Genomic DNA, 141,556 nt, shown 5'->3' with positions numbered 1-141,556 from the left:
TTTTTTAAAAATGAAGGTTTAAGGATAGCACAACCGTGTGAGGGGTTTCAGTGAGGTATGCCACACACGAGTAGATTGCCTCACTTTCCATAGATGTTATGATCTCTGAGGAACTCCTTGCCCCCATTGCTATGTAGTTAGAAGCTTGTTCTCTCCCAACTGCTGAAAAACAGGCTTCCTGGTCACAAGCAGGGGTTCCCAAACTTAGGGAATTTTCAATCTTAGGGAGTTCCCAATCTTAGAGCCATAATGCTGTTTGGAAATCAGCCACAATATGCCCAGCCGATGGTAAAACTTTGATGGAAGAAAGCAAGGGCAAGTTCACATACCTAATGAATAGAACTGAGAAATGTTTAATTAAAAGCAGAAAAGGAATTAGACTCAGGTCCTCTAAAGAGTGCTTGAGTATTTATAGATTTGGATTATAGCCAAAGACCTTTGCTATATGGTCAGGCAAATGGACTCTAGATGACTGAACAATAAAAAAAGTACTGCATATGGAGAATTCCATTGTAAAATTATCTGTGGGGATTTAGAGGAAGAATTAAATTGGGTCATGTAGATGCTCACCATAAAATACCGTGGCCAGCTAAGAGGGGAATTGGAAAATCAGCATAGATTCCTAGCTAGCTCCTGACTTTATGAATAAGTGGGCATGTGGGTGTTCAGGCCATGTGCTCATAGACTGAGAGATGTCATGTCCTCTGGCACCTGATGAAATGTCTAATGTAATCAGAAAATGTGTCTAATGGCAATTGGAAAAGAATCAATACCTGCAAATCTGATTACACTGGATTTCAACGAGTAGCCACAGGGGTCTGCAAATGGTTTTGGCTGGGATTGACACAGATTCAACTCTAGGATTTTCTTTTCTTTCTTCTTTCTTTTTTTCTTTCTTTCTTTCTTTCTTTCTTTCTTTCTTTCTTTCTTTCTTTCTTTTTCTTTTCTTTTTTCTTTATCTTTTTTGGCAAATATGTCTTTTTTTACATTTTTTATTGTGGTAAAATACACACAATAAAATTTACCATCCTAACCATTCTTAAGTGTTCAGTTCAGTGGTACTAAACACATTCATAATGCTATGCCACCGTCAGCACCATATCTCCCCGTTCTTTATCTTATCAAACTGACCCCTTATATCAGTTAAACGATAACTCCCTAGTCCCTCTCCCCGGCCCCTGGCAACCACCATTCTATTTTCTGTCTCTGATTTTGACTACCCTAAGTACCTCATATAACTGGAATCATACAGTATTTGTCTATTGGTGACTGGCTTATTTCACTTAGCATAATGTTATCAAGATTCATCCCTTTAGAAAACATCAGAATTTCCTTCTTTTTAAAGGTTGAATAATATTTCATAGTGTATGTATATATATATATAACACATTTTACTTATCTATTCATCTGTCAATGGATCCTTGGGCTGCTTCCACATTGTAGCTGTTGTGAATAATGCTGCTAGGAACATGGGTTTACAAATATGTCTTTGTGACCCTGCTTTCAATTCTTTTGGGTACATGCCCAGATATGAAATTACTGCATTATATAGTAATTCTATTTTTAAGTTTTTTGGAGAACTGCCATGCTGTTTTCCGTAGTGGCTATCCCATTTTATGTTCCCACCAACAGTGTACAAGGGTTTCAATCTTTCCACATCCTCACACACTTGTTATTTTACTTTAATAGTAGCCATACTACAGGATGTAAGATATGTCATGGTGGGTTTCAATTTGCATTTCCTTAGTGATTAGTGATGTTGAGCGTCTTTTCATGTGCTTTTTGCCCTTTGTGTATCTTCTTTGGAGAAGTCTACTCAAGTCCTTTGCCTGTTTTGAAAAAGGTTTTGTTTTTATTATTGTTGAGTTTTAGAATTTCTTTGTATATTCTAGATATTAATCCCTTTTCAAATAGATAATTTGCAAGCATTTTCTCCCATTCTGTGGGTGGCCTATTTGAGCCTTTTCTAATCCTGCAGCAAAAACAGCCTTGGAGAAAACAATTAAAAGTTTGGAACAACCCATTTTCTACCATTTTGGCCCTTCTGGATAAGTAAGCACTTGACTGCTACCAATAAGCAAAATAGGAAAAAGAAACCTAATATTATAAGAACTATCATATTTTAAATTTTTAATTAGAACTGATAATGAAGATACTATTCAATACAGATAAAGGGAAACACTTTGAAAGGTTGGCTTAGATATTTAAACAACTTGGTCCTCAGCCCAGTGGGTGAATAGGATACTTGAGCTAAAAAAGGCTGATCATGAGGGGTGGTAAAAGTAAACAAGGGAAAATAATAACACATGGAATAGGAATTCATAAGTGATTCACAATCCCAGGAGGGAATGCAATCATGCTATTTCCACAAGGGTGTCTCTTCTTCCCAAGTCTCTTATACGTGGCACTGATTAGTGGCTAATATTGGGCGGGAAATTATGAAGTTTTTTTTTAGAGAAGTGTAATTGGACTCTTGTTAATATATGAACTCTGCCAATGAACTCCATCTGAAAAACTAAGGGAAAAGAGGTGATACAAAACACCCTGATAACTCAAATTACTTGTTGTTAACTCCAGCTATCATTCAGCTTATTGTTTTTAGAATATCACTCTGAGTAATTGAATAATAACTCTAATGGAACTCCATACTTGTCACCAGTGATGACAGAGGACTGGCATTCTTACCTAGGAAGGACTTCTGGATATTCTAATCATATGGATTCTGATGTATTTAAAGTGTAGCTCCAGGAGTGCTAGAGGGTTAGAGTAGTGGGCCGCATTTGTGGGTACACTGTGGTAAGCCTCAGTTATGGCCAGATGTTACTAAAGAACTGGTGGCTTTTATTGTTTTCTTTAATTGTTCAGTACCATGAGTAAAAAAGATTTTGTCATTTCTGTGATGCAGCTAATTAGAATTGAAAAGATAAAAAAATATATAATATTATCCATAGAGGGGAAAGATGGGCAGTTTACACCTTTATGTCAGGCTCTGTGAAAAGCTATATACCATAAATGAGCTACGGTTATGCCTACAGACCAGTTGGAATCCACAATTTACTGAACAAAGGCCTCCAGTCTCCACCCTAGTTGCTGAAACGTGGCTTCTGTTAGGAAGGAATGAGATTGATATTGCAAATTTAATGATGTAAATATATCAGATATTTACAAATGATGTGCCAAATATACCCTTTCTTTATCTGCTACAGTTTTATAGGTAACAAAGGATTTATTAGCTAATAGATAGAATTAAATAAAAACCAACGTTATTATAAATGATGACCTTGAGAATGAGAAAAGAGTTTGAGAGGCAGATTTGAAAAACCAAGTGATAGGGGCGCCTGGGTGGCTTGGTCGTTAAGCGTCTGCCTTCATCTCAGGGCGTGATCCCGGAGTCCTGGGATCGAGCCCCACATCGGGCTTCCCCACTGGGACCCTGCTTCTTCCTCTCCCACTCCCCCTGCTTGTGTTCCCTCTCTTGCTGGCTGTCTCTCTCACTGTCAAATAAATAAGTAAAATCTTAAAAAAAAAAATTTGAAAAACCAAGTGATAGAATCACTTTCATAAAAGATTTACCAGAATAAAATATATGAATTTTTCCTTAAAAATTAAAAATGTATCTGCATTTTTTAAAAAAAATTTGAGATTACTACAGATAATGTAGTTAAAATTGCTGGTAAAAAAAATCAAAGAACTGTGAAATGATATGGTCACTGATAGCCTGCTTCATAGAGAAAATTCCTCCTACACACTAAATAGTTTAACATGCTGATCAAAGGGGCTTAGGAATTTTATTATTTAATATAAAACAGTCCATCAAATAAAACATGAAATTTTATGAAAGTTTCTGAGGAGCATGTGTCAAGGAGATCTTGACCAAGATTAGAGAGTGGACTGAGAAGGAAAGCAGCAGACCTGTAATAGATTGTGTCCATTTTTTGGTAAATGTGCAAAACAGAAGAAGACTAATCAAATCTCCTCATAAACATACGAGTGGCAAACCACCTGGAAAATACATTAGTAGCAAGAGTTCTTACCTATGGAATGTTTTTAGGAAGATGTACCTGGTCTGTCTAGAAATCATGTTGGTTAACAAATCCAAAATGTATGAATCGCATCACTCACTAGAAAGTGTTATGTAAGCTATTCAACTATTATGAAGGGGAAATATTTCATCACCAAATAAGCTTCCTTCTGTGTATATTACAGGACCATGTACTTTACTGAGTAATCTCTTCCATAAAAGCTAGTCCAGCGCACATCTTCATGCATCAAGAAAGGAATACCATTTTGATGGCAGTCTTTAACTTCTGCTTCTCTGTGTTTTGTGATTACTTCTATCATTGAAAAAATTAGTAAACTTGATGCTGGGTAATTTTAAAAGCAAAGAAATTAAGAGGACAGTAAGAGTTTCAGAAAGAGAAAGAAAAGATGCTGAAGCTGTAATTTAAAAAAGAACAAAATTTTTCCCAACTAAGAAAGACAAATCCCTTGATTGAGAAATACACTAACTGTTGAGAAGAACTAAAGAAAAAGAAAAGATATCTAGTCAAAATTTAGACAGTAAAGGGCAAAGAATATCCTAAAATATATTGGTAAGAAAAGACAGATTACCCACCAAAACAAAGAAAACAAAACAAAGCAACGACAACAAACCAAGACCCAGACTAATATCAGATATTTCATCAGAAATATTAGGAAATTTTATTAGGAAAATAATTTTAAATTTTATATACTAAGTTAAATATCCATGTAAGCATAAAGGAGAAACAGACATTTTCAAACATATATGAATTCATAAAATCTACCACAGAACTGCATAACTTGCTCAAAAAAACCTTCTAAATAATGTATTGCAATGAGAAGATAGAAAATCTTCTAAATCTAAATAAGTATTTAATTCAATAATAAACATTTATGCTTTTACTAGTATTCTAGAATTAAAATTTCAGGAAATTTTAATATAAGAGTTGGTAAAGAAATATCAAAAGAAGGAAATATTCATTAATATTTTTATCTTGGTCAGAGAACAAATAGAGTTAGTTAATACACTTAGACATAGGAGGAAAAGACTTAGATATGTGGTTTAAAAATTCTACACATAAAGAACGTAATAAGGGTGACTGGGTGGCTCAGTTAAGTGTCCAACTCTTGATTTTGGCTCAAGTAATAATCTCAGGGTCATAAGATTGAGCCCCGAGTAGGGCTCCATGCTAGGCGTGGAGCCTGCTTGGAATTCTCACTCTCTCTCTACCTTTTCCACCCTTTCTCTCTCCCTAAAAAAATAAATAAATAAAAACATTTTAAAAAAGAATGTAAAGTATATACTTCTATATTATAGAAAAAAAATAGAATTAAGAAAATTTGATCAAAGCAACAGTGAGAAGGAGAGAAACTATGGTAAGAACATGCTACACAAAGTGGTAAAAATAAATCTATATATATCACTGAAAACAATAAATATAAATGAATTAAATATGGTTACTAATAGAAAAACTCAAACGATGTTTGTAAACTGTTTATTTTCAAATAATTTTATTTACACAAAAGAATTAAAAGAAAAACAGAGTTCCAAATACTATGTATCCAGCTTTCACTAAATTTAGCATCTTATATAACCTTGGCATATGTATCAAAACTAAAATATTAACATTACTATTAACAGAATTATAGACTTAATTCTGTTTCCCCAATTCTTTTAATTGATGCACCATTTCCAGGATCTCATCCAGGATATTACATTGCATTTAGTTATCATGACTTAGTTTCCTTCAAATGCTGAGAGCTCCCTTGTTTTTCATGACTTTGACACTTTTGAAGATTCCTGGTCAAGTCTTTAATAGAATGTCCCTCATTTTTACTGTGCCTAATGTTTCATTACAATTAAGACAGTGTTCAAGTTAGATTCTAAAATATATAGTATAGGTGTGTGTAGTTCATAAGGGACAACACTGAAAAGATGAGCAGGTCAGTGAAGAGAAAGTTACGTGACAAAATTAAAATTAGGCAAAATAAGATATGAAATTAAAGGGGAAAGACATGAAATTGAATTAAATAGCAAAAATTATACAAATAAATGAAATAATCCATCCGAAAATGTCAGTCTTAGGCAGTTATATATAATACATAGATCCTGGAGGAGGAGAAAGATGGTGGAGGAGTAGGAGACCTTAGTTTTGTCTGGTCCCAGGAATTCAGCTAGATAGCTATCAAATCATTCTGAACACCTGGGAACTCAACCAGAGCTCTAAGAAAAGAATTGTTGAAATTCTACAAATGGAAAAGTAACCGCTTTCTGCAAGGTAGGAAATGCGGACAAGTGAATCCAAGGTGATATATGGGCAGATAAACCATGGGGGGAGGGAGCCTTCATAAGCTGACACCGGAAAGTGATATAGCAGGGGAACACAAAATCAGAACTTTTAGAAGTCTGCTCTGGTGAGAGACATCCCTGCCTGACCGGTGCTCAGGTGGTGAAACTGGGCAGAATCCCAGGTAGGACAGTGTGGTCTCAGGACCCCTGGGGGTCACAGGAAGATCAGGGGTGCCTGAGTGTGGCAGAGTTCTCAGGCATCGGAGCGGGAAGTCAGCTGCAATAAGTGAGCCCAGAAGTGAGCTCACCTCAGGGTTGCCATAAACTGTGAACCACAACACAGCTGGGTGACTGCTCTCTGAGCAGGGACCCAGCAAGTGGCAGAACTGCTGAGAGACTCCATCCCTTCCCCTGGGGGAGCAGCACAGGTGCATGCTGCAGGAGTCTGCAGGGTTTGGAAACTCAAATTGGGGTCGTGTGCCTGAGATAGAAACACTCAGTCACTGGCTGGGTGAATATGGTGTGCAGACAGAAACTGGGGAGACAGGAGTGACTGGCTGTTTTTTCTTGAGGGCTCAATGAATAGTGGGTCCCTGTGCTTTCCGGTCTGGGGCCAAAGATTGGGAAGCCCTCCTCTAAAGCAGCACGGAAAGCCACAGGGAACAAAAGCCACATAGAGCAATCCAAAGCCTTGCACTGACAAGGGTGGTACAATTCTGCCCAGGTGAAGACACCTGAGAATCAACACAACAGGCCTCTCCTTCTGGAAGACCAGCAGGAACATCCAGTTAATACCAAGTTTATGAACACAGAATTGTAAAACTCCAGTACTTTGGAAAATAGTATTTAGAATTTGGGTTTTTTTCTCATGATTCGTTAGTGTTTCCATTTAAATTTTTTTTCTTTTTTCTTTTTTCTTTTTTTCCTTTCCAACTAGTTTCTTATTTTATCAACTCTTCTTTTAAGTCTTTTTTTTTCATTTTTACATTTATATTTTATATATATTCTTCATTTTTGGTTTCTTTTCATTGTATTCAATTTTGTTTTTGTATATATGTAAGTTTTTCTTTCTTTACAATTTTGGGATCCAGCTTCTCTTAAGAAACAGATCAAAATACACAGAGGAACTATTGTTTTATTCTGCGCTAGCCACTTGCTTGATTATATTGTCTCATTTTTGGCCATTTTTTCTTTTTTGGTTTTTGATCTCTTCTGATTTGTTTAGTGTATATTTTACATGGATTGTGGTTGATTTTTTGTATTTTGTTCTCTATTCATCTATTCTTCTCTAGACAAAATGACAGGACAGAAAAACTCACCCCAGAAAAAAGAACAAGAGGCAGTACTTGTTCAGAGACTTGATTAATATGTACATAAGTAAGATGCCAGAGCTAGAATTCAAAATAACAATTATAAAGATACTAGCTGGGCTTGAAAAAATCATAGATACACTACAGAATCCCTTTCTGGAGAAACAAAAGAACTAAAATCTAATTAGGTCGAAATAAAAAAGGGTATTATTGAGATGCAATAAAAAATGGAGGCTCTACTAGAATAAATGAAGCAGAAATAAAAAATGGAGGATAAAGAGCATCCTATTAAAGAATGAATGGGCCAGGCAGGAAATTAAAGAAGAATTAAAAAAAAAACTCATGGAAACAAATGAAAATGAAAACACAACTGTTCAAAACCTTTGGGATGCAGCAAAGGCAGTCCTAAGAGAGAAGACCATAGCAATACAAGCCTTTCTCAAGAGACAAGAAAGGTCTCAAATACACACCCTAACCCTATACCTAAAGGAGCTGAAGAAAGAACAGAAAATAAAGCCTAAGCCCAGCAGTAGAAGAGAATTAATAAAGATTAGAGCAGAAATCAATGAAACAGAAACCAAAAGAACAGTAGAACAGATCAATGAAACTAAAAGCTGGTTCTTTGAAAGAATAAGATCAATAAACCCCTAGCCAGACATATCAAAAAGAAAAGAGAAAGGATGCAAATTAATAAAATCATGAATGAAGGAGGAGGGATCACAACCAACAGTGAAGAACTACAAATTATAAGAACATAATATGAGCAATATATGTCAACAAACTAAGTAATCTGGAAGAAATAGATGCATTCCTAGAAACATAGAAACTATGAAAACTGAACCAGGAAGAAATAGAAAACCTGAACAGACCCATAACCAGCAAGGAAATTGAAGCAGTAATCAAAAATTTCCCAAAAAACAAGAGCCCAGGGCCAGATGGCTTCCCAGGGGAATTCTAACAAACATTTAAAGAAGAAAAAAAACCTATTGTACTGAATCTATTTCAGAAAATAGAAAAAGAAGGAAAATTTCCAAACTCATTCCGAGGCCAGCAATACCTTGATCTAAAATCCAGACAAAGATCCTAAGAAAAAGGAGAATTAACAACCAATATCCCTGATGTACATGGATCCCAAAATTCTCACCAAGATACTAACCAACAGGATCCTTTAAAAGGATTACGCACCACAACCAAGAGGGATTTATCCCTGGGCTGCCAGGGTGGTTCAACATTTGCAAAGTAATCAATGTGATACATCACATTAATAAAAGAACAGACAAGAACCACATGATCCTCTCCATAGATGCAGAAAAAGCATTTGACAAAGTACAGCATCCTTTCATGATTAAAACTCTCCACAGTGTAGGGATAGAGGGAACTGCCATGTAGCAGTGCTTATAGAAGAATTTGTAACTTTAGATGCGTCTATTGGAAAATAAGAAGAGTTGAAAAAATAAGCACTGAGCATTGATTCAAGAACTTTAGGAAAGAACAACAAAATAGACCTAAAGAAATCAAAGAAAGGAAATACTAAAGATAAAAGGAGAAATTAATGAAGCGGTACACACACATACAAAATAAATCCAAAGGTATTGATCAATAAAGAAGTAAACTGATTTTCTGATAAGGCTAACAGAATTGAAACCTGTATAAGTGTAATTAAGAAAGGATATAACATGAGTAAATATTAAGATAAAAAGGGATACAGATCATAATAGAGATTTTTGACACCACAACACATTATTTGATGCATAATCATCTGTTACATTTCGATGCATAATCAATAACTTAAAAATCGAAATGTAACAGATAATATCCTAGTGAAAATATAAATTAACAAAATTTATCTAACAAGGAAAAAGCCCGAATAGACCAATATTTTTTTTCAAATGCACTCAGATTCATAAATGTCTCCCAATGTACCTTCAATAGCATAAGACTGGATCTGGTTTATGGGAGTTCTAGGAAAACTCAAAGAACCATACATTCTGGGTTTCTTTAATTTCCTCTAGAGTCTAGAAAGAAACAGGAAGATACTCAACTCATTTTATTACACCATATAAACAGAATGTGGTTGACATAAGAAAATGTTATTATTTTGGCCAATCTCACATATAAAGACAGATACAGCAATTTTACATAACTTTTAAAGGACCATTTTAAAGATAAAAGGAATATGCTAAAAATAACACATCACAAACAAAAACAGCTTATCTCAGGAATGCAGATATTATTTCGAGTTAAAAAATCTTTTAACACAGTAACTACATAATAGTTTATAGGAGAGAAAACAATATAATCATGTCAATAGTTGCAAATTGAAACAATGAGTATATTCAGCACTTCAGTTTGGGAAATTTCTTAATGTTAAATTCAGACTGTGTCACTTGCTGAATGGAGGATGGAAATAAGTTATTGTATACAATTATGGCAGGTGTGTTAGTTGATACAGTTACCCTATAGAAAAATTTTTGCTTTATAAATTAATTTTTTTTAGCTGTACAGTTGTTCTACCTGTAGTTATCTACTACACAAAATCGTTCTCACATAAATACTAGGGTAGGTACACAAGGATGCCTATTTCAGCATTATCTGAATTAATGAAAATTTTGAATGAACATAAATATTCTTAATTAAATAAAATGTGACACACGCATATGAATGAATAACCTGGTTATGTATGTGCATAGCTTTGAAAAACCCTAATGTTATGAGTAATACATATAGTTACATATCAATTATGTAAATTTTAAAACACGAATATTTGTGTATTGTTCCTTTGAAATATTATACAATAATTTTTGAAAAAGTACAAACTAACTGATAATCATAACTGCCTCCAGGTATAACTGCAGAGGATCAAGTTAAATAGTTGGAGGTGGTGACTATTTCAAGTTTATCCTTCAGGGTCTGTTAACCTTAAAAATAAAACTGCCAAGTTATTTTACCAGCAAAAACGGGTTCATCTGGGAATAGCAGAAAGTTACAATTCAGGACAAACAAGTCATGGCAAAGCCACAGACAAGTCTGGAGAACAAAGGAAAAGTATGTTCTTTATAGAGGAAGCAGATTGCTATAGAAGGCCTGTTATAAACAAAACATTAACATGTTGTTTATATCATAAACATAACAGGAGGGCTGTTATCAACAAATCCATTGGCAAAAACTGGGTGTGAAATATAGTGGCTTTTCAGTGGCTGAATTGTAACTGTCTCTCATTGGCTGAATTGTTGCTGAGGGAGGAGGAAAACCTTTCTTCCTCCTGCTGCGTAGTAAAGAAGTAGCTAAAGTACTCACACTTGCAAGGTGTGTCTTTGCCTGCTGGGTCTGCAAATGAAGACAAGTGGGCCCAAGAGCTTCCCTTTCTGGCCTCCCAACTCCTTTTAGTGAGGTTTCCTTTTATTAATTTTCATAGTTCTAATTAAAGGAACAAATAAAAAATCATTCATAGGTTACTTATCAATAAAATGAATAAAAATTCAAATCAAATATGCTAGAAACTTAAAGCGATTTAATTCTCAGTGTTGGAATATAGGTAATTATTTTATTTCCTTTACCATTTTTCTGATTTTTTTCTATTCCCACTGATGCCTCTCTCTCTGTCAATCTCTCTCTTTCATTGATACACACACACAGACACACATTTAAAATCATAATTTAAAATTTCAAGCTTCAAAAGAAGGGGTTAAAAAAATAAAAGAAAGGGTTTTGCAGTTTTGCACAGTGTAGTGGTGTGCAATAGTGTGAATGTTTGTGCCCCCGCCCCGGCCCACTCATGTGTTGAAATGTTCAAATCCTAATCCCGGTGTGATGGTGTTTGGAGACTAGGCTCTGGGGAAGTAACTAGGTCATGAGGGTGGAGCCCTCATGAATAGCATTGTTGCCCTTACAGCAAGAGGCCAGAGAACTAACTAGCTCTCTTTCTGCCCCGTGAAGACACCGCAGGGAGATGGCCTTCTGTGAACCAGGAAGACGGCACTCCTGAAGAACAGACAGGCGGGCACCCTAATCTCAAACTATCAGACTTGAGAATTGTGAGAACTAAATGTTTGTTGTTAAAGTCACTCAGTCTGTGATGGTTTCTTATACGAGCTCCAACAGTCTAAGACACATAGGTGGAGAAGTAACCTGGGAAAGTATTAGAGAGCAAGAAAGAGGCTTATTCAAGTCCCATACCCTATATATGGTGAGAGAAATAAACAGGGCCCACCTGAAACAGATACAGTTCGACCACCATTTCACACTTTGGTATTGAACTTAAAACACTTCCCTGAAGAGTTCTGATTAAGTACAGGCAAGGCAGGGGAAGGAATAAACCACATAAAGCTTAAGGATGTTAAGGTTTTGTTTATAATGGCCTGGGCGTCCCCAGGAGGCACAGAGGAAACATGTGGAAACATACGGAAAGGCGGGAACTAAAGGAGGTTGAGCCGCGGAAGCGGAAGAACGAAAGAAGCCCTGGGCTTTGGGCTGGGATGAACAGTGACGGCTCGTGAATAGAGGTACCAAGACAGGGTATCCTACTAAGGCAGACTATTCTGCAAGTGCCAAAACCCCCCGAGGACAGGACTGACCTAGTCAATGTGCAAGGAGTTAGATTCAGCTTGAATTATGAGTAAACCCAAAAGAACTGGACTAAGTGAATAGGGAGGCAGCTGGGTGTGTTTCCTTCCTTTCCTGTGAACCATTCGGCACATAGAAAACAGGAGTTGTTCTTGATGTATTCAATGATGGGGTAGGGGAGGCATATATAGTTCATTTTATGAGGTGGAGCAGAATGAACCTGGGGTATATACAAGAATGGCAGTGTTTTTCAATGAATAGCATGCAAATAAATAAATGGAACAATCTGTTGAGACTGAGATTTTGTCTGTGGGCCATCTGGTTCATATCAATTAGCACACACTTATTTTACTTGATCCTTAAATAGGCATTCTCTCAAAGAGCTCCTAATGTAAACTTAATGTGAAACTGCTCCATATATACATAAAATAGGTACCCTTTAGTACTTCCAAGAGCGCAAAATATAGTATGTCTTAATCGCAAATAAAACACCAATTGCTATTATACTATATTTACATGTATATGTACATATATATATTCACCTACACCTATTCTCACACACACACACACACACACACACTCACTCACTCACACATTTTTTACTTTAGTCTCTTCCCAGCATTATACTTGTCAGGTGCCAAGTGTTTAACAAACATTTCTTCATAAATGCATAAATATTATGGCTATAATATAAAATATGTTGCCTTAAGAAGAGTTAAATAAAATTTTGTTACTTAGAAGTTGGCCTCATACATTTTTAATATGAATTCAGAATGCAACACATTATCATTTATATAGAATTGGCTTAATTGGATATTTCGATTAATTGAGACTAACCATTACGGTCAGTACGTAGTTGGATTACCAATCTTCTAAGAATTAAAAGTACAATAAAATATATTAACACGACAATTCTACTGAACATAATTTAGTATTCCCTCTATGTTTCAGAAAGAACTTCAGAATCATGCAGTTCTCCAGGATAATCATTACGAGCATTAATTATCTTTTATTAGTACCATACATGCATGAATTATAGGAGATTGAGTTCAATTTGAACAATATGGGTAACATACCTAGGAAATTCTTCCCTGTATACTTTTAAAAAAATTCTGAAATATTCTCATTTATCTATTTTTATAGGATAAATGTAGAATATGGCTCTTAAATACGTGGTTTCTGAATTTTTGGCACTATTGTATTCTGCTACTCACAACCTAATGTTGAAATTACGGACTTCCAAGTAAATATTCCAAAGATTTTTTTTATACCTTCCAATAATATTTTAATATGCAAGTTATAGTTCCTGCTGTTGTTTCTATCCTTAAATTATTTTATATTCAAAATCAACCTCAAAGATTATGAATGTTAAAATACCTAAAGGGCAGAAGTGATATGCACCTATTGTCAAAATGTCAGTGTATATTTTAGCCAAACACTCACTATTTTAATAAGGAAATTCTGAAAAAGGGCAACTTCCTTAGCGATAGGTTTAGTGCTAAAAATAGTGTAGTTGTAGGGGCGCCTGGGTGGCTCAGTGGTTAAGCGTCTGCCTTCGGCTCAGGTGTGATCCCAGGGTCCTCGGATCGAGCCCAGCATCGAGCTCCTCTGCTGGGAGACTGCTTCTTCCTCTCCCACTCCCCCTGCCTGTGTTCCCTCTCTCCCTGGCTGTGTCTCTTTCTCTGTCAAATAAATAAATAAAATCTTAAAAAAAAAATAGTGTAGTCGTAGTAGTAAGAGGTAAAATGAGATAAAAATAACCATAATTTATTGCACTTATATGTGCTGGGAACTCTGCTGAGCATTTTACATATAATTATACATTAAATCGTCACAGTAAACATTATGAGATTGTCATTGTTATCCATGTTTTAGAAATAGAGGCCCACAAAATGTTAAATAACTTGCCAAAATGTACACTATTAAATAGAATTCTAGCCTAGATTGTGTGTTTCTAAATCCTTGCCTATAACGGTCTATTAAAGGCAGACTTACATGTTGTAACTGGTCATTCTTACATCATTTTTATTCTTTCTTTAAAAATAGGGTTACCCGAGGAAAAAAGTCTTCGACCAGGTTTGCAGGGCTGTTCATGGCAAACCCAGAACTATAACCCAGGTCCTATTACTTCCAGTCCAAGGGTTCTTTCTACTACCCACTCCTGCCTCCCTATAGGTTTACATACAATAACTTTTGTCTTAGTTTAGACCCAAGATTATTTTTTAATCATGGGTGTCCACATATATTCTTTAGGAAATTTCACATTTTTATTTAGACATTTAAATTAATTCATCTAGAAATTTGAAAGCTTCTAAGATTCCAGCGGACTGATTGGAAACTCCAGTGATTTTTGAATGAAAGGGCTTTTGAGTATACAAATGAATGAACCAGACAAGTGCAGCTGTGTTTAGAATGAGGCTTTATAATAGACCAAGGCAGAATTTATTAGGTATTCCCTCTTAATGAGTTCTGTATAATTCTCTCAGTTAATAAGCTAAAGATCATCTTTGTAGCTGAGGAGCCTGAGGATTCTGACTTAGATTTATAAAAATGTTTAAGTTTTGTTAGTAAAGCAAGCAGATATGATGCTGTCATTGTGTGCTAACTTCGTGTCCGAAGGAGGAGATCCCTAAAAGCTATATGGCGTGAGGTCGTAGTCCTAAAAGAGAAGTGGACGGGGTGTTTACTATTGTTAAACGCCATTTTCCTCCTGCTACACTTCCAAATCTAATAAACACTTGAAAGAACATCCCATGGGAACATACAATAAACTGAGCTGAGCTTTTTCAAAAACTAAAATCATTTGCCTCTTCATCTTGTTTACCATTTCACAAAATGGGGTTTCTGTTATGTGTCATCAATGGCCTAGGGTGAGGCAATGCTAATTGACTAATAAAATCCCTATTTGATGAGGTAATTGGGAAAGGACCTGTAGTTTGACTGCATTCTTGGTAAACGGGGCCGGAGGGCTCTGATTCCTTTTGACCGCCTCACTGTGAATGATATTAATTGAACTACAATTGCCTCAGGCTGCAAATTGGGATTTACTGAAAAATGTTTCAAGTTATAGGATTAAGATCAGATGGGAGTTTCAGTTAAGAGGCAAACATTAGGTAAAGTGCATTACATCATCAGCTAAGGAAACTTTCCTTTACTGTTCATTATTTCCTCAGCAACATTAACTAGGTAATAAAATGCAAATAGCACTTTAACATTTGTAATTGCAATGTTTCTGCACTTTACATATCATTTTTTTTTTTTAGGTAACGTCTCGCTTCAAAATTCTACGATCTATGGTAAAATGGCCTTTATTTAGCTATATTAAAGTATTTCTTACTTTTCTTGAAGACAGGTCTTTTTCTTTTAGACAAATGAGTTTGTTCCTTCTTCTCTAGCTTTGATAATATGCATTATGCATTCTGATTTGTATTATAGTGATCTGTGTATTTAGCATATCTATATCCTTCTCACACTATTGACTCTGATTTAAGAATGGAGTCCTGGTCTTTACAGTTTTTGACTAACATGATACATTTGGCATATTAAGTATCCAATAAGCATTTACTGATCTACAATTTTTTTTCAGTATTCTATTCTAAGAGGGTTTAGAGAGAATTGTTTTGGGTGTGATATGTGAGATTTGAGAAATTTTAAAGTATTCGTGGAAATGTAAATGCCTTTATTGTTTAGAATATAGAAATTCCAATGTTCTCATTGCTTTTGCTGGATAAGAACAAACTAAAATAATATATAAACATATATAATAATATAGATTTATAAATATAGAGAAAATATAAAATGTATTAAGTATAAAATAATAAGTTTGTGCATAAATGTATATACACTCATTAAGGGTATAACCAACCTTGAATATGGCATCCATATTATCCATTAATATTAATCACAAGAAAATCTGTTTAGTGAAAAGAAGAGGGGGGAGGTAGTGAATGCTGAATTATTGATACACTATATAAACATATGCATTTAATTGAAAATATAATCAGAATAAATCTGCTATTCTAAAGCATGGTAATAATATTCTAACAAGAAAGCCATGAGGGCAGCTGGGTGGTTCATTAAGCATCTGCCTTCGGCTCAGATCATGGTCTCAGGGTATTGGGATGGAGCCCCGCATTGGGCTCCCTGCTTGGTGGGGAGCCTGCTTCTCCCTCTCCCTCTGCCTGCCGCTCCCCCGGCTTATGCTCTCTCCGTCTCTCTCTCTGTCAAATAAATAAATAAAATACTTTTTAAAAGAGTTATAAAAACATTTCAAACCATTTCTCATCTTAGGCTTGGTACTTTAAAATTTTATATCCAACTATCTATATAAACTTAAATTTTCGGTAATACATATGATAAAATGTTTTTAGAGCACCTTAATTTGAACACTGCATATGTAATTGGGAAATATTTTAACTTTGTTTTTCAATAGAGATGCAACCATATGACTAAAGAACAATGTTGAGTGAAAACCTATTAGTTAAATGAGTAAAGCATGACATCCAAGAGTGGCACACTTTAAAAAAATAGTGAAACATAAAATAAACCACTTTTCTAAAAGGTAAGGCACCTGGCTGAACTTAGCACTCCAATCATTGCTAACCATGACACATAACAGTCAAAATCAGTTTGGTTGGAGTTTAAGATGTGAGTAGAGAGGTAGTATGAGAAATAGCTGCAGAGATAAGTGAAGCATTTAATAACAGAAAATTTTATGTCAGAGAGAGGACTTTCTACTTAGTTCATTGGGCAACACATGACACTAAAAATGTTTGAGCAGAATGCTATGATCAAGCTTTATTTTAAAGAACTTAATGTCATAATTGAGTGAAATATGTGATATTGGATTGGATCTTGAAACAAAAAAAAAAAAGTGGGGCAATTGGTAAATTTGAATAAAGTCTCTAGATGATAGCCCTGTATTAATGTTAATTTCTTGATATGGATACCTGGTACTACTGGGGTACCATGTACTTGTTTAGGAAACATACACTAAAGTGTATAGAGGTAAAGGAACAACTTTATTTTAAATGTTTCAGAAAAAAAATGTCGCAAGTACACACACACATATAGTAGGAGGGGAATAAAGTAAGTATGATAAAATATTAACAATGGGGGAATCTGGTTAAATGGTAAACAGGATTCCTTGGAATATTTTTGCGAGTTTTTAAAAGTCTGAAACAATTTCAAGAAAGCTTTTAAAAAGAAAAGTAGTATGTCAATGACATAAAATAGGTTAAGAGATGACTAGATTGTGGGGCTTGGAGATTGAATGATAAAAATCAACATTAGTAGCTTTTTGGAGGGAAATCTGGTAGAACACCCCCAAATTTAAAATGTATATGTCTTTAAACTCAGCAACTCCACTTCTGGCAACTGTCTCATGGAGGTATACTCATATGTGCACAAAGATACTTACTGCAATACTATCTTGTATTAGAAAAGTAAACCGATCAAAATTTCTGCTTAAGAAGGAGCTACATTCAGGCACATTCATGGTATAGAATAATAGGAGATAGAGGAGAGATTTATGAATGTCCAATATGTCCTCACACAGAGAGATCTCCAAGCCACAGTAAATGAAAAATAAAGTAATTGCAAAACTATACATATGGTAAAATCCCCTTTATGTTAAGTCCCATTGAATTAAATTATCTTTAATATTTAAACCTGGATAGAGTTGTAAATGCCTAGAGTAAGGTGATGACTTCTGGGGAAAAGAGAAAAGAGCTTGAAGAAAAGAAGACCATGACAACAACTTTAAGTGCTCACTCTAAATACGTCTTGTTTTCTAATACATCAAGGTTTCATATCTTATGTAGATAATTAAAAAAAAAAAGGAATATTCCACAGTTAGTTAAAAAATGAGTTGGGGCACCTGGTTGGCTCAGATTGAGCAGCATGCAACACTTGATTTCAAGGTCATGAGTTCAAGTCCCACATTGGGTATGGAACTTACTTAATCAAAATAATAATAATGATAATAAAAATAATAATCAGCTGAGATAGAGTGGAGCGAGATTAAAAACTGGTGTAGCAGTCTGAAAAAGAATGGGAAAGGGCAACTGAATTAGGGTTGTGTCGGCAGAAACAGAGAGGAGGAGGCGGTAGGGGTGAGAGGGAGAATCTCTACACCTCCCTTCTAGAAAGGGTATAAAGTGAGAGAAGGAAGGAAGATTTAATATGGCTGACTACCATGGTGACATCTTTAACAAGAACCGGAAATAAGAAAACCTACTGATTTGTGAGGAAAGGATAATTTTTATTTTGGAGACACTGAATCTGAGATACTGATATCCAGGTAGATACACTGCAAGTATCCCAGAAAGACATAATATTTAGAGACACAGACCAGGACTACCCTGGGGTTAAGCGACTAAATCCTTGAAGTAAAATTATAAAACAACTGTACAGGGACATGGATTGTACTTCTTCGTTATAATCATGATCTAATGTTCCATTTGAAGTTCTATAACATACTTAGTCCTGAAACAGCTATATATTTATAATTGGGTATTAAAATTGATCTTAAGAGGTGACAATATTATATTACAGAAAGGAATTCATTCACATTTTTTTCAATAAATTCTTGCATAATGAAAACGGTCTTCCATTTGGTACATTTCCCACTTAAAACTCTGTATCTAAATCAAACTCCTGAATATGAATGAAAAATGCAAGAACATAGAAAATATATTGCAAGCAAATATAATTTTTATAAATAAAAATTGTAAATGGTTTAAGTCCTACTCAAGGCATTTTTTTTCCTGTCACAGTTCCATTAAAATGTTACTGCCCTGGGTCCTGGCAGGATCTTCAAGACCATTGGTAGGGTTACCTGTGGCATTTTAAAACTACTCAGATGGCTAAGCTTTTGCAACTAGGGGGTGCTGAAGGACTACCAAGGATTAGATTACATCTTATTTTTTAAAAATTTGGTAATCAGTGAAAATCTTTTAAAAATTAATGTCTTTAATAAAACAGCATTGAATTACATATAGCAATTTGCATAAATAATATTTAAACACATTTTATTATTGAATAGACCATATAAACTCTCAGCTGCAACAAAACTCTCCAAATAATGTAAATATACTTACTTGGTCTTATTTTTGTGTTATAAGAATTATGGATAATTCCAATTTCAGCTATAGAGAAATAAAAAGGTACATTGACTTGATATCACTAGGAAATGGGAGACTTAATAGACCTGAAAGTACCTATTTTCAGGTTCAAACAAGATCAAAATAAATAAATCTAAGGAGTCTAGACTTTTAGCAAGAAAGAAAATACACTTACCAGTGAGAACTAACATAAACAAAGATATTACATACTTAATCTTTTAAAGTTTTATAGCAAATCCAAAAAGTATGCAAATAAAAAAGGAAATGAATTTGGAAAAAAATTAATTTTACTTAAAAAATATGTAAGCATTTTAATAAAGAAGTTAAAATCCTCCAATGACTTTTTTCCCCCCAAACTCAAGTTACTTCCAGTAATAGGGTATTTTCCTCTTGGTTTCTAAAAAATTATGTGAAATCACATATCCATTATTATTATATTCCAATTTAAAATATTTGTGACTCTTTAAGGCACAACGATTTCATATATTCTGTATCAACAAAATGAAATCCATGAAAATACATTTAGGCTTTAAGGAGGATTAAATAGAATTTGTTTTGTCAGAAATCAATGTATCTATACTTTATTTTTATTTTCATCAGAAGTCAGAATTCAGTATGAATTTATGTAAATCTAGATTTCCCTTTGTTTCAAAAATGCTTACTGTGTTCCATAAGATGGCATTTTGACAACACAGGCACACTTTAAAATGAGCCGATTTTACAAATTAGTAATTTTTTGAACTTTATTTCTCCACAGAGCCCACATACTTATAGTCGATATATTTCTACTTACAAAGTTTAAACAATATGTAATATAATTTTCTTAATTTGTGATAATACCATCTAAAATTATACAAGAATAAGATGGCTTTCTCTGAAAGTTACAAGGAAGGAAATTGGAAATCCCACATACATTAGAATGGTGATCATAACAGGATCCAGCGTGCACATGATTTTATCAGAATTATCTGAAGTATCTGCAATTTACACTAACTGAAGAGAATCGTTTGGATTTTATTCTATGTACTATGATTATCCTTCATTTATTCCTAAAGCAATGTGTTTGCTATACATATATACATCATTAGTAGAGCACAGAAGTAACAAGTTCATGCTGCCATTCAAAAGTAAGGTGCCACATTTTTATTACAATCAAATGGCATCCAAAATGCAATATATTGCTATGAAAATGCAAAATTTTTCAGATTGGCATTTATGAATGAGGCTGGTCACAATGAAATGGCATTTTATTTTACTCAAATGAAAAAGATTTATCATAAATATATAGACCAATATATAACATTGAAGAACAAGAAGCAGAAAGGAAACAATGCTCTTGCATAAAGATCAATTCGCTTTGCTGCTGTTGGAATAACAGGTTTGGCAGGGGGCGGCTTCTTGTTGTTCTTTGCCTGAGATTTCCCAAGCCCATTGTTGACTTCAATAGGTTTTCCATAGCAGTCATAATTGGATAATTCAAAATCTCTTGGTAAGCTTCCAACAATGCTGAAGTCATTAGACCTCAGGTCAGACTTCGAAGTGCAAACCTTTTTGCACCTTGTCTCTCCAACCTGAGAATAAAAGTTAAGGACAGAGTACATTTAGAATTTTTCTATTCATAAAACATTTCTTCAAAAGGATATTTTTAAAATCTGATGGCTTAATCAGGTGACTATTATCTCTGTTTGACAAAAAGATTCAATAGTAACTGATTAGGCCATCAGATTACCTGAACGTTTAGGGCTCTAAAATGTCGCCCACATAATAAGGCTTATGTCATGGAATAAGCTTTTGATAGGTTACTTTATGTCAAGGGACTCCAAGCGCAAATCAACATTTATCTCGGTGTTTCCAGGCTTGTGAGAGTTCTCAGTTGAAATACCAATAAATTACAATCCAATATTTAACCATGGCATAGACCATATTACCACAACACATAAGATTACAGAAATCTTCTGGTACTTCAACCTTTGACTTCCCCATGGATTCTATTTCCAAAGATGGTGGTTTATAAATGACTGAGGCATTTATCTCTTCAACGAGATAGACTCTGTCTCTAAACTGCATGCACAAATAGGAACTAAAAGATGGTCACAGTGATCATGAACCAAAGATCTACTGGTGAAAGGCATTCATTCTTAATTTGCTGACTAAAGTGGATCAGCCAACCACACTCAGAGAAGCCAAAGAAATTGTGTATATTTCAGTCAGATCATATGTCACAGAGATTATTCAGTTGATAATCTCTGAACTATTAAATTTAAATCCATTCCCTATAATATACAAAAGAATTATTTCATATTGAACCCTCTCTAACAATCAAAATGCTCTCAGAAAAGAACAGATGCTAACCCCAATGTCTTAAGATAGCACTGATATTACAAAAGGCCACAGAAAGGTAAGTTCGTGACTCTACTGCTTAATTTCCTACTGTTCTTAATCCTGAGTTTCGCAATTCACCTTTGTAATCTCCATTATTGATATTTACTGCTTTTACTGAAAAAGGAAACCTATCATTATATACTGTTAGTATACTATGGCTACTCTAGTTTTTGCCTTATTAGTATAATACAATGGCTAGTTACATAGATTCAATTTACCTTTACCAGATTATGGCTGGGTAAAACTCATGCTTAATGTAAGAAGTAACACAAATTATTTCCCAGCAGTACTTCAGGTAGCAAGACCCTATCCTTTATCTGGACAAGCACTGAGTCATATCTCCTGGGCAGGAGCCAGATGGCAGTGTTTAGAGGTTCATAGCACATAAAATTAAGATGTACCGAGTGAAGAAAAAAAAAAAAGCTAAAATGTGCTTGTGCATCTCCTGTCATTATACATGTATTTTATTTCCCTCTTTTCAATTATGAACATGTACTGGTAATGTTATTTTTTAAGCTGGTATGTAAGTGTTGGCTCTATTCGTATATACTTTATACCACATAGGTATTTATACAATCCTACTGAGTAAGAATTGCTAAAAAATATGTTTGTATAAATATAACTATACAAAAATAGACAAGAAACTATTGATAAATAAGAATGGGAATTGTGGAGCTGGAATTTCACCTTTTTATTTATTTATTATATGTTTTTTGGGGGAATTTTACCTTTCTTAGTGTTTCATACTAAGAAAAAAAAAGATGTGAAACACCAATATATTAAGATATTTAGAGAAGGTTTGTTATAAAATAGCTCAAATGGAAAGAGTTCCATCCTGCTTTGATGGAACTTTGTTTTAGCTAACAGAGGCCAGCCTTAAGCAGGAGGATTCCCCCTCCCCTTTCCTTATGTGCGGTTACAATTTACGAATTCTGAGAACTCAGTTGAGTTTAAGAGAGTATGGCTTGATGAGGTAGCTAGTTTTGATTGAGCAACCATAGGTCCAGGGTCTAGTTCGTGTCAACTTACGTAATGTGTCTAGGAAAATACCTGGCAAAAAATAGGGACTGGTCAATGGAATGAGAACAAAGGTAGCAATTAAAATCTAAATTATTTAATATGACATTGGGAAATCATATATATATAATTATGAATATCTATATAAATATTATACATGTATGAATATATACATGCATATTATGTGACTATTGTGAATTATGATTATGTGTAATAGAAAATACCTTTTATATATATAAAATTTACTTTACACCTTCCATCTAAATTCCCTAACTTGAAATTTTAAAAGGCCATTTTTAGCAAGCAGTCTGTCATTTAAACTCCACCACCATGCACATGCACACACAGACTCACATTCACACTCACACACCTTCCCTATAAGTGTACCAGAAAGAAGACCGCATTTAAAGCTCTAATTTTCCAGTGCTATTTGAGGAGTAAGTCTCAGGATAGATCAGTGAGCTTCTATAAAGAGTAAAATTGCTACCTTGATTGGAACAGAGGCTGAGAACAGATTCTACATATCAAAGCTTTGCATTATCCTCAGACTCTCAGAGCAGTCTTCAAAATCTGGGGCTCTGTGGGTATCCCAGTCTCACTTTCTCCCTTTCAAATTCTCTACTCCAAAAGTTTTAGATTTACTAACTGTGCTTAAGAATCCACTTATCAAAACAAAGGGGTATTCTAGTTTCTGCCAATAGGACTTAAGAAGCATGATTCTTATCATTTATTTTACTTTTTCGCAAAGAAAGCCATACATATTTACCATAGAAATGCATTTACTTTAAATCATATTTTATACACAGCTCTAGGTATAGTTTTAGTATCTATAATAACTGAAAAGTAATCAAATTTGTATGATATTATAACCTGTCACATGTAAATACTTCAAATTTTCTGCTAGCCATTTTAATAATTTTAGAATTTCATCTACGCAGTTTACTCAAAACGTAGACATAGGATGTTATATTTATTCAGAGAGATTATTTGAATATAGTACACATGTCAGTAAAAGAAGAATAGCTTCTTCAATATTAAAGTAATAACATAGAAAAGCACTCCAAAGAGTTTCAATTTGGTTCTACTAAATCTTCAATCATTTAATTTATTAAAACATCTTCTAGAAATGTATTTGAAGATTCTTTTATTTGAAAAGAGTTGTGGCGGGTGTGTGTGTATACTGAAGGAGAGAACCTCTACTATAGAAATATCTTTTAATTATGTGACACAACTACATAAGAAATAAGAAGACCTCCGGTTCCTTAAATAGGTCATAATTCATTAACTAGTTGGCAGGTCTCACCTTTTTCCATTCATCGGAGATTTTACACAAACGTAACTTTTTTTAGTTAATACTCTCCACACGTAATTATGATATCAAATATGTGCATAAAAGTACAAAATATTCACAATGTAATACTATTTTAAGCAATTATAATATCACATCAAGAGGGATTCAATAAACTCCTTATTAATAAGAAAGTAACCCTACATAACACAGTCTTAAAGGTGATCTCAGTTGTATTAATCTCCAATTTATAATTTCTCAATTTTTCCTCATAAAATCTGTGTCTCATTTACTTTCATCATATAAACTTGTCACTCCTGAAAATTACTGGTAGCAAAAATGAGGTAGTATGATAATGAAACTGTCAAGAATAAAAATGATGCAGATAAGAACTTCCTAATGCTTCAAATTATAACGTTTAAGATTTTTTTTTTTTTTGGTCCTTTTCAGTTTGAGTCATACATTTAAAAGCAAATCACCTTATGCAATATTTCTTGACCAGAAGACTTAAAACGTATGACTTCATGGGGATAATGGCATCTTCTGCAGTTAATAAAAATAGGTTCAGAAGGGAATAATCTCTATGTATTTTACCAAATTTAAGTCATTCCTTATTTTTAAAAACCTATCATTACCATAGGAAACAACTAATTAATTCATGCATGAACTGCAGGTTTTATGTTTTTAATTGTTCAAATCCGAAGGCAAAGACATTATTTTTTCTTTTTTTCACAACATCTTTCTTAAGAATAGCACACGGCACATACTAGGCATTTGGAACAGGATGATATTAACAATAGTAGGTCCTCGATATTTTTATTGAATTAAAAAGAAAGGATTATAAGAATAAACAAACAAATTAGTAAATAAAATATTGTAATGGTTGTGGAAGTACTAAATTTAGGGGGGGAAATAACCTAGATAATTATATATGTATGATGACAGATTTATGTATGCAGACAAAATTATAAAAACATGCTAAAAGCTAGATTACATTATCATTGATGTTTCTTATTTCTTACACTTTTTAAAATCATTCTTTTCCTTTGCAAACACAAATTTAATTGTGCTTTCATTAATAACTACTGTTATTCTATCTAAAAATAAATGACATACCATTTTGAAACTGTGCCCGACAGGGTTCATGAAGTTGAAACTAGCAGAACGTTTAAAGCTTGTTTTCCAGAGAATTGTTTCTCCCTAATCAGCTATTGTGTCTTTTCAGAGCCTACAAACAAATCTGCTAGCTGTTTCTGCAGAAGCCTGAACTCAAGGTCAACTGATATGATTCCAGCCTATGAACAAGCAAGCCCCTGCATTCCTTAACAGATAATGAGACTAAGACCCCATTCCAGTTTATACCAGCTCTCGGAGCATGCCCATAGCCCCTTCTCCTTGTCCTAAGATAACCTCCCGATGTCAGGGCCTGAATTTTGCCCCCTCCTGGTGTTAAGTCCCCACCCCAAAGTGAATATGGGATCCATGTTACATATATGTTTGCTCAATATGTGTGTTCCATCTTTCCTCATGAATAGTCATAAGTTTCCCTGCCCTTTTTCATCAATATGTATGTAATCTCCTACCTGAATTTCCCTTTTAAAAACTCTATTTCTTCACCTGGAACCTCAGAGATGGTCTTTGGACACCAATCCCCCATCTCCCCAGGTTGTTGGCCTCTTAAATAAAGCAATCTTTCCTTTCCAACCAACACTTGTCTCTTGAGTATTGCCTTTTGAATGGCAAGCAGCCGAACTTGGGTTTCAATAACAATTTCATTGAAATTACTCTGCAATAGTTTGTGCTTTGAAAGCAAAGTACATTGCGAACAAATGCATTTTGAAACCAGAAACTATCTTTTTTTCACAACAAAACCACTAAATTAAAAAGGCAACATTTCTTAAATTTCTTTTTTATATTCTTTTATGTCAATGTGTAACAGTCTTATGCATTTATCAAACTTACACATTTGTTCTAAGTTTGACATATATATTAAAGATGTTATTTTTTTACTCATTCTTTTTTCAAAGTCTATCTTAGGATACAAATATTACATAGGTACAGTGTTCGTTTCAGAAATTGCATTTGGACTGTGAGCAATAAGAATAATTTACATATATTTATGGAGATTAAAATTTCTGTTCAACTTTTAAACTCCCTAAGCATCACTCTATGACTTTTGTCGCAAAATGTTACAGTTTCAGAATCCAAATACGTGTGTTTTTATTAACAACCCCAAACACAGATAATTAAAATACTGAAGTTCTTAAATATGTTGAACTTTTCTTCATTGGGCAATTGTTTTAATGCCTGAAGTCTAAATTTAAAATAACAGAATTCTAGGGAGAATTCAAGATGGCCTAGGAAGATCCAGATCTCATCCCTCCTGTGGACATAACAAATCTACAACTACATATGGAATACTTCCCTCCGAAGGGGATCAAGAAATTGGATGAACAGAGCCCCTGCAATAAGGGTCATCAACAAAATGGGTAGAGGAGGCAAAGATACGGTCTTGCTAAAGGAAAAAACCACACTCCAGGCACAGGACTCCATGTTTAGGAGGGATCTCAAAGGCATAGAGCTTTACCCTGAGGAGTGAAAGATGTGAGCTCCATATCATGCACCCTAACCCTTTGATTCTGCATAGGAGACATGAGTCCCCAAAATACCTAACTCTGAAAACTGATAAGGAATACCTCCAGGAAAACTATGGAATCATAGTAACAGAAAAACCCACTCTTAAAAGGTTCAGGTGCTGACTCACTTGACATGGAAACCAGTGCAAGAACAGGAGGCAACTGAGCCTCTCTTCCCCCAGGAACTTAGACACTGGAGGCAGCCAGTTTTACTATCTTGTTCTGCTATGCTGATCCTGGCACTGGTGAGCTCCATTTTGGAATCCTCCCTCCAGACTGTTAATGTCAGAGGGCATTCCCCATAAAGAGCATCAAACAACCCTGTGCCTTGGCCAGGCCTTGCAGCTGACAAGACAATAACCTCACCCACCAGGGCTCTTGCAGCAGGCATAGCCCAGCATTCCAGACAGCTGGGCCAGGGACCACTCCCACCTACCACATGTCCAAAACAGTCATGTCCCCACCACAACAGGAGGGTGCACATAGCCTACACAGGGGATACTCCTGGAACACCTGGTTCCGATGACCAGGAGGATTTGCACTTCTGGGCCCCACAAGACAACACGTACATACGGCCACTCCTTCAAGACCAGGAAAAGGAGCTGAACTGCTTAATACTTAGTAACAAACACAGAGAGTCAGGCAAATGAAGAGACAGAGCAATATGCTCTAAGTGAAAGAACAAGGCAAAATCTTAGTAAAAGAACTAAATAAAATGGAGTAAGCAATCTACCTGATAAAGAGTTCATAGTAATGGTCATAAAAATGCTTACCAAACTCAGGAGAAGAATGGATGAACACAGTGAGAATTTCAACAAGAGTTCGAAAACGTAAAAAAGCACCAACCAGAGCTGAAGAATGCAATAAAAGAAATGAAAAATACACTAGAGGGAATAAACAGCAGATTAGATGTTACAGAAAAATGGATCAGTGATCTGGAAGTCAAGAGAGTGAAAATAACCCAAACTGAACAGCAAAAAGAAAAAATAATTTTAAAACTGGATAGTTCAAGGGATGTTGGGACAATATCAAGTATACACACTAGAATTCATACTGCTCAATATCAAAAAACACAATCCAGTTAAAAACTGGGCAGAAGGGACACCTGGGTGGCTCAGATGGCTAAGCATCTGCCTTCGGCTCAGGTCATGATCCCAGGTCCTGGTATTGAGCCCCATGTTGGGCTCCCAGCTCAGCAGGGAGTCTGCTTCTCCCTCTCCCTCTGCCTCTCTCCCTGCTTGTGCTCTCTTTGTCTCTCTCTCTCAAATGAATAAATTAAATCTTAAAAAAAAATGGGCAGAAGACCTGAATAGTCATTTTGCCAAATATATACAGATGATCAACAGGCAAAAACCACGCTAAGATATCACATCACACCAATCAGAATGGCTAGTATCAAAGAGAGAAGAAATAACAAGTGTTGGTGAGGATGTAGAGAGAAGGAAACCCCTGTGCACTGTTGGTGGGAATGTAAACTGGTGCAGCCACTCTGGAAAATAGAATAGAGCTTCCTCAAAAAATTAAAAATAGAATTATCATTTGATCCAGCAATCCTGCTTCTGTGTATTTATCTGATGAAAATGAAAACACTAATTCAAAAAGACAATGTACCCCAATTTTTACTGCAGCATTATTTACAATAGCCAAGATATAGAAACAACCTAAGTGTCCACTGATAGATGAATGAATAAAAAGATGCGGTAAATACATATAATGGAATATTACTCAACTACAAGAAAGAATGAAATTTTGTCATTTATTACAATATGGGTAGACCTAGGGAGTATTATGTGAAATGAAAAAAGTCAGACAGAGAAAGATAAATACTATATGATTTGCCTTATATGTGGAATCAAAACAAAACAAACAAAACAAAACAGAAACAGACTCATAGACACAGAAAACAAACAGACGGTTGTTGGAGGATGGATAAAATAAATGAAGGGAATTAAAAGGTACAATCTTCCATTTATAAAGTAAGTAAAGACATAGGAGATATAGATAGATAGATAGATAGATAGATAGATAGATAGATAAAGATATAAATTATAGCATAGGGAATATAGCCAATAATTTTGCAACAATTTTGTATGGTGACAGATGGTGACTAGTCTTATTGTGCTGACCATTTCCTAGTGTATATAAATATCAAATCACTATGTTGTACACCTGAAACTAATATAATATTGTGTATCAATTATTCTTCAATAAAAAATAAAATAACATAATTCAGTCTAATGTTCTAGATCCTAGTTATCCTTTGTATCTATTATCATAAATAATCTTGATATATTCTATAGTATTCCAAAAATCTCTGAAAATCTCCTCCATTTATAAAATAAGTAAGCACCTATTCTCTAGAGCTTCTTTGCTTTCTGTCTTGAGATCACTTAGCCAGGGTTGAGTTAGTGGGTAGGTGCATTAGTAGGCTGGAAAAGTGAGAAACTGATAAAAGACTGGGAGATATAAATGGAAATCAGCTGAGGACCTTCAGACCCCTGAAACAACTTGGTGGTGAGTTCTTGTGTGTCCTCTTTGCCTCATATATCCCAGATTTGGAGCTGAAGGAGCTGAAATTGAAATGCCAATGAGTGCAGACAAAAATAGCCCCAATAACAGCCTGCTTCCTCTGGTCACAGGACAAACAAAAGAGTAGCTTAGCAAGACAAAAAACTCTTTGGCCAATAATCTCTACTTGAACCAAACACCACACACAAAAAATGTAAGCCCATCCCCATGCATGCCAGCAAAGGCTGAGTGGGGAACTGAGCATTCTACCTTTAAGAGGCTGTAACAAGGTACCCAATACTCCCACTGAAGTGGTATCAGAGAAGGCCAAATAGGGAGCTGGGGCTTCCATCTCTATAGACCACTATCAAGGGCCTGCTCCTCCCCCACTGCATCAGTGGAGACTGTATAGGCAACATGGAGTTCCACCCCCACCCAGCAGAAACAAACCGCTTCCCCTCTTCTACACTTGGGATGATGTCATAGGAGGACTAGCAGAGAGGCAGGACTTTTATCACCACCAAGTAGTAACAAGAGCATTCCCCCTGTGGTATCAGTGGAGACCACATGGGGTATTAAAAACTCCCAATCCCACCCTGCAATACTGAAGAGCCCCCATCCTCACTGTGTGAGGATTTGGACTTCTACTTCTGGAAATACTGATGCAGCACCCTTCCTTCTCCTGGAAGGACACAGTCAGAAAAATCCAGCTAAAAAAGATAGGAAAGTTTAAGCAAGATTCAGAGTCTCATAAAATAATATGAAAATGTTCAGGTTTCAATAGAAATCACTCCTCCTACAAAGGACTAGAGAAGATCTCAAACTGAATTTTTTAAAAATACGATCAGTAGATACCAACACCATGATGAAAAATGTATTAGAATTATCTGAGAAAGGTTTTAAAACATGGATGATAAAAATGTTTCAATCGGGTACTATGAACATTTGTTTGAAACCTTTGAAAAATAGAAAGCCTGAGCCAAGAAATATAAAATCTCAGCCGCCCCCCAAAAAAAGGAAGAAAGAAAGGCCAAATGGAAATTTTATAACTGAAAAATACATTAAGCAAAATATAAAATCTCAGTGAATGAGCTCAACAGAAAAATGGAAAGGGCAGAGGAAAGAATCCGTGAATTAGAAGACACAACCAAAGAAATTATCCAATCTCAACAAAACAGAGAAAATCAACTAGAAAAAATGAAAAACCTCAGGGATCTGTGGGACTATAACAAAGGATCTAACAGTTGTGTCATCAAAGTCTCAGAAAGACGGGAAAAAGAAAGCAGATATGAAAAGGTACTCAAGAGAATAATAGCTGAAAACTCTCCAAATTTGCCAAGAAACTTAAGCCTACATTAAAAAAAATTTTTTTTTTTAAGATTTTGTTTATTTATTTGAAAGAAAGAGCTCACGGGCAAGTGAGTGCATGAGTCAGGGTAGGGGCAGAAAAAGAAGCAGGTCCCTTGCTGAGCAGTGAGCCCGAGGTGGGGCTCAATCCCGGGACCCCAGGATCATGACCTGAGCCGAAAGCAGACACTTAACCCACTGAGCCACCCAGGCACCCCTTTAAGCCTATATTTTTAAACAAGCCAAACAAATCATAAACAGGATAAATGCAAAGAAATCCATACCAAAACATAGAATTTAACTTCTGGATAATAAAGAACCAGAAGAAGACTTGAAGGTGGCCAGAGAAAAATGACAGCTTACTCTTAGGGTAAAAACAATATGAATGAAGTGGATTTCTCATCAGAAGCTACAGAGGCCAGAAGGAGGCAGCATAATATTTCTTATGTGCTAAAAGAACTGTCAACCCAGAATCCTATACCTGGTGAAAATATCCTTCAGAAATGAAGGGAAAATCAAGACTTCCTCAGATGAAGGAAAACTAGAATAATCTGTTACCAGCAGTGCTACCAAAAATAATGGATAAAGGAAATTCTCTGAAAGTAAACAATGAAAGACATATCAGAATAAAAGCAAGAACATGGTAAGCAAAAAGATACATAAATACAATAAGCTTTCCTTCTCCCTCTCGGTTTTCTAAATTATGTTTGATAGTGAAACAAAAAGTATAACACTTTCTGATTAGGTTCTAAGAAATATTTACAATTCTATCATAAACAGAAAGTTAAAGGGACGTTAAAGAATGTAATGTTTCTACACATCACACAAACTGGCAAAATAATGACACCAGTAGACCATAATAAGTTATGTATATGTAATTAGTACCTAGAACAAACACTGAACAAGATAGACAAAGAAATATGCTTAAAAACAATATAGAAAACTCAAAATGTCATTCTAGAAAATGTTTAAGTAACCTTTGTGAAAGTAAGAAACAGAAGAGAGGGAGATAAAAAAAATGAAACAGAAAACAAAACATAAAATAATAGACTGAAGCCCTAACATACCAATACTTACATTAAATTTAAATGATTAAATACACCAATTAAAAATGGGAGTGGTGGAGCAGATGAAAAGTCATGAATCAATAATACATGTTGTCTATGAGAAACTCACTTCAAATATAACGATACAGACATGCTGGATGGAAAAGGATGGAAAAAGACACGCCAAATGTATGACCTCTCTAAGGTCATGATAGCTGTGTATTAATGAAAACTGTATACTTAATGTATACTTATTGTATACTTATTCTTCATAAAGGGAGTTAGGGTATGAATGAGCTTTAAGGCCTGAAAAACCCTCCCATAAAGTAGCAACTAAATTGCAGAGAATCTTGGCTGTAGATGCAGAAATGAGTTTAATGACTTAACCAGATTTTTTTTTTAATTTTTCTAAAAAATCTAGATTTAGGTAGCATCACATAAAAACATTTTGCCTGCTTTTGTATTTAAAATTGTGTATGTGGCATACTTGTCTAACATTCTAGGTAAGGGACATGGTGGTAATTAACAAATATAAGCAGAGGAAGCAAGATTTTCAAGGTCGTAGGATGGTATGAACCTATTAGTCTTTTGTGGAATTTACCATGCAAAGCTCAATGGAAATAGTCTCCTGGTTTACTGCTCTTCCCAAACAGAAGACATCAATCAGGGGTACACTGAGGTAAGTGGACAGTTATCCTTAATCCATGAAATAGCCTATCGCTCCAGAATTTATCAGAATCTAAAGGCATTGCCTAATTTTCTTAGATCTATGATCAAGTGATAAGGCAAGGTCCAATTCTGTAAGCACTCACCACTGGGCTGGACAGACCCCAAACTATGGGTATAGTTTCCCCATGAGCCAGGCATCTGATAAATAAGTAGACTGCCTGACATATTCTGTGTGAGGCTTTCTAACTGGGTAGGGAACAGCTAGGGGGTTTTATCAAGAGCACGGGCTCCTCTAGGTCTTCAGTGCTTGCAGAAGGTCAGTGTTTCCAGCAGTCTTCTGGCCTTTCAGTAATGGCTTATCAAGTGAGAAACAGTAGAAAGGTTTATACTTCGGCAAGATCTCCACATTCAAAGGTAGCCGTCAAAGCAGAAATGTACCATTAAACTTGATGGGAAGTCTAGAAATTTGATACGGTATTGATTTCTTTTTCTTAATTAGTATTTAACCTAAGTGATTTTTATTTCTTTTCCAAAAAGTATGCTGTGTACAGTTCCTTTTCCCTTTGAGAGAAAAATGAGGCAACACCAATTCCATGAAAACTTCACACCCATAGAAAAGTATCTTTCTCCTGCTACTGCAGAGAGGATGGGGGAAATAATTTCCCTGGATAGTTTCATTCTTACCTGCAAAGTGCTAATGTGAACAGGAGTCCCTGTACCATTCACAGTATTCTTTTTAGCAGCATTTCCACCTTTCCCATCTGCTTGCTCAGCCTTAGCAATTCTGGCTTTTTCTGCTTCAACTCTTTTGGGGTTATTCAACATCACCTGGACGACGGCATACTCCACCAGTGAGGCAAACCCAAAGAGAAGACAAGCAATGAGCCATACGTCGAGAGCTTTCACATAGGATACTTTGGGAAGTTCAGCAGCAAGCGTCGTACACTCGGAGGCCAAGCTGAGTACCGAGAAAATACCTACAGAAACAGAAATAGGAGTTAAAGTTGCTTTTTAACCCCCATGAAATGTTGTGCAAACATTACTTTCTGACAATATCCTCCTCTAGTAAGTTTCAATGCTCCTCAGGTCTCTTTCAAGTTCACAGAGTAGAAAAAACAATACTGACATACTTTTTATGTTAGGATTAGTGAATGTAGTTGGAGATGTTTGTAAATATTTAATATTTAAAAGTAAACAGAAATTTAAACCAAGGTGTAAAAACACAATTTAGATCTAGTTTAAATACTACAGATGTCTGAAACTATTTTGTAGTATCTCAGAGAAAGCCATAAAGCTCTCTAATTAGTTATTTCATTTTTCAGCTTTATTTTAGACAGTTATAGAACTGAATTTTACCCCATGAAGAACTAACCTGAGCAAGAATAGAACATATAAAGCAATTTTCTGATAAGACTCACAATTAAAAAATAATCTAATAGAAAAGATATAGAGCATTCCTGATTATTTCAGGAAAACAAATGATTTCAGCTTTTCAAGGAAAGAATAATATTCCGCTATACGTGATATTAACCATTTATGGAAAGCTAACTAGTTATATACCAATTTAAGTCAAATAATTGTAAGATCCCAAAGGAAAACGGCATTAATTTATATCCCTCCTTTTCTTTCCACTTGCCACACTCCCAGCATTTCCCTTTTGTCTCTTTCTCCCTTCCTTCATATTTTCAGAAGAGGGGATGGGCAAATATGATCCACTGGCACTGGCTACCAATAACAGACTGGGTCAGAAAAAATCTTATATAATGTCAAGGGACACTCACTTTCAGCCATGTAGGAAGCAGGTGTGCCTTGGCTCTGTGAGTCCATTTCACTTATGGGACCAAGTGCACTTTTTTTACTCTTAGATTTGGCCACCACTGTGAATTAATGAATATGTTATCCTAATAAAGATGTACTTGGCTCTCTTTTCTCTTGCCATGGGAATATGGTAAGTACTATATTAGTATCAATAATCAGTTAAAACATTGAAAAATATATTCCATCAGTTGCATTCAGAGGCTCCTAAAAGGTATAGAGTTTCTTGGTTTGTTTTTTTGCAAGTATTCAAGAGTTAAAAGATTCTCTAATAGAAAGGTTTCTAGTAGATGGAAACAATATTCCTTAGAATATAAACACTTAATAAGCATCTAATTTGCTATTATACTAATTATGCTTAGTCCTGAAGAAAACTAAGAACTAATTAATAGGACTATATTTTTTTAAAAGTTAATATAGGTCTTAATGTTTCTTACCTGGAAGTGGAGAATAACATAAAAATCCAAGGTCCTATCACTTGTTGCTTGAAACTACAGTTACTTATGCCTATGGGCATTAATTTGGCAAATAATATTTCCAAGTCAATTTTTCTATTCTTAATCAAAGGTTACGCACAAACCTATCAATCGAAAACAAAGCTTACTTCATTCCTTGAGATAGAATATATTGACACACCGTTCTCTGTGGCTCCATAAATTATCATGTTCATCAATAACACAGAATGTATCAAACTTAGTAGTATACCTGAATATTTCCTGATATGTTAGAAATGTCATGAGAAAATGGAGAATGATGTCAGATTACAGAGGGTCCTAAAAGCCCTCTAATGAATTTACCACATTTGGTAGAAAATATTAAAAAACTGTAAACTGAAGGAAGAGAAATGACGTTATCAAAAGAATGCTGAATAACATTACTCTGGTAGGGATGTACAAAACAGACTAAGAAAGGAAAAAAGTTGTAGTTGCAGAAACAAAGCATGAGGAAAAGAAGGACAGAACTGATATAAAAGGATTTTGAAGAGAACATTTTAAAAGACTTGGTTACTGATTGAAGGAAGAAGGAAAAGATTGAAACAATTTTCTGAAAAACAGAATAACTAGAAAAGTACCCATGAAAGATGGGAAGAAGAGACGAAGAAAGATTATGACTTTGGTATGAAAATACTGAGTTAGGTTAGATAAAGGCCAAGAAACACAAAACTGATGACCATGACGCAGCACAATGCACGTCAGAGTTTTGTAAAAGGAAAGATTAGCCAAGATCATGCAGATGGAGGTCATGCTAAAAATGAAGAAAACTTTGTGAGGAAAAAATGCTGGAGTGTCAGAGAAAGGAGACCAAAGAAACAGAGAAGGGACTACATTTTAAAAGGAATGATATGATATTAATAGATTCTTTGGGGGGGGGATAAAGGATGTATTTATAATCCCAGGTATTACATTAGAAACCATGATAGTCCATTCTATTAAGGTTTTTATCATTTCAAAGATGAAAGAATAGAAATGCGGATGAGTTATGGAGGAGGAAAATGTGAACATCACTGTATACTTTCTCTTTAGGAAATCATATTAAAATAGGAAATATCCATTTGGTTTTTTATCCTAAAATAAGAAATCATGGGGCCCCTAGGTGGCTCAGTTGGTTAAGTGGCCAACTCTTCATTTCTGCTCAGGTAGTGATCTTGGGGCATGAAACTGAGCTCTGCACTCAGCACAGAGTTTGCTTCAGATTTTCTCCCCCCCTTCTCTATCCCAATCCCCACTCACATACTCTCTCTCTCTCTCAAAAAATAAAATCTTTTTTTTAAAAAAAGAAATCTGAGCAAATAATATTTCTTTAGACAAATATTGTAGCATTATCTTAATGTAGTCTTCAAATAAAATTACTTCACTGTTAAATAATGCATAGTGAAATTTTGTCTGAATTTTAATAAATTATAAACCAATCAAAAGAAATTCCACTACTGGGTATCTACTCAAAGAAGATGAAAACTCTAATTTGAAAAGGTATATGTACCCCTAAGTTTATTGTAGGATTATTTACAATAGCCAAGATATGAAAGCAAACCAAGTGTCCAATGAAAGATGAATGGATAAAGAAAATGTGATATGTATTATGTAATATTACTCAGCCATAAAAAAAATGAGATCTTGCCATTTGCAGCAATAAGGATGGAGCTAGAGAGTATAATGCTAATGTAATAACAAATGCCATGAACTGGTCAAGGAGTAACTGCAAGTGATCACATACCTGTCTACAGTCCTAATGATTCTTATCTCATTAAGCGATAAACTATTTATCAAATTCATACACGTGGAATTGTGATTAATAAAAATTCATTTAGAAGTACTACTAAATTATAGTAGGATGTTATCATTTCATAATGCTTTAATCAAAAGATACTAAAAGGAAAACCATTACTAATATGATGTGGGAATCCAAAAATACATTTTCGCATTTCTGAAAGAGGTCTTGTTCCAGATGAAAAGAGTACAGGAAAGAAATGTATGTATGCGTGGTCTGCTAGAGGTCTGAGTTGTAACCTAAATTATTAATCTTTTTGACTGAAAGTTATTTGTTAAAAAAATTCCTTTTTAGCAGCTAAAGTTAAAGTGTTTTATGTACCAGAGAAAGGGAACGTTATGTATAATTTATAAAAGTTACTCCCATAGTTACTTGCATAGTTATTTCCATACTTAAACAAGTAGCTAAAGACAAAAGTCTTTATCTAAAATTCATAGAGGGAGCTTTCCATTGTGTTAACAATGGAAAAGGTAAATCAAAATTAGATTGGGAGAATGTTGAGCATCTTTTCAGATGTTTATTGGCCCTCTCTATGTCTTCTTGGAAAAACGTCTCTTCAAGTCTTCTGCCCATTTTTTAACTGGATTTTTTTTTCTGTTTTGTTTTGTTATTATTTTTGTTTTTTTTGATATTGAGTTGTATAAGTCTTTATATGTTTTGGATATTAGCCTGTTATCAGATACATGATTTGCAATTACTTTCTCCAATTTGGTAGGTTACCTTTTCATTTTATTGATGGTTTCCTTCACTATGCAGAAGCTTTCTAGTTTGATACAGTCCCTCTTTTGGTTTTGCTACTTTTGCTTCTGATGTCAGATTCAAAAAATCATCACCAAGACCTATGTCAAGGAGCTTACCACCTGTTTTCTTCTAGATTTATGGTTTGGGGTACACTTAAGTCTTTAATACATTATCATTAATTTTTGTGTATGGTATAAGATAGTGGTCCAGTTTCATTCTTTTGCAGGTCCAATTTTCCTAACACTATTGAAGACACTGTCCTTTCCCAATTGTATATTCTTGGCTCCTCTGTCATAAATTAATTGACCATATATACATGGGTTTATTTCTGGGCTCTCTATTCTGTTTCATTGATCTGTGTGTCTTTTTCATGTCAACACCATGCTGTTTTAATTGCTATAGCTTTGTAGTATAGTTTGCAATCAGGGAGTGTGGATACCTCTAGCTTTGATTTTCTTTCTTAAGACTGCTCTGGCTATTAGGGATCTTTTGTAGGTACATACAAATTTTAGGATTATTCTATTTCTATGAAAAATGCTATTGGAATTTTGATAGGGATTCCACTGAGTTTGTGTACTGCTTGGAGTAGCATAGACATTTTAACAATATTAATCTTCTAAATATGGGTATGGAATATCTTTTCATTTATTTGCATTGTCTTCAATGACTTGTAGTTTTTAATATACAGCTCATTTACAACCTTGGTTAAATTTATTCTTAAGTATTTTATACTCTTTAATGCAATTGCAGATAGGAGTTTCTTAATTTCTCTGATAGTTCATAATTAGTATAAAGAAACACAATAGATTTTTATGTGTTGATTTTGTATCTTGCAACTTTACTGAATTCATTATTAACTCTAGCAGCTTTTGATGGAGTCTTCAGGGTTTTCTGTATGTAATAAGTCATCTGCAAATAGTCGCAGCTTTAATTTTTCCTTTCCAATTTAGACGCTTTTTATTTCTTTTTCTTGCATAATTGTTCTGGCTAGGGCTTCCAATACTATGTTAAATAAAAATAGCAAGAGTGGATATCCTTGTCTTATTCCTAATCTTAGGTGAAAAGCTGGTTTCACTGTTGAGTATGTTAACTGTGGGCTTGTCACATATGGCTTTTATTATGTGGAGGTACATTCTCTCTATATCTACTTTGTTGAGAATTTTTTTATCATAAATGGATGTTAAATGTATCAAATGATTTTTTTCATCTACTGAGATGATCATAGGAGTTTTATGGTTCATTTTGTTAATGTGTGTATCACACTGACTGATGTACAGATGTTGAGCCATTCTTGCATCTCTGGAATAAATTCCACTTGATCATGGTGTATGATCCTTTTAATGTACTCTCCAATTAGATTTGCTAAAATTTTGTTGAGGACTTTTTCATGTATATTCATCAGGGATTTTAGCCTGTAATTTTCTTTTAGTGTGTGGCTTTCTTGTCTGTTTTTGGTATCAGAGTAATGCTGACCTTGTACAATGTTTAGAAGAGTTCTTCCCTCTTCTATTTTTTGGAAAAGTTTGAGAAAAACTGGTATTAATTCTTCTTTAAATGTTTAGTAGAATTCACCGGGGATGCTGTCTGGTCCAGGACTTTTGATTTTGGGGAGGTTTTTGATTACCAATTCAATCTTCTTGCTGGTAGTCAGGCTGTTTGAATTTGCTATTTTTATCATCATTTGGGCTTGGTAAGTTGTATATTTATCCATTTCCTCTATGCTGTCCATTGTTGGTGTATAATTGTTCCTAGAAGTCTCTCATGACCCTTTGTGTTTCCTGATATCAGTTGTAACCTCTCTTTCTTTCCTGATTTTATTGATTGGAGCATTCTTTCTTCCTCAGTGAATCTAGCCTAATTTTGATTGATTGATTGATTTTTAGAAGTAGGTATTTTATTTTATTATTTTTAAAAATTTTTTAATTTTTTATTAACATATAATGTATTATTTGTTTCAGGGGTACAGGCCTGTGATTCATCAGTCTTACACAATTCATAGCACTCACCATATCAATTTTGTTTCTTTTCAAAGAGCCAACTTTTAGTTTCATTGATCTTTTCTCTTGTCTTTTTAGTCTCCACATATTTCTACTACAATCTTTATTTCCTTCCATCTACTTACTTTGAATTTCACTTGTTTTCTTTTTCTAGTTCTGAAAGTATAAAGTTAGGTTGTTTATATATGATTTTTATAGGTATGTAAGCATTTATCACTATGAACTTCCCTCTTAAACCTGCATTTGTTGCATCTATAAATTTTGGTATGTTACATTTTCATTTTCATTTGTCTCAGGGTGTTTTTTAATTTCTGTTTTGATATTTTTGCCCATTGGTTGTTCAGTTGCATGCTGTTTAACCTCCAGAAATGTGTCAATTTTGCAGTTTTCTTTGTGTAATTAATTTGTAGTTTCAGGGGCACCTGGGTGGCTCAGTCGGTTAAGCTTCCAGCTCTTGGTTTTGGCTCAGGTCATGATCAGTGTCATGAGATTGAGTCCTGTATCAGGCTCTGCGCTCAGCAGGGGGTCTGCTTGAGATTCTCTCTCTCCCTCTCCCCCCGTCCCTCCCCCCATTCACATGCATGTGCACTCTCTCTCTCTCTCTCAAATAAAGAAATCTTTATAATTTCTGGTTTCATACCATTGTGGTTTGAAAAACTGCTTGATGTGACTTCAATCCTCTTAAATTTATTAGAACTTGTTTTTCAGCCTAACATATGATCTTGGAAAATGTTCTTTGTATATTTGAGAAGATGTATTCTGTTGCTCTTGGATGGAATATCCTGTAAGTATCTGTTAAGTCCATATGTTCTAACATGCTGTTTAAGGCTGATGTTTATTGATTTTCTGTCCTAACGATCTATCCATTGGTATAAATGGGGGTATTAGAGTCTCCTACTATTATGTATTGCTGTCTATTTCTCCCTTTAGGTCTATGAATATTTGCTTTACATATTTATGTGCTCCTATGTTGGGTGCATAAATATTTACAAATGTTATATTCTCTTGTTGGATTGGCCTCTTTGTCATTATGTAATGCCCTTCTTTGTTTTCATTACAGTCTCCATTTATTTTTATTTTTTAAAGATTTTATTTATTTATTTATTTATTTGAGAGAAAGTGAGAGAGAGAGAGAGAGCACGAGCAGGGTGAGGGGCAGGCAGAGGGAGAAGGAGAAGTAGATTCCCCATTGAGCAGGGAGCCCAATGTGGGGCTCAATCCCGGGACTCTGGGATCATGACCTGAGCCAAAGGCAGACACTTAACTGACTGAGCCACCCAGGCGCCTCTATAGTCTCTATTTTAAAGTCTATTTTGTTAAAATAAGTATAGCTACCCCAGTTTTGTTTCCATTTGCATAGAGTATCTTTTTATTAAAGTAATATTATACATTAAATCATACATTAAAATAATATGATTTCATTTTTAGATTGAATTATAAATATGTAATGGTTTAATAACAAAGCTTCTGAATACCTGAAGCATAATTCTATATAGTGGGAGATATTTAACAACTCTCTCACCAATAGCTATAAAAATAACTAGACACATGACATAAAAGATTTCAATAGTACCACCAACCAACTTGACTCCACTGATACTTACAGAACACTACACCCAACAATGACAAATATACTTTGCAAGTGAACATGGTATGGTTACCAGGAGACATATACTGGTCTGGGCCATAAAAACAAGTCACAATAAACAAAAAGTTTGAAGTCATATTCTGACAAAATCAAAAAGCATTAAAATAAAATTAAAATCATGTTCAGGTACTTATTAAAACTCTACATATTTGTAAATCGAACAGAATCCATGGGCCAAAGAAGAAATCACAAAAGAAATCAGAAAATATTTTTAACCTGAAAGAAGATTAAAATACAATATATCAAAATTTGTGAATAGTAACTAAAGTAGTGTTATAGGGAAATTTATAACTTTAAATGCTCACATTAGAAAAGAAAAAAAAGATCTGAAATCAATTATCTGAGTTCCCACTTTAACCATCAAAGAGAGACCCAATTAAATCCATACTAATTAAAAAATAGAAATTAATAAAGAACTAAAAAAAGGGAAAATAGAAAATATAAATGAAATGAAAACTGAGATTTTGAAAATGTCAAGAAAAAGGATAAGCCTTTAGCTAGAATAATCAAGAAAAAAGAGAATTCACAATTTAAATATCAGGAACAACATCTCGGATACCACTACAGCCAGAAATTAAAAGGATAAAGAAATATTATGAACATATTTTTATGCTAATAATTTTTGCAACTCATAACATCTAGAAATCAATCAATATAACTCACCAAAATAAAGAAGAAAACCCATCTAAATATTTAAATACATGCAGAAAAAGTATTTGGCAAAATGCAATCAAATTTAAACTCAACCAAAATTCAATAAAATTTTATCATACATGATAAAAAAAAACCTCTTAGACAACTAGAAAGAAAATGGAATCCATTCAACCCAATTAAGACATCTACAAAAAATCTACAGCTACTACTACTCTCAATAATGAATGGCTCAGTTATCTCTACCTGAATCAGGAATAAGCCATGTCTCAACAATTCTAGTCAACATTATACTAGAGAATTACAATAGGGTAAGAAAATTAAATGTTAGGGAGTATATGAAGCAAATGGTACCATCTTTTTGATCAACGCTAGAGTAGTATTTTATAAAAGTAAAACATATTTTGGTATCATCTCATACCTGTCAAAATGGCTAAAATCAAAAACATAAGAAACAACAAGTGTTGGTGAGAATGTGGAGAAAAAAGAACCCTTGCACACTGTTGGTGGGAATGCAAACTGGTGCAGCCACTGTGGAAAACAATATGGAAGTTCCTCAAAAAATTAAAAACAGAACTACCTTATAATCCAGTAATTGCAGTACCAGGTATTCACCATAAAAATACAGAAACACTTATTCAGAGGGATACATGCCCCCTTATGTTTATTACAGCATTATTTGCAATAGCCAAATAATGGAAGTAACCCAAGTATCCATTCATAGATTAATAAAGAATAATTAATAAAGAACAATAAATATAATGCTATATATATATATATATCTCACATATATATACATACATACACATAAACATATCATGGAATATTATTCAGACAAAAAAGTATGAAATTGCCATTTACAACAACATGGATGGAGCTAGAGTGTATAATGCTAAGCAAAATAAGTCAGTAGAAAGACAATACAATTTCACTCATATGTAGAATTTAAGAAGCAAAACAAATTAGCAAAAGAAAAAAAGACAAAAAAGAGAGAGAGAGACGCACAAATCAAAAAAGAGACTCTTAACTATAGAGAACAAACTGATGGTTACCAAAGGGGACAAGGATGGGGGGGATGGTTGAAATAAGTGAAGGGGATAAAGAGTATACTTATCATGATGAGCACTGAGCAATGCATAGAATTGTTGAATCACTACATTGTACACTTGAAATTAATATAATACTGTATGTTAATAATACTGGAATTAAAATAAAATAAAAAACTTAATAAGAATAAAATAAAATAATTAAATTTTTAAAAAGTAAAACATACTTTTACTTTAAAACCCAGAAATCTAATTCCTGGGTATTTACCCAAGAGTAATGAAAATGTATGTCCATACAGAGACTTGTACACAATTATTCATAGCAACATTATTTATAATAACCGAAAACTGGAAACAATCTAAATGCCCATCAATTACTGAATGGAAAAACAAACTATGCTTTACCCATACTATGAAATACTGCTCAGCAATAAGATACAGCCAAATATAAATATAAAGCAACAACATGAATACATCTCCAAAACATAAATATATCCCTCCCCTTCCATTCACTACCTTCTCTTTCTCTTCAAACTCACAATAATGTATCCTATCTCACTAGAAACTTATGACCTTTCTTCCTATTTTATTGAGAAAACAAAATCATTTACAAGCCCCCACTACCATATCTATTCACCTATCTCTGTCTATACGTATATATTCTGCTTTCTCTCCTGATACTGTAGATGAGGGGATATTAAACTGATGCACAGGGCATTGGAACACACCAACACCCATTCAGTTATGTATTGTCAACTCCTGTTGTTCAGGAGTTGCAACAAAAACCATATGGCCCACAAACATAGAATATTTACTATCAGGCCTTTTACAGAAGGAGTTTGCTGATCCCTGGGACAAATCCACTTTGTCCTAGCAAAGGCCAAACCGTCTACTAGATCTCATCCCTTCTCACTTCTCAAGGGCTCTGCTTCTGTATTTCTTCCATCTCTCATTTTTTCCTTTGTTAATCGTTGTTTTCCACCAAAAATAAACATACTATGATTTTGTCCACCTTAAAAACAAAAACCAGAAACCTCTCAACTCCTATTCCCACCCAGCTATTTCCCTATTCTCTTTTTCTTTTTACAGTTAACAATCTCCAATGGGTTGTTTACATTGGATGCCAATAGTTCCTCCCCTTTTGTTCTCTCTTGAAGTCACTCCAAACAAGCTTTCCTCTTGTCACTCTAAGGAAACTGTCCTTATCATGGACACCAGTGACTTCCCCAGGTTGCTGAATCCGATGACAATATTTAGCCCCAAACTTACTTGATTTACAAGCAGCTTGGCTGATCACTCTATTCACCTAGAAATGCTTTCTCCATTTGGCTCCCAGAAATCTACATCATGCTGGTTGTTACTCATCTTCTCAGTCTCAAGGGTTGAGTTCTTAGATGTCTTCTCTACCTGTACTCCAGTCTCATCACTTTAAAGACCATCTATATTCTGATGTATCTGAAGTTCTTACCTCTGGCCTTGATCCCTCCTAGAAACCCCAGACTTGTATATCCAACTGACTATATGATAACCCTACCTAAAAGATATCTCAGACTTAACATGTGCAAAAAGAAGCTCCTTGTCTGCCCATCTTCTCAAACCTACTTTACACGCAGCTTTTCTCACTAATTTAGTGGAAGCTTCATCTTCCTGGCTTCTCAGCCAGAAAAACCCTTGAAGTCAGCTTTGAGTCTGCTTTCTTAAATCCTACATACAACACATCTATAAGTCTTTTTATCTCTACCATAGCCATCATCTACTTACGAGCATCTCTACTCCCTGGCAATACCGTGATTGTTTTACCTGGACTATTATAGCTTTCTAACTGCTTTCCTTGCTTCCACCCAGGCCCCCTTTTAGTGGGTTCTACACAAAGCAGACAAGGAGGATCTGTTGAAATTTAAAGCAGATCATTTGCAAAAGCCCTCAAGGGCTTCCCATTTCACTCAGAATAAAAGCCAAAATCATCAGAATGCCTAAGAAGATGTTACATGGTCTCCTCACCATTGTTGTCTTTCTGACCTCATCAATTAATCACCCTTTCACTCATTCTGCTCCAGCCACACTGGCCTTGGCATTCCCAAAATATTCCAAGCATGTTCCTGCCTCAGGAACGCTGGCCTTGATGATCACTATCCCAGCTCATTCTTTCCTAGATATCCAGTGATTCATTTCTTCACCTTCATCACATTTTTATCCAATATCACTTCTCTCTGAGCAATTCCTGACAAGCAGGCTGCTGTCCCTGAACTCTCTGTCCCTACGTCATCTTTCCACCCACTCACTGGGCATTAGGATTTTTTTTTTTAATTGAAGTATAGGTGACATACAATGTTATATTAGTTTAAGGTGTACAACATATAATTCAACAATTCTGTACATTGCTCAATGCTCACCATGATTAAATGTAGTCATCACCGGACATCATACCCTGTTATTATAATATTATTGACTATATTGACTATGTTCCCTATGCTGTACTTCTCATCTCCATGACTTATTTGTTCTATAACTGGAAGTTACATCACCATTTTAGAGATTACATATTGTGCTTCTTTGGTGTCTCTTTCTTTCCAAGAAGAACACTCACTGAGTCTTAGTGTTTTTCTTTTGTTTTATCTATTTTGTTAACTACCTATTTGCTATTTACTTTAACTATATGCCCATCTTCTTGAATATTGCTTAGGACATAGTTGGTGCACAATGAGTACTTGCTGAATGAATCAAATGTGTAAAAGTGCTTTATAAACTGTAATGTATAAGTGAAGCATATTATTAACTCCTGAATGTGTAATAAGCACTTTCCACTCATATTTTCAATCCTCCAATTAACCTTTTGAGTATTTTTCCATCCCTATTGACATTTTAACAGAGTATGTTTAAAGAGGTTAGAGCTGTTTGTTGTCTAAATTGTCACAACTAGTAAGCAGAGAGCAGGAATTCAAATCCAGATTTAACTGAAGAGACTGACTTTCAACCATTAAACACGTTTGCTTCATACAACAGTGCTACTGGATGTTAAGTGGATAGTTCAGGACTTCATGACAGAAGTCCTGTAATAGATGGAGATTTACAGAGAAAAGTCCTTCGAGAATATGTCAGGGATTGAAATGTCTCCATTGTACATCTGGAAGCCTGACATTTCAATTTATATCACTGCATAAAAGTACAATATTCCTAATAAGCAAAAAATTAACTATTTGGGGGAAATACAAGATATTTTTGACAAGTCTAAGGATACAAATCCATTTTTTTAGGAGTTTTATTCTCAGTGCAATATATACATAGTTCATTTTCATCCCCTAAAGGAGCTAATCAATGGGTTGTCATTGTTTTCATTCCAGATACATAACCATTAGGATGAAATTTCCCACATTTCTGGTTATTAAGATGTAGATTTGGTCTCTGTGGCTCTTATTAAATATAAACCATCAAATTTCTTATCCAGGTAAAATTGTCATTTTCATTGCTTCTTTCCTGATTGCCTATTCTTTAAAATCTGTATTTCATTTAATTCCTCCAATATGTCAGGAGGGAGATTCGCACAAGGTCTTTTCAATGGAAATAAAAAATCAAATGCTGCAACCAATCAGTGACTAAGAGGTCAGATATACCACAGCCTTACCTACATAATTTCCAGGTGATATTCAGAAAACACACACACACAGGGTAATGGAACATTTTAAAACACTCCAAACAATCAAAATTTGTTGTAACAATGTCCTTATTTTTAAGTTTATTCACTTTATCCATTAGGAGAGATCTTTATTATTTCATGAAGCAAAGACTTTTACACCCCTATACAGACACAATTTTCAAGAAGGGCTGATGCTGTTTCTGTGTGACAGAGCATTAAAAATAACAAATGGGAGAGCATGGATAACCAGCTCTTCTTCTCCCTAGCCACTCCTGATGATAGAGCACACAATAATTGATGTTTAAGAAACTGACATGAAGTCGTGTTTAAAAAGATACATTGTACCACAGATTCCCTGGGGAAGACTATGAGATAGTAGACAATATTATTTAGAAAGATTCCCATCAAAATAGTTTGTGTTTAAGTTTGGCACTGTTGGGGTTTTTAGACTTTAGTTATCTGTGAAAATTCCTTGGTAATAATTATTTCGTGAAAGTCAAAGTAGGATAGTTTAACTGTTTAAAATACCCAAGGATATGAAAAGAAAAAAATGTAGTCTAATTATTGAGTGCATAAACATTGAGAAAATCTAGTTCAAGTTTTGAAGGAAGTCTAAAAACAGATGAGGAAAAGGTTGCCTTCAATTCCAAAAGTCTGTTTTAAAATAGTTGATTTTATAGTTAGTTATGCAAGGACATAACACATTCCCAACATGAGAGAGAAGCACAGAATACTTTACCCAGGGGCACTCTGGCAGCACTTGCGTCTGGGTTGATCCAGAAGGAGAGCCAGGAGAGAACCACTATCAGCAGGGTCGGGGCATAGACACCCATCATGTAAAACCCGACCTGCCTCCTCAGGGTGAAGATGACTTCCACACAGGTGTAGTACCCTTTCAGAAACAAACGTGTTAGAAATAGAAGGGGCTCACTTACCTACAATGGCAAAAACCAATAATGTACCTGTAAATTGTAAGTCACTTCTATTTGAGGCAGTTTCACAAAGTAAATTCCACAGAGAGAGTTTTTTCCTATAAATATATAATTTATTTGGTGTAAAAGGTTGACTTGATGGGACCCGTCTCACCTGACCTTTCACAACTTTATTATGACATTGAGAAATAGATACCACATGCTGCTCCACTAGGTCAGTGTCTCAGCTTTTAAGTCTTTGTTCAGGGAATAGGCAATGAACTTAAACTTTTCATGACCCATGGGCACTCTCAGAACAATTGATCTAAAGGAGTCATATAGGGAGCAGTAAATCAAAGTGGATCAAGTCTAAAAAGAAACATTCCACCACTATGTATTGTCAGTATAATTTTTCGGCTACATGTACCACTTCTTATCTAGAAAACATAGCAGTCTACGATAACTCCTATGCATATTTAAACCTTAAAAAATTAAGCGTATTGGAAGTAAATCTTAGCAAGGATAAGAAATACGTATTTTCCGTCTATAGAGATAAAAGATTATAAAGCGTAGATATCTGATATTCCTCTCAATTCTCTCCCTTCCTTCACTCGAGGCCCTCAAACATGTTTTTTGAAGTAAAGGACTTCATTGTCACAAGCTGAGACAAGTGCAGAAATTGCCTTACAACATAATTCTAGAGATTCCATGACACCAACTAGCCCCCCAAATTAATCACAAATTATGGGCAGCCTCATCATAGCCTTTGCTGACTTGAGAAACAAAATAAGTGACAGGATATTCTTCTAGCACTGGAATAGAAGAGATGCTTCTAGATGTTTGAGACTTTTTGAAAAATGCTTTAGTCCTTTCAGTTAGCAATTTAAATATAATATTTAATGCCTGAAGTGCTTAATTTTGATAAAAATGTCATTTACCTTTCAAAAAAACCAAGGTTAGGTACAAGTAACAGAAAGTTAAAACGTCTCGAATTGTGTTCAGCTTAAACATCATTATTTCAAAATGTTGAAGCAAAATAAATCAATGAATAAATAAAATAATTATGGGGAAAAGTAAAAAATTACTTTTTTACTGTTTTGTATCTTAAAAGTTACATTTATCTAATTTTCCTAGTTAGGAAGAATATACACACGGCACTAGATCAATCTTCAAATTCATTCATTAATTGTACCTATGGTGGTACTGACACACAATAGGGTCTTAAAAAATATTAAATAAAAGAACAGCTATCCACATCCTCTTACTTAATAACTTAGATCAGAAATCTATCCTTTTCCCAGTGTGAATTATAATCATTGCCACCTCTGAGAGACTAGAAAGATATTGGGGCTAATATGCAACAAAAATAAAGAGCTGACTGAAACTGAAGTAAATTCTAATTATGCCAAATATTTCCAAATTATATCAAAAAACCACCCCCCCCAAAAAACGCAGCATGTTTGTCTTTTTTTTAATTTTAATTTCATTAAAACTAGGCAATTAATTTAAATTGTACATAGGTTTTAAAAAAGGATCAAGAGGTCAAACAATGAAAACTCCCTCCCTTTTCTCTTCCCACCACTCACCTTAACTTCCTGCCTGGACAAACAAGAATCATATGTTTCTAACTAACAATCATGGGCAAAATTGCCAAAATATAATCTTTATAAGTCCAATTTTCTGCAATTAAGAGGCTCACAGTATTTCCTAAAAGTGGCTCTGAAGTACCTGGCTTTGTAATAGCATCACTTACTCAAGTTCGTTTTATGTTTACCTAGTGCCTGTGAGATAGAGAACAAAATGTATGTGCTTATTGCATATTTTTAGGTAACCTAAATTGTCACAAATATTACAACAATTTACTATAGAGTTGCTCACTTTAAAATGAACTTTTGCGTTCCATCCCACATGTTTAAAGGACAGCCCAAATGACAGGAATCCTATATTCTGAAGCCAGGCTCCACCCCTTCCTTTTATGAAGGCACCCACTAGGGGAGCTTCCCAGGACTGGGATGAATTTGGCAATAAAATACATGCTTGGATATTATAGTGATTTGCTCCATAAACTTTTATGAGAAACATTTCTTGATCTTTTTTGATCTTTTCCTAATACTGTTACATTTATGAGAGGCAGGTGGGCAGCTAATTGATATAAATGTTCATTGGCAAATTCAATTTACTTTCTATTTCCTGTGAGGTTTTATTTCATTATTATTCACTTAGGCTTGCAATTCAAGTACTTTTGTATACTTGTTTTCCTATATCTTTCCACCTTTGTAACATCCATAATTATAAAAAACTGTAATTTTTAAATAAAGGTAAAGCCAAATCATCATTTCTGATTATTTCTGTACAAGTTAAAGAAAATATTGCCAATCATTTTATAAATGTTGCTGTCTATATATTTTTCACTATTCTATGTATTAAGCATTCATATATTTAGAAGCTTCCATATTTCTAAATACATATCTAAATATTATCTGAACATTAAAGTATGTTTCACTTATATTCATTTGATGATAATGCATGTTTACTGACAATTATCATTATGTTAGACATAAGTTTTTTTAATTATTTTCTATAGTTAATGAGAGATCAGTGACTTACTTAAAATAGCTCAAAAAGTACCACAAAAAACTTTACTTCTTATAATCTTGAGTAATCTCTCAAGAACAAAAATGAATCGTATTTATTTTATGTGTGTACCATATTAGAATATAGATCTATAAAAGGCCAGGGATGTCTCCTTTATTCCTTGCTGCATCCCCAAATAGAGATTTTTAGATGTAGGGCTTAAAGGTAAAAAAAAAAAAAAAATAAGCACCCCCAGGATTTTCAATGCTATTTCATACTTTTATGCTATTACATAAAATCAGAAATAAAATTACTAGTTTTATTTTCATTTTTAGATGAAATTCAAAACTGCAATAGGGTCATTCCAAATTTCTCAGAACAGTTTAGAGACTATTCATTTTGAAATGTTCAGCATATAATCTAGATGTGGATAACTATTTGCAAAGTATAACAGGACTGACCACAGGTAGCATAGCAACGTCAGACTCACTATGCCAGTGCGTCACTTAGTAACAGTATGCCTTGGGTAAGTGTCATTGCTCTATTTTCCTAACATGTAAAATAAGGAAAATAAAAGTACTGAATTTATAGGGTTGTTGTGAGGATTAAAATACAGAGTTCCTGCAGAGCACTTAGAATAATGCCTGACATACACCGAGAACTCCAAAAGCCATCTACTAAATGTGTTTCTATACAACAATCCCAAAAGGATTTTCCTTGGCTTTCAAGCTTTTTTTTTTTTTTTTTCATTACTAGGTGACCTGTAAAAGTTTCTAAACACTGTAGTCGTTAATTTGAGTGAGTACAGAGAAAAGGAGAACTGTGCTTAGTGTACCGGCTGACATTGATTTGCCTGTAACATTTTATAAGTCCCTCAGTCACCCTGTTCCTCAGTTATTTTCTGTGTTACATAAAGGAACTGGCTCAGAACTGTCAAGACCACTTCCATATCTAAACGCCCATGTAACGATGACTTCTTCATTGACTACTTTGAGGGTCAAATTTTTAAGAGCTCTCAGGGTTTTCCTTTTAAAAAATCTTTTATAAATTCTTTTAGCGGTGTATTTGCTTTTTATCTCTCTTGTTCTAATATACTATAAGCTCTATAAGAGAAGGAGCTATTTATATATAAATGCTATATAATCCATTAAAGTATGTGAAGGTCAATGACAACAGATGCTTAAACTTCATCTCCAGGTTGCTTAAGTGTTGCATTTATTGTAACACTGTAAATGTGCAAACGCTCGCTCTGCCTTTTTTAGTACTGTATTTTGTCTTTGATGATGCCTGATGGCAGCATTATAAACTCAAACATCTGATCTCCCTGAATTCTACACAATTACACTATACGGTTTTATTTTTACAAGTCAACATAAATGTTGCAATACATTTAAAGTTAAATTGCATCTATTTCTCTTTTTTTAGAGATTTATTTATTTTAGAGAGAGAGAGTGCAAGGGCACCATGAGGGTGTGGGGCAGGGGAAGGGCAAAAAGAGTCTCAAGCAGGTTCCCTGGTGAAAGCAGAGTCTTACACCAGCTTGATCTCAGGACACTAGCCAAAATCAAGTGTTGGGCACTTAACAAACTGAGCCACCCAGGTGCTCCTAATTATATCTATTTCTGAACATCTTTGCATTATCTTTGTTTACTTCCTCATAGAAAATTAGAATTATGTAATTTACAAGTTGAAATGATTATTAGTTTGAATGTAATGAGTAAGATCCAATCAGAAAACATTACATTTAATATCTAAAACCCTCAACTGATATAGTTGTGACTCAAATGTTGAATATGAAACATATTATTAAAGTATTGAGTAGTGGGTATTATACTTTCATTTCTGCAAAGCTTGAGATAATGTAATGAATAAGGTTAATTTGCTGTGCTTTCACAATTAGCTGTTCCATAACCTAGGTCAACAGTATCATGCAGGGAGTATTTACTGATGCCCAGTGATTCTCCACATTATTGCTTCCTGCACAGCATAAAGATCAGTGCCTTGTAAAACTAAGAATATGGGTAAACCAACATCTAAAACCTTCCTAAAAGACAAGAGACAAGTGTATATGGCTTACATTGATCAAATCCATAATGTTTGGGCCCAAACTGAAACTTGCCAGAAGCAGAGTTTCTTGCCAACACCTAAGAAAATCATTGCCTGGGAGAGTTCATATTACTAAAACAAAAAATTAAAAACCTCTTGTTATCTAGAATTACATAAAGAAAGTCAAAAATACATAGTAATAAACATTTTTAAGAACTTCAGTGAATGTGACTTTATGAAAGATTTAAATATATGAACGCAAAGATAAACTACTTGTAAATACTGAACTCACTTTTTAACTAGTTTTCTACTATTCTGTTCCTAGCATATGTAAAAATTAAAATGAACCTTTGAAATAGGACTTAGTTTTGTTTAATTCAAAGAATAGTACTTACCGGTGCCTTTATAGTATTTTGTACAGTTACCATATTCGATATCTTCCTTTTTAATATCAAACTGAGGCAAGGCAATTTTTTCTAACTGAACAGGATCCCCTGACTGCCAGATAAATCGTAAATCATCAGTTGTGTAGCCAACTATAAACAAAAGTAAATAAATAAAAATATTAGTTTGAAATATAATTATTAAGAGTTTCTTAATAGTTTAATAATCCAATTATTAAACACAGAAATGGTAAGATAATAAGCCATTCTTCTATGAAATTTTTGTTAAAAATGTAAAGAGATAAAATCTATGGCCATCAATGAAAACATCAGCACAAATTTACAGATAACTGGCTTAAAGAAAGAACAAGCTAAAACAATTAGCATATTGCAAATAGTTACAATCTCACTGCCTCATATATGGTAGCATATTTTGCTATGTCAGAATTCTGAACTGTCAACAATAAAAAGTCATAAATAAGTCACACTAGCTTTCTGAATATATTCGGAATAGATTCATTCACAATTACACAATATGCTACCTGGAAATTAAAAAAAAAAAAAAACTTAAGCACCAAATCACTTATACTTCTGAAGAAATAACTACAAACTTCCCTAAAGGAGCTGCATTGCACAGGCAAGTGGTAAAACAATCTCTCAAATGGACATCATTACTAAATGCGGAAGCACCCATTTTGGGTTTAGGTAATATGGCCACAATTAAAGGATCCTAAGGGGGTTTACAGCATATAGTAGTCTACCATTCGACTCTAAAGTACATGGATTTTTCAAAGCAATACTTCATGCATCTGATAATAGATTTGAATGTAAAAACAGTTGGAATTTTTTACACAAATACATATTGACACACAGGCATAAATATATACAACACATACACAAAAATGTACATACATACATACATTTACATCTGCAAAATCTTAATGTATACTTCAAAAGCAGTAGAAATTGTTCAAATTAGGCTCCAGCTTCAGTAAATGTTTTTTTTTAAAAAAAAAGCAACAGATAACCACGAAGTAAACTTAAGCATATCGTCTAGCAAGTATATATAAGATATTTTACAGGGCTATTATTCTTTACTTTTTGCTGAAATAGGTTATGTTATATAAGTATTCGGGCTAAGGCTTCCTTCCTTATATTAGTGTTAGTTTTTCAAGTTTTATGTCCTACTTTTGTTTTCAAAAGACAAGCATCATTGCGAATTAATTGATATATTTTAAAGATAAATAATCATTTTAATAATCATTTCAATTAATATACATTAAGCCTTAATATGGTACATCTTTCATGAACTGAGAAACATATGATCATAGAAATACAAAAATTCCAATTTTGCAAAAAAAAATTTTCTTAGACATCCACAGAAATGACTACTTGGTAGGAGTTAGGCACTGTTTTTCAATGCTTTCAAATTTTCTGCTCTGAACATGTGGCTTTAACAGCAGAACAGTTATTAAGATACTGTTTTCTCCTCTACTTTATTTATATTATCAATTCAAATGACAGTGGCAATTGGAATAAGTTAGAAGTGTATACCTACATAAACTGGAAGCAAAATCTAGTATCCAAAGGATGTGTCTATCTTAGTAATTGTTACAGTAAAAGAATAACAACAATTTTCCTAAATAAATTATTCTAATGATTATTTGTAATGAATAGCATTAGTTTTACCATTGTTATCTAAGAGACTAGTAGAATGTATTGCCAAGGGATTTTAGGCATTTTTATTGCTATAGTCACTTAGGGTCTCATTTACATACAGCTCTCCAGTTGCATCTTGCAACGTTGTGTATCCATGGGAAACAAGGTCAAGTCCAAAGGGCATGAAAGAGTAATAGATAGCCTGAAAGTAGAAACAGAGGTCTTAGAAGTCGCTTAATATGTTTCTCTGATATACCGACTTGGAAAAAAGAATATATATATATACATATGTACAAATATTAAAGAGTACCTCATGCTGACAAGAACATCTCCATCACGAAAAATAAAGAGAAGGATATTTTCCTGGGTCACATCATGAAAATTGGCACTTTTTTCATTTGCAAAAAATAAGTCCGGTTTCCACAGACATTTGTACATTGTGGGATCCACCGTCAGTGCGTCCGAGCCCCGAAAATCACTAGGGAGCTTCAGCCTGGGATCATTCCATTTCTGTCTCAAGAAGATGTTAACTCTATAGTCCTGGGGAAAGAAAAAATTGTGTGCAGGGATGCGTTTACTGCTATTTGAAAATATATATTCAACACCAGAATAAAAAGAGTTTCAGTAATAAGCAGCACAAATATTTTTAGTCTCTCACCATCCACCAGGATCAAAACAGCTTGGTCACAAAATATAAAGAGCTCCATGGGTAATATAAAAAGACCCTTGTGTCTATTTAATTACTCTCTACAGAAATTTCCATAGCACTTGCTAGCTCCAACGTCAAAATACAACTTTACCAATAATTGCTTCACCTTTATATGAACGCCAATTACACCAGTTCGTTAAGCAAGATTTAATCAACACGAGACTGCTAAATATTGTCGTTATTCTTCCCAAAAACGGTAAAATAAAATTTAATTAAAAATAGATAAGAAGCCAAGGGGAAATATTTCTACTTGCTTTTTACTAGGTAGAAAGCTATAAAAATAATATATACCTATATATAAAACATATACATTATATAACACATATATATGTCTATAACACACATACCTACAGATGTCTATGTAAGAAAGAAAAAGAAAAACTATCCTTGCTACTCATACATGTACATGATTGTAGAGAGAATTTGAGATAGTCGAATGCGATTTGCATTATACAAAACAAACGAGTATATCAAAATTTGCATTATGTTTATTTAACTATAGTAGAAAAATATTTTGAAAGCTACTAAATAGCTGGCTGTTTTACTTCAGTTTTTTTGCCTGTCTCTAAAAGTACTCATTTTAAAGCTTTGTAAAAATTGAATTACATCAAGACATAGATTTTAAGAATATGTGAACCTAGAAACTTGTTTAATAGCTTAATACATTTTATATCTGCCAGTGAAGTGGTGTTCTGATACCAGTCAGATTATTGGCATATACAAGCTCAGCATTGAGGATGGTGCTCAGGTCTTTTGATTTTAATTTTATATGCTGTACTCAGAACATGCACAAAAATGCTCAAGGTAAAAACTGTTTTGGGCTTCAGCTTCCTTGTTTTCAATCATTCAAAATTCACAAAATACTGTCTATCCATAGTCTTTCGACATGATCAAAATGAACTAAATCATACACTTCAAATCACAATCCAAATAACTAACTAGGAAGAGGTTATAGATCATCTTTTATTAAGTAATAAGAATAGATTTCTATGAAACGTAAGTGCACATGCTTTATATATGTATAACATATAACATAAAGCATAATCAAGGAGCAGTAACTGTCCCAGTTAAAAAGCTTGGACAACTTACTTTCTCACATGATCTTCAGACTCTGTATAGTAATTGTAGAAGGGTAAGGTACATAATAACGATATCCACATACTGTAGTATAGACAGTGAAATAAAATTTAAACTACCTACATCTCATAGCTACTGTACTCTAAAGATTTACAAAAACTTCAACATGTAGAATACAAATTGATTCTTAAAAATCATATGCAGATGGTACTAGAGCACCAAAGTCAAATAAATTAAAGATTATATAAGCTGACACTGAACATATCTGCTCCACTGATTAAAAAAAAAGCTAACATTTTTCTAATCAAATGAACATGGAATTAAGGAGAGAATAAAGGAGGCCTAGCACTCTGGAAAATAAAGAGCTGCATTGTATAACTACATGAACTGTCAAAATATACACCTATCTTAAAATTCATAATGGGACCTAATTGCTTCACATCTGACAGTGATTAGGACAACAAGAAGTAACACAGACGCGTCCCAGACAAAGGCTGATGTACGTCCCATGGTGAGACTTCCAGAAGACCTCATGTTGCTTCCTGATGCAAGCTTTATCCATTCCAGGCAAACATGCACGGCCCTCCCTTCTAAAAGGAATACACATTAGGTTCAATTATTTTCTTTTTTTGAAAAAAGACTTATTTATTTAAGAGAGAGAGAAAGCACACAAGGAGGGGTAGAGAGGGAGGAAGAGAGAGAATCTCGAGCAGACGCCCTGCAGAGTGTGGAGCCTGATGCAGGGATCCATCCCACCACCCTGAGATCATGACCTGAGCCAAAATCAAGCCTCTGACACTGAACCCACTGAGCCACCCAGGTGCCCCTAAGTCTAATTTTCTAATAAAATACCAATTACACTACCTTAGCTGAAGCAAATGGTTGACGTACACTTGACATTACTTTGAGCCACTTAACAGTATTCAACTCCAAATTGTTTGCTAAAAAGCTTCCTTGGAATGATCTGCTAAAATTATCGGTATTCTAAAATTACATACGCTAAAACTATTTTATTACCTTCTCTATGTACTGTGTTTTATCACAAGGTAAATAATCAAAAACTACATTTCTAAATTGCCGTATTTAAAACGTGCATTCACAATGTCATGATAAAATACATGTCCTTAACTTATCAAGGATTAGTAGGAAAAATAACCAGACGAGGTTGCCTACGTATCTTTTATAAACACATTATTAAAGCCATGACTCCTTATTTTGGTCAATGACCACTATATGAAAATACACAAGATAAATTCTTCTTTATTTATTTAATTTTTCATTTGTTTATACATATATTACTATAATATCATTATATAGGTATTTACTATGTGTTAGGCATACTTAGTCTAAGCGCTTTGCAAAAATAAATCTATTCCTCAGAGTTTATATTAAAAATACTTTCCTGATTCTCTAATACGCTTCCTATTACAGGAAAGCAAGACTGAAGTATCTCATCATGTTTTTCTTTTTGCCTGGCAGCTAGGGAACTGAAGGCTAAATTCTATAGCCAAATTAATAATTTCTCTCTCATATCCTTGTATGACTATCACTGCATGGTTCTTTCACATTTAGTCCTATTTCAATTATTTCCTTGCATTTTTTTGTTATTATGATAGACTCAAGCACTTGCCAGAAATAGATATGGATGAAAAATAAAATAACAGTCGAGGGATTGTCATATACTTGACAAGAGTCTGTCACCATTGTTTAGATGTCACTTTCCAGAAACTCTGCCAATGTGGCTTTTAGACTCAAGATGCTTTATTTTAGTTTAACACTAGGTTTTCTTATTTTTTTAAGTTTTTTATTTACTTATTTATTTGAGAGAGTGAGTGAGTGAGAGAGAGCACAAGCAGGAGAAGAGGCAGAGGGAGAGGGAGAAGCAGACTCCCTGCTGAGCAGATGCTGGGCTGCATCCCCAGACCCCTGAGATCATGACCTGAGCCAAAGGCAGATGCTTAACCAACTGAGTCACCCAGGTGTCCCCGGTTTTCTTATTTTAATAGAATGTTAGGTGTACTTTTAGAGATATAGATATTAAGACCTATTGGTACTCTTTAGATTAAAACAACTACATTTTGGAATGCATTTTCGTTTACATCTTAGTAACTATTTCCCAGTGACATTATATTGATATTTTATAATGATACTCAAGGTATCTGACAGGAATTAAAGCAATTCTAAGCTTTAACTTTGGCATGCTTTGCAAAATTAAAAAGAAGCCACCTTGTAATGTTTGGGGTAGAACTTCAGAAATTACCCTAGCATTAATACTGAATTCTCCTTAAAATCTTCATACATACACACATTCTTTGGGGAGCAGTACTCCATGTTCCACTATTCTATCTCCAAAAATGGTATGGGTAACTCATCTAAAATTATACAGCAAAATTATTTTTCTTTTAAAATTTTAAAGCAATTTGAATGGTGCCTCTCCATGTGAAGTTCATTCTTCTAAATCCTTCTTGAAGTCTAATCAATGTTTCCATCAATCCAAGAATATCTTTATATCATCTATGTCTTTATATCAGTTATTAAGTTCAAAGCATTCTAGCCAGCCAAAAGCTGATTAAAGCCCAGTGTAGCCCTACATAGTATCAAAGGCTTTGACAAAATAAAACGTATCTGTGGGAAAAATTACAAAATTACAAATTATGTAAGAATGTTTTAATGCCACCCCTTTTTAAATTCTATATATCATCATAAATAATTTTTTATAGTTATATTAATCAAATTATGAAGTCTAATATAATGGAATCAACATGAGCTTGGAAACATAAAGTTCCTGACTCAAGTTTCAGCTCTGAGTCTTAAAGCTTTGACCCTGAGTAAGTTTCTTAAACTATCTGAGATCAAATTCTTTCTTTTTTTTTTGCATTTTATTATTTTATTTTATTTTATTTTAATTATGTTAGTCACCATACAGTACATCCCTAGTTTTTGATGTAAAGTTCCATAATTCATTACTTGCGTATAACACCCAGTGCACCATGCAATATGTACCCTCCTTAATACCCATCACCAGCCTATCCCATTCCCCCACCCCCTCCCCTCTGAAGCCCTCAGTTTCTTTCCCAGAGTCCATAGTTTCTCATGGCCCAGAGTCCATAGTTTCTCATGGCCCAGAGTCCATAGTTTCTCATGGCTCATTCCCCCTTCTGTTTACCACCCCCCGTTTCTTCTTCCCTTTCTTCTCCTACCGATCTCCTTACTATTCCTTATGTTCCATAAATGAGTGAAACCATATGATAATTGTCTTTCTCTGCTTGACTTATTTCACTTAGCATTATCTCCTCCAGTCCCGTCCATGTTGCAGCAAATGTTGAGAAATCGTTCTTTTTGATGGCTGAGTAGTATTCCATTGTATATATGGACCACAACTTCTTAATCCAGTCATCTGTTGAAGGGCATCTTAGTTCCTTCCATGATTTAGCTATTGTGGACAATGCTGCTATGAACGTTGGGGTGCATAAGGCCCTTCTCTTCATTATGTCTGTATCTTTGGGGTAAATACCCAGTAGTGCAATGGCTGGATCATAGGGTAGCTCAATTTTTAACTTTTTAAGGGACCTCCACACTGTTTTCCAGAGTGGCTGTACCAATTTGCATTCCCACCAACAATGTAAGAGGGATCCCCTTTCTCCACATCCTCTCCAGCAATTGTTGTTTCCTGCCTTGTCAATTTTTGCCATTCTAACTGGCGTAAGGTGGTATCTCAGTATGATTTGAATTTCTCTGATGGCTAATGATTTTGAACATTTTTTCATGTGTCTGTTAGCCATTTGTATGTCTTCATTGGAAGAGTGTCTGTTCATATCTTCTGCCCATGTTTTGATTTGATTATTTGTTTCTCATGTATTGAGTTTGAGAAGTTCTTTGTAGATCTTGGATACCAGTCTTTTATCTGTAGTGTCATTTGCAAATATCTTCTCCCATTCCGTGGGCTGCCTCTTAGTTTTTTTGACTGTTTCCTTGGCTGTGCAGAAGATTTTTATTTTGATGAAGTCCCACAAGTTCATTTTTTCTTTTGTTTCTCTTGCCTTTGGAGATGTGTCATGAAAAAGGTTGCTGTGGCCGATGTCAGAGGTTGCTGCCTATGTTCTCCTCTAGGGTTTTGATGGATTCCTGTCTCACATCGAGGTCTTTCATCCATTTGGAGTTTATCTTTGTGTATGGTGTGAGAGAGTGGTCAAGTTTCATTCTCTTGCATGTAGCTGTCCAATTTTCCCAGCACCATTATTGAAGAGACTGTCTTTTTTCCACTGGATGTTTTTTCCTGTTTTGCCAAAGATTAGTTGCCCAAAGAGCCGAGGGTCCATTTCTGGGTTCTCCATTCTGTTCCATTGGTCTATGTGTCTGTTTTTGTGCCAGTACCATGCTGTCTTTGTGATCACAGCTTTGTAGTATAGCTTGAAATCTGGCAACGTGATGCCCCCAGCTTTGTTTTTCCTTTTCAACAATTCCTTGGTGATTTGGGGCCTTTTCTGGTTCCACACAAATTTAAGGGCTGTTTGTTCCAGTTCTTTGAAAAATGTCATTGGTATTTTGATCAGGATGGCATTGAAAGTGTAGATTGCTCTGGGTAGCATAGACATTTTAACTATGTTAATTCTTCCGGTCCATGTGCATGGAATATTTTTCCATCTTTTTGTGTCTTCTTCAATGTCTTTCAAGAGTGATTTGTAGTTTCTAGAATATAGATCCTTTACCTCTCTGGTTAAGTTAATCCAAGATAACGTATGATTTTTGGTGCTATTGTAAATGGAATGGATTCCCTAATTTCTCTTTTTTCAGTCTTATTGTTCGTGTATAGAAATGCAACTGATTTCTGAGCATTTATTTTGTATTCCACCACTTTACTGAATTGTTCTATAACTTCTGGTAGTTTGGGGGTGGATTCTTTTGGGTTTTGCATATAGAGTATCACGTCATCTGTGAAGAGAGACAGTTTGACTTCTTCTTTGCCAATTTGGATACCTTTTATCCCTTTTTGTTGTCTGATTGCTGTTGCAAGGACTTCTAGTACCATGTTGAATAATAATGGCGAGAGTGGACATCCTTGTCGTGTTCCTGATCTTAAGGGAAAGGCTTCCAGCTTTTCCCCATTGGGAATGATATTCGCTGTAGGCTTTTCATAGATGGTTTTTATGAAATTGAGGAATGTGCCCTCTATCTCTACACTCTGAAGTGTTTTAATCAGGAAAGGATGCTGTATTTTGTCAAATGCTTTTTCTGCATCTACTGAGAGGATCATATGGTTTTTGACTCTTTTCTTGTTGATATGATGTATCACACTGATAGATTTGCGAATGTTGAACCACCCTGCATCCCAGGGATGAATCCCACTTGGTCATGATGGATAAGCCTTTTAATATACTGTTGGCTCCTATTAGCTAGGATCTTGTTGAGAATTTTGGCATCCATATTCATCAGGGATATTGGTCTGTAATTCTCCTTTTTGATGGGGTTTTTGTCTGGTTTGGGGATCAACGTAATACTGGCCTCATAGAATGAATTTGGTAGTTTTCCTTCTGTTTCTATTTTTTGAAACAGCTTCAGGAGAATAGGTATTATTTCTTCTTTGAATGTTTGGTAGAATTCCCCGGGGAATCCATCAGGCCCTGGAGTCTTTTCGGGAGGTTTTTGATAACTGCTTCAATCTCTTCATAATTAATTGGTCTGTTTAAAAAATCAATTTCTTCCTGTTTCAGTCTTGGTAGTTTATAGGTTTCCAGGAAGTCATCCATTTCTTCCAGATTATTTAATTTATTGGCATAAAGCTGTTGACAGAAGTTTCTAATGATCCTTCCTATTTCATTGGTGTTGGTTGTGACCTCTCCCTTTTCATTCATAATTTTGTTAATTTGGGTCCTTTCTCTATTCTTTTGAATAAGTCTTGCCAGTGGCTTATCGATTTTTATTTATTCTTTCAAAGAACCAGCTTCTAATTCTGTTGATCTGCTCTACTGTGCTCCTGGTTTCTAATTCATCGATCTTTGCTCTAATCTTGATCAACTGCTTTCTCGTCCATGGATTAGGCCTATTCATCTGTTCCTGTTCCAGCTTCTTGAGGTGAGAATATAAAAACTGCATTTTAGATTTTTCTATTCTTTTGAGTGAGGCTTGGATGGCTATGTATTTTCCCCTTAGGACTGCCTTTGCAATGTCCCATAGGTTTTGGACCATTGTGTTTTCATTCTCATTGATCTCCATAAATTGTTTAAATTGATTTTTGATTTCCTGGTTTATCAAATCATTCTTGAGCAGGATGGTTCTTAGTTTCCAAGTGTTCGAGTTTCTTCCAAATTTTTCCTTGTGATTGAGTTTCAATTTCAAAGCACTGTCGTCTGAGAATATGCAGGGAATGATTTCAATCTTTTGGTATCAGTTGAGACCTGTTTTGTGACCCAGAATATGATCTATTCTGGAGAAAGTTCCATGTGCATTAGAATAGAATGAGTGTTCTTTTGTTCTGGGGTGTAGTGTTCTATATATATCTATGAGGTCCTTCTGGTCTAGCATGGCATTCAAAGCTCTTGTTTCTTTGTTGATTTTCTGCTTAGGTGATCTGTCTATTGCTGATAGTGGAGTGTTGAGGTCCCCTACTATTAATGTATTTTTATCTATATGTCTGTTTATTCTGTTTAAGAGTTGGCTTGTGTATCTTGCTGCTCCCCTGTTGGGGATGTAGATATTTATAATTGTCATATCCACTTGTTGGATACATCCTTTAAGAATAATATAGTGTCCTTCTGTATCTCTAACTCCAGTCTTTAGTTTGAAATCTAATTTGTCTGATATGAGAATTGCTACCCCAGCTTTCTTTTGAGGTCCACTGGCATGAAAAATGGTTTTCCATCCTTTCACTTCAGTCTGGATGTATCTTTAGGTTCAAAATGAGTCTCTTGTAGACAGCAAATGGATGGGTCATGTCTTTTTATCCAATCTGCCACCCTATGGCATTTTATGGGAGCATTTAGGCCATTCACATTGAGAGTGATTATTGAGAAATATGATTTTAATGATGTCATGTTGCCTGTAAAGTCTTTGTTTCTATAGATTGTAAATTTCTGTTCTGTATCACTCTTGGGGCCTTTTTACCTATGCCACGTCACGTCATAGTGCAATTCGCAATTAGATCCAAGGATACAGTATTGAAAGCAGCCAGGGCAAAGAAAGTTCTCACGTACAAAGGCAAAAATATTAGGATTACATCAGACCTGTCTACACAGACCTGGAATGAGAGAAAGGGTTGGGGGGACATTTTTAAAGCTCTTTCAGAGAAACACATGCAGCCAAGGATCCTTTATCCAGCAAGGCTGTCATTCAGAATTGATGGAGAGATAAGGACCTTCCAGAATCACATGTCACTGACCAATTTCGTAACCACGAAACCAGCCCTACAGGAGATATTAAGGGGGGCTCTATAAAAGTTAAGAGATCAATTTATTAACGTAAAAACAACAGGAAAATTAATTCCATTTTTTAAAAATAATTTTTATTTTGTTATATTAGTCACCATACAGTACATCCCCAGTTTTTGATGCAATGTTCCATGATTCATTACTTGCATATAACACCCAGTGCATCATGCAATATGTACCCTCCTTAATACCCATCACCAGCCTATCCCAATCCCCCACCCCACTCCCCTCTGAAGCCCTCAGTTTGTTTCCCAGAGTCCATAGTCTCTCATGGTTCATTCCCCCTTCTGTTTACCCCCTTCATTCTTCTCCTACCTATCTTCCTATTTCTTATGTTCCATAAATGAGTGAAACCATATGATAACTGTCTTTCCTAATGTGATAATTCAATAAAATGCTCAATGTAAAAGAGTGATATAGTACCTACTATATAAATAAGTTAGTTTCCTTTCCATTAAACATCCTTGAGAATCTAGCTACAGAGTATATCATATACTTTCCAAAAAGGTTTATTTAAATTCCTCCTAAATCCCTAGGTGATCGGTAGACTCAGTCATTTATTAAATATATATTCCTTCCATGCTCTGGGTACTAAGGATACCGCTATGAGTACTCTCAGACTTCAAAGAAATAATTGTCAGTTACAATGACAATCAGTTAAATACAAAACAATTTGAAAAAGATTATGAAAATGGAAATAGATTACAATGGGGCATCTAGACTCAGTATTAGTTAAAAGTAACCAAGTGAACTGACACCTACACTGAGACCTGAAGACAGGACATTTAGACAAATGTGGGTCTGAATTACGTCCTATTATGTGCCCTAAGGCAAGTCACCTAATTTCTCTGAGCTTCAAATTCATCATTAAAATTAATCCTCAGTTATTCACAAGAAACAAATAAAAGGCTGTATCTAAAGCATGAAACCTGGAACAAAGAGGGTACTCAAAAGTTAACGAATTTATTATATGTATTATTAACATTATTACCGTTATAGTTATCACCTCTTTGAAAAGGCTCACAATTACTATTGACAGCATTCCTTTTCTATTGCTATAAAGATGCCACCTATAGGTTTCAATTGGTTACTGAACATCAAAACTAACTTTAATTCTATTCTTTAAAAGCTCTTAAAAAGTCTTTTTTGTGTACCAGATGCAAAGACTATGTTAGTTGCTGGTTACTACACAGATGAATACAATACAGTACTGGAAAACAAAGCAATTTCTGATTATTAATATTAATTATTAATATCTGATTAATCTCATATTATTCAGATTTCACAGACTTAAGACACAACAATTAACAATAGCAAGTTTTTTATGGACTAACAAAATAAAACATCTACTTGTTTTTATGTTCCAGACTAAATTCAGTGATTACAAAAGAGGCTTTTAGTTAACAATCAGTTTTACTTTGCTAGGTCAAACATTCATTTTTTCCTTTCATTTGTTCATTCATCAAACAGTAATTCATTAAGGGCTTTCTATGTTTGAAGGTCTGAGCTACCAGTCTGAGAGGGATAAAAATTTGAGGGCCACACCCTCAGGAAGTGATGATTAAACAAGTAAGGGAATAATTGGTAAGGATTCTAGGGGTGACAGCACTTGCTGAGAGAATAAATGATCACTTTGGACACGGGTCAGGAAAGGCTGCAAAAAGTAAATCTGAGGAGTTCTCTGAGAGTGGGCAGAATTTTGACAGGTGGTGATATCAGGGAAGGGCAGGACTAAAGTAGGAGGCAAAAGTCACTGTTTCTTAAGTGTTTTATCAACAATACAAAAGAATCACTGAATACCAAGAAACGTAAAATGTCAGAAATTGTCAAGATCATCACTAAAAGGAGGCCAGAGCAAGAGACAGAGGTTTTAGAGTGACGGGGAGAAAGACACTAAAGTCAAGACCAAGAAGAAATACACAAAGAATTCTTAAAATTTAACAATAAGACTACAAACAACCCCGTTAAAAAATGGGCCAAAGATCTCAACAGATACCTCACCAAAGAAGATATACTGATGGCAAATAAAGCTACAAAAAGATGTTTCACTTTATATGTCATTAGGGAGATGCAAATTAAAACAATGAGATACCATTACATAACTGTCAGAAAGGGCCAAACCCATCACACTGGTGACATCAAGTGCATACGGAAATGGAAATGATGATGAGCAATCATATTTATCACTGGCAAGGCATGGAGGGCTGGCACATTCATACACCACCAAGCGCTAAATAAATGTATGAACTTTCCTGGAGGGTTATCTGGCAATATGTATCAAAATTTAGAAAAGTCAATAAATTTCAACAAAGTAATACATCCTAAGAAAGATATGTAAAAAGATGAAGTTACCCCAAAAAAGTGAATGCAAAACATAGTATAAACAAAATGAAAGGGAATAAACACAAAAGTAAGAAAAATCAAAATTGGAAATTAGGAAAAAAGATTATTATTTGCCCTTTCAGTATCATGCTGAAACATTGTATAACAAGCCCACCTAAGGATTGTAGGATTCTCTAGGGAAGCGTAACTTTGTCTGACTTGCCATTTTCTATTAGTTAGGGCCCAGACTCTGCAAAAGCAGATAAGGTACAGAAGATTCATAAATTGCAAATGATATTTGCCTGGTACAGATGCAAATGTTCTATGTCAGGTAGAAAAGATATCCCCAAAGATTGCACCTTTATTGCCCTGTGAGACATTAATAAGCCTGTATCTAATTTAGCAATCTAATTTCAGCATTCATTCTTTCACTTCAAGCTCCTGAATTTTCCACTGAAGCAGCATTACTATCCCACTGGGTCCCTCACTAATGAGTTAAATAAATCACTAACATGTCCGTACTTCCTCACTAAATGTACATTTTTAACTTTTAAATAATTATACTTTGTCCTCAAAAACTTACACATAGAAATACCATTAGATCCAGCAATTCCACTCCTAGGTATCAACCCAAAAGAACTGAAAGCAGAGACTCCAACAGATACTTGCACACCCATGTTCATTGCAGCATTATTCATAAGAGCCAGAAGGTGGAAACAACCCAAGTGTTCATCAAGAGATAAATGGATAAATGAAATAGCGTATACAGGCATGCCTTGGAGATACTGTGGGTTCAGTTCCAGACCACTGCAATAAAGTGAATATTGCAATAAAGCAAGTCAAATGAATTGTTTGCTAGTGCATATAAAAGTTATATTTACACTGTAATATAGTCTATTAAGTGTGTGATAGCACTATGTCTAAAAATAATGTACATATCTTAACTAAAAAATACTTTATTACTAAAAAATACTAACCATCACCTAATCTTTCAATGAGTCATAGTATTTTTTTGCTGGTGGAGGGTCTGGCCTCAATGTTGCTGGCTGCTGACTGATCAGGGCAGTGGCTGTGGCAATTTCTTACAAGAAGATAACAATGAAGTTTGCCACATCCATTGATTCTTCCTTTTGCGAACAATTTCTTTATAGCATGAATGCTGTTGGATAGCATTTTACCCACAGCAGAACTTCTTTCAAAACTGGAGTCGGTCCTCTCAAATCATGCCGCTGCTGCTTTACCCACTAAGTTTATGTGGTGTTCTGAATCCTTTGTTGTTGTTCCAACAATCTACACAACGTCTTCACACAGTAGACTGCATCTCAAGAAAACACTTCCTTTGCTCATCCAAAAGAAACAACTCTCATTCATTAAAGTTTGATCATGAGATCACACCAAGTCATCCCATCCTCGGGCTCCACTTCTAACTCTAGTTCTCTTGCTATTCCCACATCTTCAGCTATTTCCTTGACTGCAGTCTTGAACTCCTCAAAGTCATCCATGAGGGTTGGAATCAACTTCCAAACCCCTGTTCATGTTGATATTTTGACCTCTTCCCATGAATCAAAAATGTTCTTAATAGTATCTAAAATTCTGTATCCCTTCAAGAAGGTTTTCAATTTACTTTGCCCAGATCCATCAGAGAAATCACTACCTATGACAGTGATAGCTTTGCAAAATGTTTTTCTTAAATAATAAGACTTGAAGGTCAAAACTACTTCTTAATATCTGGGCTGCAGAATGGATGTTGTGTTAGCAGGTACTAAGACGACGTTAATATCATCACCCATCTCCATCAGAATGGTTGGATGACCAGGTGCGTTGTCAAGAAGCAGTCATACTTTGAAAGGAATCTTTTTTTTCGAGCAGTAGGTCTCAACAGTGGGCTTAAAATACTCAGTAAACCATGTTGTAAACAGATGTGCTGTTATCCAGGCTTTGGTGTGCCACTGACAGAGCACAAGCAGAGTAGATTTAGCATAATTTTTAAGGGCCCTGGGGTTCTCATAATGGTAAATGGACACCGGCTTCAATTTAAAGTCGTCAGCTACACTAGCCCCCAACAAGAGAGTCCGCCTATCTTTTGAAGCTTTGAAGCCAAGCACTGACTTCTCCTTTCTGGCTATGAAATTCCTTCTTCCAATAGAAAGCTGTTCCCTGTACATTGAAAATTTGCTGTTTCCTACAGCCGCCTTCTTAATTATCTGAGCTGGATCTTCTGCAGAACTTGCTGCAGCTTCTGTATCAGCACTTGCTGCTTCACTATGCACTCTGATGTTATAGAGCTGTCTTCTTTCCTTAAACCTCATGAACTAACCTTTGTTAGCTTCAAACTTCTCTTCTGCTACTTCCTCACCTCTCTCAGCCTTCACAGAATTGAAAAGAGTCAGAGCCTTGCTCTGGATCAGGCTTTGGCTTACGGGAATGTTGTGGTGGCTTGACCTTCTATCTAGACCACTAAAACCTTCTTTATACCAGTGATAAGCCTGCTTTGCTTTCTTATCATTCCTATGTTCCCTGGAGTAGCATTTCAAATTTTCTTCCAGAACTTTTCCTTTGCATCCACAACGTGGCTAAGCATTTGGTGCAAGAGACCTAGCCTTTGGCCTATCTTGGCTTTTGACATGCCTTCTTCACTAAGCTTAATCATTTCTACCTTTGATTTGAAGTGAGAGGTATGTGATTCTTCCCTTAACTTGAACACTTAGAGGCCACTGTATGGTTCTTAATCGGCCTAATTTCAGTAATGTCTGTCTCAGGGAAGGGAGGCCCAAGAATGAGGAGAGAGACAGAAAATGGCTGCTTGGTAGAATAGTCAGAACACACATAACATTTATCAAATAAGTTTGCCATCTTATATGAGCTTGGTTCTTGATGCCCTAAATCAATCATAAGACTACCATCAAAGATTACAGATCACAGATCATCATAACAAATATAATATTAATAATAGAGTTTGAAATATTGCCTGAATTAGCAAATGTGACAAGGAGACAGCAAGTAAGCAAATGCTGTTGGAAAAATGACACCGATAGACTTGCTCATTGCAGGATGCCACAGATCTTCAATTTGTAAAAAAACACAGTATCTACAAAGCACAATAAAGTAAGGTATGCCTGTGTACACATATACACTAAGGAATATTATTTGGCCATAAAAAAGAATGACATTCTGATTCATTTTATGACGTAAATGAATCTTGAAAACACAACCAAAAAAAGAAAAGAAGACTAATGAAGAGTTTGTCCAAAAGTATTAATTAAAGTAGGAATGCAAGGCAAAAATAAATAAATAAATAACCCTGGGAATGGCAGGCATTCAAAGGGTAGGCTAGAACACTGAGGAAAAGAGAAAACACTGAAAATGTGATTTCACCAAACCAAACAGGCCAAAGCTTTGAGAAGGTCAACAGCAGCAGGTGTCATACAAGGTCAAGTATAGTCACACTGAATACTTTCAGCAAATGAGGAGGCCACTGAAAATTTTAGCAAAAGCGTTTTTGGTAGAGTAGCATGTTAAAAGCAAGATTATGGAAGATTAAGAAGTAAACAAAGGGGGTGCCTGGGTGGCTCAGTTGTTAACCGTCTGCCTTCGGCTCAGGGCGTGATCCCAGGGTCCTGGGATCAAGCCCTGCATCAGGCTCCCTGCTCTGCTGGGAGCCTGCTTCTTCCTCTCCCACTCGCCCCACTTGTGTTCCCTCTCTTTTTGGCTGTCTCTCTGTCAAATAAATAAATAAAATCTTAAAAAAAAAAAAAGAAGTAAACAAAGGACAAAATTCCCTATCTCTAATATGGGGATAATATTAGCACACCCACAAAGATAGGGTTTTTATAAAGATTAAACGAGAGAGTATATAAAGTATATGGACCACATCTGGCCATATTAAGGACTAAACAAGTACACTACCTTATTAGAATATAGCCCTTATGCTGCTGTTATCCTTTTATAATGTTGGTAACATGGATTAATAAGATTTTTTTGCCTCAAAAAAATTTTGCATATAGTGTAAATCATTCAGTTTTTTCTGTACTGTGTTGATGAACCAACAATTATTTTTGTTTGTTTGTCTTAAAGATTTTATTATTTATTTGAGAGAGAAAAAGAAAGAAAACATGAGTGGGGGGCAGGGGAGAGGGAGAAGCAGACCCTCACTGAGCATGAAGCCCAATGCGGGGCTCCATCTCCGGACCTGAGATCATGACCTGAGCTGAAGGTAGATGCTTAACCAAGTGAGGCACTGAGGTGCCTCCAACCAACAATTATTCGTAACAATAATCTACTTCAAGGTCACAAATCTTGACATTGTGCTAAAATCTGCTTCTGAGCATCTCCTGAATTATTCGTCTTGCTTTCAACTGCTCCATTGTAAGCTTAACGCACCACATAAGCTTCAAGTGTCTATGGTAATCCTTTTCTTAATTTTTTAGTAGAACTCCAGAGTTGTATAATGAGCATCACTGAAAAACTGGAAATTGCTTATTTCATTGTATCAGTCTTGGTCATTATATCTTATTATTTCATTATAAAAGTACTTCAAAGATGCTTTCCTATTAGCTGTGTAGCCACATATTGTTATGATTCAATCCAAGTTGTAGCAAGTTTATATATCTTTTAAGAATGTTTTAAAATTTTACAGTTTAAATTAATAGTTTGAGTTTAACATTCATTAAAAGATAAAAGCTCATTAGTTGCTTTGGTTAACGTTTTATGAGCATCTCTAAATAATTGCTAATTATTGGCATTTCAAATGTTCTATATTAAGATAACTATCTTTGAAACCTATTTATTTTCATTTTCAATTATTCAATCACAATAATTATAACTTTATCGTTTATTTTGCAATGAACAAATTCCCATCAGAAACAGACTTCTTTTATCGGTGGGAAATTACTTAATTGTTTTTAAAGAACTTGGTGACAAATACTACTCATTGTTCATTCCAAAGAGCACACTATTAGTCATTATCTGGAAAATGGATGTTCTCCAAAATTTTCAGTCCCAATTAAAACCCAAATTCAACTATTTCTTCAAGGCAATAAAGCATTTCACAACAAGACATTAAGACCGGCTAAGTTGCATTATTGATATTTTCATATTTAAAAAAATGTTTATACATTGCATTGTTGTTAGAATAGCTATTCTGGTTGGTTATAATTTTTAACTGGCTCTCACATAAGCAGTCTTTAACTTATCTGTAGTCTTTACATTATAATAAAAATATTAGCATTCAAGGAAATAAAGGAGATCAGCTCTCATAGCATCTGGCAGCATTATAATTAAAGTTCTGTCAACAGAGCTGTTATAAGCCTGCTTTGAAAAGGATTTAAATTTAGGCATTAGTGAGGTTAGATATTTCATGTAAGAATTACGAGTTAACAAAATGCCACTAAAAATTTTTAGGTTATATTTTAGCAATTTTTCCCAATATGTCATTTGTAAAAAAAAAAAAATTAGTTAAATATTGTTTAATAACACCTAACAGATATTTAAATTTTTCTAGACCTATTCCAATATTCCATGTATATTATGGGTGCCGGTTAGGTGGTGCAGTGGTGCCTCACTAAACTAAAAACCCCATAACAGTAGTCGTCTGCTGGGCTGAATAGAAAGTATCCAACATACTTTTATTTAATACATATTACTGTCACATTTTGACAGGTTAGAATATTTGTCTAGTATTATTAATACCATTAATTTCTCCTATATCTATTGATAACAATGACAAATTACTGGATGAAGAAAATAAAACTTGAACATTTCTCATCCTTCCTTATGCCTAATATGATGTTTAATCACCAATACCTCTAAATAATACAGCTAGGAGGGAAAAAGGGAAGAGGAAAGTATCCATGATAAATCATATCATTCATTTTAAGGCAGACACTAAAAAGTAACTTTGACAAGAAAAGAGAATGAAATACATTTTTAACAACTAAAAACACATTCTCTTTCAAATTATGTCCTTATTATGATTAACAAGTGAGAGTTTTTGGTAACCATTGAATTCAATGGTAACCATTGATTGTTTTGCCATGGTAACCATTGGTAACCATTGAATTCAAAACCATTGATTGTTTTGCCATTTCCACATATGGAATAAGTTATATACATAGTCCAATAACTCTCCAGTAGCATTTGGGATGAAGTCATATGTAATCAGATAATCTTCCTACAGAATTTGGAAGAAAAAAACTGCATTAACAAAGCGTTCATCAGCATGTGTATGAGTTTCCCATTGCTGCTGTAATGAAATTACCAAAAATTTAGTGATCCAAAACATCACAAATTATTACCTTACAGTTCTGGAGTTTGAAACATCAGAATTAGTTTCATGGGACTAAAGTCATGGTACCTGCAGGGCTGACTCCTAGAGGATCTGAGGAGAGACTCCATTTCCTTGCTTTTTCAGCTTCTAGAGGCCGCCTACACTCCTTGATCGACACACCACTTCCTTGCATCACTCCCCGTTCATACTGTCTTGATCACATCTACCACTACTGACTTTGATCCTCCTGCCTCCTGCTTACGAGGACCCTTGTGATTATAGTGGACCCACTTGGATAACCAGAATAATCTCCCCAACTCAAGATCCTTACTTTAATCACAGACACACAGTCTCCTTTATGTGTAAAATAGTTTATCCACAGGTTCTGAGATTAGGACATGGACGATTTGGGGGAACAATATTTAGCCTACCACAGGGTACATACCTGAAGATAGATAATATGAGAAAAAATAAATATAAAAACCTTTTGAAAGTTTGTGTATCTAAGATGTAAAATAGAAAAAAAATGGGGACAAATATGTCTCATATTATTCTACAGTGAAATAATACTGCAAAGTCAATAATAAAAGCAACAAGATAAAAAGAATAGTAAGCTAAGACAAGTTTTAAGGAAAGAAATGTCAGTCTATACAAAGCGAAATAAATAAAATTGTTTTTAAAACAACAAAGATATATAATTGCCAAAAACTAGAATTCAGCTCTTTTAGCAGATCCCAAATGTGACTTTTCCTATTAAGACAAATAATAACTCATGCAGCAGAAAGGCATAGAAAGTCTGATGGGATAATGAATTGTAGTGTAGTAATAATTCAATATAATTATGCAGCATGCCTAAACCAAAGAAAGAATATGGATTAAATAAACAGGCTCCTATTTCCAAGAAACAGCTCTTATGTATTTCTGATGAGATGAAATGTCTGTGTATAGATGATTATAATAAACCATGCTACCCAATTTTTTCCCCACAAGTGCAATAGTTCACATTTTCAATTATGAAAATCCCAGTGATTTAAGCCAAAGGTAAGAACTGAATGGAAAAATCAACAAATATTATAAACATAACAACAGAGCAGATGCCACCTGGCCTCTAAAAAACCATTCTTCTAAAAAAATAAAAATAAAAAATAAAAAAACCATTCTTCTCACTGTTCTGAATACTCTTGTTTCAGTTGCCAAAGGCAGTAGCATATAAACTGATAAAATTAGAACTTCAAATTGGGATGATTACATTTATTTGACAATTTTGGTGATGTTACTATTAATGTCAGTAAATACCACTTACAGTATTTATAATGATACCTTACAAAAATGTAAGGTACTGGAATGCAAATAAACACACAGATGTGATAAAATAGGAATTATAAAATTATAAAATGAGATCATAAAACAAGCTAAAGGGGCATATAACCATGGAAGTGTGGAAGATCTTAAGGAATATTAATATGGCTATAACTTTTCCTTCACCACACAATTATGGCTTCTGAATAAATGTGAGATTACTTTCAATTTAGTCATCAATAGTTAGCATCTGAATTAAAAAAAAAAAACAAATAAACATGAAGAAATGGTTTCCAAATGGAATTGGTTAAAATTTCCAAACAACAATGTGAATGCCTGTAACCTTGATTGCTTCTTTGATAATCAACATTATCTGTTGGAAAAAAGGAATGGGCTGCCCTCTTCTTTCAGAAGCTGCCCTATACCTGTCCACCACCTGACTAGCAGCTACTGATGTCACAGTCACCCCCGAGCTCTGCGTCCTGCATTATGTTTTCTGGAATAAGCAACTGCCAGTTGAGGTAGAAAGGTCTCAATGGAAAAGAAAAGTTTGGGGCAATATTAAAGCTTCCCAGACTTTAGGACCTCCTTTATTGCAGCAGATCTTTGTAAGGGAAATTTCTAGGGGGCTATTAATAAACAAAACCACAACTGTAGGATGGTGCTACTAACAAACTTATAAGTGGTTCATTTTCTTTAGCATTTTCTTTGGGATGAGATTCTATTGAGAAATACTAAGTGAATTTGAAAATGCATAACAACCCAAGAATCACCATCACTGAGAGCTACTATGCCAGGCAAAACACTGTTGCTTTATTTCTGTAATTTATTCATTCTTGTCAGTGTATAGCACATCAGGTACACAACAGATTCAAGCACAAGCCTGTCTAATATTGCAACTTACACACTGGCCACCATATTGTTTCCCTGAACATATATCCTGTATCTAGACAAATCTAATTCTCTCTGTTTTCCCATCCTCTTGTTTTGGGGGGCTTTTTTGTTTGCTTTGTTTTTAAAAACTATGCTCTTGGGCTATTAGCTAAATAAAAAAATAAATAAATAAGGGGGAGGGAGAGAGAGAGAGAGGTAACAAATACCAACAAGGATGTGGAGTAAAGGGAACCATTGTACACTGCAAATGGGAACACAAACTGGTATAGTCACTGTGGAAAACAGTATGGAGGTTCCTCAAGAAATTAAAAATAGAACAGCCATATGATTCAGTAATCTCCCTTCTAGGTATATATCCAACAGAAACAAAACTATAGTCTTGCAGAGATATCCATGTTCACTGCAACATTATTCCAATAGCCAAAGTATGGAAACAACCTAAGTGTCCATCAGTGAATGAATGCATCAAGAAAATGTGGTGTGTGTGTGTGTGTGTGTAAAATGTGTGTGTATATGTGTGTGTGTATATATATATATATATATGTAAAATGGAATATTACTCACAAAAAAAAAAGGAAATTCTGTCATTTGCAACAGCATGAATGAGCCTGGAGAGCATAGAAACAGTAGAAAACTGGTTGTCACGGGCTTGGGGGTGTGGAAAATAGGGAGAGATTGGTAGAAAAGTACAAACTTTCAGTTATAAGATGAATAAGGTGAATAAGGTCTGAATAAAGTCGGGATCTAATGTATAACATGGTGACTATAGTTGATAACACTGTTTGTATAACTGAAATTTGCTAAGAGAGTAGAACTTAAATGTTCTCACCAAAATTTTTTTAATGAGATTAATATGTGAGGTGATGGATGTGTTCACTAATTAGATGAGGGGACTCCTTTCACAGTGTAGATGTGTATCAAATCATCATGTACATTTTAAATTTCTTACAATGTTGTCAATTATACCTCAATAAAGCTAAACAATAATAATAATAAAGGAAGCCCACCCTGGGTGATTGGAAGAAAGAAAGAAATACCCTCTCATCTTCTCCATACATGTATACCCTCTAATGAGTCCATCACCATTATTCCTGACCAGTTTTATACCAGGTAATAAAGAACAAATGGAAAATGAAGAAGTGGGATACATTATTCCTAACTTTAAAAGGTTTACACTCCATTAGAGAATAAGAGGAAAACACACAGAAACAGTTTAATTACAGTGAAGAAGCTATCAGATTTAAGTAACAATTGTTAGAGATGAAAGACCTAGATTGAAAAGAAGGCACAAAGTGAGTCAGAGCGGCCATAAAAGGCTCTGATTAGAAGATAAGAGATGGAAATCAGGGATAAGTAGCCCGGACAAAGACGCCCTGATGAGCATCGGTTGAATCTGTTCCCAGCAATAAGGACTCTGGGCTAGCTACTATGATGAATCCTTGCAGGATGACAATATGAGATTATGTTATAAATATGCAATATTTTATTATAATCCTCAAATAATCTGTAAGAAAGTTCCTGTCCCTTTTCTAGCATCCCTTTTCCCCCAGGTGTATATAAACCTGATATAATCAAGTAACACTGATGGGGCATGGAGAAGTTTAAGTGTCTGACATTTGGAAGGCATTCAGTGATGACTAAGGAAGAGATACATTAATGATACCTACTGAGCTGGACACATGTGTAGCTTTTATGCAAATGAGAAAAAATAGCCTTGCATTAGCTGTCACAAATGCAAGAGTAGAAATGTTTTCAACAGGCCAGAACATCTTTCAGGGATGGTTTAGGATTAGTGTAATGATACCATAAAAGACAAAAGAGGGCACAGAGAAGGGTATAGAGACAAAATGGATTCCCTTAAATTTTCACCTTGAGAAAAGGATATCTCTTATTCTTGCAAAGTTAGACAGACTAACCACATTTTCAATTAACGAGCACTACACTTGTCTCCTGGGTGCTTTGCGGTAGTTTGTATCTTACTCTGTAGCTGTCTTCTGGTGATGTGTACTCTGCTTCTGTCATTTAGGCAAACTAAAAAGTCACAGGAAGTAAATGAATTTGATTTCAAAATCTTCTTTTGAATAATTCTCTAAAAACATTTACACACTAAGAAAATAAACAATTATTCAGGGGCTAAATATATGCTTCTATAAAATATAAATAACATTCTCACTGCAATTAGATACAAAAATAGGTGTCATAAATTAAATGGAATATATAGTTGCTTTTATAACACATTATGCTGCTATGAAGAATAAAGAAATAAATATTTTAAAACATTCTTTCTCTAGCCTAAGATAGTCCCTGAAAAATTATACTGTGCCCTATCCATTACTGGGCTTTCAATCCAAAATGTGTATTATTAATAAAATACAAGTATGTCAGAAAATACAACAAAATTGGGCCTTCTTTCTCCCACTTTAAGTATCAGTACAGCATATGGTTTTTCAAAAAGGGCACAAAATCGTATATTCTAAAACATCAAACAGCAAGTAGACTTTATTGAATGCCTTTTAAGAAGCTGAGGGGTAATTACATCACACATCATTCAGAAAATCTGCTAAAGTAACCTACTAATTAGTAACCTACTAACAAAACTACTACTTTCTAGAAGCCTTTGTCACTGTAGTCCAGCTCATCATGGATAGCAGCCACTCCTTCAAACCCTTCTTTTCCATTCCTTTCAAGACAGGAGCCTGCCTGTAACTCTTTCTGGCTCCTCTATTGCCTTTCCTTGACCTTTCTTTCCTCTTGTTACGTAAGTTTTTCAGGGAGATCTGTTGCCTTATCTTATATAAATTATTTTTTCTCATTGCTTTTTACAATTCTCTGATCCAAACATCACAATATTAGCACAACAGAGGAAACAAAGATTCTCCTCAAGAAACTAGACGACAAACTGTGAACACTTAAATATTTTATAATGTTCATACATACAAGCATACTAGGAAGTAAACATTGCTCTAGAATATTCATTGCATAAATGCTTTTCCCAGGTGGCATCCAATTAGTTGTTCAGACTGAGTATATTAATTCTTCCAAGTCTGTAAGTTTTAAATAGCATTAAGGCTACATTTGAATTGCATAATTATATAGGCACTGAAATCACTGACATAACACACCTTGGAATTTGGGTATTTCATACTAGAAGAAAGCATGCTTTTTTCCTTAGAGTTACTCCTTATTTTTCAGTTTTACCATTGCTTTCACTATCCTCTAGTTAAAATTTTGATAATTAAAAATACTGAACTGCCTGTAATCTTACCATTGTTGTCTCTTGAATGGATCCAAAACTGTTGATAAAAATGTTGACTACAACATCAACAGGAATGCCTACAAATAAAAATTAAGAATATATTTAGTAGCTGTAAAAAACTTGGTCAGGATTTTCATATTTTTATAGTTTGTGCACTTGATTTTATATTTTTTCCAATCCACATGGGATGTAAAACTTTAAAACTATGGTCTCAGTATTCCATGTTCACAACTTCTATTAACTTATTTCTCTAAATAAGGGAAAATAATAAAAATTAAAAATGAGTTAAGTTCTATTAGTCATGTTATTTATTCAGAAATATTTATTTCTTAAATTGTTGAGACTCGGAGTAAATATGTTTACCTTTAAAGAAATTTTAAACAGAGCTAAGGCATTTACCTTAAGAAAATGTAAAATATTCTTTAAAAAAACACCATTTTTAAATGTTTTATTTTTTGCAATTTTAAAATCATTTCAAACCTTATTTTCATTAGTAAAGCAGTATTCAATACATCTTACTTACAATGACTATATTTTGATTTTTAATTCACAAACATGCAAAGGTAATCAGACATATAACAGAATCATTATAAAGATTTTTGCCTGACCTACTGGAAAATAATTTTAAAGTTCATGGAGTGAGAATTAAGGTATAATGTTGCAAATTTCTTGCTTGCTTGCTTTTTTTTCTTTTTTCTTTTTATTCGTTGTGGGCTGCTGTTGGGCTAACAAAGGGAAAATGTGAATTTAGCCTTTTAGCCACATAACCACTGACTGATGAAAAACAGGTGGTGAATCAATATATGGTAGACATGTGACAACCCAGACCATGGCTGTTGTTGAAAGTAACTGAATAGGTTCTGGTAATGAACAAAAAACCCTGTTTTTACAACATGGCTGTATAACTTCAGTTGACTAGAAACAGCTGCACTTTTTTTTTTTCTGTAAAGGAAGAAGAAAAAAATATCAAGCCTTATAATGTTAATCTGATCTACATTAATACCTGTCTTTAGCCAGCAATAAGGATTACAGTTTTCCAGAGGAGATTTTTTTTTTTCATATAGCTTTTCCTAAGACATCAAGAGGACGAAAAAAGAAAACAAGGAAAGAAAGAAAGAAAATAGGCACAACTATATAATCTTCTCGTGACTTTTATTGCAAGTATGGTTTTGGTTCTTGAAAGGTGTGGTAAATAGTAATATTCTGTTGGAGTAGAAACGATCTATGTTGTAGAAAACACAGTTGCTTTTATTCACAAAGTTAAACATGTTTTTAAAAACCATATGGCCATCTTTTTTTCAGCAAAAGAGTGGAGGGAAATTGCTATCAATGTGAAACGCTAACAAAAATTTTGAAAGAATCTAAATACATAATCAGAACTACTGTCTATCCCTAACGAGTATAGGCTATTCTACAAATTATAACTTTGGTGTCTGTGAATGAAAGCCAGATCTGTGTCCAGAGCTTGAAATTTAAATCACTAAGGTTAGAAATACTAAGTGCTTACCAAAGCCATGACGGAGGTTAGTTTAATCCACAATATACCTAGTTTTGTTCTTTTAACTGGGAGCCACATGAAACGATTAGAACTAATATTCTGCTTCTCTTTGAATATCTTTGTCATTAATTGCTCTAAATCTAAGCAACATCACAGGAGAGTAACAGGCCCATTTGAAACCTCATTATTTTGAATATCACAACTGAATGATTAAACACATAAAATTAACTTTTAAACTGAAAAGATTGAAGATTTTGGAGGGAGGGTAAGAAACAAACCTTTAAAATTTGGTCTTATTCTGGGATCATAGCTGACCAATAGCCTATTCAAGATATTGCTAGTGGAGTTGGCAGGTACTCGGGCAAGGTCCTCTGCTGACTGCTGGCTATAAGAGAAGACAACAAAACAAAACTCTCGTAAGCATTTAGAAATAGCCAGCAATAGAACTGGGTAATTTTCCATGGAGAAAGGATGCTTTTTGAGACAAATTCACAACTACAGCATGGCTTTAACACACAGGAGTAAATAAAAATAGTAGACATTGTCAGATGCCCAAAAGATAGTTGTCATAAACAAACAAACAAACAAACAAACAAACAAAAAACGAAAGAAGTATTTTAGCACTTAATTTTCTTAATTCATGAAACACTGCCTTAAATACTCCGTGTTGCTTTCTTTTAAATAAAATTAAGCAGACGTCTTACTTGTTCAGAAGCAATCTGCAGTCAAAATCTAGAAAAGCACAAAGGAGTACAAACAAGATACGAGGGAAAAAAAACAGCAAAAGATAGTTTTTTAACAATGTGTATTAACCTTCTGCCTAAGCAAAGGAGTATGTGAATACTGTAAGAGGATATGGCCAGATAGTCTAACAATTCGTAAAATTATCATGCTGACATTTATAAAATGATATTGCCCAAGAAAGAACCAATGAATGTCCTCACTGAGTTCAATATGTTGTAGAGAATGGAGGGGGGTTTGGTAAAAGAAGTTTCTCTATTACCAGATCAATTAAGCAAGGAAAATACAGAGCTACAAGTTACAGCCATTTCTTTCTTTTCTATGTGTGTTTGCTTGTCAACTATCAAAAAGAGAAAAAACTGCCGTAATTAACTTTGAACAACGAATTTTGACTAAATTGGTATCATTTGAAAGCACTTAAAAATACAAATAAAAAAACGCACTTCCTTGGAATCCAATGAAAAATGCTTTGTTGTTTACTGTTTGTTTCAGTTTCCTCTACCACCCATAAAGTCTTATATAATCCTTGCCCCAATATAAAAATAAAATCCATGACAATCACAAGGAAGTTTAAAATTATACTTGGGGTATCTAGCCCTGTCTATTCTATTCTGTATTGATATGATGAAAGTATCAATTTCAAAAATGATATTTATTTATACGAAGCAAACTTAGAAGTAAGAGGCATGGCTTTGTTTTGAAATCCCAGCTCTTACCTAACAGGCAACTCTGTTCTGAGTTAATTATCATACAATCTGCTGATAAGATATAACCCCTAGAGGTGGGATGGGACTGATATTAAGAAGTTTATGAAAATAAAGAAATACTACAAACTGATACAGACGATCTTTTCAAGTAGATATCAGAATCCAAAATATTAAAGAAAAACATAATAATCAGTTAGTTAAACCTCCTAAAGGTGCAGGAGATTATATAGATTTTTTAAATTGCTTCTCATGGTCTTATCAGTGCCAATATCATAGCTGCAGGGACTTGGGGACTGGTAATGAGATTTTCCATTTCATTGCAGGTGAAATTGTAACCTCCCTAGAGCCAATTGTCATCCCTTATCAAAAGATTGAAAACTCTAAAGAGAATGAGGGTATGTGGGAAAATTGGATATTAGGATGCAAATTAGTGTTCAAACCCATCTACAAGATTTCTCATTCAGGGAAGGAAAATAGAATTGATTGATTACAAAATACACTTGTATTGGATCAATTAAGGACTGCATTATTGTGTCTATTGATGTAAAATCCTTTACAAGTACATTCCTTGTAAGCAATGAAATGACCAGACAACATAAAAACAATTAACACTAATTTTAGTAGTAGAGAATTTCCAGCCTGATTTATTTCTTCCAGCTGTGGAAGATGTCTCTTTGGCATATGGATTATTCTAAGCTAAAGCCACCTGAAAAAGAGCAAATGCAGGGGAGGCTTTCTCTGAACTATTATCAGCCTATAGATAGATCCTCCAAAAGGAATTCATTGTGTAAGTTACCTCCCTGGGAGTTTCATCAACTAAAGAAGACAGACTCTTATCACAGGGGAGGCCACCCAAACGAACTTTGTCACAAACTATCATACCTCCCATCTTTTCTTCTAAAGGCCCATTCATCTTTCATAAAAATCCCATATTCTCCCTTAAGGGGCACACATCCTTCTCCCTTTTCTAAGCTCTCAAATCTCACCACTCTTTGTGTATTCACTTTTTTTCTTTGCTCGAATGCCCCGGTGAATGTGATATTGAAAATTAATAATTTGTATACCTTTTCTCGTGTTAAGATGCCTGTCATCACTTATTTCACAGACCTAGGTATTAATGCTAGAAGGAAAAAAAACCCTTCCTTCCCTACCGCTGTTAGTTGTGTCAATCAAACTCACTTTCCAGTCCTTGTAACTCACTACCAAATTTTGTCCTTCCTCCATTCACTGGTTCAGAATAAATCCCCCTTCCTGGAATATTGTAACTTCCACTTCATTGTACCAATCTAAACCCAGTCTGTCCTTTAAGACTGCCCTCCTAAAATCTTGTCTCAATCATCCCATCTTACTCTAATGAACACAAACATAAATATACTGTTTGGCAATTATATTATAGCTTTTTTCATATCTGTGTATATAGTACCAACTAGACTGAATGCAGACAGTATGATTCTTGAGGGAATCATGGCTTCTATATTTTTGTAATTCCCTATACTGCCTGTCTAGTATGAAATACACACTGTCCCAAGCACTTTCCATCTGCCAGCTCTTCTTTTTTTTTAAGATTGATTGATTGATTGATTGATTTTAGCGAGAGAAGGGGGGTTGCAGAGGGAGAGGTGGAGAGCACCCCAAGCAGGCTCCACGCCCAGCACTGAGCCCAATGCAGGGCTCTGTCTCACCACCCTAAGATCATGACCTGAGCCAAAATCAAGAGTCAAATGCTCAGCCGATTGAGCCACCCAGGTGCCCCCTATCTGCCAGCTCCTCTAAGTTGACTTCGGTCTCAGGATGCCTGGGTGCCCTAGGGCAGGAGCAGTGCCACACATCACACCCAGGTGAAGAGTATTTCCTCCTGAGGTGTCCTCTTAGAATAAGGGTTATTTTTGCTCTTTTGTTTTCTTCGAAAGCTTCCAAGCACTGGCCATTGCTGAACCAATCATTGGCAAGGAGAAAAAAATGATCATGATTGGCTCAGATCAATAGTCCAGAATGAAATCAATATTGAGAAATCAACTATCATGTCCATTACATTCTTTCATTTGATAATCACAACGCTCTCTTGATGAAACAGGAGAGATTATTAACCACCCAGAGAGCTGTTCTTCAGTGGAGAGAAAGAGAGAAATCCTGATTGGTAGAAGAGTCCGCAGTAGGTGAGGTGATGGAACAACAGAAGCTAAGACAGCAAGGCTAAGGGAGTATCCTAAGGTGGTAGAGTTATGAAATCTGGTAATCCTGATTCCTAGTTACCATTTCACAATAAACCTGCCATAACGGAAGTGAAATAGTATCTATCTTATCACCATCCATCCATATATTGCTTTAGGATATATATATTATATAAATGTGTGTGAACAGATGTATGTGTGTGTGTAATATATATATATTCTTAGCTTCTATTAGTCTTACTTATCATTAGTCCTGAAAAATCTGAATCTGCTCTTTCTATAACTTATCAGAGTCACTCTTCCATACAGACATTCCCAAATGCTTTCCTTTCTTCCCACAGCTAAAAAAAAAAAAGAAAAAACAAAACAAAAAAACAAAAATTACCCCAAAAACAAAACAAAAAACCCCTCCCAAAACCAAAAAATAAACAAAACAACAAAAATTTTTGGTTATTACCAGCAATAAAAAATCAATGTTGGCTAACAAAAATCTCCTCAAATTAATAAAAAAGCAATATATCAAATACATTGTAGCCCCTTTCTTTTATTCTTACTTGTATCAATATATTTTTTCAATGTCTGTTGTAGTTAACCTGATATGAATATTCAGTTAACAGTTCACCTTTCTGTATGGAGAACTTCAAAGACATTTTAAAATCTAAGTGAAATCCCAGATAGTTCATATTCACATGCATGAATTCAGGGGTTTTTCTTACCTGAAAACAATAGAAATCATTTGTTTAGCTCAGTCAATACTAAAATAACATTAAAGTCATCTCTACATGTTAAAATATATTTTAAGAGTCTAGAAGCTACAGGGGCGCCTGGGTGGCTCAGTTGTTAAGCGTCTGCCTTTGGCTCAGGGCGTGATCCCGGGGTCCTGGGATCGAGCCCCACATCAGGCTCCTCCGCTGGGAGCCTGCTTCTTCCTCTCCCACTCCCCCTTCCTGTGTTCCCTCTCTCGCTGGCTATCTCTCTCTCTGTCAAATAAATAAATAAAATCTTAAAAAAAAAAAAAAGAGTCTAGAAGCTATAGCACTTTCTGCCAAAGAGCTGAAATAATTTGCATTTTTTCCTCTGTCTGCACTTTACTATATAAACCTTGTAATTTGGGAAAGTGACTAGTACTATTTACACAAAACAAGCAAGAGTAAGAAGAGTTAAATACATTTAATTAGGTCACATGCTACATGTGTCATTGTTAGTCTTTATACTCTTAATCTCAGTCCAATATCTTATCCATTTGACTATGCCATTTTGTTTTATTTCAAGAAATCTATCAACAATTCTGTTATGACACAATAGGATTTATTCCATAGAAATATGATATTAATTTAAGAAAATAACTTACTTTACTCAGACAAAGTGATCAAATGACTAGAAAAAATAACATTTTATATCAAAAGCCTTTTTACAACCAGTCTTCTTTTGTTCACTTGCCTAAACTTGAACCAATGTCATTACTAATATGTGAAGTTATGCGAGGAATGTATCAGGCTGTATAGCTGGATGATGTAATGTTTTCCAGCACTAAAGGAAAAATCCAGAAATTTCTTTCCAAAGGGGACACTCAGTTTTCCATTAACTGTAGAACATTTTATTTTTACATGACCCTTTAGTGACCACACTGAACAGCTCAATATCAAAACTGGTGTGTGTGAACATATTAACTGAACATCTTCCCTCCAATCAGGAATCTGAGTCCAAAGGGATGCTTTTGTTTTTAGAGTTATAAATGCAACAACAATGGTCAAAGTTTTTTTCAGACCTGAAAGCAGTCTGGCATGTGCCAGCATGAGGAATCTGGGTGTGGGAGCTGCAAAGCCGCCAACCGGACATGAACCGAGGCAAGCACAAAGCAGTAAGGAAAGAGCAAGGTATGTAAAATGTGTAGGTTGTGTTACTTCTCCTCTTTACACTAGGGCAGTGATTCTTTACTCTTTTTAGGTTATGGGCAACACTAAGAATCTGGTACAATCTATGTTCTCCCCCGAAAAATGCACACAAAGTTTACAACGCTGAGGGACTCTGGACCTGAACACCTCAGGTTGTAGAAACTCTCCTTCGTGGAAACAAACACTGGTATCTTCATCTAAAATGAGAGGAAAAGGGGCGCCTGGGTGGCACAGTCGTTAAGCGTCTGCCTTAGGCTCAGGGCGTGATCCCAGCGTTCTGGGATCGAGCCCCACGTCAGGCTCCTTCCTAGGAGCCTGCTTCTTCCTCTCCCACTCCTCCTGCTTGTGTTCCCTCTCTCGCTGGCTGTCTCTGTCAAATAAATAAAAAAAAAATCTTAAAAAAAAAAAATTTAAAATGAGAGGAAACGAGAATTAAAAAAAAAAAAGATCTGCTATCTCGTAGTGAGTGAAAGTAAGCTTAAAAAAAAAAAAATGATGAGAGTGTGTCAAAGGGACACAGAAGCCAATGGGAAAGATTCCCCAACTGCTCAAATCTAAATGCTTTGATTAAATAGAGTCATATGGGGTTATATTCCAAAGTATAAAATAAAAATCCATGAGTCCATATAGAAACAAATAAATGATTAAATAAATAAATAAATGAAGGAGAATAGACAATTCTCCCATGCTGAATTCCAAATAACTGGAATTTCAAATAGATCCTCTATTCTCAGCTGGTGGAGCATAACTCTGCACTCCTTAGCATGAGCTGTGCATAGTGACTTCCTTCCAAAGAGTATAGGATGGGAAGGGGGAAAAGAGTGGGCTTTAGAGCAGAGAAACCTGACAAATACTGCCTTAGCCAGATGATCGAGGTTAACCTCAATAGTGTTAAGTCCTGTTGATTTTACGTACCCTTAATAAAATGAGATGAGAATGGCATTGAATCTTGTGACCTTCCTCCCCAAAACACATAACTCCAGTCTAATCCTGAGAAAAACGTCAGACAAATCCCAGTAGAGTGACATTTTACAAAATACCTGCCTACTACTCCTCAAAACCGTCATGATCGTGTAAAAAAAGGAAGGTCTGAAAAACTGTCACAGCCAACAGGAGCCTAAGGAGACATGAAGACTAGATGTAATAAAATATACTGAATGGGATCTGGGAACAGAAAAAGGACATTGGGTAACAACTAAGGAAACCTGAATAAAGCATGGACTTTAGTTAATAACAGCGTATCAACATTGGCTCTTTAATTGTAAAAAAAGGTATCATACTAATACAAGATGTTAATAATCGGAGAAACTAGGAGCAGAGTATTTGTGAACTCTGTATTTTGGCAAATTTTCTGTAACTCTAAAGGCATTCTAAAATAAAAAGTTTATTTGAGGGGCAAAAAAGAGCAGAGGGCCAAAGACCTTCACAGATACCTCACCAAAGAAGATATACAGATGGCAAATAAGCCTATGGAAAGAGGCTCCACATCATACGGCACAGGGAAATGCAAATTAAAACAACAATGAAATACCATCATACACCTATCACGATGGCCCAAATCTACAACACTGACACCACCAAATGCAATGAAGATAGGGAACAACAGGAACTCTGATACATTTCTGGTGGGAATGCAAAATGAAAGACAGGGTGGCAATTTCTTACAAAACTAAACATACTCTTACCATACGACCCAGCAATCTCACTCCTCGGTATTTACCCAAAGGACAGAAAAACTTAGCATCTACACAAACAAACCTGCACACAAATGTTTATAACAGCTTTATTCATAATTGCCAAACTTGAAAACAACCAAGATGTTTTTTAGTAGATGAATGGATAAAAAAATTGTGGTACATCCAGACAATAGAATATTTTTCAGCACTAAAAATAAATGATTATTCAAGCCATGAAAAGACATAGAGGAACCAGAATTACATAGTACTAAATGAAAGAAGACAATATGAAAAGGATACTATATGATGATTCCAACTACATGACATTGTGGAAAAAGGCAAAACTATGGAGATGGTAAAAAAGATTGCCAGGGACTGGGGTGAGGGGGGATTAATAGGCAGAGCACAGAGGATTTTTAGAGCAGTGAAAATACTCTTCTAGGTAATCAGACAGACATAAAAAGACAGAGAAACACTTTATATTTTCAGGTAATAAATTAAGTCGGTAGTTATGTATGAATCCAGATAACTACAAGGTTACTATAGAAGGTTTTATTTGTTTTGTAATTTCTTAATTACAGTATAACTTATTATTACCTCTCTTGACAGCTTCTATATTTATTTTCCATTCTGTTTTCAGAGATTAAACTGTGAACAGAGGTTTATGAATACAGTGAGTGATACCCTGTACATGATTAGTTGAGTTTAATTAGTTTATATTTATTTGAAAAGAATGTGTTTATGGGTATGTGTGCCTGTGTGTGGCAAAGTCTACTATGCTATTACAAGCCAAGAATCATTATTAAGAACAGTGGTTCATAGCAATCATTTTATTTATCCCTCAACTGGGCTTAAGGAACTGTTGGATCCTGTGGAAACATTTTCAAATCTTGTCTACTGTCAATTATGCAATTACATCATCCATGGCTCAAAGAAAAACATTTTTCACAAAGTTGAAACATCTATTTGCAGAGATGCTGGATCCTGGATACCAGTGACTTCCCAATCTCATCAGAGGCTGTGGTCTTTTTTAACTTCCTATCACATGTGAGACTACTCATCCTATGAATACCACAAGGATGGTCTACTGACATGGTATGTTTCTCAGTGTAAAACATTATACATTCTCATTACTTCTTAATGGTTAACTAATTTGATACAAACCTCATAACAGTTTGCTTCCTTATGTCAAATGTTTCCCTTCTGGCCTAACAGAAATGGTGATAAGATAAATCCCACACTCACACACGTAATGAAGTGTGAATTTAAATGAAGAAACACTTGTCTTAAGAGTAAAGAGACTAGCATTCTAGACCCAGACAGACTATAAGGTTCCTACATAACATTGGGCAAATCCCTCTCTGAGCCTTGGTATACTCACCTTGAAATCCAAGGTCTAAGTAAGGTGATCTGTAAGACCCCACTCGGTTGCTAATCTGGTTCTACTTATAGTGGATGCTGTGGTGTCACATCCTCCCATCGCCCCTTCGGAACTGAGGCTCCTGCCAGGAATGCTGGCTGCTTCAGGCTCTGAGCTGGGTTACTTCTGGAAGAGCCTTCAGCTGAAGGAAGGTTTTGCCCTGGAGGCAACTCATACCCAAAGACTTCCTACTGGTTGAGACAACCCTGAAAGACCACCCCAGCTTCAGAGCTCCCTGTAGCTTCGCATCCATGTCGCAGGTGCAACTGCACTGCTCCTGTGTTTGAACCTGCTTCCTGGATCCCAAGGAGTGTTGTTCCTAAAGCAGTTCTCTTCCTGCATGGAAATCCTTATCTCACAGTCTGTCTTAGAGAGCTCAACCCACAACATCAACTAAATAATACAATTCCTTAAAGAACAATAAAAACGTAACTATCACTCAATTATCTCTATATGCTAAATATTTCCCTGACTTTAGTCATTCCTTAAATTAATTTAACAAAGTTTTTGAGCATTGTCTATATGCCAAGCATGATACAATGTGCTGGTTATATATTTAAGACTCAAACACAAATGTTGGTTGTTCTGATGAAAAAGTAGTATTTAAAATTGTGTGTTGAGAACGATTTGTCTAGTGCTTCTCAGCGTTGCTGGGCACTGAATTCACTTAAGAAACTCTGCAAACTACTGATGCCTAGTCCCACCCCGGATTTAAATAGTTTGGGATGAAGTCCAAGCATCGGGATTTTAGAAGCTCCTCAGATGATTCTAATGGTCAGATGAATCGCTTGTTAGAAAAGAGAGTTTACAGTGAGAGAATATGGAATTAAAAACTGAGGAAGTCCAACATTTAATGAGCAGATGGAGGAAGATAAACCAATGATTAAGACAAAGAATAAACTGCTCAAGAGGAAGGAGGAAATCCAGAAGCGTGTGGTGGCAACAGAACTTAAGGAGACAGAATATTTTTTGGAAGGATTGGTTAATGGGACCAAATGCCACTGAGAGGTTAAGATGAAGAATGAAATCTCCCCATGGGATTTAGCAAAAGGAGAGCTGCTTCTCAGCTGAGAGAGACAGGAGCCAGACTGGAGTGGGCAGAGTATTGAGTGGTACGGTAGGAAATGGGGTCTCCTTCCTCTCACAGACCTACGAACTCAGCAGCAACACACAGATCAATTCTCTTGTCAGAAATCCAAAAGCTAGTTGACAGGCTTCTATACACAAGCAGGTGCAATGAAACTAGTCGGAAAAGGGGAGACACCCTCTCGCCATAATCCCCACCCTAGCACAGCACAGTGTAATACCATCAGAGGTGTCTCCAGCCCACAGCTTCTCCCTGAGGAGGGAAGAGTCGGACCTCACATCTAATATCCCAGCTTTGCCGGGTGCTACCCTGGGGGCCAGCTCCTTTCTCACCCATCTGGGGGAATGATGGGACCCAGTACACAGGCTAGTCCCTGGGGACGACAGAGACCAGAGCAGCTGTCCCAACAAGCGGCACTCACCACAGCTCCGCCTCCACCTCCGCCTCCACCTTGCTGCACAGTGACTGGGCTAGAAACCCAGGTCCTCCCTGTCTCTGTGTGCCCAGAGTCACTGCATTCACAGTAGCCACAACGCCCACTGACAGATGAACGGACAAAATATTGTGGTATATACATACAATCAAGTACCATCCAGCCTTTACTTTTCAAATATTTTATTTATTTATTTGTGGGAGAGAGAGAGCACAAGTGGGGGGAGTGGCAGGCAGAGGGAGAAGCAGGCTCCCTGCAGAGCAGGGAGCCCAATTTGGGGACTCAATCCCAGGACCCTGGGATCATGACCTGAGCCGAAGGCAGATGCTTAACCAACTGAGCCACTCAGGTGCCCCTATCCAGCCTTTAAAGTGAAGGAAATCCTGCAACATGAAACAGGGATGAACCTTGAGGTCATTATGCTAAGTGAAATAGGCCTGTCACAGAAGCATAAATACTGCATGATTCCACTCATGTGAGGTATCTAGAGTAGTAACACTCAGAGAAGCAAAGAAGAAAATGATGGTTGGCTGCAGCGAGAAGAAATGAGCAGTTGCTAATCAAAAGGTAAAATTCAGTTATGCAAGATGAGTAAGTTCTAGAGATCTGCTGTTTAATACTGTCTATACCTAATAATACCATATTACACACAAAAATCTGTTATGAGGGCTACATGGTATATTAAGTGTTCTTACCACAATAAGATGAAAAAATCTAAAAACACAATTTCTATTGACAACCCCCTCCAAAAGAAGATCTATGCTGTAGGTATGCATATAATAAGTTTTGAATGAGTTACTGCTCAATCGAATGTAAGAAAAAAGTCAAAAATTAGTTTGCTTTTTTTTAACTGAATCAAATGGCTGATTATTGAACTATTTGTACAGCTATTATTTGAAAAACAAAGAAAAGATGGCTTCTTCAATAAATGTGCTGCATCAACCAATATGCCTATTTTAAAAATGAGTCTTGACCCTATCCCACATCATATACAAGAAATGAACTGAAGTGGATTACACAACTAAATGTGAAACATAAAACAATAAGGCTCCCGGGGCGGGGGGTGGGGATAGACTATCTTCATGACCTTGGAACAAAGAAAGAGTTAAACACACACACACACACACAAAAGCATTAACAATAACATAAGTCAGAGCTCATTCAAAATAAGTACTTCAATTCATCAAAAGTTACCATTAAGAAATTGAAAATGCATGACAAAGACTGGAGAAGAGATCTGCAGTACATGCATGTGACAAAGAATCCTATCTAGAATGTATGAAGAGCTTCCACATACCAATCAGAAAAAAAAAAAAAAAGTTAAGTGTGCTAACACTTGGGCACTTTGCAAAAGAGGGTAGCTAAAAATCCAATATATGTATGAAAAGATACTCAACAATATTAATCACTGGGGAAATGCAAATTAAAATCACATTGCAGTATCATTTTACCTACACCAGATGGCTAAAATTCAAGTTAACGCTAATAATATCAACTGTGGACATGAACATGGAGCAGCTGGAACTCTCATTCATTAATGATGAAGTCTAGTTGGATAACTGTCCATATCTTCCAAAGTTCAACATACACATAGCCTCTGATAAAGAAATTTTGCTCTTAGGTATATGCTTGTGTCCACCAAAATGCATGTATAAAAATGTTCATAACACCCTTAATAAACCCAAATAATAATGACCCCAAACTAGAAGCATTATGAATGTTCATCAACAGTAGTAATAGTAATATTCAAACTTTACCTGAATTCCTAGAACACTGGGACATTAAGAAATACCTTCACCCTTTAGCATTCTGGGAAGCACCTTACTGCAAAGATCCTGTCCCCAGATGATCTGGTAAGACTCATGGTTAACCCCTTGTTTGCCTATGACAAGACCGAAACCCTTGAAACTCCCCTTTTTTGTCTCTAAATGAGTACCTGAACTGTTTGTCCAATCTGAACTGTCCAACCTGAACTGAACAATCCGAACTAGATGCCTGGCAACTTCATTTGAACAACTTGGATTAGGCTTCTCTCCTCCCCATAGGCCCCTCAATTTTCTCATGCTCCTGAGATTAAGCAGTCTCTTGGAAAGCAGAACAAACCCTCCTTAACGGACTTCCTCAAGAACTGGCTTGTGGCAAAGAAAAACTGTCCAATTTTGCCACCTGCTCACTGCACTCCCCAACATCTGGTTCCTTCTAGCCTCGTTTACTCCTATAAAGGAGAAGGCCCTTCTGCCTGACCTTGAGATGCTTATAGATCTTAAAGTCAGAGCATTCTCTCTATTGCAACAATCCTTTCAAATCAAATCTTTACTTAAGTTCCGATCTGTTTTTCATTTGACAGTAAAGCGGACAAACATACAAAGATAGTACATTCAAGATGATTAAATACAACACAGCAATGAGGAGGAGAGTACTATTGCTATACCCACCACATGGATGAAATCTCACAAATATGATGATGTTGAGTGAAGTGATTTTCCAGGATTATTAGCCCTGTTTACAGATGAGCTAACTGAGGCACAGAGGATAATAATCCTGGAAAATCATTTCTTCATAAAAGACCTGTTTTCAGACAATTTAAGTGAAGAGCTTAGAATATTGCCTTATAGTTTGTGTTATATATCAATTCACAGTAACTTATTTTGTGTCAGAGGCGAAGGAAGAGAAATCTGTTACAAAATAAGACAACCCAGTCAGGGGAAAAAAAAAAAAGTGGAGTCCAAACCAGTTGAAATCTATCAATATGTGGTTTGGTTAAGTAAATATGCAGAATATTCTGATTTCTCACATAGACACACACTGTAAATTCATGTATCTTATTTTCCAAATCAGTACTCTAGTTCTGCTGCTCTCTAGAAAATTATGGTACTGAGCTAGTAAAAGGAAGTCATTTTCTTGCCACTACAAACCAAAACTTAAAAACAAGATATTAAGAGAGGCCAGAGCAGAAACTGGGAACTGAAACAAACAATTTAAGCTTCATAGCCCTTTAGAGTAAAGAGCTCCAAGAGATACTGCCGAGCTTTTGCATAAAGGGGCTTCTGCTACTCAGGACTGAGCTGAGCGAACCACTGTAAAGCCACCACTATTGATCCCGTTTCTGCTGTAACTACTCTTTGAGGCTTCCCTCTGCAGCATTTCTAAGGTATAAGATTATTTGTGAGACAGAGACCAGAAAACTATCTCTTTTGACTTATATCTTCATTAAAACATCCGCAGGCACACACATCTAAACAAAGATAAGTGTCCCAGACAAAAATCCCACTACCAGATACAAAGGCAACAAGTATGAATGTCCTTCCGTGAGATGAACTGCTTCCTTGCACTACGTGGTGGCATCTGGATGATGAAAGATAAGCCTTTTTTTGTTCTTATCAACCACTGTTTGGAAACCAAAGTAACTCTTTTTTGAATGAGCTGGACTCTAGAAGACTCAATTACAAAAAAAAAAAAAAAAAGATTCTGTTTTCCCCGTACACCCATCCAAACTCACTCTGTGAGCTAGTCCTCGGATGAATCTCCAGCAGATCTCCTAACATTTACAGTCACTCTCGGATAATAAAAGTCTCCACTGGCACTTTCAGTCCCACTAGAATTGCCACTTTTATAATTCAGATGCCCAGTCCCTGGTAATAATAAAAATCCTGCACTGGATTAAAAAATGACACCCCCTCCCTCCCCTAGTCAAGTCTTCCTCAGAAAGGAGCTGTGAGCAGGACTAGCTTTTGCTCTGTTTTCCTGCCTTGTTCGTTTACAGCACCTTTGTGGGTCTCCCAAAATCCTGTCTTCGAGAACCTCTCATTTCAATGACCATGAATTGGCCATGGCTTTTCTTCAACTGGCAGCTCCTGATTCCAACCTTCACCCCAGGTTTTCTGCAGTCCACGCATCACAGGCACACTACTGGGGTTCCATCACCCTCCCAGGCCCTTTGGGGCAAAGTTCCTTGGTTTTAAACGTCAAGCTGGCACGTTCTTTCTCGCTTTGCTCTCACTCTGGCACTGTCTACTTCTCTTGTTCTCTCCCATATGACCAACACCTGAGCACGGTGAATACTCGAGTATTCTTTTTCCTGACAAACAGAAAGCGAATCTCCATGTCACGGTAGCTCTCTTCTCTCTGTCGTATCTCCTCTAGCCAACAGTCGCAGCCATGCCCTTGACTTCTCTGACGTGAGTCAGTTGCCAGTCTACTATGGGACCCCCAAAATATGAGGACAGACATGGCTCTGCCTCTCACTAGGTTCGAGAACGAGGAAACACATTTTCCTCCCATCTCCAATGGCAGAGGGTATAGAAAATGCCACTGGGTCCTGCAACTTTCTCCAAAAACTTTCTCCCACCTGGTCTCTTCAGTCTTAACGCACTAAGGCCATCGAGGCATCCATCATTTTGTTCTTGGCCTTTGGAGCTTCAGCCAAAACTGAGTCAGAAAGAATCCTACTTCAACTTCCTGTTAGACTAAGTTAACTTTTAGCTGCTCTTAGTGGTCCTTTCTAACAGGAAATGTAAGTAATTATACATTACTTATTTAATTAATAAAGTAAATGTTAATATTTACTTAAAATTAAATATAAGTAATTAAGATGCTCCTTAATATCAAATAATCAATTTGATTATATATCAAATCAATTTGATATAGATAGGCAGACTTTTTGAAGTAGAGATTTAAGAATTTTCACATGAGCTAAGATTTAAGAATTATGAAATTATTAATTAGAATTTTAATAACTTGGCTTTCTAGTTAAATAAAAATGTTTTGTCCTAATTAATAGTTGAATCAACAATTGGCCATTTCTATAGGAAGAGCTCAAAAAAACCTTTATTTCAAATATACCACCTCTACTTCAATTTAATATGAAGAGTTTAGATTAATATGTAAAAGATAGCAGCAGTTCACATCTTATAAATTCTATTTATTCTCCTACAAGGTCACTGCGATCCATAAGAAAGTCTGAATTAATATTCCTGTTCAAGTGGGTTTTTCCCTAAAATTGCACACACTATTGAAAGGCAATTTGTGCAATACGGCTTAGAAACGGGACTCCAAAGACAAACAAACAAGTATATGGAAAGAAAACAATCTGCAGCTCTGCCAACTAATCTTCTGGAACCCACAGAGACAGATCAATGAACCATAAGCAGTGATCTAGTGCATGGCTCATGGCACAGGAGTATCTGTCAATTAAAACCTGCACAAGTTCGCAGATCCTGCATGGTTATGGAATGGGGACTTAAGAGAAATATAGTTGATGCTCTGCTGTCTATCAGAAGATTTTGTTTTGGTATCTGTGTCCTAGCCCAGAATAAATGGCAAGGATAGTAGGTGCGATATGCTGATACCAGACGAAGCCCTTTTTTATGCTTCCCAGTGTAACAGGACTTTAAGCAAAACAACTGTTTGTCTAGTTTTCTTCTATCATTGTGAACCTCATAGACAAGCTGGAAAAAAAGATAAAAATGCTACTCAATGTTACATTTTCCACTTCTCTGTGAGTTTCTGCCATTGTGGAATCACTCCGGCAACTGTCCCCGCTCTGCATCACGAGCTTTCTCTCTCTACCAGAACCTTTTCACCACCTTATAAATATGCTTTATTATCCCCCATCTGTAAAAACCTTCCTCTTGACTCTACATTCCCTCTGACTATAGCTCATTATTACTCTGCTTCCTTTTACATCAAAAGTCCTCAGAAGAATTTTAATAATTTCAGTCCCCATTTCTTCGTTAATGTCTTTTAAATTCAATGTAGCAAGATTCTGTAACCATCTAAAGAAACAAGTCTTATCAAGGTCAGTGATGTTGTCAAATGCAATGACCAATTCTCAATGCTCACCTCTCTTGAGCTAACAGCAGTACTTGTCATTGTTGCTCCCTACCCACCTTCTTAAACCATTTTCTTGACTTGAGTTCTAAGTAAAAGACATGGCCTTTAATTCCAATCTTACTTTCACCAGCTGCTCCTTCCCATTCTCCTTTGCCTGTTGTTCCTCATTTCTTCAGCTTCAACCCAGTCATTTCTCAGATGTTTTTACTTTCCTAAGTCACCTTCTAAGTGACCTCATCCACTTCATTAATTTACAACTCGCAAATTTATACCTCCAGACCGCACCATTCCCCGGAATTTCTGACTCTATATTCAACGGCTTACTGGACATTTCCTCTTCAAAGTCTATTAGAGACCCCCAAACTGTTATGACCAAGACCAAACGCCCAATTTTCCCTCACTTCCTATCTATCTACTCTTAATGTAGTCTTTGATAGACCTCTCAGTAAATGAAAAAACTTCATGCTTTCCGTTGTGCAGACCCAAACCATGGGAATCACCCTTACAGTGACCTACAAAAAAAAAATGAAAATTTGCATTAAGAATTGTGAAATAATATAAACGCACTCAAAATAGTAATGATTTTGCCATTTATGTACGTATTTATTTATTTATTATTTATTTTTTGGAAAAATAATGTTTTTAAGATCAATGTTTAAACAAGTTTTGGGGCACCTGGGTAGCTCAGTCGGTTAAGCGTCCAATTCCTTGTTTCAGCTCAGGTCATGATCTCAGGGTCATGAGATCAAGCCCTGCTTTGGGCTCTATTTATTATTTATTTTTAAAGATGTATTTGAGAGACAAAGAGAAAGCAAGAGTGGGAGAGAGAATCCCAAGCAGACTCCCTGCCAAGCATGGGGCCTCACTTGGGGCTCAATCTCACAACCCTGAGATCAGGACCTGAGCTCAAACCAAGAGTCAGTCACTTGACTGCACCACCCAGGTGCCCCTGAGCCTTTTTTTTAAAGCTACCTATAGGACGACTCCCTTCCATTCCAGTGATAAGCCAGAATTGACTATACCTACCTAATTTTGGTAAGCAAGAAAATGCACGTTTCCAGAAATAACTTACAGGAGTCAATCTTTATCTTGGATAATTTAAACACAGCTCCAAATGTCTATTTTAACTTTTTCATATAATTCTTATTCTAGACAACTCAATCTATATTTGTACTACCAAAGTTCTAATTCCTGATGCAATGCTAAATATTTTAGTTTAAAAATTTGAATTTTTTGAATCAAAAAAACCCACCCAAACTTAAAAAATGAATTATACTTTTGGTAATTACGTATACTGTTTCTATGAACATTCTTGTACATAGCTTTTGGTAAACATGTACACATTCCCACTAAGTATATACGTAGGAACAGAATGGCTGCGTGATAGGGAATATCAATTTTCGGGGTTTTTTTTAGATGCTGTCAAGTTATTTACCTAGTGCTTATGCCAGTCTGAACTTTCACCAGCAGTATACGAGAGTTGTAGTTCACATTCTCACTAATACTTGGATACTTTCCTCTTTTTTTTTTAAATTTTAGCCATTCTGATGGATGTGTAATAGTACCCCATTGTGACTTTAAGTTGCACTCCTTAATGACTAGTGAAGATGCTTATTGGCCTTTTAGCTATAGACTTTTAGTCATTTTCAATTAGGTTGCCTGCCTTTTTCTTAATAATTTCAATTCTTTACATGTCCTCAGTAAAAGTCTTTATTGTTGTGTGTGTCTGTGCATTTGGAAACAACCCGAAGTCTCCACAGTAGACTAGAAGAATAAAGTGTAGTGATTCTTATAACAGAATACTATGCAGCAATGACAGTCATTGCAGATGAATCTCACAGATAAAATGAACAAAATAAGGTACTCCTTAAAGATGTTTACTGGATTATTCCATTTAGATGTAGTTGAAAATTAGACAAGTTTAATATACTGTAATCTTCAAGAAGGCAGCGAGTAGTTGGAAGAGGACATGAAGTGGCTTCTAAGGTTTGAGTAATGTTCTGTCTCTAGATCTGAGTGCTGGTTACGTGGTTAAATGTAAACTCATTAAGCTGTATACTTATGATTAGTACATTTCTCTGTATGCATATTACACTTTGGAATGTTTAAAACAATACACGCAAAAACAACTTTTGTGTTTAATTGTGTGTGTGTGTATACACCCACGTGACAGACACAAAACCCTGCATATATACATACATGAAAAGAGAGAGAGACAGATTGTACGAAACAACTAAAAGATGATACTAGAATTACTGATTAAAACCAAAATTCTCTAATATTCTATATGAAAGGGGGTAAATGCATGTGTCCAAATTTGTTATGGTCACTAAATGATAATTCCCTTTTTTATCTCCCAAGAATCGGACTATTGCTTTTTATCTCTTGAAAGCATAGCCAAAGAGAACTGTGTGTTTTACGCTTCATTTCCTTTGTAGATCTTATTGTATGAGTATATGCAGTTTGGAGAAAGAACGTATCATATACTGTTTCCTGATAATAGTAGCTCAGAATGACTTCTTATTTACAAAACTCTTGGTAACTAACATCCAAACTGAATACCATTAATCAAACTAATGACTAGTTTTTATGTGGTGGGACACACATCAGGGAACAGGAAGACTGTAAGACTATGTGCTGAGAAACTGACGTTCTGTTATTTAGATAGAACTTCAATGAGTTTTAAATCTCAGTAAAAGCCCACAAGTAAACCTAATATGTTATTTGAAAATGATAAAAACATATAAATGAAAACTGAAATCAAGATAAAGAAAAATGAGTTCTTATTGGTGAAAGTAACGACTAAATAAATACAAACTGGGAAGAAAGCTACTAAAAAATCTTGGACTGAGAATCAGAAGACCTAAGTTTTACTCCCAGCTCCTAGACAGTGGTATGCCCCTTAAGAAAGCCATTGACCTTGGTTTTCTTACCTTCCAAATAAACAGGATGGACTATGATGTGCTGTATGAGCAAAAAATTGGCCTAAAGTACCCATCTGGATTAGATAACTAGAATACTGCTAACCTTATGACCTTAAGAAAGCTACATAAACATGCTCCACAACACAAACTTTTCATATATAGAGGGTGAAAGGTGTTGCCTGCTAGATTCACTGTATTAAATGGGGCCATATGTCAAGCACATGGTGCCTACCCTTGCATTAAGAGTGTGCCACAACTGTATTCACTCAAGTCCTAGCATCCTGAATCTATGAAAAAGCTACGTCTAATCAAGTTACCCAGATATTTTCACCATGATTAGTTTTTCTGCCTGAGTAATGATGGAAGAATGAGACCAAGAATAATATAAAATATGCAAAATTCCTTTGAACCCCTTAAAAGGGTTCCATAATACACAAACATAGGTAATCCACTTTGTAACATTTTTACAGTTCAGAAAATACTTTCATATAAATTTCAAATTATACCTTCAGAGAAGCTCTGTGAAATAGGTAGAGATTATTATTTCCAATTTACAGATGAGAAAATTGAGGACTGGAGAGGCAAAACAATTGCTCATTTGAGGTCACAAATGTATTAATGTGTTCTAGAACAGAACTAAGGTCTTCTGACTTGGGACAACAATGTTTCCACAGGTTGAAATTCCAAATAATCTTTTCGCCCAGTTACTGTGAGAAATTCATAAATCATATTGCTAATTCCTTCATTTTACAGATCAGGATTATTAAGATCCAAGGTGACTTATCTGAGGACACACGATGAGTCCCAATTCTCTGGAACTTCAATCCAATTCTTCTTCTTCCTCTTTAACTCAATTAATTTCACTTCAAATTTGTCATTATTAATCGTATTTCTTAATTATTTAATTGTGTATAGAGTAGGGCTTTCTTAGAGTGGGTGACTTTTGAACTGGGGCTGGAGGAATAAGGAGGCATATAATAGGTAAAAGGGAGAGGGCGAGGGCAAATTTGAGGAGGTGGTTGCAGTATGAACAACAGTACAAACTCACAGAGGGATCTGGACCACTGAAAAGTTCAGCAACCAGGAGCATGCTGGCAGTGGGAAGTGGAAGTGGAAAGAGAAAGGGGTGCCTGGGTGGCTCAGTCAGTTAAGCATCTGACTCTTGATTTTGGCTCAGGTCATGATCTCTGGGTCCTGGGGTGGAGCCCTGCGTGGGGCTCCTCACTCGGCAGGGAGTCTGCTGGAGATTCTCTCTCTCACTCTCTCTCTGCCCCTCCCCCTCACTCTCTCTCTCTCTCTCAAATAAATCTTTTAAAAAAGAGAGAGAAATAAATGACTGGAGATACACTGAGCATCACGAATCTGCTGACACTCTAAAACAGTAGTTCTCAAAGTGTAGTCCACTAAGACCTGAAGGTACCCAAGAACTTTTCTGGCGGTCCACAGAGTCAAAACTATTTTCATAATAATAATAATAATTTAAAAATATTAGTTACTTTGTTTCACCATACTGACATTTGCACTGATGGTGCAAAACCAATGGTGGATAAAAACTGCTGGTGCACAAATCAAGAAAATAATATTAATATGTACTAATAGTCATTGTATTCTTTACTATTGCATGCTAGCAGTAATTAAAGAAATAAATAATTTAAAAAATAGTGTTCATAAGTAATGTTCTTAAAGGAGTGGTAAAAAAATGTTAAGTTTATTGAATTTTGAAATTAAATCCACATTGTCTTTTTTAAATTTTTTTTTAAAGATTTTATTTATTTGACAGACAGAAACACAGCGAGAGAGGGAACATAAGTAGGAGGAGTGGGAGAGGGAGAAGCAAACTCCCCGATAAGCAGGGAGCCCGATGTGGGGCTCCATCCCAGGACCCTGGGATCATGACCTGAGCCGAAGGCAGACGCTTAACGACTGAGCCACCCAGGCACCCCAAAATCCACATTGTCTTAATATTCTGTGTGAAAAAAACGGGAAGTACCCATACAGCACTTTTGTTGCACAACAAACTATGCTATCTGTTCCTATGAAAAGCACTTGGGTGACTGATGTTCTAGCTAAACTAGATATTTTCATGGAACATCATTTTCATGGAACACCATTTTCAAGGAACACCACAGAAAGACTACGCTAGTTTAGTCTTAGATATTTAGCAAATAACTTTTCAACAGCGAATCAAGAGAGCTTGTAACTTCAACAAAAACTACAAAGAGCATAGCATTTGTTGCCAATAAAATAATGTAAATTTTCACACAAAAATTGGAATTTTAGAAAACTTAATATTCATCACCATGACCTTGACAGCTTTCCAATACTTAATAGACCTTCTGATGAGATCAGAAGGGACATTAAATGGATGTGATTTTTGATATTCTGTAATGAAATGTATCAACATTTGCAAAACCCAGCAAACCAATATTTCCTATGACCAATGCAGGATGCTATAAAATCATGTTTGGGCAAAAGAGCCATTCACTATAACTTAACAAGACTATACTGTATATTTGAAAGTTGCTCAGACAGTGAATCTTAGAAGTTCTCATCACAAGAAAAAAAAATGTGTAACTTTGTGAGGTTTGACGGATGTTAACTAAACTTATTGTAATCCTCTCACCATATTTACCTATATCAAATCATTATATTGTATACCTTGCACTAATACAATGTTATAGGTCAATTATATCTCAATAAAACTAGAAAAAAAAGCAGAAATTAAATTGTTCAATAATTAAGACACTAAAAAAACATGAATAGTCATAAAAGAAAGTCTAAAAAAAGTGCAAAACCAGTGGATTTTAGTGCAACAGAAAACAGAATGCTCACTAATCTGATTTCAGAATTTACACTGTAACTAGCTTTTAAAAAATTATCACTTGTTAAATTTTGGCATGGCATTAAAGAATATTCACAGTTATGAAAAGGCTATTGAAATAGTCTTCCCTTTTCTAATTACATGTCTGTGTGAGGTCATATCTTCTTTCAATCAAAACTTCAATCAAAACAATATATCACAAGGCCAATATGAGAATCTGGTTATCTTCTATTAAGACAGCCTGAAAGAGATATGCAACAATGTAAAACAATGGCTACTCTCCCCAAAATTTTTGTTTATTTTTGAAAATATAGTTATTTTCATAAGAATTAAGTTATGTTTATGTTAACATGCAATGAGTAGAGTTATTTTAAGTGATTTAATAAATATTTTAAAAATTTGTCTCAATTTATAACAAGGCAGTATTGGTAGATATAACTCATATCAACTAAAGCTCTCTGTGTCCTTAACCATGTTTCAGAGTATAAAGGCGTGCCGAGACCAACCATTTGAGAGCCACTGCCACGCAATATGCACTAAAATGGAGAAGACAGGATGGAATTCAGGCATCTAGTAACTGCAATAACAGATTCAAGGTGAAATGATGAGAGCCTGGCAAAGGCCATGCTAGTGGAGATGGGGAGAAATAGTCAGATGCAAGAGTCATTTCTAAACAAGAATCAACAGGGTAAGTAACTGATGAGACAATCAGGGACGCAGTTCATGGAAGAAAGATGCTTCTGCCATTTCTCATGAAAGGCTGAACACAAAGCTGGGAAATGCAGATGGAAGAGCTGGTTCATACATTAACTCTGAGGTTCAGTAGGGTATGGAAAATAATTATGGGGAGCTCACAGGAGCAGAGATAAAGATGTGGGAATAGCCACAGGTAAAGTAGAAATTACTCAGGGGGAAATTGATGAATAAGAAGCTGAAAGGACCAAGAATGAAAAACTGGTAAAAGCCAGTATTTCAAGACAGACAAAAAAGGAATAACCAGTGAAGATGGCTAATCAGTTGTAGTCAGAGAGGTAGAAAAATACTTTCAGGAGGGGTCAAGTGCTAGCAGCCAAAAGCTGGGTGTGTGGGGTACGAGACTGTGTGTCAGGATATAGAGGACAATCATTAGTTCTTATCAAGTAATAGAAGGACTCAAAAGAAAGTCAGTAGATTTGCTTAAAAGGAATAAAGTATCTTTACCAAAAAGTACAGTGGTGACAGGAGTTAATATAACAGGAGACAGAGTATTCAGAATACTAAGTGGTACATATTGTTTCATGTGTCACCACAATAATGTATGGCTTTCACAATTTAAAGAAATTCACAAAAAGGAAAGGAAAGAAAGGGGGGAGGGGAGGGGAGAGAAGGGAGAAATAATGAATATCCCTGAGAAAGTATAGACCATTGTAGGCTATTAGTTGAAGACATACAGCAGTGAACACAGGGAAAAAAAACAAAGTTAATGAAATGGGAATATAAAAACTTTTTTTTTTCAGTTGAGAGACCCTTCGGTATTTTTGTAAGCCCTCAGAGAAAAAAGAAAAAAAAAGCATATTGAAAACTTGGGACACGAAAGTAAGGTAATAGAGATAGGTGTCAGGAAGGGGTGGAAGAGATGGGACAGGGACTAAACAAAAGGAAGTCTCTTTTCCTGTTAAGTCGGAAGCAAAGGAGAAAAGAAAGGGTAAGGTTATAGGTAGCTTTAGCTTGAAGACAGAGAGATGCTGGGAGAGTTTCTCCCCAATGACTTCTATTTTTTTTTTTTTAAGTGAAAGCTAAGTCTGCATGCTAAGACTCAGGATAAAGATGAAACAATTATTAGAGAGAGAGAAAAATAGTGCCACTAAGGGCCAAGTAAAAGGATTATTGGAAATATAGTGAAGACCCAGCCAAGACTAGATCACCACACAAAATAAATCAATACAGATTCTTAATAACTGAAAACATCTACATCTGTAGAATTAAGCCAAAAGTATTATAATCAAATGAATACGAAACTTCTGGATGATATTAAAGAGTGTTGTAGTTAGACCTCTGGATCGTTCTGTCAACCATGCCCACGGTATAAGGGAGAGCTAACTATCGATACAAAGGGAATACTCACTACACATCCGCTCATTAATAGGTTGGCCTTTTTATTAGGTTATTCTCAGGAATCAGAGTAGTAACCATCCTTGAATAGTCATGAATTCATACTATTGTTCTCTTACAAGAGGACTAATAAAGGTCAGATGTTTCAAGTTACCGCACACATTCTATTAGTGATTTAATCAGTGTTTTGCTGTTATTCCAATCAGAGCTCTAGAAATATTATTTCATATTTACATCATCTCTCAGAGAAGCTATTTGTATGTACATAAATTTGAATAATTTGCTTCATGAATTCTAAGTGTAAATTTCCATAAAATGTCTATGGTAAAGGAACTCATTTATAAAAAGTTCTCTGCTTTCTGGAACATAGCAGTGATGTGCCTCTTTTAGGTAGTAGCACAAAGAGAATAGAGAAGACTTCTGCAAATATACTCTATTCTTTACTGTATTATTGTATTACTTATCTCCAAAAGGAAAAAAAAAAGGTACTTTTTTAAAAGTCAAATTCCTTAATTTGTGAAAAATTGGTAAGCTAAAAGAATGCAAACAAGTCACCTTCCGCAGGCATTATTCTACGTTTCATAAACCAAGTCCCAAATTTAGATCTCTTTGTAATTAACCTGGTCAAGAAACAGAATTTTGTGTATTCTTTTTCTGCTAGTTTGGCTTGACTTGTTTTAAATCTGAAAGCAAAATAGTGACAAAAACAAAAACAGTTAACCTTGAATATAAAATTACCAGAAGAATCATAAATGAAACTTGAGTAAGTCTTAAAAAATACAGCTGTCATAAATGAATGAATGAGTGAAATCAGGAGACTACTGAGATCAAACTTTTCCCTATACAAATGAGAAAATTGAGACACCCCCCTAAAATTAGTGAATTACTGAAAGTCATAAAGCCAACTAGCAAAAGTTCTAATTAAGATATAGCAGTGTTACCATGCCATCACAACTTAGCAGGACATACAAGGGAACTTTAAACAATACAGGTTTAGAAGTGTTACCTTTAATCACAATCCAAATGAGCCACTGACCAATCAAAAGATTTATTTGTTATCTCTATATAGTCAGTCACCCACTTTATTCCATTTGATTTAGCAAGCATAAGTAAGGCTCTTAAGGAAAGAATTTTGAAGTAGGCAGAATACAAAATTGTATGTGTGTGTGTGTAATATGTGTGTGTATATATACACATACACGGACTTTCACATATATATTAAGTATACATGTGTGAATATATATATGCCCTTTTATATTCTCCCTACTTCAAGATTCTTTGCATAAGAGCCTCACTTATGCATGCTAAATAAGTGTGTGTGTATATATTCGTTATATATGGTTACAATTAACAATATATTGTGTTAACAATCTCAATGAATTGTAAATATTTGAGATGAGACGGATGTATGTATATACATATACATTAGATGAGATATGTATATATACTTGTATTAGAGTTAATACATATATAATATGGTTCAACTGGAAAATAAAAAATATCATATAAAGAGTATTAGAATTAAATATAATCAAATGTCAAAATATACAGTATGGACAAAAAAGAATTGAAAAAGATCAAGAGGAGGGAGTTAACATTAGTTCTAATCATAGACTCATGAAACTGTGGGGACATAAAGAACTTTTACATTCTGTAACTTCCCACTGATGCTTGATTTGGGTAGCATACCTATTCAAGCAATGTTTATTCACTGTAGCAAAAAAGAACCACCCAAAGAAATCCATTTTCTCTTTGGACAGTTTCTATCATATCCTTTAAAATTGAACTTGTCTTCTTCTATGTTTCTCTTTGGTCTTGGTTCTATAACTTGACATCATACAAAAGAAGTCGAGTTCACCTTATGTGATAATTCCCCAAGTAGCGAGGTAATTACTCTTCTATTCTTCAAGGAAAACCACCCACAGTGCAATCGATCAAACAACAAATTTTCATGTTCCTGCAAACCCTGATTATGATTCTCTGAACAAACTCTCATGTAATTCTAACCATCACAAATGATGGCAACCAGAATTAAACCCACCATGATATTAACACTATTTTCTTTCTAAACACAGTATTTCTATCAGTGTCCAAGACCAAATTATTAAGCAGCCATGGCATGCTATCAATTTATATTAACCTTTTTCTCAACTGAAACTTCTAATTATTTTAAAACTTCCATAAGACAAGGTAATACTTGAGAGGAGTCCTAAAGGACTAGTAAGACCTTCACAGATTATGCAGGAAGTTGTCATTCTACACATAAATATGTCTACACATAAGCAATGGCAAGAGAAGTTTAGGAGCAAGGGCAGATCAGCCTTTCTAAAATAAAAGGGTAGTTTCACATAAAGTTTGGGATGTAAATTAGAGAAGCCCCTGAAAGTTAAAGTAAAGAGTTTGTACTGGGACCCATAAGGCAATAAGAAGACATTGTGGGTCCTGAGCTCAATATTAACAAGATAAAAACAGAAACAATATGCGAGATGAATGATAACAGAAATAATATGGCAAATAATTAGAAAAATATTGATGAAAACTGTTCAAAATGATGCTAAGTGGAGATGCAATGAACATGACAGATATAGGAAATCATTCTAAGAGAGAGAAAGACAGGTTCCATTTAAGTTTCATGCCTGAGTAGCTAGAGTAATGAGGATGCCAGTTTCAAAACCTGGGAAATTATTTGGAAAGGGAAGAACATTAATTCAGCTGATGGCAAAAGAAAAGCATGCCATTCGGCTGGGACTGTTCAATAGGTAGTAAGAAAATACGTAACTAAACATCAGTGACATATTAAACCTAGATATGTGATAGTAAGAATAATGTAGGCAGTTTTCAGTTGCATTCATTCCAGAGATTACCCATACCCTTTTGTAATCAGCCTTTCATCTTCTGGCCAATGCACTTACCTTGAACATTTTCACTAGGAGGAAAGCAGAGCTAAACTAAAATCAACCCACTCTATTAATCAATAGTAGGTAAGAAAATCAGAATAGGAAGAAAATAGCTAATATTATACTTAGCACATAGTAGCTTTGATTATTCAGTATTCCCACCCTTCTACCACATAAAACCGATGTGTACAAATGTTATCATTAAGTGGGACAATCTCTCTCTAAAGGAGACAAAAATATTTCTCATGAACAGATATCAACAATTTTACACACACAATTTTTTTAAATTTGTGAACAAACTAATATAAAGAAATCACATTGTTTACCATTATGCACACAGAACCACAGTAAAAATTCCTTTGTCGTGATTTTAAAGGTAGAGTGCCAACAGTTAGGAGGAAAGATCATGAAGAAGACAGGATAAATTCATGCTAACGTGACCACACACTAATATAAATCATAGCAGCCCTCATCTAGTATTCATCAAGGGCTTATTATTAAGCTTCCCCATACCTAAGATACAAGTTTGGGCCAAAAGTGGAAGAAAGGAGATTTTAAATTTAACTTGTAATTATATTAGTGCACTTATTATAAGCTATCAGATATTTGAAATTCAAATAGTCCTCAACAAATGGTAGAAGGTTCCCTAGGCTCAATAATGGTAAAATATGGCAGCATGTGCCAAAGAGGTTACAGCCTGGCCAAATTCAGTATGTATGTATGTATTTTATTTTATTTTGAAGATTTGAGAGAGAGAGAAAGCATGCGAGAGAGAGCACATGTGAGTAGGGGGAAGGGCAAAGGGAGAGGGAGAGAGAGAATCTCACGCAGAACTCACAGAGAGCACAGCCCAATGTGGGGCTGGATCTCATGACCCTGAGATCACAACCCCAAGATCACCACCTGAGCGGAAATCGAGAGTCGGATACCCAACTGACTGAGCTACCCAGGCACCCCTGAATTCAGTATTTAAAAGTGTTATTATGTCTATTGGGAGCACAAATAGATATGACAAGTAATGTTTTGAGATAATTATGTTTTGTTTTGTTTTTGTTTATTCAAACAAAAATTCTGAAAGTATATTTTATTTTTTTTTAAAGATTTTATTTATTTGACAGAGAGAGAGCAGCAGAGGGAGAAGCAGACTCCCCACTACGCAGGGAGCCCAATGTGGGACTCCATCCCAGAACCCCAGGATCACAAACTGAGCTGAAGGCAGACACTTCACCAACTGAGCCACGCAGGCACCCTGAAAGTATATTTTAATATGTTCTGGTTTCATGTATGATACACATATAAATATAAATTTATAAACCTATGCCTTCTTGTAAATTACGGCAGGCAGCAAGTGGCTCACTTATATCGCCAGCCCCCAATCACTATTTGAGACATATTTCTTCCTATTGGTTTAGATCAGAAAAGAGAAATATTTTCTGGGTTTGAAAGACACACTTCTAAAATACAAGTATTCATGAAATTCCAAGATGAAATTCTACCACTGAAGGTTTTTAAATCCTTATTATTAACACAGGACCAAGATATATTTATTTTATATGGTAGAGCTTTCCAAGACAATGAACCAAAAATAAGGGAAGATCTGTCTAAATCCGTATTGAGATAAAATTTTCAAATGATTCTATCTCATTCTATTGGATAATAGTAAGGCCATAATCAAATACAGTATGTTAGAATCAAAGGATCTTAAAAATCTGACAAATTGAAATGACCTTAAGTATCACCATCTGGTCTAACCACCTATCCAATGTTCAAACTTTCTATAAAATATGTTTGCCAAATAAATACCCCTCAGTAACAAGTGCCTCCAGTTATACAGAACTTCACTACCTCACTTTCCAGTCAACTATATTTAGGCAGAACTCTTATTAGAAAGTTCTTCCTGAGAGCTAAAAATATCCTACCCATAGCTTCTACTCATTAGTCCTGGTTTTCACTATTGGTGCCAGCAGCGAAGTCTGCTTTCTCATTTACATCATAGTTTTTTTCAACGATTTGAAAACAACTTTCAAATTTCTCAGTTTTTTCAGTCTCCGTAAAATGACATGATTTTAATGATCTCAATTGTTCTTATTTCTCTCCCCTGAAAATACTCACTAGCACAAAGCAGAAAGCTCTGTAAATCTGGCTTTAAATAAATATCATCCTATTAAGTGAAGTAATATACCTTACAATTGGTAAAATAAAAATACTAGTTTAAGTAACTATATATACTCATTGGTATCATATATATTATCTACATGTAATACATATTTTATACATACATAAATCTTTACCGTATTACCTAATTTTTTCCAAATGCTCTCTACCATACTGTGTTTCCCCCATCCTATTCTTGCACAGATGATTTCTAGACAAAATTGCAATTTGTACTTCCATCTATCTTTTTTAGTTTCAGCCCATCACTTTAACCCTTCAAGATCATAGTGGATCCTAATTCTGTCTCAGATATTCATTATATGTCCCCAAATCACATGATCCTGTTTGGGTAAGTGTTCCCTCTGTACAGTCTTATTTTGGTCATTGATAAAATGTTAAACATGGTAAGGCCAAAATTTCACTAGGAAACATCATCCAGGTTGGAAATGTTTCACTAATTACCCAGTTGTTAACTCATCTAGTTGTCCCTATATTAAGACCATATTCCTAAATATGGTCCATAGGGACTATATAAGTTATTTTCAAGTTCCTTAACAAAATCCAAATATAATAACTTGTAAGAGCCAAAGATCTTTAGATTTTTATCCATTCTTTAAACAAATTTTTATTGTATGTATACTTTGTGTCAGGCACTAAATTTGTCTCATCTCTGGTGATTGAATCAATAAGACACTGCTCCCAAGGAGCTTACAATCTAGTGGGGAAAGCAAATAATGATAATTGATGATTACCATACAGTGTTATAAACATGATAGGCAATTAGGGAACTATGGAGGCACAGAGTGTAATTTTCTAAATCAAATTATCAGATTAGGAAAGGTTTCCCAAAGGAGATAGCAAGGTTTGAGTTTGAGGTCATTATGGGACAGTCAGATTAAAATCTGGTTTTATGGGTGTGGTGCTCTTAAGAGAGAAGTCTGGGCCAGGCATATAGACTCAGGTGTGTTAAAAAGAAAACCACCGGCCCAAAATGGTGTCCTTAAGCCAAGTCACTAAATATGGACCTAATACCTAACCCAACTGCATTTCAACCTGCCCTAAAAATGTAGTCTTAACTGGTCAGTCAGGAATTTTCTAATCAGCATCAATGAGGAATCTGTCACATGTGCCCTCTCCATCCCCCCAAAGATGAGGTAATCCACCTAATAAAATCCCTTGCCCTTCCCCTTAAGGGAAGGTAGCCTTGCCTGAAGCAATCCTTTCTTTTGCAAATAACTTCTTGCCACATTCTCCTTTGTATAGAAACCTTCCATTTTGTACAACTCCTCAGAGTATCTCTCTACTTGCTAGATGGACCACTGCCCAATTCTTGAGTTGCTTAATAAAGCCAATTAGATCTTCAAATTTACTCAGTTGAATTTTGTTTTCTAAGAAGAGTCAACAGTGAAAGATGATATTTATAGCCATGGATTTGGATAAGACCACTGAGGCAGGAGTTAACTAAAGAAAAAAGGAAAGCATTGGTATTTCAGGTATAGGGAAGAATACTTCCAGAGGTGTGAAATGTCAAGTGTGTACGAGACCTGACTCATAAGCATTGGGTTGGGAGGGGGGCTGGGATAGAAAGATACTGCTGGAGGTATTAGAGGCCAGTTCAGCAAGAGCTTTGTCTGTGGAGAGACAGAAAGCTACTGAGGCCATAAAGGGCTCTAAGCTTTGGAATTACTTGCGTAGATTGAAGATTTAGAAAACATCCTATAGGGTCAGTGTCCAATATGAACTGATGGAGGAAGACAAGAAGCAGGGGAACTAATAAAGAGTCACCAAAATGGGTAGAGAGGAGTATTTAAAGCAGTACTCACAGGGAAGTGAAAATGAAGGACATATTCCAGAGAGGAGAAAGACTCTGACTTGACAAGTCTTGGACACTACTGAATTTGAGACACATCAGTAGAAAGAGAAGTTCTAAGGCGATCCCCAGCATTTCAGTTGGCAAAAGAGAGTGGTATCACTTGCTAGATAAAGGAACACTGCATCAGGAGTGGTGGGAGGATTTCTGAACTCGGGTTTTATCATTTTAAGTTGAATCTGAGGTCAACATAGGATAGCCAGGTAGAAAATATTGGATGTATGGGTATGGCATTCTTCAAAGAATTCTGGGATGGACATAGACCTTAGGAGTTAACAGTGAATAGATGGTAGTTACAGCCATAGATTTGGATGGAATCACTCAAGCAGACTATATAGACAGAGGAGAGACCAATAGATGAAGGTTAACATCGAATTCAAGCTGTAAAATAAAAAGCTTACTATATCCAAGGACTTAATCAAAATTTTTTCTCATTTACAGTTTATTTCTTATATTTTAATATGTATTAAATTTCTAAAGTTTTTGAAAGGAAATTTATCAGATGGCTTGTCAATGTGGTACTACCGTTCCACTTATACATCAAAAAACAATAGCATAAATTTATGTTATAGCATCTCAAAACAACATGAGTTAAAAATATATATATAGTAAAAGAGCCAGGAAAAGTTTATGATACAATTCAAGCTCAACATCAAAATTAAACCCTAGGATGTTAAGGACCCCAAGTGTTTTATTTCTTCCACATTTTAAAACCTTTTTCTTCTTATTTACAGTCTTGGTTGGGGGAGAGAACATCGTTACAACAGTAAAATGGGAAATTGTCGCTCACATTTGTTACACTCACACATTAACTGCATGTGTGTATACAACTCCATTGCTTCATCAACTCTATTCAAAAAGAAAAAAAAAATTAAATAAATAAAAATATCACTGGGCAAGATTCCACCATATTGAAGAGCATTACGGTGGTCTGTACCTAACTTTCATAATCTCAAATATTCCTCTTAATCAAAACGCTGTATATTTTATCAACTTTTCCAAGATGGGCTAACTGGATCTAATACAAATGATTTGCATATTCTTTCACAGCACATTATTACAGCTGAGAGTCTTAATCTGGATGTTCAAAGAAATTCAGTATAATGGATCCAAACACAGCCAGAGAAAACTCTAGTCTTCTGAAATTCATAATTCAGTGTTAATAAATAAAAGTTCTTAATAAAATGCTCAAACAAAAAAAATATATAAATCTTATTCTGCAATGCACACCTACTTTTTAATAAGTCAGATTTTTGGCAGCATCACCATGGCAACTGTTAATAAAGTTTTATCTAGTCTCATAATTATAATAAAATTAAATAAATAAAGTAAAAAATTTAAATTTTACAGTAGAAATTTTCAAAATAAAATTTCAATTAATTACATAACATTTCTAAAATACTGTGATATGGGCTTACCAAGGGTATGCTGGGTCTTCTATTCGGCGATTTCCATGTTCACCAAGAGAACCTTACTGTTTCATTTTTAACCTACTAGATTTAACTTTAAAAATCTGTCTTAAATAACTATAGACACTGCAAATATATAGCCAGTTTATATATAAGACAATTTAATCGCATAATTCTGAAAAGGACAGAATGTCCCGTAAAGGACTTTTGTAAGATACATGATAGTTAGGGGCTCCTGGGTGGCTCCGTGGGTTAAGCATCCGACTCTTGGTTTCAGTTCAGGTATGAGCTTTTACTATATATTCATCTCATGGGTCATGAGATTGAGCCCCATGTTGGGCCCCGCACTCAGTGGGTAGTCTGCTTGAAGATTCTCTCCTCCTGCCCCCCCCTCTAAAATAAATACATCTTAAAAAAAAAGAAAAGATATATGGTAGTTCTAAGGCTTACTGCTGCCATCTTCCGAATTCTTTGATTTATGACATTTGATTGGGGCGGGGGGGGGGCAGGAGGCAGTGGAAAAGAGTCCTATCAGCTTCTACATATAGAGAAATTTGGCTGGTTGAAGTTGGCCTGACTCCACACATAAAATCACCATGACTGTTAACACATATGCAACAGTTTGTATCAATATGCCAATATTCATCAGGTAAAAGATTAATGTAAAAATATCTAAAACATGAGAATATGTCCTTTCTCTTGGGACGAGTAAGGCCTGACAATTCCCAGTTCCCTAAAAGGCTTATCTCCTGGTTGTGACACAAAAACTCTGAACACTGAAGAGTAGTGATAGTTGCGGATGGTGATTATTCCTAAACCTGCCCCATCAGATACTTCATACCCAGCTGGGCAGATGGTCAAGGAGGGACACATGAATATAATTCAGGGCCATCCTGTAATACACCCAGAAATCTGGCCCTAACATCAGGTTCGACAGCACTGAAATAAGTAGGACTAATAAACTTGAAAACCAAGAGATACTTCTAAATAGGGAGCTTTATTTAATGCTAGTCCATATGTGCATCGTGACACTGTCTCCAGACTTGCAGTCTCACATATTCATACCAATATCCATTCCAAAACACCAATTCGAATATCCTTTCTTAACAAAATAAACTTCCCAAAATGTTCCTTACTATCTCATACCAAATATCTACAAAACCATAATAGTCTATCTTTAAATAATGTTGATGCTGAGATGTTACCTGTGATCAATACAGTATTTGAAACATCTTAATTAAAAAAATGACCTGTAACAGCAAATTAATTTTTATCCCAAATCACTGCATATGTGATCTTATTACCTAAAAACACATTATGTTTGTGAAAGTTATTTACTTACATGCTCTTCAATTGCTCTAACCATTAGGTATTATTAAAAATAATGCTGTTATTCACCAGTAGTATTAACCCTTCTTATTAAAAAAAGAAAAAAAAAAGAGTCCAAACCACAAAAGGAGAAGTGGGTGATTTGGATTTAGATTTTGTTTTTACAAGTAACTTCAAACTTAGTGACATATTTTTTGAAAAAATACTCATTTTCCAATCTAAGCACTTTGAAGAAAATATTGAAATAGAAAACTGACCTACTATGTGAATCTTCTTCTTCCATGAATCAACATAAATACACCTTAAAAATCATACTTTAGCTAATTTTTAAATTGATACTCATTTTTAGGAATATTTTTTAGAAAAATCATCTTTTTGAACTGCTATTTGCTCAAAACATGGAATTTCAGTATCCAATTATAGTTGCATATTTAGGGTAAGAAAGAAATAGTAACTTTTTTTCTAATTTTATAAAAGATGTATAGATATTATATAATCCCAGAGCATGAACAAAACTTTATAAAACTTTACCTTAAACACAAGGAATTAGCTCTCACATTCTAAACCTCCCCTTGTGAAACCAATGGGTACATATTCTGATATGAAAAGTTCTGCTGATATGTGTTTCAATAAACCATCTTACTTTGATAAAATGCAATAACATTTCTCCATATAATAATATAAGACATGAAGGACGTACGATGGGCATAGATACTGCTTCTTTTTCCCCTTCCCTTTCTTTGAAGACTTCTCTTTAGAATAAGCTTCTTCAACCCACAAGGAAATTAAAATAAAAAAGGCAATCGCCAATAAAAACTTCATCTTGAAAGTTAAATTTCAGGAGATCAATCTACAAGAAAGAACAAGAAAATGTTTACATAAAATGATAACAATACGACTCTAAAGACTATGACCATTACTGCTCAATGGACGAATACATTTATACATGAAATTCTCATTGCTCAAACCTATGTGGTTAGCCTTCACTATATATTTGTGATGTTTAGTAGTAAGGCTCAAATGGAATAATGACTCATAAAAAATACTATCCCAAGGAGGTATAAAAAATAAATAGGCAAAATTTCTGATTTTATAGAGAAAATCGAAAATTGACATTGAATTGCACAATATATCAATGTACGTTTAGAAAGCTACCTGCAAGGATGTTTAACACAATGTTAAAATGGTTACCTTCTTCTTGTACATTTGGATTTTTTATTTCCTTTTTCAATTTCTATATTTTTTAATTTTGCAAGTATATTTTTTTTCAAAAATAACAAAACTATTCTAATGGAAAAGACAACGCTATTAAAGAATTGACAGATAAAAGAAAAAACTAGTATCTAAGTTTCACACTTTAAATTCATTGTTTTTATTTATACACAGTAAATTTGCAAGTTACCTTTTACCTAAAAAGGGTGCATACTGATTTAAGGTAGCTTGTTGGCTTTCCCACTTTCATGTTACTAACATTTATTGAGGATGATTTTTAACTCCACCAATTCTAGGTAACATAATATGAAAAACAAAACAAAACAAAAACCCGGCAAGTATGGTCAGACTCTTCCAAATAATCTTCTTAGTCCTATTTTAATAACATTTTCTATGCTCAAATGAGAATTATATTCTTGCCGGTCTGATGCATCCAAAAAAAAAAGAAAAGAAAGAAAGAGAAAGAAAGAACTTGAAGGGTCTAGTAACACTGGAATATTTAAGTCTCTTTTGCAGTCCTTCGTTTCCAAACCATAAATTGTTTCTCCATGATTGTTTTCTGCAGGCTAAGAGATCTATCAGATTCCTCAACATTCACTTAATTCCTTTCTCACCCTTATAATTTTGCCTCTCTTATGTCATATTTTGCACCTCCTTTTCTCCTAGGAATTCTTATTTTCTCCCATTTACCCTTTACAGCCCCTATGGCAAGCCAGAAGAGCTAATTCCCTGGTCCCCTCTACTGAGGACAACAGAGGGGGCTTATCATGCCAAGAGCAACAACAGAAGGCTCTCCTCTGTCAACTTCAGCTTTGGACGCTCCCTTCCCCCATCCTACGGTGGCATCTGCTTTCAGATACCTCGGCCCACAGCAGCAGGTACTTCTCCCACCTTCACATTCTTCCCCAGGAAAACAGGAGGGCCGTCCTAACGGTTTGAAGTGTCCAGAGAAATCCAACACTACGCTCCCTGTCTTCACCTCCAACCTTTCTTTTTTTTTTTCCACCTCCAACCTTTCAAAGGGGACAGCCGCAATGACTGAAGGAGCTATACAAACAAAACAACGCAAGGAGCCCTCCCCGCAAATCCTGTGTTCCCCCAATTCCCCCCAGCTCTCTGCATCCCTCCAGCCGGAGCGTATCCGCGGACGCCACCGCATCGGTGCATCCATGACCCGGCTGCCCGGCGCCCCGCGCCCCTTTACCCGCGCAAGACTGAGCTCGCTCGCCTCCTCCCCCTGCACGCCGCAGTGCTCCCCGCGCCTCCACCACCCCAGGCTTGACCCCGTCTTTCCGCAGAGCGTCGTTCCCGTCCCCAGACCACCGCCGCCTCCCACTGCGGGTCTTCTCCTGCCCTCCACCCCACCCCCAGCCAAGGGCCCCCGATACTTACCCGAGGCGTCCCCGCCCGCAGCCGCCAGGCGAGGACGCGGCGGCTCGGGGCCCAGACGGCGGTGGCTTCTGGGGGTGCGGCGGGAGCTGAGCGGGGGCAGCTGCGTCCCCGCCGCCCGCGCCACCGCCAAGCTCGGCTGACGCGCCTGCTCCGGCCGCGGAGTCTGCGCCGTGGCGCACCGCCGCCCTGGCGTCCGCAGCCGCGCTCGGGGCCGTTGCGGGGCCGCCGGCCGCACTGCCGGGAGCCGGGGAAGGCGGGCTGGCGGGACAGCAGGCTGGCGCGACGGCGGGCCGGCGGGCCGGCGGGCCGGCGGGGCAGGGGAGGGAAAAGGTGTTCCGACCAAGCGTGGAAGGACGTCACAGCACCTTCCCCTCCGGGCACTGGAGGGCTTTCTGTGAAATGTAGTCCCCCTGCAGGGGACTAGAAAAGACGGGCGCGGGGAAAGGGGGATAAGGACCGTTTTGGTACAGAAGGAAACCTTTCAAGGAGCTGGAATTCGTTTAGGGTCAACTTTTGATCACTAGTAACAAAAACAGGAGAACAACAGATGACCATCTTGGACCAGAGCGGACAACACACAGTTTCTGTAATTTCATCATCGGACTCCCAGCATCTAACTTAATCTCTGAGTCTTACCAACAATTTCTAAAAGCCTGACCTTTCTAAGCAAGCTTGAATTGGTCAAAATTACTGAAAACATATAATCCTGCAGGTAGTGCTATGCTAACATTTGTTACATAATTAACTTGTGTCCAGAACTTGACAGTTTCAAAACCCTTGCCCTGCATTATCTCCTTTGGCCCTCACATCCTTCCTTCCCGGGCAAGTTTTATGTCGTCATTCCCGTTTGGCGGATGAAGAAGTGAAGCTCAAATATATTAAGGGATTTATTTAGTGTTACATATCTTCAATGGAATTTGCCAGAGACGCAGTCTGATGTTTACACTCGAGTCAGAAATGACCTTGCCTTCTGGTAGCCAAGTGTTGATTGTGGTTGTTTTCTGGGAAGAAGCCTTTCATTTGATAATGCACCTTTGGGTGACAAACCTTTCCCATTACCTCCTGACGGTATAGCTAATTGACTTTTTTTTATTAAGAAAGCATTGTCTCAGGGGCACCTGGGTGGCTCAGTCAGTTAAGTGTGGGACTCTTGATTGACTCAGGTCATGATCTCATGGTGGTGGGATGGAGACCTGTGTTGGGCTTGGGGCTCAGCAGCGAGTCTGGTTGAGATTCTCTCTCTTCTTCCTGCTATTCCTCCTGTGCCTTTCCCCCCACTCCTGTGGGTGCTCTCTCTCCCTCTCAAATAAATCTAAAAATATATGTATATAAAAAAAAGCATTGTCTCAAGTGAGCACCACTCAGCATTGTATATTTGGACGTACACTTGTATCCACTAATAAAAACCTTAACCCGTATCTGTGACAGGAAGGGAATATTTCCTATATATAACCATTTTCTATAAGCTTCACAAGATGTTCTGCTGCCTATGGTTAGCATTTGATCATTATTTTGTTTAAAGAGCTATCCTAGGGGCGCCTGGGTGGCACAGCGGTTAAGCGTCTGCCTTCGGCTCAGGGCGTGATCCTGGTGTTCTGGGATCGAGCCCCACATCAGGCTCCTCGCTGGGAGCCTGCTTCTTCCTCTCCCACTCCCCCTGCTTGTGTTCCCTCTCTCGCTGGCTGTCTCTATCTCTGTCAAATAAATAAAAATAAAAAAATCTTTAAAAAAAAAATAAAGAGCTATCCTATTTGGAGCCTCCAAATTGGTTCAGGATAGGACTTTGGATTTTACAAGTATATAAAGGAGAATCGCATTGATCATATAAGTTTAATAAGATACAAGTTTTGGAGAATAAGTCATGTAAGGAAGTGAGCTGGAACAGAATTTGCTACCCCAAAATATATCTCTTTGGAATAAGGATTACATTGAGCTGATTATTTTTACAAAACAGCAGACATAAGAGAAGCTCCTAAAACTGAGTAGAAGTTACCCTTTTGTATAAATAAATAAATAAATAAATAAATAAATAAATAAATTCACATTTATAAGGGAAGTCTCCATTTGTAAGGGTGTTTCTCTTTCTCTCTCTCTCTCTTTCTGCTTCTCTCTCTTTCTCTATACCAGGGAGAGGAGGATGACTAAATCTCTAGAAAGTCTTATTGATGGAGAAGTCATTGACTTAAATCTGTATACAATCATACCCTTATTTACTGTGCTATTCCTGGTAACCTCCCATAACTGGCCTTCTGCCCTGACAACCTGCCCCTGCCCCAACGTCTTCTTTTGTCTTAAGAAGTAGATGGTATTTAAGATCATGGCTTGGGCCATTTTAGAGAGTACTCAGTTTTCCTGGATGTCTTCCAAGCATACAAGAGGTATACATGTTATTAAACTTCTGTTTGTTTTTCTCCTGTTAATCTTTTATTGGGAAAGGGGGCAGGAGGAGGGTGGTTCTTAGCCAAGAATCTAGAAGGATAGAGGTAAAAATTTTTTTCTTCCCCTACAGAAGGATAAAAGAACAAGTTTCATGCAGCCATGGGAGTTCAGAAGTCGAAGAAAACCATAAACTTAGTTTTCTCATAATCAAGGTATCACTAAGAGCTCGGAATAATAGGATATTCAGAGTCTTGTAATGAAATAGACACACCTTTTACTTACAAAAGTCTTAGGAACACATTTAGAAGAGCTTATGTGTTGCAAATACATAAAATTGACTGGCTTACCTTTCCTAGTATTGTCTTGTAATTATGCTATTTATGGATATATTATTGGGGAGTTATTCATAAGAAAAGCATTCCCAACTGTTTAGATATGTTTAGGTTCATTTTTATTTTTTGACCAGAGTTTAGGAAGTACAGTTAGTCAGTCACCTAAAATGACCTCTGCCAGGCTTGTGAAGCTATGAAGTTCAGAATTTTCAATATTTTCTATGAAGATGATCAAGTCACCTGTATTTATATACTTTTTTTGTATTATGTTGCCAAAGGGAAAACTTCCCAATTATGTCATGAAATAGTCTGTTTCCCCCAATCCTATCAAGAGGTGGTCCACTTTTTTTTTTTTAAATCTTCATTCACTGTCTTAGTAATTTCATCAACTTATGTGTCTTTCAGTACCATTGTTGATGACTCCAAAATTTATTTCTCCAAACTAGACCTTTCTCCAGAACTCTAGACTCAAATATCCAATTGCCTTCTCACTGTCTCAACTTGCATATTTAATAAACGTTTTGTACTCAACATGTCCAAAATGGACCTAATGTTCTTCTCCCCCAAATCTGCTCCATACTCAGTCTTCTTCTTAATTGATAGTAACCACTTCCTTCCAGTGGCTCAGGCCAAAAATTCTTAAAAGTTTTTCTTGATTCCTCTCTTGGTCTCCGTCTCCACATCCAAACTATGAGGAAGCTGTTTCTCACTATTTTTATTGTAACAAACATGGACTGAGTCACCATCATCTCTAAGTTGGATTATTGTAATAGCTTTCTGGTTGCTCTCCTTGCCTCTACCATTGCCCTCCCCTATCCTCTAGTATTATCAACACAGCAGCCAGAAATGTTTAAAACATGTCATATGTTGGATGATGTCATTCCTCAGCTCAGAACCCAGCAATGACACCTCATTTCATTTGGATTCTAAATCAAAGTGTTCACAGTAGTCTACAAGGTTCCAATTGTTAGGTACCCTTTCCAAATACTGCCTTCTCTCCCTCTTCCCCTTGATCCCTTGGCTCCATCCACACTGATCTTGCTGCTTCTCCAGCATGCCAGTGCCACACAGGGGCCCACCTTAGGTTGTTGGTTTGAGCTATTCTCTTTGCTTAAAATGCTCTTCCTCCAGACAGCCATGTCTAACTCCCTAACTTCTTCAGTTGTTTCTGAAATGTAACCCTCTCAAGGAGATTTATCTAATATTATTTAAAAGTGCAAACTGTCCCCCTCCAAGGATTTTTGATCCTTTTTCCTGTTTTTCCTTTTCTTTTTCATAGTACTTACTGTTTTAATATATTACATGACTTATTAATATATGTGTTGCCGCTCTTTCCTCACTAAAATGTAAGCTCAATGAAGTCAGAGATTTGTGTCTGTTTTCATCCATTGATATTACCCAAGCACCTAGAACAATGTTGAATAAATGAGTAAATCTTGGCGTAGTTGCTTAACTTCTTTAAATGTTGTGTATTCTTATCAGTAAAATGAAAAGAAGAGTACATAACTTGCAGACTTGTTCTAAGAACTAAACAGGTTAATTTATGTTAAATATCTGGTCCATGGAAGAGGGACATAAATAATTACCTCCCCTCTTTTTTTTTTTCCTATTTGCTTAATGGAATGATAATTTTTTTTTAAATCAATGGTGTCCTGTTGTACATTTCTTTCTGGTTTTTTTGTTCCTTTATTTACATCTATCTGGAATCCTATTAGGAGGCCTAGCTCAACATATTCAATAGGAACCCTGTTTCCTATGTACTCAGCTTCATATGGCCTGTAGTATTTATTTTACTTGATCATCAAACGTAAATGCTGTCTTAAATATCTTGTGTTAGATTGAGTGGCCAAACACTAGAACAAAAGAGATGTTTCTAGCCACTTTATTTGTTTATATGGCATAAGCACTTAGCACTCTTGCTTTTGCCTTAAGTAGTTTTAAAACATTAGTCTGGAATATATAAATTTATCCCCTTTTTATTTTTTCTCTATATGGATCATGTTGATTTATTAACATTAGTCCAAATTGTAAGTCATAATGAGATTTTTCATCAAAACTTCAGTCCAAATGCTATTAAAACCACCATATATTTTCAAGAAAAGTACGTCCAGCTGTTGTTTTATTTTTCCCAGTTTTATTGAGATACAAATGACATACATATTGTATAAATTTCAGGTATACAACATAATGATTTGATATATGTGTATATTGCAAAATGATTACTACATCCATCACCACACATAGTTAGCAATTTTTTTCCTTGTGAGGAAAACGTTTAAGATCTACTCTCTTAGCAACTTTGAAATATACGATATAGTATGTTAACTATAGACATCATGTTGTGCTTTACATCCTCAAAACTTATACCTTATAACTGTAAGTTTGTACCCTTTGACCACCTTTACCCAATTCTTCCACCATGTCCACTTATTTTATTTATTTTTTAATTAATTTGTTTTAAGTAGGCTCCACACCCAATGTGGGGCTTGAACTCACAACCCTGAGATCAAGAGTTGCAGGCTCTACTGACTGAGCCAGCCAGGCACCCCCATGTCCAGCTACTTTAGATGTGTTTTTCCCCAATTCATTATCTTTAAAAATTATCCAAAAATAATGGGACTACAAATATAAATAAAGAGATTATTACAACAGAGAATAATTAGGTATTGTGTCAGTTATTCAGCTCTCTTAAGTACTATTCATGATTTCAGAGGAGAGCAAAATTTGTACTAGGAAATGTCAATGAGCAGCCACTTTTAATGTATTGGAATAATGAAAACAATATTTGATAGCCCAAGGTCACTTCCATGTTTTTCCAAGCAGCATATTATCCTTAACATGTTCTCCAATCTCCTAATTATTCTTAAACTAACTTGTAAACAGCAGCCACTTTTTATTGATTAATTGCATGAAATTTCATTGAGTTATGCTTTAAAAACTTCAAGATATCTTTGCAGTTATTTTCATAATATGTTTTTGACGAGAAATCAGAGGCTTCAAAAGAGAAATTAACTCATCTAGGATAATAGAATTGGAAGAGGAGGAGATGGGATTCTTCCTTCCTTAATGTCCTATAGAACATTAAGACTCTGGTTGCATCTAGGTGACTTAAAGCAGCTTCGTTTTTACACATGGACATGGCTTATATAGAATTCTGACTACAGACTAGGAAATTAAAATCAAAGAGGCTGTTCTAGTATAGATTACGGCTCTTACTTCCAAATCCAGTTTAGGTCTAAATATGAACTAATATGTGAACCATCTTTCACTTAATTTTTTTATTCAACATAATGGCAATAATAATAATAATTATCATTATTGATTGAAGTGTACTATTCCTAGATATACACAAAGCATGTTAAATTTATTATCTCCTCAACAGCTTTATGGGGTCAATACTATTCTTATCGCAATTTATAGATGAAGATTCGGAGGCATCATATAGCTCTTACAGATTTTGCTAATAACTTTGCTAATAAATTATTGAGAGAGCTATACACTTAAGTATGTCTGATTCTGGAAACTGGGCCCTTAAAATAAATTTGTGTATGTGTGTGTGACTGCAAAATATATATTCAATCATATCCCATGACACCTAGAATAACATTCATGTGCAACCAAAACACCACATTAATTATAATGTAATTTTGAGGGGATAAAATAAGAAATCTGAGTAAGATCTTCCTGTTTATGAATTTGAGCATTGTACCGTTTCATCTAATTGAGGAACAGTTCTGAACAATTAAAGGTGCTCTGTACCATCCAGCAATCCATCATCAGCCCTTACTCCCATGAAGAGGAACAGTCTGTGATTGAATGTGCAAGGACTTAAAATAGATCAAGATTTTAATGTTCTGTCAGAGTATTAACTGCAAAAATGACTACATGATATGATATAGGTCCTTAGCAAAAAAAGAGAAAAAATTACTGACTTCTATGGAAATAACACAATACTGTTACTATACTTTAAGAATGTGCCTTAGGAAAAAAACAAATAAACCTATTATTTAGCGTCTTCAAGGCTAGTCCAATATCAATCATATCAAAATTATTGATTTTAGCCAAAGCTTTAGCATGCAGGTAGATATTACAAAGCAACTGTCATCCAAAGATCGGTTTATGTACCTTATTTATTCTCGTATTTTATAGTTAGCATGTGATAGGTTGGCTCATTCAGGACTACTCAAAGCCAAACCTTGCTCTGGAGAAATAGTAACAATTGTTGCAGCAGAAGCAGATGACTAGTAACAGACCCACAAATCTCCTAGTCAGATGGAATCTCTTTCAAAAGTATTTGCAGTTTTTACCAAGTCTGAACAAAGTTAGAGTTGTCTCTTTTGGCAAGCTTTGAATCTGCCCATCAGCATTGCTTCAGATCCAAGAGATCACGCTTTCCTCCAGCTGCCAGGAATTTAAGTCTTAAACATTTATGACAACATACCCTCTTCTCCAGTATCCAAAGCAAATACGTCATCAGTTTAAAAAGCAATCCAAAAATCTGTTTTTTGGAAACTTGTAAACAATGTCAGGGTTGGCTCTTTGTTGTTGTCTCTCTCTCTCTCTCTCTCTCTTTTTTTTAAGGCCTAGGTAAACAATTAACATTCGAGAAGTACTATGTATGATCAATATTAAAAATGTGTTCCTCTAGGTTTTCTAATATCAAGCTAGAACAACTGAAAGTTCCAAACATGCAAATCATGGATTCTAATGCCTTTATGGAAAATATTTCATATTTACCACACCAGTAAACCCCATTTATAATTTATGTATATGGCATAAGAGATGATGAATAAGAACCAACATTCTATTTCAGCAGGGTTTTGTGTGTGTGTGTGTGTGTGTGTGTGTGTGTGTGTTTTAGAATAAGAAAGTAAATGGGTAATGGTCCTACAAATATTAAAAGTAAGTTATAGAAAGAAAACCATGATATTTTTCAAATTATTATGGTTTAAAGTAAGATGTTAAAATCAGGCTCACTAAGGAAATTAAGCTCATGTCATCATTCACGACTTAAGCTTGCCGTGGATTGTAAAGTTTTTCTCTCTCCAACCTCATTTGTAAAACTTACTTTATCAATAGACTTTATATATAGTACTGGCGCAGGAGAAGAACATTTGTTCTAGGACAGCAGCGTCAGCAGAAGGGGTGAGGGGTGACAGATAAAGACCCAATTCTGAAGCTGGCTTGGTTGGAAAAGAGAAGCCAAGAGGAAAGTCAGTAAAGCATTGTGTTGGGATAGGAAAAATGGGATCAGAATAAAATGTTTGGATAAGATCTCTCAGCATTTCCGGAAGTATGTTCTATGCAACGTTAGCCCTCAGTATGCTTCATGAGAAAATAGAAATAGTCAATGACTAAACAAACTTGGAAATTTTTGTCTATCGTATCTTCTCAGATTTATAAGGTTTTTTAAACATATTCAATGTTTTGCTATGCCGTAAAGAAACATTTCAATGTTATGTCACCCAATATCTCTGTAACATGTTTGTCCAAGGTTTTTTTTTCTTTTTTTTTTATGCCATAAGTTTAAATTTCCATAGACTTAGGGTTCCAAGAAATAGTATTCAGAAAGTGCTGCTCTGTAAAAAACAAAACAACAACAACAACAAGAACCCAAACAATACAAAACAAACAGTATAAGAATAAGCTCCTGGTAGATTAGAGGGATGGTGAAACAAAGCTTTCTGTGTTTATATAAGAATAGAGTATTAGCCAAAATAAGAGACTAGTGGCACCGTGCCTGTCTAAAAGGATCTTAGAGTAATCATGGCATAAGGTGAAGGACTAGATGAAATGAAGGCCATGAAAGTAAACAGAAATGATCAAATCTTCTAGACATTCTGGAGAGGCAATATACAGCTCTTAACTCAGCAAGTTTATACGATAGTTTATACAAATAGTTCTAGAAAGTATAAAACATGGTAACTTCCCTTAATGAGCTATCTTCCTCTGGGAGGCATAGCAAACAATAGATTTGAAAAACTATAAGAGAGTTCCACATTTACCTTTAATCTTGAGATGGTAATATTATATGAAGTGGATAATCAACAAGAATTAGCAAAAGAAAAAACTTCAGTCAGGTGGTCGGTCTTGTGCCTAAGATAATTTGCCAAGAACAAGAATAGAGGGCAGCAATGCTAGCAAAGAGAAGAATGAGAACTTAGTAAGTGTTAGATGGGAAGAAAAATTCCACAATGAATTTAAGACTTGAGCCTTAGAAAGAGAAAATTAGAGTTTTCACTAAAAATGAGCAAGAAGGGGTGCTGGTCCACAGGGGACACACCAATGAATACCATGTCCATCTATCAATCCTAAAATGAGTTAAACACAATACTACCCCCTCGTTTAAATGCACCACTCCCCAATAGTGTAACATTAGAGTATTATCATTACAACAAAAAACTCATGTACAAGGCATTCATGGCCTCTTGAGAGTGAGTTATTAACTGGCTCAAGGCTACGGGGGAAGGATTGCCATTTCTTATCAAAATGATGCCTGAGTTGGGCTTTATACAAATCAATATGCCAGATTGACCAAAGGGAAAAGGGAATTTCTAACAAGTAGAAAAACACGTGTGGGACATAGATGTAGATTACATCTATACATTATCCATATTTTTGTAGTTTTGTTTTGCTGGAATACAAAGAGTTAATGATATGAGGAAAATAGAGAGGGACAGAAGACAAAGCTGGAGAAACTGGGATGGGCCAAATTACGGAGGGCCAAATATACAATGACGTTCATTTTCTATGCTACAATATAGCAGCAAAGTGTCTTTTTTTTTACATTTATTTTTTTATTTTTATTTTTTTATTATTTAAATTCAACTAGCCAACACATAGTACATCATTAGTTCCAGATGTAGTATTAATAATTTATCAGTTGCGTATAATACCCAGTGCTCATCACATCACGTGCCCTCCTTAATTAGCAGTAAAATGTCTTCAGGGAATCATAGGATCAGATTTGTTTTGTAGAATGATTACTGAACAGTCGTTTGGAGACAATGATAGGAGACAAAACAAGGAACAAGAAGAGCACTGAGGAAGTTGTAAAAGTCTACACAAAATAATATGAGCCAAAACATAAGCAGAGTCTTGGAAAACAAAAGAAGCCAGAGATCATAAGAGATATCTCTGAAGCAAAATTCCCAGGAGTGGTGATGACTAGATGTTGAGGAATGTATAATGGAACATGATAGGACGAGGATGGTGGAACCAAGCATGTGGGTGACCAGAAACATAGGAACGATGGGGTAGCTTTTTTGTGTATTTTGTTTGTTCTATTTCAGTTCAGTGGCCGAAACAGGAATATAAATTATGGTTAGGCAGTTTCAAGGAATAACTTCTTAATTAATATCCTGAACTACACTGCTTCATTGTTCTTCTGCTGTATTCCCTTGATAAAATTCCAATCCTGGCTGAAGCCAACTACTTGCTTTCTCCAAACCTGAGTGAACAGATTAATTACTTAACAATAGCTTAAATGACATTTATACTAGATTGGCCCTTTAAAAGCACAATAGTATTATTATGTTTGCTCTTGTTTTCTAATGTTATTTCATACGTTCTCCACTTCCTCAAACCTCCGAACATCCCACTTCCTACTCACTCTCAACCGATGAGAAATTAGAAGCCATCAGAATGGATATTCCTCAAGGTTTAGTCAACAAACCAACTTATGAAAAGAACTTTTCACTTCTCCTTTTCTTCTTCTATGTTTCTTGTCCTCTCCAAGATCAATTCCCTCACCTGTTCTTTGAATTTTATCACCTGTGGGAGATGCAGGAATTATAACTCAACGACTCTCCTCTCTCTTTCCTTTACTTTCATCTTCACCTTCTCTACTAACTCCATCGTTAAACATACCAAGGCCTTCCAACATTTAAAAACAGAAACCTTCTTCTGAAAAGCTAATCTACAATAAACTTCAATGTGAAATAATAATAGAGCAATGGATAAAAAGCATTCTGACTCTGAAGCTATACGTTTACAGTTTTGCTTTCTTCTTTGGCTAGAACTTTCTTTCTCTCCCTTTACATGATCAACTTTACTATGTACAGGAAGTACATTAGGATCCCTATTCATTGGAAAGTACTTGACCCAAGTTCAAAATCGTATTAGTTTGCTAGGGCCACCATAACAAAATAACATAGATTGGGGCTTAAACAACAGAAATTAATTTTCTCACAAATCTGAAGCCTGGAAGTCCAAAATCAAGGCGCCAGCAGAATTGGTTTCCTCTAAGGTTTCTTTTTTTGGCTCACTTGCTGCCTCTTCACATGGTCATCCTAGTGTGTGCACACATGTCCCTGTTGTCCCTTCCTCTTCCTTTTTTTTTTTTTTAGATTTTACTTTTAAGTAATGTCTACACCCAACATGGGGCTCAAACTCACAACCCTGAGATCAAGAGTTGCATGCTCTACCAACTGAGCCTGCCAGGCACTCCCCCCACCCCCACCTTTTTCCCCTTCCTCTTCTTATAAGAACACTAGGCTTATTGGATTAGGGCCCTTACTAACAATCCTGTTTTAATTTGATCACCTCTTCAAAGATCTAATCTACAAATATGGTTACAGTCTAAGGTACCAGGGGTTGGGACTTCAATGTAGACTTTTGGCGGGGGGCGGGGGGGACAAAATTTAGCCCATGACAAGCACTATAAGCAGATATAAAAAAGCAACACAGTACAGACTCTCACAACTTCATTGACTATTTAGATATTAGTTTACTAATATATTTTCTTATTCTGAAGGTAGAGGGAAAAGTTTCAGACCTAATATTTTGGACTTTGGACATAGCACCTAGAATGGAGAGCAGAGATAGATATGTGATAGGACTTTTCAAAAGGAGCTGAAATAGAGAAGAGATTATATGTGGGAGAGATTTCAAAAGAAGGATCCATGTTACTTATAATGCAATTCAATGTGGAGAGTAGTGAAAAACACTCAAGTACAACTCATGGTTTTTGAACTTGGACAAGTAAGTGGTTGATGGGATATTTAAAGAAGTATGGAACAGAAGAAGAAATGCAATTGTGGGAAGAAAGATGAAATGTTCTATTTCAGATGCATTGAGATTGAGGAACCAAATAGTGATGTCTGGCAAGCTGTAAGAAATGAAAAACCTATACTTAGGAGAAAGTCAAGGGCAACAATGTAATATAAGGCACAATACCAACTGATACACTGAGGGAAAATACGGAGGAAAGAGTCCAGCTAGATATTTAGAGATGCTTCTACTTAGAGGAAAAATGGAAAAATTGTTAAAATAAATAAGGAAATAAAATTAATGAAAGTAAAGGGAGGAGAGATTTTGAAAAAGAAAAGGATAATTAACATAGTGAAAGACTGCAGTCTGTCATCTTCAATAACTGAGATGGGGTTCACAGGAAAAAGAGGTAAGAATGAGATAAAGGACCCAAAGCCAACATAAATCATTTACCTTATACCAGAAGCTTTATGTACAGTATTTCTAACTCAGGAGGTAGGTACCTTTTCTCATTTTTTTTCTGTGTATTAAAGCCAGAATTGAAATCTAGGTCTTTTCATTTTCATATTCTGCTTTGTGTAAATGAGTTATAATAAATTTTCTATATATGGGGCGCCTGGGTGGCACAGCGGTTAAGCATCTGCCTTCCGCTCAGGGCATGATCCCGGCGTTGTGGGATCGAGCCCCACATCAGGCTCCTCTGCTATGAGCCTGCTTCTTCCTCTCCCACTCCCCCTGCTTGTGTTCCCTCTCTCGCTGGCTGTCTCTATCTCTGTCGAATAAATAAATAAAATCTTTAAAAAAATAAATTTTCTATATAGAACTTTAAAGACAATATATGGAAAGTCAAAACACAGTACTGAAGGGAAAATAGAATTGGTAAAAACAGATAAGTGGATAGATAGATAGACTCCAAAAATATTAACGGAGAGCAAAATCTGGCCTTTTGTCAACATCATATGTATGTCATTAAGTGCCAATAGGAAGAGAATTCCATAAGCATTTATGGACTTCGTCATTAGTCAAAATTGATATTTCAAAGTAAAAACTTTTTATTCCAAGACAAAATAGTTAATGCACTTTTGATTTTTATTCCTTATTCTTGTGTCAATTTCTTTTATTTATTAATTCCATTTAATTCAACTCAGTTTCCTATACTTTTTTGTAAATTAGTCAAACTTAGGAGTGACCTGATTTTTTAAAGTTTATAAAGATAAAAGTCGTAGTCTGTTAGAACAACAACATTAGACGGTATTTTTTTAAGTAAGAAAATTACTCATTATGACAGAAGGAATATTATATAGCTCATTTTTGTTCTATTTTCATTTGAATAAAAACATGTTTTGGATATTTACGTGGGCCAAACATCATATAATAGGCAACGGGAATATAAAAACTAGTAAGAAATGATACCTACCTGAAAGTGATCCAAAGTAGGGAAACGGACATTTGTAAAAGAGTATGGTTAAGAGTTGTCACACAGGTAAGTAGAGAGACCACATACATCTAGGACCACATAGCTCAGACCGGAGGAATCATGAAGGTTTCCCCAAAGAGATAGTTAGAATGAACCTTATGAAATAATTAGAAGTTTGCTGGATGAGAGTCCTTCTGGTACAGAGATTTTTTTCTAAACATACAGACCAGGATGTATATGGACATTTGAACTAAGTGTGAGCCCACAGGTATTCAGAGCTACAGTATGGCTGGAACATGGTAGGAAAGTAGAAGAAGATAAAACCAGAGAGACAAGTCAGATCAGTCAATGAAGAACATTGAACACCAAAATCTTAAGTACGAGATAAAACATGAGCGGATTTACATTGAAGATGTATGCTTCACAAAAGAATATGTTGATTTTGAATTGTTTCCAAATATTAAAGAGTTTCATTCAAATAGTTTAAGCAAAGAATGTAGTGAATCTGCACTGAGAGTAAACCTCTTTCAATGTAAGATATTGTGATTCCAAAATAGCACATCACTGTCGTCTCAATTTTGTGGCATATTAATTCTTTTTTGGAATTTTAAGTAAATAACTGTAAAACTGATTTAAAGGGTTATTTATGGAATTTTTTCAGAATTTAAATTTCTCCACTAGTGAATTGTGCACAAAACTTCAGTGTCAATCAACCTGTATCCTTCATTGTTAACTGGCTCTAACCCAATGGTGTTTGCAAAATAATTTTGTACCTAAAGATTAAAAATAAAAATTTTACTGGCAAGAATGGCTGCTCTAACACAAATCAGTGTTATTCAAGGAATTTCTATCCTGACTGTTGTGCCAGTAACCTGGGATCTCTGAGCCACTAAAAGCTTGAGACCAGAACAAAAGGCAGGTGTTCAAAAGGAAGTTTATATATTTGCATGCAATAGACAGGCTTGTATCAGGAATATGTAAAGAAGAGGAAGAGAGTCATTTATTCTGAGGCTTGGGATTTGGAGCAACCCTAGGAAATCTTTTCTGTTAGATGTGAGGTCAAGATTCCATCTGCCTAATTTTTGAAGAAATCTATAACAAAATAAGGTCAGAATTCATAGCTATTTAACATAAATCTCTATCCATGGATTATGGAAAATTCCCATATGAATCACATAATTGACTTTCCTAAGGATAAAGTATTTATCAACTTTTCTCTAATATAGAATAAAATGAGATATATTTAAGAAAACAAGCATAAAAGAGATAAATATGGTACTTGAGACCTGTGTTTATGCCTCTTAGAAAATTATGGGGATTTTGTTGTGATTGTTCTTGTTTGTGTTTTAGTGCTTTGTCAAAAGAAATATAGGAATATATAAAATAGTTCTTCATCTATTGCCATTCTATTTTATTTAGTGTAATTCCTAGGGAAACTATGTACAATTGACTGAGTTAATTGCTTCCATTTGAAAACCAAGACACAAGTTGTCCCAACCAGATGCCAAATCAGGTTCAGTGTTACTGATGGAATAGCTAAAAGCAATAGAGATTTTATTAGGTTAGTGAAATAATATATTTCAAAATTTACAATAGATGGCATTTAGTGCAGTTTCACTGATTTCATTATGATCACTTAAATGTTGCTTTTAACAAATTTGTAGCTCCAAATGGAATTGATCTGGAAGAAGATGAGAAAAGCAGAGAAGAAGGACGTATGCCAAAATTTAAGAAGGTCAAAAGAAACTGGAATGTTAACATGTGAATAAAGCTTACTAAATTTAATATTCTTTCCATTGTTTTTGAAGCAATGTACTTTATTATCTCCACATTGACAAGTAGACAAAAATACATTTAAAGAACTAGGCCTCTTCATTTTCACAATTTATCAGAATAGTATTTTGTGAATAAGTAGGGCATTACGATTGTGAGGGCTTTAGCTTGACTAGATACAAATAAAAATTGAAGCGTTTTTCTAATTACATAGATACAAAATATATTTCTTTACTTCAGCTAATTCAAATGTAAGGTTCTCTTTTCCTTACAAAGAACAAAATATAAAAATTCTTCAGTCTTGGGGCGCCTGGGTGGCGCAGTGGTTAAGCGTCTGCCTTCGGCTCAGGGCGTGATCCTAGCGTTATGGGATCGAGCCCCACATCAGGCTCTTCTGCTGTGAGCCTGCTTCTTCCTCTCTCACTCCCCTGCTTGTGTTCCCTCTCTCGCTGGCTGTCTCTATCTCTGTCAAATAAATAAATAAAATCTTAAAAAAAATAAAAATTCTTCAGTCTTCTTCAGGCATATATTGCTGTATTTAAACAGACTCCAGTATGAAAGTTACTTTATCTAATACTGTAATCCAAGAAGATGGAAAGAGTTAATAATAACTAATGAGACTCTATAAATATGGCTTCCTACGTTACTAATAAATTATTTTTTTTTAATTACCTCTTTGGTAATTAGTATGTGAGTGTGTGTGTGTTGAGAAATTGTGTTGGGGGATTGGGCCAAGGGATACAGCTTAGGGAGAAGCATGGGGATCTATCTTTTTTTTTTTTTTTAATTCAATTTCGTTAACATATAGTGTATTATTAGTTTCAGGAGTAGAATTTAGTGATTCATCAGTTGCATACAACGAGCAGTGCTCATTACATCAGGGGCCCTCCTTAATGCCCATCACTCAGTTACACCCTCCCCCCATCCACCTCGCATGGGGATCAATGTTTTTTTAAAGACTTTATTTATTTGAGAGAGAGAGCCAGCATGAGAGAGAGAGCACAAATATGGAGGGGAAGGGCAGAGGGAGAAGCAGGCTCCCCACCGAGCAGGGAGTGGGTAGGGCTCCATCCTAAGACTCCAGGATCAGGACCTGAACTGAAGCCAGACGTTTAACCGACTGAGCCACCCAGGTGCCCCAACATGGGAATCAATCTTAAAAGGGTTTTCTTTTACAAGGAGACTCTGCAAGGAGCAATTTCTAGCATGCAAGACCATGCAGTCTGAAAGGAGAACCTGCATAAGGAAATTAGAGTGATGCTATCTATCCCGTGCTGTGGCTTTCACAGAGGAACTATTCTTATCTGCATTGTGATCATAGCACAGGGAGAAGCATAGTGCACTTACCTATTGTATCCCACTAAGGAAAGGACTGTGCCAGGGAAGTGGGAAGCCAGGAGAAAAAAATGCATCGTACTGCTCACTCCATAAAAGCTTAGTAACTTAGAGGCTTCCAAACAGAGCTCTCAACCTGGGTGTCACAGCTTGCCAGTCCATTGGCTCCTAGCCAACTGGTGACTGAATTCATTTCTAAATTCTTAGCACCTGGGTAAGATATTCCCCAGATAGGTGTAAGGAAATAAAAATGAATCATTAAGATAATATAAGAGAAACATTTCAAAGAAATTAGAAGAGAATAAAGTAGAGGTTTTGCAATGTTAAAAACAATAATATGATTTTTTATATAAAAAAGTTAATAAGGGAAATTTAAAAATAGACTGCTAAAAACAAATCATCAATTTGGAAAGTCAAATGTCAGAATCCTCAGCACAGAGCAATGACAATATGAGAATAATGGGTTGAATTACCCTATTAAAGGATACATGTCAGGTTACATTAAGAAACAGATCCAGCTCTGTGCTTTTTATGAGGCAAAAAAACAAAATAAAATTACATAGAAAGGCTAACTTTAATGACATGACTAAGAATGTCCTAAACAAATGATGATTTTAAAAATCAGATAAAGTAAGATATAACACTAAAAGCATTCAATGAGGCCCCAAACAAGCATATTTATAATGATAAAGACTAGATTAGGGGCTTCCAATTTCAGATGTAAAGATCTTGGAAGTTGCCACTCCTATCCTTACAACAAGAGAAAGATGCACGCACTGGAGTGTGGACTAGCATGAGGAGACCCCTAGGGCTCCACACATTATGGACTTTACCTTGAGGAACCCCCACAGGTCGTCACAGTGAAGACTGGGGAGAGTGGAAAAGGAAGAGTAACCCTAGTGATGTACGCCCAGAGCCTTCTCTGTAACAAAGACCTCCTCTCCACCGGCAAAACCTTTATCAGAACTTTGTCCTAGAGCCCTGGGGGAAGCTGTTCTGCTCCCTCCAGCCGCCTCCAGCCTTCCTGTCCACCGCGGGGGAAGCTATACAGGAAGAAAACACTTGTGAAGGTCACAGGCCAGATACAGAGGCCCGGGTGAGAGACTGAGCTTTAATCGGGGGATTATAGAATGCCCTCTGGCATCCATACCTAACTGTCCCACCCGAAGGGCTCCTGGATAATAATGGTGTATTAAAGCTGAGAGAAACAGACTCTCCCTGAAAAGTACTTCTAAAAACCCAAGGTCAAGAAAGGAGACAACAATAAGAACACAGGAAGAATTTGGCATCTATAACTAAACCAACAGTAAGTAAAGCCCAACTGTTAACCAGATTAACATAAAACTTCACACTAAAGGCCATTTACCTCAGTTCCTATTACCCAATAAAACATGTACAGCCTTCATGAAAACACCACAAAGCACAATAAAAAGCAAGAACAAAACAATCAAAAGAGACAAAGTCAGCATCAGAAACCAGACTCAGATAGGATACAGGTATTGGAATTAACGAACAGGGAATTTAAAATAGCCAGGATGAATACGGTAAGGGCTCTAATGGAAAAAGCAGCAACATGCAAGAATAGATGGGTAATGTAGGCAGACGGATAAAAATTCTCCCTGGGGGGATGGGCAAAATGGGTGAAGGAGAGTGGGAAGTACAGGCTTCCAGTAGGGAATAAGTCACAGGGATGAAAGTTACAATACAGGGAATATAGTCAGTGGTGTTGTAATAGGGTTGTATGGTGACAGATGGTAGCTGCATTTGTGGCGAGCATAGCCCAACATGCAGACTTCTCAAATTATTATGTTGTACCCCTAAAACTAATATAACATTGTGTGTCAACTACACTTCAATAAAAAAGAAAAAAAATTGAAAAAAAGAAAAAAGATAAGAATATCAGAAATGAGGAATGCCTTCGATGACCTCATTAAAAGACTGGACACAACTTACCTAAAGATCTTAGAACAATCGCAAACTTTCCTTCATCACACTCTATAGCTCAGACATCTATAACAAAAATTTCTGCTAATAAAAAAAAGGAGAGAGAGAAGACTAACTGACCATATTAATTGTGGGTTTATTTCTCGGGTTTCTGTTCTGTTCCATTGATCTATGTGTCTGTTTTTGTGCCAGTACCATGCTGTTTTGATCACTACAGCTTTGTAATAGAGCTTCAAGCCTGGAATTGTGATACCTCTAGTTTTGTTTTTCCTTTTCAAGATCGCTTTGGTAGTTTGAGGTCATTTGTGCTTCCATACAAATTTTTGCATTGTTTGCTCTAGTTCTGTGAAAAATACTGCTGGCATTTTAATAGAGCTTGCATTAAATCTGTAAATTGCTTTGGGTAGTATACACATTTCAACAATATTTGTTCTTCCAACTCATGAGTATGGAAATGTCTTTATTCATTTCTTTGTGTCATTTTGCATGTCTTTCATCAGTTTTTATAGTTTTCCGAGTACTGGTCTTTCACTCCTTTGGTTAAGTTTGCTCCTACATATTTTATTATTTTTGGTGCAGTTGTAAACGGGACAGTTTTTCTTAATTTCTCTTTCTGCTGCATTGTTATTAGTGTATAGAAAAGCAAAGGATTTCTGTATATTGATTTTGTGTCCTGCAACCTTACTGAATTAATTTACCAGTTCTAGTAGTTTTTTGGTGGAGTCTTTAAGATGGACCATAAACTTCTGAACAGGGCCAAACCACAAATATTCCAGCTCTGCAAGAACACCTGCAACTTGCTACAGTAATGGACTTTTACTCAGTGATGGCCTTAGCAACCAATTCTGTTTAGCCAAAATTAGATTTCTGCCACCAACATCAATCACAATTATTTGTAAACACGTATCAGACATTCCCTTTTGTCTTTAAAAACCCCTAACTTTTGTTCCCTAGTGGGACACAATTTGGGTTGTTTCCTGAGCCTGTGCTCTCAAATTGCAATTCTAAGACCACAAATAAATGCTTTGGTTTAAAAAGCAATAATAATAATAATAATAATAATAATAATAAATAATAATAAATGTTTAATAAAAAGAGAAGTACACAATTCTACAATCATGGTGGAAGATTTTTAATATACCTCTTCCAAAAGTTGTCAGATTATATGGACAAAAAAAACCCTGAAATATTTAGAATTTTTTTCAGTTTTTTGCTTCTTCTGTTTCTTTTATTAATAAGATACATGTTCCTGTTTGCACCTGAATTGGTCTGTGGTAACTGAAATATAAAGTAGCAGAAACCACCTCAATTTTGTCTTCCTGCTGTCAATTTTCCCTTCCCTTCCCCTTTCCCATCTCTGTCTGGTTTGGGACCACATGATGTTGAAGATAAAATTTGAATGGCACAATTAACAGGACTGATGTAATACAGAGAGAATTTTATAACCAATAAAAGAAAAAAGTTACAAAAAAATTTAATTTACATCTAATCTTATACAAAACCCAAATTCTTTGCCCCTGCAATAGTAGATAATGACTACTTATAAGGCTGTAGTAAATAACTCAACTAATTTCGGGGGGGGGGGGAGTCTATACAGCCTTCATTTTCAAGCTACAATGCAATAAACTAGAAATTAACTATAAATGACTAGAAACATACATACACATAAAGCCCTTCATTTCCAAAATTAAAAACACATTTCAAAATACAACTTGAGTAAAAGAGAAAATAAAAACTAAAAATATAACCTTTCAAAATTAATCATGAATCTCTGTATTTCAGAAGTAATGGATGTAGACCAAAGCAGTACCAAGAAGAAAATTTATAAGTATTTATTAGAACACAAGAATACTTTAAATAAATGAATTGGACATTCAATCCAAGAAGTCACATAAAAAGAACAAGGTTATTTCCTTTTAAATATAAAAGAAAACATAAAAGCAAAAGCAAAAATTAATTAAAATAAACAACAAATTTTACCAACTAAATGAAATAACTTCTGGCAAAATCTTATTTTGTCCCAAAACAAAAGATATCAGAAACTATTACATATTACTAGTAATGAGAAAAGAGACGTAAAGGAAAAAAGATAAGGGATAAATTTAGATGCCATAGATGATATTTAAGGAGATATATAACCAAAACTGACTCAAGAAGACATAGAAAACACAAAAGACCAATACCCATAGAATATATTGAAAAGCATATTGAATTTTCTATTTCAAGAGTTGACAAACTTTTTCCTCTGCAGGGTCAGATAATTAATGTTTGAGACTTTTCCAGCAATATTTCCTGTTGCAAATACTCAAATCTGCCATTGCAGTCGTAGAAAATTCCTGGGAGTGGCTGTATTTGAAAAAAACATGTGGCAAGATGGAATTGCCCCTAGGGCCCCTGTCGTATGTCAACTCAAATCATTGCTACTCTTTCCTTAGGTCCCCTCTATATTTCAGAGGAGAAGCCTGGAATTATATTTTCCAAAATCCACTTACGGCATGGTTCTGGGTTAGTCTACAAACAACAGAAACTCATGCGATATAAACAGGGGAGGGGTAGGAGAAAGCCATCGTTGTTCAGAATCAATTGCACACGGTCTGTCAGGGTTTGTTACTAGGTGGATTACATTTGCCAAATTTGGGGACTCAGTTGGCAGGCCTGTTTGGTTTTCCCATCAAGTTACATTCTATAGCTTAGGCATTTCCATTTTGGCCTCCATTTTCCATCCCTTTAGTTTCTTTATTTATGTAGAACCTGGGGAAAGAAGAATGGTAACATTTGGGGAGAGAACATTATACCAACAAGTTTTTTTTAAAAAACTTATAGTGACAACACATATTATAAATACAACATACAAAAATATTCTAAAAGACAGAAAGTTTTCAGTGCATATAAAATGAGAAAAATGCAATTTAAAAAATATTTAATTTATAAGAGTAATAAGAAAAGCAAAAAGCTTAGGAATAAAATCTAAAAAACAAGTAAGTAACACGTATATCAAGAAAACTTTAAAACCCTACCGAAGAACGTAAAGAAAGGCCAAAATAAATGAAGGACCAGACCATACTCCTAAATGGGAATTGTTCAATACTATAAAGATGATGACACTTTCCAAATTAATCTGTAAAGTCAATGAAATCCTCAAGAAAACCCAAACAAGTTTGGAGGCCCGAAGGTTGTTATCCTAACACTTAGGCTCCAATCCATATGGAGTTTACTTTGGTGCTAGTGTGAAAAGATGGTTGAACTTAATTTTTTTTTTTTTTTACCCCAACATGTAGTTCATTATTCAAAGCTCACGTATTGATTAGTCCATCTTTTCCATGCTAATTTGGATCGGTGGAACTGTTTCTGGACACTTTATCCTGTTTCATTAATCTTTTATCTATAATTCAGTGGTTTCGACCAGGAGGCTGCTTTTCAAAAAGCATGTAATTACCCACTACAGAGGACATGGTCTTGCTAGAAACCCTAAGGGTCTGTTATAATTCTTTCATTGAGACTTTCCAAAAATTCCTCATAGCACCTTTTACTACTGATATATTAAATACTGTAGTGTCTGTCAGTTTTAATACTCTAGAGTTTGTCTAGAGACCAGACGCTAGAGCGTTTTTCTGCTCAGTGCCCTACTCAAAGGTGGCCAACTCTTGTGTTACTTGATACAGAAATCAGCGCAATATTCCTAGATATGCCACGTGGTGACTGCATAACACAAATGAGCCTACATACTACAGTCCTTTCTATTTAGTGGTACAAAACACAATAATCTACCCTTTACACTGGAAAGTAAAAGATCGCTAGGCCCCTCAAAGTTATACTGATGCAGTGGGTCCCTGAATCTTTGAGGGTTTTATTTCCCACCCTTTGGAACACATAGGTCTTCTTCTTTTTATATATATTTATTTTATTTTATTTTATTTTATTTTATTTTATTTTATTTTATTTTATTTATTATTAACACATAATGTATTATTTGTTTCAGGGGTACAGGTCTGTGATTCATCAGTCTTACATAATACACAGCACTCACCACAACACATACCCTCCCCAGTGTCCAGCACCCAGCCACCCCACCCTCCTACCCTCCTTCCTTCCAGCAACCCTTGGTTTGTTTCCTGAGATTAAGAGTCTCTTATGGTTTGCCTCCCTCTCCGGTTTCATCTTGTTTCATTTTTTCTACATGGGTCTTCTTAAGGCCTCTGATCCACTAGCCACCTGTGGCTCATTCAGTCCAATTAGCATAAGGGCATCAATACAGTAGACCAATGATGTTCTGTGGGATATTCAGAGGTACAGATCCCCTTGGACTATATCATGGTAGAGTGTAAGAGAGTTAACATAGCTTTGGTATAAAACTCCGAATGTCTATAAGTGTCTCCTCTGTTCCAAGTAAATACTAACTGTTCATAATCCTCTCTTCTGATAAGAGTGGGAAAGAACACGTTCATGAAGTCAATAGCCATATACCATGCACCTCTTATTCCAGTCTAGAGAGAGAATCACATCTGGCCCAGCTGCTACATTTTGGGCTACCACCTGGTTGACTTTGTGACAGTCCAGTCACCCTCCAGTCAGGCAACAGATGATCCAGCTCTGAAGTCGCACATCAGCATCTGCTTTTTTGAACATTCCTGGCACTAACTGCTTCAATTTGGCTTCTCTGTTGAACAGACTTTGAGATAAAGATTAGCTTGCCAGACATTTGTTAAGGAGTGGTCTTGGGAACCCAAAAACGTAAAAAAGATAGAAAGGAGAGAAGATTGGATAGCAAGAGAAGTTGATCTGTAAGGCTGTCCCAACAAGAGCCTCTGGATTCCATGGAAAGTTCTGGAGCCAGAATGGCCTTTCAGAGTTGTATATATAGATGTATACTGTTGACCCATGAATAATGTAGGGATTAGTAGCAGCAGCAGCACCACTACCACCCAACCCCTCACCCCGCCCCGGCAGTCAGAAATCTACATGTAACTTTTGACTCCGTCCAAAGTTAACTTCTAATAGCCTACTGTTGATGGAGAGCCTTACAGATAACACAGTCGATTAACACATATTTTGTATATGTATTTATTGAAAAAAAATCTGCATATAAGTGGACCTGTGTAGCTCAAACCCTTGTTGTTCAAGGATCAACTGTACTAAATTCTAATTGCTAATATTTTGTTAAAGATTTTTGCATCCACATTTACAATTGATTGGTAATGTTTCCTTCTTGTAATTTCTTTGCCAGGGTTTTAAATCAAAGGTTGGGTGCTATTTGTATAAGGCATTATTCCTTCCCCCACCCTTATCTTTTTTTTTCACTTTCTGGAAGAATTTATGTCTGAGTGGTATTAATTCTTATTTTTATTTCTTCTTTACATGTTTGGAAAGGTACACCAGGGAAATTTTCGGGGTCAGAATTTTTACTGTGAGAAGAGTTTTTTTTTTTTTTTATAATGTATTCAATTTTAACTTCTGGACTTTTAAAGAATGATATTCAGATCCTGTTTATTGAATGTATGTATCTATCAAGTTATGTGTAGAATATATGTTATGCACCATTGTGATAGAAGTTGACAGTACAATGGTGATCTTGTGAGCCTAAAGTGAGCCTATGCTGAAGATACCAAGGTGAGATGTGCTCTTGTGGAATATATATATTCTAAAGGGGGAAAGAGACTTTTGTCAATAATAAAGCGATAAATATAGGATTTCAATTTTAATGACTTCTAAGTAGAGGTTCATGGTGCCATGAGCATTAGTAATGGGCAATCTCATCTAGGCAGATTAAAAAGATTTTGTGAGGAAACAATATTTGTAAATAATTAAATGTTTTCAACTTATCTTTATACCTTTTAATTATTCCTTTTATCTTTAAAAATATTCTCTTAATGTAGCTGCTTTTCTATACAGCTACTTCTCCAGGGTGGGCTGAAAACACAACCATATCTCCTTTACAGTCTGAAATATCCGTATTAGAAAGAAAATCCAATTCTCTTCCTGAGCTTCAACCCCTCCTACTTAAGCGGGAAAGTTGAGTTTCTCATTATTGTCTTACTGCCGTTGCTTCTCCCTGCCACATGGTGTCTCTGTTGACAACTGGTCCTCCACAGTCAGCTAGGTGATGGAGTCCGTAAATCTTCAAAGGCTTCTCCTCTAGTCTCTGAGAATTGTATGGAGCAAGGATCTGCACTGTTTTGATTGATATAGTCAAGGTGCTTATGCTTATTTCTCTCAGCCATATTCAGCCATTACCCAGACTCTGCAAGGGCTGTTTCAAAAATTTTTCAGGAAATGTCTCTGCAGTTCTGAACATGCCAGAGCCTTACTTTTTACTTCTCAAAACTCAAAGGACCCCAGATGGTCTTTCTTCTCAGTTGATCTACCTGCCTTCTTAAAGATTGTTAGACTAAATGTTCTGGGCCAACACCATCTAAAACACAAATGCCTATGTAGCCCATTTTCTAGACAAAGGAGACTACCCTGTTTACTCAGAAAGAAAGAGGGATCTACTTTCAGATCTCAAACGAAATTTGTCGTTTTAAGGATTACCGAGAGAACTTTCTAGTACTTCTCTCACTAGATCAAAGAAATGGAAAAACAAACAAACACAAGTTTAATTGGGGGATATATGTATATAATAAAATGCTCTTTAATTACATACCTTTCTTTTGTTCTAGCTAACATTCACATGAAGAAAAAATAATAATTAGTTATAATCTTGTGAAAATACCTCACGTATCTAATTACAATAATCAGAGTGCCCTGGGGGCTTTTCTTCTTTATTATAAGCAACACAATTCTTTAAACCTTTCCTCAGGTTACTATTTTCTATCCCTTTATTCATTTTCTTCATTCTTCACTGATCTGTTTCAGTTTGTCCACATCTTTTAAAAAGTGCGGTGACCAAAAAGTAGCCACAATATCCTAATAAAGAGCTCATGAATGCATAATATAGCAGAAAGATTACTTCCAAATGTCCCATGAATTATTCCTTTTAATAAATTCCAGAATCATAATAGCTTGGGTTATGCATCTAGACTCCAGGTTTTTCTTTTATATTTTTGTCTGGTTGGTCCTTTCTATTTTTTTTTCATTTCTATTGAATTTTATTGAGTTTTGGAAACGAATATTTTTGCTAATGTCACTTTGATTCTTATTTTGACATTTCAGAAAAATGGCAAGATTTCTAAATGCTAAGTTATTCCACATCTCAACCCCTTTATATATGCTAGATTGATTATTTAGGAATTTCTATTTACTGACTTCTAAAATAACTACTTTGTACTCCTCCCAGTATCATAACATTTATGAAGAAAAGCAAAATTTAGACAATAACTAACAATGTCTTTCTGATTCTGGGCATATCTGATTGTATTTTCTCCAGCTTTAGCAATGATGCAACAATTTTATTCAAAACAAAGACCCATTTCTATTATACTTCTTTCAACAAAGTGCTATAACTAAAAAGAATCTTTTCTTTTAGTTTTATGTGCCAAGGCATCTATGTATCTGAAAGCAAATAAGTGGATTAAATAATTTCTTCATATATTTATAGCCCCATTAATTTATGTAAGGTCACTTCTATAGCGTATCATCACACAATTCCGAAAACAACAAAATTTATTGTATTTTTCCTCTATAATTCATCGAATCAAATACTCTCTAATCCATGAATCTTGTAACAGCATTAAATATCATTAAATAAACCCCATAATGAAGAATATGAGGTTCAGGCAATTTAAGAGATTTGTCCAAAATCAATTAGTGATCGAAATTGGATTAAAAACCAGTTTTTCTGATGCAAAATATAAGGTTCTTTCTCCTTCATAAACCATATTCTGAATTTGCCATTTCATAACTTTTAATGAAATGCAGAATTAAATATGACTACTATGTAGAAGTTGTACATCTATGAACTGAGGACGAACTTAAGTATCAGAGAGTTATAGCTGTATAGCAGAAAAAATATTTTATTAGTACTGGTTTGATGTAAACACTATTTGTAATTAGAGCTGAATGTATTTTGATAGGTATATTCAAAGAATGTAATAACGAAACATTGGCAGTTACTGCTTTCGTACTTGTGGGTTTTTGATCCATTGTATCTCAGTTCCAAATCCATCCTTCTATGCGGTTCTAAAGCTGTGGCTGGAACTCTACAGGTTACACTTCATAGACTTCTTCACTAGCAACTTCCCAGTTGTTTCTAGCAAAAAGGAGGAACTATACGGAGCTTGGAAGATGGGCAAGGGGAGGAAGGACTTCTTTATTACTGTTTGTTTGCAGTGCCGGTCACCATCGCGCCAGCAAGTGGCAGATGGTTTCAGCATTCAGCTTCTTCCGGAAGCTTCCCTTTTCCTGCTTGGAGGGCTCAGCTGCAGTTAGGAAGCGTGCGCCACTGCCCGGGGGTCTGCCTCGAGCTTCCGGTTACCCTGCCCTTCCCTTTACTCCCCAGGCCCGAGGTGGTAGCTACCTCCTGCTCTAACTCCTTGTTGGTTCCCTTTGCTCCTAAAGAGCCAGCTACATTTGAGGAGCAAAATCCCTACAATAAATCCTCCTGTTTGAAAACTTCTGACACCTGACGCATAAAGTTATCCACATCAAGAAGACTTGACATCTACTTATGAATATTATGGGGAATTTTGTGCTTTGAAATTCAGAATTCTCTACCATTGGAGAATTCTCTACCATTTTATCAGAGTTAGAAAGAGAAAATTGGAAGACTTGATATCTAAATGTCTACCTTCCTTGGGATAAATAAACATCACTTAAATATCTAATAATGAAAAATAACAGATCTAATGCCAGAATTAGATTTTAAAGCCAATGCACAAACAGAAGTAAGGTTCAATCATATTACCCTTTAAAATCCCTTAATGGTTCACGAGTATATCACATGTAGTTTTGTGTAAAGTACTATATTTAAAATATTTATATAAAATGTGTATAAAGTGCACAGTATATTTTTAATAGTTCTCAATGAAAAATATAAATGATTGCTTTTGTTTTTAAAAATTTACTATTGAAT

The 141,556-nt window shown here is 35.5% G+C and overlaps 1 protein-coding gene across 1 annotated transcript; it reads right to left on the bottom strand.

Moving 5' to 3' along the window:
• Positions 1 to 19,872: 19,872 nt before the first annotated feature.
• On the bottom strand, positions 19,873 to 114,470 carry GLRB (glycine receptor beta). The gene is made up of 10 exons (XM_040626397.1): positions 114,379 to 114,470; positions 112,475 to 112,624; positions 78,596 to 78,702; positions 76,829 to 76,896; positions 53,884 to 54,113; positions 53,693 to 53,775; positions 51,927 to 52,067; positions 46,740 to 46,892; positions 32,885 to 33,177; positions 19,873 to 20,878 (listed from the first exon to the last, which is right to left on the bottom strand). Exons 2-10 carry the CDS (start codon positions 112,594 to 112,596, stop codon positions 20,582 to 20,584), a joined length of 1,494 nt encoding a protein of 497 aa, XP_040482331.1. The 5' UTR covers positions 112,597 to 112,624; positions 114,379 to 114,470; the 3' UTR covers positions 19,873 to 20,581.
• Between the last annotated feature and the right edge of the window lie 27,086 nt (positions 114,471 to 141,556).

Source organism: Ursus maritimus, unplaced genomic scaffold, assembly GCF_017311325.1.
Source record: "Ursus maritimus isolate PB19 unplaced genomic scaffold, ASM1731132v1 scaffold_11, whole genome shotgun sequence".
NCBI classification, from domain to species: domain Eukaryota; kingdom Metazoa; phylum Chordata; class Mammalia; order Carnivora; family Ursidae; genus Ursus; species Ursus maritimus.
The sequence above is the reverse complement of the archived record's forward strand: the minus strand, read 5'-3'. Positions and strand labels throughout refer to the sequence as shown.

Coding starts and splice junctions, on each gene's coding strand:
- GLRB (XM_040626397.1), bottom strand. CDS start 112,596: ATGAAGTTTTTATTGGCGATTGCCTTTTTTATTTTAATTTCCTTGTGG. Junction 54,114..76,828: donor CCATTCAAGAGACAACAATG/GTAAGATTACAG, acceptor TTCTTTCCCCAG/GACTATAGAGTTAACATCTT. Junction 46,893..51,926: donor AAAATACTATAAAGGCACCG/GTAAGTACTATT, acceptor TGTTTCTGAAAG/GGTACTACACCTGTGTGGAA.